The 127500-nt window shown below is 45.5% G+C and overlaps 7 protein-coding genes across 17 annotated transcripts in view; 6 read left to right on the top strand and 1 right to left on the bottom strand.

Moving 5' to 3' along the window:
* Positions 1–27287: 27287 nt before the first annotated feature.
* On the top strand, positions 27288–50800 carry LOC130385550 (AP-1 complex subunit beta-1). 2 transcript variants are annotated; one of them, XM_056594080.1, is made up of 23 exons: positions 27288–27681; positions 30039–30093; positions 30551–30656; positions 30854–30989; positions 31165–31410; positions 31932–32122; positions 32879–33100; positions 33627–33747; positions 34176–34271; positions 34429–34544; positions 34934–35099; positions 36265–36363; positions 36630–36889; positions 37466–37658; positions 38818–38859; positions 39336–39482; positions 40964–41109; positions 41217–41346; positions 41925–42009; positions 42523–42609; positions 44990–45144; positions 46177–49467; positions 49773–50800. In XM_056594080.1, the coding sequence occupies exons 2-22, from the start codon at positions 30057–30059 to the stop codon at positions 46249–46251; spliced, it is 2856 nt and encodes a 951-aa protein (XP_056450055.1). In that variant the 5' UTR covers positions 27288–27681; positions 30039–30056; the 3' UTR covers positions 46252–49467; positions 49773–50800. The 2 variants fall into 2 exon arrangements, with proteins under 2 accessions (XP_056450055.1, XP_056450054.1); XM_056594079.1 differs by having other exon boundaries at positions 27289–27689.
* A 1086-nt stretch (positions 50801–51886) lies between these two features.
* On the top strand, positions 51887–55877 carry LOC130385551 (protein C-ets-2-like). Its single transcript, XM_056594081.1, has 6 exons — positions 51887–52096; positions 52310–52387; positions 52744–52953; positions 53094–53339; positions 53775–53893; positions 54138–55877. Exons 1-6 carry the CDS (start codon positions 51991–51993, stop codon positions 54351–54353), a joined length of 975 nt encoding a protein of 324 aa, XP_056450056.1. The 5' UTR covers positions 51887–51990; the 3' UTR covers positions 54354–55877.
* Positions 55878–59754: 3877 nt separating this feature from the next.
* On the top strand, positions 59755–68001 carry gmeb2 (glucocorticoid modulatory element binding protein 2). Its single transcript, XM_056595247.1, has 10 exons — positions 59755–59851; positions 61514–61674; positions 61784–61869; positions 61962–62086; positions 62245–62348; positions 62435–62592; positions 63563–63628; positions 64539–64676; positions 64979–65101; positions 65278–68001. Exons 2-10 carry the CDS (start codon positions 61547–61549, stop codon positions 65883–65885), a joined length of 1536 nt encoding a protein of 511 aa, XP_056451222.1. The 5' UTR covers positions 59755–59851; positions 61514–61546; the 3' UTR covers positions 65886–68001.
* Positions 68002–69175: 1174 nt separating this feature from the next.
* On the top strand, positions 69176–71781 carry LOC130386520 (ragulator complex protein LAMTOR3). Of its 3 annotated transcripts, none has more exons than XM_056595475.1 (7): positions 69176–69267; positions 69451–69570; positions 69751–69785; positions 69869–69927; positions 70837–70970; positions 71284–71347; positions 71553–71781. In XM_056595475.1, the coding sequence occupies exons 2-7, from the start codon at positions 69562–69564 to the stop codon at positions 71624–71626; spliced, it is 375 nt and encodes a 124-aa protein (XP_056451450.1). In that variant the 5' UTR covers positions 69176–69267; positions 69451–69561; the 3' UTR covers positions 71627–71781. The 3 variants fall into 3 exon arrangements, with proteins under 3 accessions (XP_056451450.1, XP_056451451.1, XP_056451449.1); XM_056595476.1 differs by having other exon boundaries at positions 69189–69267; positions 69419–69570; XM_056595474.1 differs by having other exon boundaries at positions 69226–69362.
* Positions 71782–92343: 20562 nt separating this feature from the next.
* Positions 92344–98988, top strand: LOC130386635 (zinc finger protein 177-like). Of its 5 annotated transcripts, none has more exons than XM_056595651.1 (5): positions 92344–92814; positions 93755–93814; positions 95945–96216; positions 96398–96461; positions 96988–98988. In XM_056595651.1, exons 1-5 carry the CDS (start codon positions 92508–92510, stop codon positions 97629–97631), a joined length of 1347 nt encoding a protein of 448 aa, XP_056451626.1. In that variant the 5' UTR covers positions 92344–92507; the 3' UTR covers positions 97632–98988. The 5 variants fall into 5 exon arrangements, with proteins under 5 accessions (XP_056451626.1, XP_056451625.1, XP_056451628.1 ...); XM_056595650.1 differs by having other exon boundaries at positions 96395–96461; XM_056595653.1 differs by lacking the exon at positions 93755–93814 and having other exon boundaries at positions 95948–96216; positions 96395–96461.
* A 3672-nt stretch (positions 98989–102660) lies between these two features.
* Positions 102661–113859, bottom strand: LOC130386360 (zinc finger protein 345-like). Of its 3 annotated transcripts, none has more exons than XM_056595239.1 (6): positions 113209–113859; positions 112236–112501; positions 111990–112056; positions 111346–111611; positions 111104–111170; positions 102661–106118 (listed from the first exon to the last, which is right to left on the bottom strand). In XM_056595239.1, the coding sequence occupies exons 1-6, from the start codon at positions 113513–113515 to the stop codon at positions 104977–104979; spliced, it is 2115 nt and encodes a 704-aa protein (XP_056451214.1). In that variant the 5' UTR covers positions 113516–113859; the 3' UTR covers positions 102661–104976. The 3 variants fall into 3 exon arrangements, with proteins under 3 accessions (XP_056451214.1, XP_056451216.1, XP_056451215.1); XM_056595241.1 differs by having other exon boundaries at positions 102662–106118; positions 111104–111167; XM_056595240.1 differs by having other exon boundaries at positions 102662–106118; positions 111990–112053.
* Positions 113860–125149: 11290 nt separating this feature from the next.
* Positions 125150–127500, top strand: part of dpysl3 (dihydropyrimidinase like 3) — a 35158-nt gene continuing 32807 nt past the window's right edge. Inside the window, exon 1 of one of the 2 annotated variants that reach the window (XM_056595023.1) lies at positions 125150–125333. In XM_056595023.1, coding sequence (XP_056450998.1) covers positions 125295–125333 — 39 coding nt within the window. In that variant the 5' untranslated portion in view covers positions 125150–125294. The remainder of the gene's footprint in view (positions 125334–127500) is intronic. The other variant, XM_056595024.1, reaches the window with a different exon arrangement.

The following is a 127500-nucleotide window of genomic DNA, read 5'->3' as shown; positions in this document are numbered from 1 at the left end:
CCCATGTTACTTTGTTTATTGCACGTACAGTACTGAATTCTACAAACCTTCTCAAGCTGTCCAATTCTACTACTATTACTGGTATACAAATGATTGTTCAAACCAGTGGTTTGAACAATCATTGGTCCCATGGGGGCATGTTTTGTCCCATGGGGGCATGTTTTGTCCCATGTTACTTTGTCTATTGCACTAAATGTCGTTGTATTTGAAGATATAGGCCCAAAGCCTAGTAATGTTTCCATGTCTGTCTTAAAGTATTTCCTAGTGCTTTAATAATTGTTCTAATTTAAAGAAGCCAGATTGATGTTCTGTAAATCTTTGAACATAAATGTGAAGCACAATAAACAGTGTCATTCATATCTCAAAATGACTTTGTGATAGTGTTTATTTTGCACACGGATGCGATATATTGGCCTACCCATATTTAACTTAATGTATTGCAACAATAACATTTCGGCCCACGACGCTCTCACAAGATTCTATTTTGGCCCTCCACTGGGAAGAATGTGGGCACCCCTGCGCTAGAGCCAGAATGGGGCTGCCACCATGAGGTGAAAAGAGAAATTGCAACTTAAACGTGTATGAATGAAAAATGGCAGCTTGCAGGCCATATAAATAATACATTTTCGTAAGGGAGCCGGACTTTGGACATGCCTGTACTAACTGTTTTTAATACAATTCATGGACCTGCCCCATTCTGCATTTTATGAATGCATTTTAACGCAAACAAATTTGGCCACATAGAAATACAGATGCTCCTCACACCTACGCGAATTAACCTTCTCCCACAATGCCTCAAGACGCTGGGGGGGTCATCCCTATGTTCCCCAGGTCCTATGCTCCCCGGGGGCAAAGGGTTAGGGTCAGGTTTAGGGTTAGGGTAAGGGTTAGGGTTAGGGTGAGGGTTAACCCTAAACCTAACCCTAACCATAACCAATCGGAGGAGAGACATTCAAACCAATCAGAGGCGAAAAAGGCGGTACTTGCCCCTACCATCCTACGAAAAAAAGATTGTCTCACAGGGTCCAATGTTCCCCGTCATATACAAAGCGGGGAACATACTACGCGAATTAACCTTCTCCCACAATGCCTCAAGACGCTGGGGGGGTCATCCCTATGTTCCCCAGGTCCTATGCTCCCCGGGGGCAAAGGGTTAGGGTCAGGTTTAGGGTTAGGGTAAGGGTTAGGGTTAGGGTGAGGGTTAACCCTAAACCTAACCCTAACCATAACCAATCGGAGGAGAGACATTCAAACCAATCAGAGGCGAAAAAGGCGGTACTTGCCCCTACCATCCTACGAAAAAAAGATTGTCTCACAGGGTCCAATGTTCCCCGTCATATACAAAGCGGGGAACATAGGACCCGGGGAACATAGGACCCGGGGAACATAGATACGCTCCCGACGCTGGAACAGACTGACGGTTCATGTGAGGTGAGTAGCTTACTTAACCTATTTAAAAAAGAACCCTGAGGCCTTTAATTTCCCGAATGTATAAAGTGTCTCTAATTATTGTCCAGGTACTTTGTTCCAACTTTTATTATTGACATATTTTCCAGCTCGCTAATTATTTATCCCGAGCAGGTAAATCTTGGCGCTGCCTTTGAAATAAGGAGACAGCTTAGAGCCCAGAAAGGACTTATGCCACATGACCTTGTTCATAATTTGCAGTCAATTAATAAATTATAAATATATACATAAGCTGATCAATTGACAGTGTAGGACTCCATGTCGCTTGTATTTTCAAAATATAATAATTGCGCTTGACTCAAAATGATTGCGCTCTGTTCGTCTTGCCATCGTGTTAGTTTAGTGTCCTCACAACCTGGCAACCCGTCTGAGTTCAGTGTCCTCAACCTGGCAACCCGTATGAGCTTCAAGTCTGGGGAGGAGGGTTTTGGCAGAGACATCTCTCCAATATTGTTCTTTATATACCACACACACACACACACACACACACACACACAAACAAACACACACACACACACACACATATATATATATATATATATATATATATATATATATATATATGAGCTGCAGCAGGCCAACACATTTAAACACTGGGTGTCAATTACCCCTTATCAATCAACCTAGTTATTTCAATCAGTTCTAATCAGTAAGGGGCTGACATTAAAGCTGCATTTATAATAGGATTATTTTATTTTCTTACGGCACAACTGCCACCATTTTTTAGCTCTACCTGTTTAGTTTGTGACATTAGAACGGTTTTAATTTGCATTTAGTTGCCATGTTTATTAAGCACACTAAAGCAGACATGTCTAATAAGAAAATGGGTTTATTTTGAATAACAATGCAAAGAAACTCACAATGATTTAGTAAATACAGCTAAATACACCAAATACACAAAACTGTGCCATGCGGTTCATGTGCGGTCAGTTGCAGAAGGGAGCCTCTCACTGCCACCATGCGGCCCGCCGCCCATGAGACCAAACTTGTGTCTGCTTTCATTTTGTACAGCAAGGCGTCGTTCATCACCTTGCTGTGCTGCAAGAACCTCTCATCTTCCCTCTCCAGATATTGCAGCAGCTCCTCATTACTGTCTTGCTTCCCCTTCCCTTTGTACAAGAACAAAAACAATCAACATAAATCTTCATTGTGTAGCCATTGCAAAATGTGGTCAGTTCTGCAGTATGAACACTATGCTCGTACCTAATGCCTGTCAAAAAATGTCTGTGGCAGGTCAATTGAACTTGAACCTATTTATTTATCAAAGCAATTTGAATTAATGAGGATTAAGGCTCTATTGTGTATCACATTTTTAAGGCAAGTCTAAGGCTTTCTCAATGGATTCAGAAATGCCAGACAAAGAAAATAATTATGCCCACCAGACTATTATATGTTATAAATAAGTAATGGTACTCAGTGTTTGTATTAATAAAATAAAATATAATATAATATAATATAATATAATATAATATAATATAATATAATATAATATAGTATAATATAATGCAAGAGTCAATGTAACATATTATGATATATTATGGGATATGAGCATTAGTATAAAGGTGTAGTAGTGGAGTAGTATATATACCCAGCAAAATGGCGTTGAGATGGAGACAGTGAAGGAGACTCAAGCTTTGAGTTCCTGCAAGGCGCTGTGGGTCCCGGTAGCTCCACTTCAGTTCGACATTGCCGATGGCAGACCGCTCTATATTTATGCCTTGTTAGCCTTTAGTGAGGCTAGATGTTAAGTGGCGATGGTAACATTAAGTGAGCTAGCTGGCAATGTGATAAAGTAGCATCATAACATTACCTATTGTCAGAAATGTTGCACAAGCTGGCTAGTAGGCCTAGCTGGTCAGCTAACTTTATCCAATAACTACTAATGTCTGGTGTTACTGTCGAGTGTTCGCACCGCACGCGCAGTGATTTATAGGAACTATTGCGTACGACACACCGCTCCGCCGAGGTGTGTGTGTGTGTGTGTGTGTGTGTGTGTGTGTGTGTGTGTGTGTGTGTGTGTGTGTGTGTGTGTGTGTGTGTGTGTGTGTGTGTGTGTGTGTGTGTGTCTCTCACGTACGCTCCCCGGGACCAACCTAGGTCGAGACCCACTTGTTTCCGTGGTTCGTCGGTTTCACGGAGGCGCTCGGCCCGGCTCGGATCAGTCTTAACCCGGTCCAACCCAGGTCACTCTGTTAAGTCCCTTCACAACAGTTGCTTTAATACAAATTCAGACCTGACCCCCGTTTAGCGGGATCAAGGTCTCTCTTGGTCAACGCAAAACAATGATGTATCTTTTTGCCTTGTGAATTAACAAAACCTATTTTACGTCTCTGCCCTGTCACCCTCGATACACTTCAGTCATAATCAACCATTGCTTGTAATATGCGCCACTTACCGTGAGGGGATCAGCTGGGAGAGCGCGTCGTTCTGCTTTGCCTGAGTCGAGGAGTCGACAGGGAAAAGGACTCGAACGATTGAGTGAACCTACTACAAATGTAGTCAGGTAGATTTATTTTTAGGTCCAATAAACACAATTACTTTTACAACTGAGTATAGGTTTGAAAAGAAAAGACAATAAAAGAAGAAGAGGATAGATGAAAGATGGACAAGATTAAATAAAGAGTAGATTTTAACCAAACTATACTAAATCTAAGAGGGGATCCTAATTGAGCCTTTCCCAAGGAAGGGTAGGCAGCCCTGAAAAGGGGGGGGGGGGGGCTAACTAAGGCTAAAGCGGATTCCTTCTCAAAACACCAACACTTTCCGACTGGGTCGGGGAAGGGGTTTCTCCGGGGACCAATAAAGACTAAACTAAGGCTAAAGTGGATTCCTTCTCAAACCACCAACACTTTCCGACCGGGTCAGGGAAGGGCTTTTTCCGAGGACCACTACTAAAAAGAAAGGAGTCTGAACCGACCGCGGCGGTATCAGAGTCCTTAAGATGAAATCTATTGCTATGTAGGCCACAGTTTTTTAGAGCAGAAAAGCAGAGGAGAGCAGAGCACAACACATCACACCATCAGAAGAACACCCAAGCACAGACTGAGCTCTCCCTGCAGATCTCTCTGCTTAACTCTTTTGGTAACATAAGCTCTTTTGTTATACGTTTCCAAGTACTTTCCCTTATTTTGCCCGAGGGGCAACACAAGAAGCTTGAAGTCATGCACACATGCCGAGTGTTCATACATCATGGGGTCTAAAGGGACACACGTTCTTTGTATTCCTCCAGTTTCTCCACAAGGAGATATGTTTAAGCATTCAATTTACTACATAAAAAGGGTATATAATGTAACCAGTTGGCTCTATGATAAGACATTTTAAGGCACACAATTTTAACACATAAGAATATCTAAAGTAAGCAATTTACTTTCTCATAAGATATAAGGCACACAAGAATTTATAAAGTAAGCAATTTCACTTTATCGTAAGATATATGAGGTACACACGAATTTATGAAGTAAGCAGTTTGCTTTATCGTAAGATATATATAGGCACACAAGAAGTTATAAAGTAAGCAATTTACTTTATAGTAAGATATATATAGGCACACAAGAAGTTATAAAGTAAGCAATTTACTTTATCGTAAGATATATGTATAGGCACACAAGAAGTTATAAAGTAAGCAATTTACTTTATCGTAAGAATATATATAGGCACACAAGAAGTTATAAAGTAAGCAATTTACTTTATCGTAAGAATATGTAGGCACACCTATATATATATGGTGACCTTGTTGACAGCATTGTGTCACAGCACGATTCTTGAGTGATTCTGGAACGGCTAGGTGCATCAATATAGTGAGTCCTATCGGGACACACGTCATCCTCCCATGCACCTACGCCGTACCAGTATATGTGCATATGTGTACTTGTGTGTGCGTGAGTGTATGTGTACTGGTGTGTGGGTGTTGCCATTGTAGGTGTCCCAGTTCTCTGTTTATGTGCGCCAAGGCCTGGGGGGGTCCAACTGCATCCGAAGTCGGAGCCCAATCCCAGATGTAAGGGGTTTTGGGTCGTTCAAAGTAGATGTTGTGTCGTCCATTGCTGCTTTCCAGGATACAGAACCTCTTCTTTGTGGGGAGATGATAAAACAGCTTCCGGGACAGGCGTATGATGCTCTGGTTAGAATATCTCCTGGTTTCCTCTGGGGTGGAGGCAACGAGAGTGGAGTACGGCATCAGGTGGTCCGCTTCTCTGATGGAGATAAGGGGCCAGATGTGTTGGTAGACCTCATCTAGCTGGGGCCACCCTCGGGGTCCCAACCGGAGACCGCAGAAGTGGTTAAAGGTCCATTCTGGGTTCCTCAACTTGATGTTCTTCGTCTTAAACCACTCTCCCTCCTGGAACCGGAGCAGCTGGTTCCTGTGTGTTCCTGGACCCCGGAAAAACACCTCGGAGGGAAGGTGGACGCCTTCCCTCAGAGTATGTTGGGAATGTTCTGGTCGTTGAGCAGAGAGGGGCCTAGTGTGGCCCCGTCCGAGGGCCCCAACGCCCATCAGGGGTGGAGGCTGCATGGGAGTTGGGTCTCTTGGTACCGCACGAGTCCTGAAGTTGGGTCCGCCTTGGGCATGAGTGTTAGGTGCGGGAGAGAGAAATCTATGGCTGCTCATCTCCCTAGGCTGTCTGAGTCTCGTCTGGTTGTCGCCCCGCCCCCTCGTTAGGTCATAAGGCTCCCTTCTTGTGCGGGGAGCTTGGGACACCCGGTTTAAGACCCACCCATCTAGTTCGTGGCCCCTGGGGATATTCGCAGGACATTGATAGATCATTACTTCTCTGGGTGCTAGTCCTTGGTCAGCTGGGGGGTTCCTTTGGCTATAAATGGGGGACGAGAGTGAAGGCAACACCCTGGCTCCCTTAGTTTTACTATCTACTACTATTCTGTCTCCTGGGTCGCATCGATATTTAGTATATGGGTATCTACCTAGATTTGCCCAGTGACAACACTCCTCGCCTGGAAAATGACATTGTCATTGTCTCTAGGCGAGGAGCCTTCAGTCTCTATGTTAAACGTTACCCTCCTTTTTCGTCTGAGCGGGCTTCCGCAATCGCCCCGTCTGAGTTATCCTGTTCCCTCCGAGTCAACCCTCCCCAGTGAGGTCGCCTATCCCTTGAATAAACGATTCAAGACAAAAGGGGACTGAGGTGTCCGTGGCAAGGTTAATTTGTATTGGGTTGTTATGGTGATCTTCCATCACTTGGTCGATTACTTCCTGCATTTCTACCGCTAACGTGCTTCCTACATATCCTATGTTACGTGGGGTGTCGTCCGAGATTTTTAAGGGTGTTTTGGATCTCTCCTTTTAATAATAATAATAATAATAATGCATTTAATTTAGAGGCGCCTTTCAAGACACCCAAGGTCACCTTACAGAGCATATAGTCATCATAAATCGTTTTAAAAAAAACAAGAAATTGTGGAAAAAATAAATAAACATAATAAATAAAAAATAAAAAATAAATAAAACAAAAACAAGACAAAACAAAACAAACATTCACGTTAGACGTTGTGTGCGAGTTTGAACAGGTGAGTTTTGAGTTGTGACTTGAAGGTTGTAAGAGTGTCTGACTGTTTTATGTGTGGGGGGAGGGAGTTCCAGAGCCTGGGTGCTGAACAGCTGAATGACCGGGCACCCATTGAAGTGAGTCGTGATGTGGGGATACATAGTAGTCCAGCAGAGGTTGAGCGGAGGGAGCGGGAGGGAGTGTATTCTTGGAGGAGGTCGCAGAGGTAACTGGGGGCTAGGTTGTGGAGAGCTTTGTAGGTGAGGAGTAGGGTTTTGTATTGGATGCGGTAGTGTACTGGGAGCCAGTGAAGTTGAATGAGGACAGGGGTGATGTGGTCAGATGATTTGGTGCGGGTGATGATCCGGGCGGCTGAGTTCTGAATGATCTGCAGTTTGTTGATGAGTTTGGTGGGGAGTCCGGTGAGGAGGGCGTTGCAGTAGTCTAAGCGTGATGTGACAAATGAGTGAACTAGGATTTCAGTGCTGGATTGGGTCAGTGATGGGCGGAGTCTTGCGATGTTGCGGAGGTGGAAGAATGCAGTCCGGGTGATGTTGTGAATAAGGGGTGTGAATGAGAGGGTGTTGTCCAGGATGATGCCGAGGCACTTGACTTTGGAGGAGAAGGGTACTGGGAATCCATCGATGATTATGAGTGGAGCTGGGTTGTGTTGTGATTTAGTGAGGGTGGATTTGGATCCGATGAGCAGGGCCTCGGTCTTGTTTCCATTGAGTTTCAGGAAGTTCCTGCTCAACCAGCTCCGGATCTCTTCCAGGCACGTGATGAGGGAGGTGGGGGGGATGGCAGCGGTGGGTTTGGTCGAGATGTAGACCTGTGTGTCGTCAGCGTAGCAGTGAAAATGGACCCCATGGTGACGGAGGAGTGTGCCCAGCGGGAGGAGGTAAGTGGTGAACAGGAGTGGACTCAAGACTGACCCCCGGGGGACACCCAGTGAGACACCTGAACACCCAGACTTGTGGTTGCTTAGTTGAACAAATTGTTGACGGCCGTTGAGGTAGGATGTAAACCAGGAGAGTGCAGCACCAGTGATCCTAATGCCAGCCAGGCGGTCCAGGAGCAGAGGGTGGGAGATGGTGTCGAATGCTGCGCTGAGATCGAGGAGGATGAAAATGGTGAGTAATCCAGAGTCGGCTGCAAGGAGGAGGTCGTTGGTGATTTTGACTAGGGCTGTGTCAGTGCTGTGTTTTGGACGGAAGCCAGATTGGAACAGTTCATGGAGATTGTTTGTGTCAAGGTGGGACTGTAGTTGTGCGGCAACCACCCTTTCAAGTGTTTTGGAGATGAAAGGGAGATTGGAGATGGGCCGGTAATGGTTAAGGTCAGTTGGGTCAGCACCAGGTTTTTTCAGGATGGGAGTAATGGCAGCCAGCTTGAGACTGGGGGGTACAGTACCAGTAGTGAGGGAGGAGTTAATTATGTTGGTGATCATGGGGGAGATGGACGGAAGACATGCTTTGACAAGGGAGGTGGGAAGAGGATCGAGCTGACAGGTGGTGGTTTTGGCTTTGCGGATGAGTTCTGAAACGGTCTGTTCTGTTACTGGGGTGAAGTCAGAGAGGGAGCTGATGAGAGGTTGGCCAGAGGTGATCATCCAGGGTGGGTCATCAGAGGGGGTGCGAGATGAGGCCAGTTGTTGGTGAATGGTGTTGATTTTAGAGCTGAAGAAGTCCAGGAACGCAGTGCATTGGGTGGTGGAAATGTCTGGAGGGAGGGATTTAGGAGGCTGAAGTAAGTGGCTGACTGTTGAGAAGAGGACTCTGCTGTTGCCTGTACCAGTGTTGATGAGGTTGGAGTAGTATGAGGTTTTGGCAGTGGTGAGGGCATTCTTGTAGTGATGGAGGTGGTCCGAATACATTTGGCGGTGAACAGTGAGTTGATTCTTATTGTAGAGTCGCTCCAGTCGACGACCAGTGGCTTTGAGCTGGCGCAGATGAGGAGTGAACCAGGGAGCAGTGTGGGTGAATGAGACTGAGCGGGTTTTCAGGGGGGCCAGGGTGGTGAGGGAAGAGGAGAGGCAGTTATTGTAGTGAGTCACCAGGTCATTCAGGGAGGAAGCTGGGGGAGGGTTGGGGTAGGAGCTGATCAGGGTGGAGAGGTCTGTGGTGTTGATAAGTTTGATGTTTCTGATGGAGATGGTCCGTTGTTCCTTGGTTTTGTGTAGTTGGGTATGAATGTCAAAAAGTACAGCTTTGTGGTCGGAGATTGGGAAATCAATGACATCAAGGTTAGTGGGAGTGATGTCAGTGCAGCAGATTAAATCCAGAATGTGACCTTTGTTATGGGTTGGGAGGTTGACATGTTGTGTGATGCCAAGACAGTCCAGAAGTGATGTGAAGTCATTAGCAAAAGTACAGGATGGGTTGTCAATGTGGATGTTGAAATCACCAAGGAGGATAACAGTGGGGGACATTGCACATACAGATATAAGTAGTGATGAGAATTCATTGAGGAAAACGGCAGAGGGTTTTGGTGGTCTGTAAATGGTGACAATGATAGTGGGTTTGGGGCCTGAGAGTTTTACAGCTAGACATTCAAAGGAGGAGTGATGGGGGACTGTGACAGTGGTGACTTTGATGTTATCACGATGGAGGAGAGCGAGGCCACCCCCCCTCCCATTAACCCGGGGTTTACTAATAAAAGAAAAACCTGGTGGGACAGCCTCATTTAGATGGGAGAAGTCATTTGGTTGTTGCCAGGTCTCAGTGAGGCAGAGAATGTCTAGGCTCTGGTCAACAATAAAGTCATTTATCAAAAGGGCCTTATTACTGAGGGATCTGGTGTTCAGCAGACATAGTTTCAGACAGGTGAGTGGAGTGTAGCAGGTTGCTTTGAGCAGAGGGGACAGTACACTGTGATTGACGGGACTGACCGTACGGGCTGTGCGAGGAGGGGGGCGGGGCCCAGTGGACCAGAGGGGGCGGATGTTTTTGTTGCTGGTGTGAGTGTACTGAAAATTCCGTCCAGAGCCTCGGTGGATGTATTTTGGTTGTTTAAGAATGTCGTGGTGGGATGCAAGCTGAGGTGGGGGGGTCCTTGAGAAGATCCGTAGACGTAACATCTCCGTTACCGAGTAACGGAGCGGCAGAGATGCGCTCGTTTCGTGAGAGGGTTGGATAGCTTGGTCCACCTAATGTGGGCCATTCTTCGAAAGAATAAGTGATCACAACGTTGGACATGCCCTCTACTATACTGGCCACCTCTGCATCTGCCGTATCCCTAGCTGGTCCGTTATTGATTTCAGTCATTCCTCCTGCATCTGGTCTGGGGGGTTCCGGAGATCCATCTGGCTGTTTGGGCTGGGTTAGGCCAGTGCGTTAGTTAACAGTTTTTTAGTACAGGAAAGGGGAAAAGGAGTTTTTGGTCAGAGTCCTCTTGACACTGACCCTAGATGTTGGGTACTCTTCACCCGTCCCGCTACATAATTGGTATAACAGATTACAGACCATGCTGGATCTATTTCAGCAACCGTACTTAGTACGCAGGCTGTGGTTATTATTGCTAACTGACTAGCTATTTTCTCACATTGCCTCCGTAGGCTGCCTTGGGAGTTTCTATTGAGCTGGTATAGGTACGTGAGGTAGATAATAACCAGGCTTACGGCCACTCCTAGATTGATGAGTGTCTTGTTTTCCCCTCCTAAATATTCTATAGCATGTACGGAGACAACATACATGAGAAAATTCACACAAGTCCATCCCCTTAGCTTGACTGGCTCCAGTATAATAAAAAGCTGCGTAGGCTTTAAGCAGGTATAGCAATGCTAATGCTCCTCTCGTTAACCTTCCTTCCTGGTGGAAACAGGCCAGGATGGAGTACATAACTATAGCACACATGTTTCTTTAGAATATGTTTCGAAATATTACCTGGGTTAGGCCAGTGATCTCGGATTCTCCCGGGGTGCAATGGTTTGCTCCCTCCATTGGTACTGAGGTCATATTGCTAGTCATATTCTAATCAGAATGTCCGAGCTGCTCAAGCGTTGCTTCTGTCTGGTCCTGGTGCGGAGTGAAGGTAGAACTAAATTGTCTTGGCTATAGCTTGCTCCTTTCGTCTCTTGTGAGTTTATATATGTTGGTCTGTTTGTTAAGGTAAAATTATGTGATATAGGCCACCCTACTTTATGCATCAGGCCTCCCATCCTCCTTGTCATTGGATGATTGTTTGCTACAGAATTGTTTTACTAGCTGCCCAAGGCCTATCTTGATCACATAGTATAGCTCCACCCCCAGCAGGTTCATGTGGTTCCTCTTGGGGAACCTTTTGCTCCGTGTACATAGCCGTTAACAACCTCTGGGGCTTGCATGTTGGCTACATCCTTGCTGTATTTTTTTTATCTTTCTTCAACCCTGTCCATACAGGGAGAAAAAATTTGGTGTTGCACTTCACACATGTTCCTGGTGTATAAGGTTTCTAAGCTAGTTGGATCCTGTGTCTGTATTGCAAATCCTTCTCCTTGGTTGTGGGTTGAAAGGGGGTTTTTATGGGGCCTGCAGCCCCCTACCACCATTTCTTTCTGGTGGCGTCTCCTGAAAGACACCATACGTATCTGTTGAAGTTCAGTTCTCTAAACTCTGAATGTGGCCCTTCGGGCCCTTGGCCCTCATAAAGGGGGTTCTCTGACCACTCGGTGGCGCCGTGTGATCTGCTCGCCCCTGCCATCTGAAAAACAGGGTTAGGTGTGTCTGACAGTTATTGTTTCGCGATCCGCTTTAATTAAAAATGTGGAACTAGTTCCCATCATCCTCCCATTAAAGTGGGAGCGAAATTGATAGGCTCCTCCCAGTCCCCCCGGGTTTACAGCAGAGCAACATACAACATGGTAAGGCTGATCGTGAGAGAGCGGGGGCAAGGCAGATACATCATGTTCGCATACAACAAAAAATTTCAGATAAATGATTTTTATGACTGTCATTACTACAATTGCTAATGTGTACCTCAGACTTCCAAATATTGACTCCGTATTATCACCGCAATTTCATTCAATACTCCATTTTTACATTTATTATTAGTATTATTAATTTTCGCTGCTATTTTATTTTTACAATTTTATTTTATTAATTGTATTTAATTTAATTTTATTTCATTTTATATTTTATGTTTAGATATGTTTTATAATTAATTTTTTGTATTTTATTTTATTTTATATTTTTTATATAGATTTTTTGTTTATGTTACCCACGGGATAATTTGACTTCGATGCACAGGCCCTATATTCTTACAATGTATGAGGTTGTCATCGATCGATATAATCACATCCTCTCCCTCGTTAGAGTGTTTTATCGTCCCCACCCCTTTGTTACCCCGACCGCGAGTTATCCACACTCTCTGTCCCACCTTCAGGTGTTCGGTCGTTCCTCTCCCCAGGACCGCTGGTCTCCTGGGGCCCAGCGGAGGCAGGGTGAGGTGGGCGTTCAACCTCCACAGGGAGGCGGGGGTGTCCCAGTGAATGGGATCATTTGCCGTGATCCATTCTTTCGCCATCCCCACACACCTTTCGGCCACCCCGTTGGTGGAAGGCTTGTAGGGGGCGCTCCACATTGCCTGTATTCCGGCCCCCTCTGACAGGTCGGCCACATAATTGTTTTTAAAATGGGTCGCATTATCCATTCCAAGGGTTTTGGCACTACCGCGACCGGCGAAATAGTCGGAAAATTTGAAGGCCACTTGTCTCCCGTTTGCGGCTGTTAAGGGATACACCCTGGCGTCCCGTCCACCATTATCAAGGACAACCAGGAAGTATTTGTGACCCATTGTCGTGCTGGCAAATGGGCCCGCAACATCTGCAGAGTAGTTTTCACCTAGGATGCTACATTGGATGGGCTCTGGGGGGCAGTGCAGCCGCTTCGCCCCACCTGTATTAGCACATTGCTCGCATCGTGATTTCATTATCTTAAATATTTTCCGCATATTAAGTACCTTAATGTGAGTTTTAAGTAACCATTTCTCAGTTGTTTTAAATCCTACAAGTCCCAACGTGCAATGTATTGCTCGTAGCTGATCAAAAGCCTCATTGCCCGGAATGACGATATTACCCTCTTTTGACCATTCTCTTGGATGCATAAACAGCATGTTCCCTGTCACCGCCCTTGCCTGGCGAGGGTAATCCCCTCTGTTTTGTGCCAATTCGTCGGCCATGCGATTCCTGTCACATTTCTGTGTTTGCTCCTTTGTGTGGGCGGGTACATGATTTAATTTAATACACTTTTTCTTCCGCAATTCTTCTACCGTCTTCCATAAACTGGTATGCGTAAGTTCTTCGCCTTTGTGGTTTTGCCATTCCCTTACCACCTGACTCAGACAATCTGAGTAGCTGTTCAGCACATATGCACTGTCGGACCATATGTATGCCTTTCTCATCTTCTTTGTATCTATCCATGCCAGGGCTTCCACTAGGGCGGTTACCTCGGCCGTCTGGGCCGTACCCTGGGTGTATCCTGATCTCTTGCCAGTGACCACCCCACTAGGAGTGGTTGCTATGAAGGCTCATTTCGTTAACTCCTCCTCTGTTACTTTCGACCCGTCCGTGTATATGTGTACCTCTGGTTCCCATTCTTCTTGGGGTTTAGGGGGTTTCATCGGTTTCGCCTTTGAGGTGTTCAATATGTGTTTCACTCTGTGATCCGTGGTCATGATGTGCCATTTCCCATATCTGCTCGTTTGCGCTTTGGCCCCTGCTGTCTGGTCCTTCGAGGCCTGCTGTATGTGGGGAAGGGCTGTGATAAAGAGCACGTAAAGGGGGTCTCCTAGGTTAATTAATTGGGGGTAAAACCTGTTATGTAGACAGAGTTCTTTTTCCTCTGGGGCGTATTGCTGTTCCGTACCCGAGAAAGTGATAGTAACAAGGGTCTTTCTCTTGCTTTGTTCCCTCACTGTGATTATATACCACACAGGTTCCTCCTCTCTCGGTTACTATTGTCTCTGCTCTAATTGGGGATCCTATTTTCCTGGCCATAAGGGGTCGCACTTCCGCCAAACAGTGTGATTTTAGTACTTCCAACATTTCCAGTTCATCTCTCGTCAAGGGGGAGTCGTGTAGAACCTTGCCGTCTGGTTGTTTCCTCCTGATACGACCTTTTGCCATGTGTAGTGGGCTGGCGTGTTCTGAGTAACCTGGAATGTGGCCAGCCACATGTTCGCATCGTCCTAGCAGTGACTCCATTTGTTTTACAGTAGTGGTTTTTTCCTCAAAGGTTTTCTCGAGGTATCCGGGTAAGACGTCCGTTCCCATCTCAGTTATCTGGAACCTTAGATACTTCACTCTGTATTGGCCAATTTCGCATTTCTCCCCACCTATTTTGAGGCCCGCTTTTGTTAATTTTAGGATGACTCTTTCCAGGACCTCGAGATGTTCCTCCTCAGTGTCTGTGGTGACATAAATATCGTCGATGTATATCACCACAGGCTCCCCTTCAAGTATGTCTTCCACCACCGTCTGAAATGCATTTGGGGAGTTGTGGTAACCTTGGGGAAGTCTCGTCCAGCAGTAAGATTTACCCTTGAAGGTAAAGCTAGTTTTTAGCTGACTAAATTGTTCTAAAGGGATACTCCAAAAACCATTTGTCAGATCCAAGCATGTTTTATACTTTAAGTTTGGCATTGTTTTCGTTGTGCGATTCGGATTTATTAGTGATCTGCTATCTCTTGCTGATCTTTTGTTAAGTTCGACGAGGTTGCATACCAGCCGGTATGTCCCATCTGGCTTGGCCACTGCTTGGATTGGTAGGTTGCAGGGGGGGTCACGCACCTGTTCCAGCACCCCCATCGCCTCTAATTCACGGATGGTCTCTCCACTTTCGATAATTGCTTTTCAGTCTATTGGGTATTGGGCCACTCGTGGGGGCATTGCCCCTCGGATGACGTGAGGCTCTATTTGATGAGTGAAACCTACATCATTCTTGAAGGCAGAGTATTCCCCCAAATCTAAAATCTGTTTCAATTTATTTTTATCCTTAATTTCCGATTCGGGTATCAATCTAGTTTTTATCTTTAGTATATCCCTTGGTTTCATAAAGGTGGTGGCACTGCATATCCTGCTGGGTCGGCCCGCCCCTGGTTCGGGGGGGGGTTTCTCAACATGGGTGTCTGCTAAGGGAAAATCGTTTACCCCCAGCAGGTTCATGTGGCCCTCCACCCCCTCTATGGGACCAAAAGGTTTTTACGATGGCTTGTTTAAGCTGTCCATCCGCTAATTGTATCGTTATTTGTTTTGCCCGATTGGTTTTTCCTGTGGCTGGATTTAGTGCGGAGATATTTGCTCCATTATGAATTTAGTTTTTTCTGTTTTATTGGGTATTATGGCGTATAGCGTGTCTCCTTCTTGGAATCCTGCTCTCGCTATTTCTCCTTTTATATCTACTGGTTGTTTGCCTTTCTCCATTTTTCGTATTCTGCCCCCCTCCGATCTCTCTCCTGCTTTGGTAACCTCATAAAGTCGTCTCTGGCCAGAAACGTTGGTCTTGGGGCACCTCTTAATGGATTGGGGTTCCGTGGGTTCTGTTCTCTGGAGTTTACCGTCTGGCTGCGAGTTGTTGGTCCGCCTCTCTGTTGGTTTTGCCCAAACCCCGATTGACCATTGTTTGTGGGACCTCTTTCGTTCTGGGGTGGCCTGTTGAATTTACGTTCGATCTGTTGGTTATTGTACCTTCCGTCTTGACTATTTCCATCATTCTTTTCTTCTTTTGGGTCTCTGTAGAGCCTGTGCGGGGTTTCTCCCTTGTTGTTCTGACTTCTTTCTTTCATTTCACTGGCTCTGCGTCTCTCGTACAGTGTGAGTTCTATGCGTCTATGTTCGTTGCTCCAAATCCTCCATCCTGCCGCCAAGTCCCCTCCTTTGGGGGTCATTCCGAAAAACTTTTCCAGGTCCGTGGAGGTCGCTCCTTCGTCTAGTAGATTATTCACTGCCATGAGCATAGTGGTCATGCCTGTTCTAACCAGGTTTGAACTAGCTGACATTGACTCATCGATAGGGTTTTCTCCCGGTGAAAAGTTTTCTGACACCCAGTCTGCGATGGTCATGGAGTGGGGGATCCGTATTCGTTCCTTCAATCGCAACCTTATTCTTATTATGTCTGCTTCTAATTGTTCGGTGGTTATTCCTGATTCCAGCAGCCTCCTTACGTAATCTTTTTCAGATTCTCGTGGTTGGCGGTCTGGCATTAGTTTCAAAAGATGTTTTGTTGTCTCTGAGTTCGTCCCGACCCCCTGTGAGGAATGGTACTCCCCTCCTCTTTTCTGGATGGGGGTATGGGTGTAGTATTTCACTCTGGCAGGAGCTGAATAGCTCAGAGGCCCTATTTTTAGTGGCGTGGTTGGAGGAGGTTCCCCTGTGGTTGGCCGGGTGTTGTAGAATGGGTTCCTTCCTCGATCCTCGCCTCCGGCCTCTCCATAGTTTCGCGGAGGTTCCCCTGTGGTTGGCCGGGTGTTGTAGAATGGGTTCCTTCCTCGATCCTTGCCTTCGGCCTCTCCATAGGTTCGCGGAGGTTCCTCTGTGGTTGGCCGGGTGTTGTAGAATGGGTTCCTTCCTCGATCCTCGCCTTCGGCCTCTCCATAGGTTCGCGGAGGTTCCTCTGTGGTTGGCCGGGTGTTGTAGAATGGGTTCCTTCCTCGATCCTCGCCTTCGGCCTCTCCATAGGTTCGCGGAGGTTCCCCTGTGGTTGGCCGGGTGTTGTAAAATGGGTTCCTTCCTCGATCCTTGCCTTCGGCCTCTCCATAGGTTCGTGGAGGTTCCTCTGTGGTTGGCCGGGTGTTGTAGAATGGGTTCCTTCCTCGATCCTTGCCTTCGGCCTCTCCATAGGGGATGGTGTGTCCCTGCCCCTTCCATTCGTTTCTCCTGGTTAGGTTTGGGTGGGGCTCTGGAGAGTAAGTCCTGTCTCTGTGTCTATTATGAGTGTGAGCGTCTGAATGGGGTTGGGAGTCCATGATCTGTCTGGTTTCCCAATCTACTTTGGCTTTTGTCATCACGCTTCTGTCCCTTGTTATGCATCCCAAATGACAGGCGTCATAACCACTGGCCATGTATGATTCTTTCCAAGGTTTCGTTATCCCAGGATAGTCGCAGATTTGTGTGGATGTGGGGGCTCTTTCCACCAGCTGTCTTTCCCTCCTGGATGGCTCATACCAGTCCGGTTCCCACGGCTCAGGGGCCCGGGGCTCTGGGACCTGTTCGAACATCGTTAGGACAGGATGTTTACGTGAGGGGTAACCTGGATCCCTGCACATTGTCTCGGTTCTACACGGGTATTTGTCAGGGTCTATATCCCTACACCTATACCCTGGCACTCCCTGCCTCCTTCCTCTCGGTGGGTTATACATTTCGTATTCCCCCTCCCCTCCCCTTCACTCTCCTCTCCATATATTCCTTCTGCTGAGGAGGGTGGTTGTGGTCTTAGTTTGCTCGTTGATTTTGATTGTTCCTTGGTGGGATTCTGATTTTTACCCTCCCAACTTGGTTTTATCACTGTTGCCTCTTTCTTGTTTCGGCACTGACATTCGGGCATTGACGTCCCAGCTGTTGGTTCCTTTGTTGGGTTTTGATTCCGGGTAGAGGGTTCCTCCCTCTGTGCCTCCAGGGATCTGTGGGACCATCCTGGGTGTTTATGAGATGGGAGTGTGTGACTCTCTTCTCTTTGTTGCCGGCGGGGCTCGGGATACCGATAGTCTGGTACTTGGTATAGACCATGAGCCCTCTGCACTTGACTATGCATGGGGTCTCTTCCACGGTTAGGGTTGTCTCTGGCCAGAAACGTTGGTCTTGGGGCACCTCTTAATGGATTGGGGTTCCGTGGGTTCTGTTCTCTGGAGTTTACCGTCTGGCTGCGAGTTGTTGGTCCGCCTCTCTGTTGGTTTTGCCCAAACCCCGATTGACCATTGTTTGTGGGACCTCTTTCGTTCTGGGGTGGCCTGTTGAATTTACGTTCGATCTGTTGGTTATTGTACCTTCCGTCTTGACTATTTCCATCATTCCATTCTTCTTTTGGGTCTCTGTAGAGCCTGTGCGGGGTTTCTCCCTTGTTGTTCTGACTTCTTTCTTTCATTTCACTGGCTCTGCGTCTCTCGTACAGTGTGAGTTCTATGCGTCTATGTTCGTTGCTCCAAATCCTCCATCCTGCCGCCAAGTCCCCTCCTTTGGGGGTCATTCCGAAAAACTTTTCCAGGTCCGTGGAGGTCGCTCCTTCGTCTAGTAGATTATTCACTGCCATGAGCATAGTGGTCATGCCTGTTCTAACCAGGTTTGAACTAGCTGACATTGACTCATCGATAGGGTTTTCTCCCGGTGAAAAGTTTTCTGACACCCAGTCTGCGATGGTCATGGAGTGGGGGATCCGTATTCGTTCCTTCAATCGCAACCTTATTCTTATTATGTCTGCTTCTAATTGTTCGGTGGTTATTCCTGATTCCAGCAGCCTCCTTACGTAATCTTTTTCAGATTCTCGTGGTTGGCGGTCTGGCATTAGTTTCAAAAGATGTTTTGTTGTCTCTGAGTTCGTCCCGACCCCCTGTGAGGAATGGTACTCCCCTCCTCTTTTCTGGATGGGGGTATGGGTGTAGTATTTCACTCTGGCAGGAGCTGAATAGCTCAGAGGCCCTATTTTTAGTGGCGTGGTTGGAGGAGGTTCCCCTGTGGTTGGCCGGGTGTTGTAGAATGGGTTCCTTCCTCGATCCTCGCCTTCGGCCTCTCCATAGGTTCGCGGAGGTTCCCCTGTGGTTGGCCGGGTGTTGTAGAATGGGTTCCTTCCTCGATCCTTGCCTTCGGCCTCTCCATAGGTTCGCGGAGGTTCCTCTGTGGTTGGCCGGGTGTTGTAGAATGGGTTCCTTCCTCGATCCTCGCCTTCGGCCTCTCCATAGGTTCGCGGAGGTTCCTCTGTGGTTGGCCGGGTGTTGTAGAATGGGTTCCTTCCTCGATCCTCGCCTTCGGCCTCTCCATAGGTTCGCGGAGGTTCCCCTGTGGTTGGCCGGGTGTTGTAAAATGGGTTCCTTCCTCGATCCTTGCCTTCGGCCTCTCCATAGGTTTGCGGAGGTTCCTCTGTGGTTGGCCGGGTGTTGTAGAATGGGTTCCTTCCTCGATCCTTGCCTTCGGCCTCTCCATAGGGGATGGTGTGTCCCTGCCCCTTCCATTCGTTTCTCCTGGTTAGGTTTGGGTGGGGCTCTGGAGAGTAAGTCCTGTCTCTGTGTCTATTATGAGTGTGAGCGTCTGAATGGGGTTGGGAGTCCATGATCTGTCTGGTTTCCCAATCTACTTTGGCTTTTGTCATCACGCTTCTGTCCCTTGTTATGCATCCCAAATGACAGGCGTCATAACCACTGGCCATGTATGATTCTTTCCAAGGTTTCGTTATCCCAGGATAGTTGCAGATTTGTGTGGATGTGGGGGCTCTTTCCACCAGCTGTCTTTCCCTCCTGGATGGCTCATACCAGTCCGGTTCCCACGGCTCAGGGGCCCGGGGCTCTGGGACCTGTTCGAACATCGTTAGGACAGGATGTTTACGTGAGGGGTAACCTGGATCCCTGCACATTGTCTCGGTTCTACACGGGTATTTGTCAGGGTCTATATCCCTACACCTATACCCTGGCACTCCCTGCCTCCTTCCTCTCGGTGGGTTATACATTTCGTATTCCCCCTCCCCTTCACTCTCCTCTCCATATATTCCTTCTGCTGAGGAGGGTGGTTGTGGTCTTAGTTTGCTCGTTGATTTTGATTGTTCCTTGGTGGGATTCTGATTTTTACCCTCCCAACTTGGTTTTATCACTGTTGCCTCTTTCTTGTTTCGGCACTGACATTCGGGCATTGACGTCCCAGCTGTTGGTTCCTTTGTTGGGTTTTGATTCCGGGTAGAGGGTTCCTCCCTCTGTGCCTCCAGGGATCTGTGGGACCATCCTGGGTGTTTATGAGATGGGAGTGTGTGACTCTCTTCTCTTTGTTGCCGGCGGGGCTCGGGATACCGATAGTCTGGTACTTGGTATAGACCATGAGCCCTCTGCACTTGACTATGCATGGGGTCTCTTCCACGGTTAGGGTTGATCAGTCCCCTAACTGGGATTGGCCTTACTATTATTGGAGCCGGATTTAGATTTGGGGTGGCTATGTCCATTAGTGTGGGATATTGCACTGGACCATGATCCTGTTCTGGGTTTCCCCAGAAGGCCGAATGTTGTGGCTTCTCCAGTTCCGAACCCCTATGGTTATATGCGGGGGGCCTGTATTGGTCAAAAACCTGGGTCCCCTGGGCCGGTGGGGCCCCCGGTTTCTTCTGCTCTCTTCTTTGTGGCCTGTAGATTAATTCGGCTTGGGGGGTTCCTCTATTTCGGGGGGGGTCGAGAGTCACTCGATCTGTCAACTGTTCCGTCAGTTCTTCATACTCTTCTACCGAGTGGGTCACCAGAGTGAAACGAATGGTGGGGTTTGCCCAGATCAGTCTATGGAAGGCCAAGGTAAACACATGTGTTTCATATTGGAAAACACCACCACTAAACACTGGCAGGACAATCCTGATTGGGGGGGGTTCCCCCATATCGAGTACCATCTGTACCCCTAGGTTCATCACTTCCTCTAGCACCACCTGTTGGTCTTCGACAGTCTGGTGCCCCTGCCTGGGGAGGTAGCAGCAATGCACTATTCCTACCAGTCCATGTTCCTTGTTTATTTGTAGGTGGGCTGATGGGGTGTGGAATGGTAGCCGTTTATTTTGCCTTTGATCCTGAGTAAACCTATCCGTAAGTGTGGGGAATCTATCCCTCAGTGCTCGAGCGGCACCCGAATCATGGGCTAGACTTGGATTGGTGGGATTCAACACATAAACCTTTTCTCCCGGTCCTCGGGGCAGAGGACAGCTCAACAGGTCTCCCTGGTATATGGTCACCTGTCCTTCCTGCCATGGTCCTCTTACGAAATCTGAGGGCGCCCATGGCCCTGGTAACACGGACCCAGGTCTCTCTATCATCAGGGAGTTCCTTCGAGGAGGGACTGGGGAAAAGGCGTGTGGCGTTAATGCTCTCCCCGGTCCTCCGTGTCCCGGTCCTCCCTGAGGCTCATCATGTCCTTCCGAGATCTCCCAGTCCTCCTTGGTATCTACATCGACAGCTCGCTCCCCTATTTCAGAGGCAACTGTTCTGCTCATGTCTTATTTTTATTTATTTTATTTTTTATATTGAAGATTTTAGGGGGAATTTTTACTTTTAACGCAGGTTACCCCTTTATTAACCTATTTTATATTTAGGTGGGATTTTATTTTTAACTAGAATAACTTATTTTACTTTTTCATATTGAAACTTTTACGTGGACTTTTACTTTTTTAACGCAGGAAAAAAAAAATGGAATTTTATCTTTAACTAGAATAACTCTCTTATCAACCTTACTATACTTTTTCGGGGGCCAACCCTATTTACCAGGTGGAATATTACCTCTATCAAGAATAAATTACTCTGCCTGGCTCTTTAGACCAGTTGGACCTCGTTTAAATTGAAAATTAAATCGAATAAAAATAAAAAATAAGGTGGGCCGTTACTTTTAGCACAATTAACTCTTGTATTAGCCTATTTTATTTTTAGGTGGGATGGTACCTTTAACCTAAATAATAATATTTTTTTTTTTTTAGGGGGCTAACCTATTTTATTCTTTAAGACTATTAGATAAGGCTGCCTGGTTTTTTGGACCAGTCGGGCCTTGTTCAATTAAATATATGATGGCCTGGCTTCTTATACCAGTCGGACCTCGTTTAATTTCGAAGACAAAACGGCCTGGCTCTTTAGACCAGTCGGACCTCGTTTAACTTGAAAATTAAATCGAATAAAAAAATAAATAAGGTGGAACGCTACCTTTAGCACAATTAACTATTTTATTAGTCTATTTTATTTTTAGGTGTGATATTACCTTTAACCCAAATAATAATTATTTTTATTTTATTTTTTATTTTTTAGGGGGCTAACCTATTTTATTCTTTAAGACTACTTAGATAAGGCTGCCTGTTTTTTTGGACCATTCGGGCATCGTTTAATAAAATATATGATGGCCTGGCTTCTTATACCAGTCGGACCTCGCTTAATTTCTAAGACAAAACGGCCTGCATCTTTAGACCAGTTGGACCTCGTTTAACTTGACTTAACTTAATTAAATCGAATAAAAATAAAAATAAGGTGGAACGTTACTTTTAGCACAATTAACTCTTGTATTAGCCTATTTTATTTTTAGGTGTGATGTTACCTTTAACCCAAATAATCTATTAGGCGTGCTAACAAGCTGAAATAACCATTACTTGATAATTTTAATAGAATCAAAAACCATCAACCATTGCTATCAATACCAATGAACACCAATCAATTTTCTCACAGTTCAAAACCAAGACTGCCTAGTCCGTTGTCTAGTCACAGCCTCACAAGACACAAAATGGGGAAAAGACAACCATCAATTGACAATCGCAACAGGATCGCAATCATCAATCAACCATAAGTAATAATCAATGACCACAACCAATCACTATGCAACAATAGTTATTAATATTAATGATCAAAAAATAAAACCAAGACTGCCTAGTTCGTAAATTTAGTCACAGTCTATTTTATCCCGGGTGTGCGGTTCGTGCACTGGACTGCCTAGTTCGTTTGACTAGTCACAGCCCCACGTTGGGCGCCAAGTCGAGTGTTCGCACCGCATGCGCGGTGATTTATAGGAACTATTGCGTACGACACACCGCTCCGCAGAGGTGTGTGCCCTGGTCACTCTGTTAAGTCCCTTCACAAATACGAATTCAGACCTGACCCCCGTTTAGCGGGATCAAGAACTCTCTTGGTCAACACGAAACAATGATGTATCTTTTTGCCTTGTGAATGAACAAAACCTATTTTACGTCTCTGCCTTGTCACCCTCCATACACGTCAGTCACAATCAACCATTGCTTGTAATATGCGCCACTTACCGTGAGGGGATCAGCTGGGAGAGCGCGTCGTTATTGGCACGTCGTCATTGGTCCCCGGTTTCTCCGGGGACTAATAAAGACTAAACTAATGCTAAAGTGGATTCCTTCTCAAACCACCAAAACTTTCCGACCGGGTCAGGGAAGGGGTTTCAGACTAAACTAATGCTAAAGTGGATACCTTCTCAAACCACCAACACTTTCCGACCGGGTCAGGGAAGGGGTTTTTCCGAGGACCACTACTAAAAAGAAAGGAGTCTGAACCGAGCGCGGCGGTATCAGAGTCCTTAAGATGAAAACTATTGCTATGTAGGCCAGAGTTTTTTAGAGCAGAAAAGCAGAGGAGAGCAGAGCACAACACATCACACCATCAGAAGAACACCCAAGCACAGACTGAGCTCTCCCTGCAGATCTCTCTGCTTAACTATTTTGGTAACATAAGCTCTTTTGTTATACGTTTCCAAGTACTTTTCCCTTATTTTGCCCGAGGGGCAACACAAGAAGCTCATCACATGCCGAGTGTTCCCATATCATGGGGTCTAAAGGGACACACGTTCTTTGTATTCCTCTGATGTTTCTCCACGAGGAGATATGTTTAAGCATTCAATTTACTACATAAAAAGGGTATATAAAGTAAACAGTTGGCTCTATGATAAGACATTTTAAGGCACACAATTTAACACATAAGAATATATAAAGTAAGCAATTTACTTTATCATAAGATATATAAGGCACACAAAAAAGATAGAAGGTAAGCAATTCAATTTATCGTAATATATATAAGGCACACAAGAAGTTATAAAGTAAGCAATTCACTTTATCGTAAGATATATAAGGCACACATATTTATGTACGTGACCTTGTTGACAGCATGGTGTCACAGTATGATTCTGGAGTGATTCTGGAACGGCTAGGTGCATCAATATAGTGAGTCCTATTGGGACACACGTCATTACGAATGGAGCATTGATATCAGAAATCAACAACATAAGCTTGCTAAACAGCTAAAAAATGCATAGCTGGCTTGCAATAATGTGAAACAATTTACATGTAGAACTTTAAGGGGACATATTAAACCACCAGGTGTGAGTGTGATTAGCCATTACAAGCCGTTTTGAAAATGTGCAGCTTCTGACATCACAGGTGGGCGTGTCCACCTAGATGTATGACGGTTAGATGAGCAATGTTTGCTACAGTCCACTGGGTAGGCTGGTAGACTGATCTATCCAGCACACATCTAGGTGGACACACATCCCTTTTGTCTGTTTTTACATGTTAGGGTTGTCCAGGGGCTTACTTGACCACTCTGTGTTGGATCCCGGGGCCCCTTCTATGGCTTAATTAGGCCTGTCTCTCTCTCTCTCTCTCTCTCTCTCTCTCTCTCTCTCTCTCTCTCTCTCTCTCTCTCTCTCTCTCTCTCTCTCTCTCTCTCTCTCTCTCTCCTTTCACCCTCTAGCTCCACCTCTAGGTCCAGCTCCACCTCTAGGTCCAGCTCCACCTCTAGCCCCACCTCTAGAACCAGCTCCACCTCTAGGTCCAGCTCCACCTCTAAGGTCTAGCTCCACCTCTAGGTCCAGCTCCACCTTTAGGTCCAGCTAACAGTGGTTTTCTGCGGCATACGAGAGAGGATTAGGCTTCTCGGACTCTTTTAGTAAAACACAATGGTTTGTGTGGATGCGTGGAGCCAGTTCTGGACACACGTTGATTTTCTTGATGGCTACCGAGAGAGGTTTATTCTTCCTGGACACTTATAGTAGTAACGCTCCTTTGTATGTGGATGTGTAAAGCTCTTTGTCAGCAGCAGCTTATTTTTTATTTATCTCCATCTCAGTATAACATCATGGTGTGTGGCGAATTTCCTATAAGACCTCACTCACCGGGAGTGAGTGAGCACTCAACGATGCTTGGATTGTTTCATCGTCTGATGTTGCTAGTATAAACAATCCCTAAATGTGCGTTTAAATAAGGCAAAAAGTTCTCCAGCACCATAAACAAGTTTCTTAAAACTTCACTGTCTCCCGCTGAAAGTTTAAATTGGCCTCTTTTAAATCACAATGCTTCATTCGCATAATTTCCTGTACGGTATACCTAGGAGCTTGAAACTAGTGCAAAGCACGTGCCTAGAAGCCCAAACCACAACGTGCTCCCTTGCGTTAGCCTGGCACCGCCCACCTACCTACTTCCGCTCAGTTTTCATTTCCCTTCAGTACTAGGTCTGGGTCTGCTTAATATGAATGTGCTCCATGGAAACCAGATTTCTGGCGGTCCAATCAGCGAACAGAGGGAGTGGCTGAGAACGATGACGTCTAGGTCGCGCGCCAGTTTCAGTTGTAGTCAGAGAACGACAATGGAGAAGGATACGAGAGAAGCTATTCGGTCTGTTGTGGGATCGCTGCCGAAAATCGATCAATTAAAACTGGAGAAAGAACAAGCTTTGCTGAGTATTGTTTGTCGCCATGATGTTGTGGCGCTTCTCCCGACCGGGTTCGGGAAAAGTTAGATTTTCCAGCTGGCTCCGTTAGTGGTGAAGGAGCCGGTCCCGTCGCATGACATACGTCACGACCAAACGCTATGCGATTGGTTATGGCAGATCCAGAGTGGCACTTTGCAGATCCAATAATTGTAAAACTTCTACAGACACCCGCCTCCAAGTGAGTGAACCTTTGTCAATTGACAAACGTTCACTCACTTGGAGGCAGTGACGCCTCCCCTTAGGATTACCTTTCCGTAACTATGAGCATGAAATCGTGTGATACTGAGATGATCATATCAAACAGAATAGGCAATAAAAAGCATGTGTCATCTGTTAAAGAAACACCTTCATATGGAAGGCCATTAGAGCAAATAATGAAATGTCACATTAACACGACCGAATGTTGCATGTTAATATTCTGACGTATTCTAACGCCAATAAAATTGATAAATGACAGTGCCTTTTCTGGTTGTGGCCAATGAGGGACCTTGAATCAAGGCAGACATAGATGTTCATGATGATGAGGTTCTGTAATAATGTCGAACAACAACGCAAGGGTAACCTGGTCCTACCAGACCATCGTACTTCATTTCATTTGTACAGAAGGTCTGGAACTGCTCATGAATTGAGTAGTTCCAGACCTTCACTCAATATCATACATTATGTTTCCCCCTCTGTGATCCTATCATTTTCAAACTTGGCAATGAAGTATATTAACATATATAGCCTGCATGAAACACCAAGATTGCAAACAGGCAAAATATCCAAGATTCCCATCTTCAGAACATGTTTTTTGCACGGCAGACCAATGTCTATAACGACCACTGGTCCATAATAACGTAGCATTGTTTGAAATGCAGTTGGGTTCCCTTGGCACCAACAGTGTTTCGACCCATGCCCTGATGAGTTCTCTTTCACATCTTTTCCATCATGGTCATGGAATAGTTTGACTTTTTGACCGCAGCTCTTGTTGAGATTTACCGGACACCATAAACCTTTGATTGTCTTGAATATCAGATGTGAAATACCTGTTTGTGTGTTGTGGATATTAACAGCTATATGGCACTCAACCAATCACAGTGCACACTGTTACACAGCATCACAGTTATGTTTACATTCCATTGTAACCTCAGTTTCCAGGCGAAAAGTCTTTGGCTCCTGCTGTCTTTTAGTCTTTTCTGCTTAGGAAGGATCCTAACTGACTGAGTGAAATGATCCGGAAGTATCTGAGTGGAAGCCATGATAAAAGCTGTTTGAATTCTCTTAATGCTTAGGAAAGATGCTTCAATGCTTCCTTACTTATCTCCTTTAGCATAGATTACACTGATCTCCTCTGTTTAATGACTTATTTGGGCATGTCAATTAATCTTTCAACATCCTTATCAAAAGAGGCAAAGAGGCCATGTTTGTAGTGTCTGACTTATCTTCAAACTCATGAAACCTTATATCGTGTTGTGTTGACCTATTCCCATCGACCTCTATATGGAGAATAATCCATTCATAATTGGTGTTAGCACTAAAAATGTGTGATCCAATGAGGTACTGATGGTTGCTTGAAAAATGTGGTCTGAATAAAGCATAGACTAAAATAATATACATTAATAGACCAACACTAGTCTTTTTCCTTCAACCAACGCTTTCTCAAATAATCATTGATATTTTTATATTCATCTTGTCCATTTTATTACCAACGGGCACACTAAATCTAAATTGGCCAGTTTGGGGTGAAAGTGAATAAAGTTATGCTTCTGCTCGTCACCAGAATAGTGGCTGTTTGCATCTCACACTTTAAAAGGGCGGAGACGTTGCACACTGCCGCGTTGAAGTCAAACGAAAAAATGGGAGGGGAATCTCATTTTGCTTTTGACAGTCGAATTGTCCTTATGTTGCTTTACTTACACGTTTTGTAGAAATTAGTAGGAGGGACAATGGGGGGATAACCCTTTCAAATGTCAACAATGCACAATGAATATCCTTGCTTGGCTTATTCATATGGGCATGATTGACAGCTGTTTGAATTAAATGATAGACTTTCTAAATTGAAGAAAGAATTATATTTGTTGGTTATTTCCGTGCATATGCTATTATATATATATTGACAAGAGTATCGAAGACGTCGCTTACACAAATCTGTAATTATATTTATTCATACTTTTTCTCTCCGAGTGTATTCGAACACGTCCTCCGTTAAGACCTTGAATTCCGTTCTCCATCTTCCTCCAGCGCTCATTTCAGTCAACATTTTACTTCCTACATTTCACGGCCTAGGTGTTTCAGGATCATCTACGTTGGAAATTAAGCCTTTGCATTGCACGTAAGCAGGTATCGTTCATGTTTTATAAATCCACGTTGTTTTGTTTGGATTAAGCTACTGTCCAGATATCTAACGATAGCTTGATATAAAGCCTTCTGGGATCACAGTTCTGGCTGCCGATGATCGATAGATGGACCTCTAACCCGATTGGTGTTTTCATTATAATCGATTGTTTTCATTCTGACACTAAACCAACATGAAGGAAGCACGAAGTGCGTTTCCTCCTGATGTGTGGTATTATGGATCAGTCGTGTTAGCATTTCCTTAGCATGCAATAAACACTGCATGCTAATGTCTGCTAATGTAAGCTAAGTAAAAGAGTAGGATATCAAGCCGTCTGTTGGGTTAAAGACATACATTGTGTGAACTCTCGGCTGTCGTTCTGTCAACCTTGTGTTTATCTTGCACCGTGTGCACATGGATGGGACTGTCTTTTAAAAGGAAGGGATTGATGGTAAGAAGTGTACGAGCAGAGTGGCGGCCAAAACGCAGTACAGGTAGCTGCGCGCTCCCGCTGTTACGGCGTGCGCAGCTGTCACCGGTATTACGGTAATGGCGATGGGAGCTAATTAAAGGGGCAATATCATGCTTTCTCGTCTTATCCCTGTTACATGAGTCGTATACATGTTTTACGTATGCTAATGATGTGCCGAGATGCATCGTACCCCGACCGCACAAGTGTCAAAGTGGGAAATCTCCCAGCTTTCTTGCTACATTTCACCGAGGCACGCCCCCTTTTGATCGTATCCACTTGGAATCTGAGATACATAATACAATACATGATACAAAACAACGTGTTTGAAAGATGCTGAAAATGGTTCTGCAAAAGTGAACAGTGATAACAGCATTGCAGCAATGAACAGCAATGCCATTACCCGTCCCCTGACCCGGTACACAAAAACAGAAACCTCACAGGGCCTGAGCGTAGCTGGTATGCGCCCAGTGCTCTGCTTCCCTGCCAACCAATGCACTCAGAGGACCAGCAGGAAGATTAACTGGTTTTCTACCCGCTGTTGTGGTTAGGTGATGGATCTTAAAAAGCTCAACCATTCTTGTCATTCTGAGGATTGACCATTTGGTCGTGGATTTCCTCATCCCCCATCCTCTGGCAAACCTTAACGAACAATTTAGTAGGAAAGTTCCACACTGATGAGACGGTGGCAAACTGCGGCCTCTCAGCTGTGAATGGTGGCAGAGTGCCCCTCGCAGTTGAATGGCGGCCGCTTCCGCAGCCGGCTATCCTGCAAGACTTCAGCGCGTGGATGAAGTCTTGGCTCTCCCGTTACCAAATATCAGGTTGAAAAGCAGGGTAACCCTTGAATGCTCCTTAGTGGCTGAGGCGGGGTAGCCCTTTGACCTCCCTCTCTGCCTGATGACGCTTCCCTTCGATCCCCCGCCAGTGAAGCCCTCGACCTCACAGAGCTACTGCTCTTCCTCTGCGTTTGAAAAAATGAAAACAAAAAACAGCTTAAAGCATTTATGCAAAATTGTGTGAACTATTTTCTTTCTTCAGTTTCAATTTAACATTTTATTGACATAAGAGCTTTACATTCAATTGAACTATTATTATTATTATTATTATTATATATATTTGCTTTCCTGTTTCACTTTTGGCTTTTTGAGTGTATATTTTTAGGAGGGAAAGGAGGGGTATTCTTGTGTGATTGCATCCTTATAAAATGAAAATCTGTGACGAAAGAAAAAGATTTTCTAGGCTGTGGCGTGCTGCACCAGCAATGGAGCCATAGCTTCCGCATTTCAAGATTCCCCATCACCACTCGACCAAGGGCTGCTTGCCAAATATGCCCCCCTGCTTAAGATCGCCTTATTACCAAATGCGTATTATATGCGTAGTATATATTTTCTGACTGGAAATGATTGAATAGGGTGATATGAAATGGATCAAACAAAAGTTCTGTACCTAGACATTTTTAAAAGATTGTTGAAATCAAGCTTTAATTTTTAGGTTCAGATCTCTCCAATCACACTATTGAGGTTACTTTGAAATCAGTTACTTTTTATTGAGTGCCGTTGTGTGGTTATTGATACTTGTCCTATTCCACATCTATTCTAGTGTGGAATCTCCTTGCCTTTTGTCAGCATTAAACGCGGCAATCCGTGCAAAGATATTATCCTGGTCTCTGCTCGATGCTAAACTGGAGATGAGCATGATCCATGATGATGTGTTTAGTTATAAGTATCACAAACAAACATTGGGAGATCTTCCTTTTTAAAGGTCAGCTTGAACAGGACAGTAACTGTCACTATATTTGTTCTATATCAGTCCAATACTGAGTTGTCTTTTTTGTCTAAATCTTCTCTTCTCTTCCACCTTCCTCTGTTTTTGTCCTTCACAGACTTGAAAGACCATAGTCATGACAGACTCCAAATATTTTACCACCAACAAAAAAGGTAAATGATAAACTTGATTTCTATCTCACTGGAATTATTTGATATAGACCTGTACTGTATCATCTGTATTGCATGTTAATATCTGATGTGGTGTCCTTTTTTAATGATGAGCTCAACACATTATGATATTTTGCTGACTTCATTTCTGTATGGTTGGACATCAACTTCAATAATCTATAATACTGTTAAAGGGAAATCAAACCCCCGGTTCCAGTTGGTCCTACCCACTATCAAGATAAAACCTTTGCTTGCACACATTATCGGGGCTTGTGTAGTCAAGTGAATCATGTTTGATTCAAGTTACCTGGTGACCCAAAACAGTTGGGCAGTAAATCGAGAATTGGACTCGGATCAACCCATATCAGTACCATGCGACCCGCAACATTACTCGGCATCCAAAACAAGATGTTTTAGGGTTTGGCTTTCCTTTAACGTTGGATGTGGGCTTACTTGATAGGTGAGATCTTCGAGCTGAAGGCCGAGTTGAACAATGAGAAAAAGGAGAAGAGAAAGGAGGCAGTCAAGAAGGTCATTGCTGCCATGACGGTGGGGAAGGATGTCAGGTACAAAAAAATACATTTAAAAACTCTGGATATAGATTTTTCGATAATGTATAGGAATTAACATTTCAATTCCTCATAAGAACATAAAACATGTTACTGAACATAACGGTGAATTCTTGCTTGCATGATAAACATTTGTGTTTTTGTTCTTGCCTCGTTTACTTCAAATGGGTTTCTAATCGTTTATCTGCCATCAGCTCCTTGTTTCCGGACGTGGTGAACTGCATGCAGACGGACAACCTGGAGCTGAAGAAGCTGGTGTACCTCTACCTGATGAACTACGCCAAGAGCCAGCCAGACATGGCCATCATGGCCGTCAACAGCTTCGTAAAGGCAAGCCCCCTCACGAGGTCCCCCGTCAGAGTCTGATGGACGGCCTCTTTCTCTAACCTAAGGTCTAGGAAGATGAAACAGATGTACAGACAAATGTCTGTACAGACAGTACAATTCACAAACTGATGCATTGTACCCCAGCCCTCTTGACGTCCCTCCTCCATGTCCCTCGTAGGACTGCGAGGACCCCAACCCTCTGATCCGTGCCCTGGCCGTGCGCACCATGGGCTGCATCCGAGTGGACAAGATCACCGAGTACCTGTGCGAGCCGCTGAGGAAGTGTCTGAAGGACGAGGACCCCTACGTTAGGAAGACGGCGGCGGTGTGCGTGGCCAAGCTCCACGACATCAACGCCCAGATGGTGGAGGACCAGGGCTTCCTGGACTCCCTGAGGGACCTCATCGCCGACTCCAACCCCATGGTGCGGCCTCACACCCGACACTGTCCCCCCACACCGTCATCTTAGCGGAAGCTCATTGATGGTGCCATCCTGCACTATAAAGGGAGCTATAGTGTAGTTGTCTATAGTGAGTTTGTATGAACTATGTTCCGTTCTGTTTGGCCAAAACAATGACAGACCTGTATGACCCAAACCCTGTTATGCCGCGAAAACGTGAAATTGCACTGAAGAAGTCACTTTGTCGGGTGAAGAAAGCAGCTTGCTGCTGTTGAAGAGCTAGTGGGATGTGCATAGTAGTACATCAACTCTCCGTTTAAGATGCAGCAGGTTGTCCACGCGAATGTCTGGTTAAAGAGCAGGTATATCTCTGGCTTTGAGCGTGAGATAGAGGAGTGCATCATTTAAACAGCTGGTTATCAGCACTTATTGATACTTTTCCCACCTTCTCAATGACATAGCTTTACCTCAGCTGCAATGCGTCCCAGTAGCATTGCTGCAAGCACGGCATCAGATCATCCATGTCGGCAATATGAAACCCTCAGGTCGTGGCCAATGCAGTGGCGGCTCTGTCGGAGATCAGCGAGTCCCACCCCAACAGCAACCTGCTGGACCTGAACCCCCAGAACATCAACAAGCTGCTTACGGCCCTCAACGAGTGCACCGAGTGGGGCCAGATCTTCATCCTGGACTGCCTGTCCAACTACAACCCTAAGGATGAGCGAGAGGCCCAGAGGTAGATTGTTGGCATCAGGATCCATGACACAGAGATCCTTCTTATGTTTCTGGTCAGATATGAGATCTTTTTCTTCTTTGCAGTGTCCTCTCTCTCTAGAGGTAGACTGAGGTAGAGATCTTTCCCAGATAGGATCACAGAAGGTGGGGGGGTAGCTAGTTTTGGTTACAAGTGCCCAATGTGCTTGGACGCAGGCCGATCATCCGAGTGGTATTGAGACTTCCATTTGAATAATGAAACGCGTCGACCAATCATGGGAGTGGCTCCACACGGGCTGCTTTCCATTACTTACACACGTACAAAGATCAATGAAAACTAAGGCATTATGTTACAATGAAGGATGGAGGATGTTTATAGACTGTCATGAACAATAACATAACAGCTGAAGAAAATAGTTGATTAAATAAGCGTTGCTACAGGCGGAATTGCTAAGATAAATTGTAGCAGGTGATGAATAGAAAAGTTCTGATGAATAGAAAAGTTTAAGTAAGCAGTGCAACGTGTGTTTTCCCCGTCTTCCAAACCTCAAAGAGAAATGGGAAACAACAAAAAGCCATCTGTATTTGTGGGGAATCAACGTCGGTTCCTCATTGTCCTCAGACTGTAGGTCCATTTGAAGAGACGACCTACTGGAAGACATGCGGACAAGATCATCAATAAAATATGTATTCCACCTCCAGTGTTATGGCTGTCGCCGTGGTAACCGACCATCCTCCACGGCCTAAAGCGACCTTCTTTTTTCTGCTCCTCCCCAAGCATCTGTGAGCGCGTCACCCCCCGGCTGTCCCACGCCAACTCGGCGGTGGTTCTGTCCGCCGTCAAGGTGCTGATGAAGTTCCTGGAGCTGCTGCCCAAGGAGTCGGACTACTACAACACCCTGCTGAAGAAGCTCTCCCCCCCCCTGGTCACCCTGCTGTCCGGGGAGCCAGAGGTCCAGTACGTGGCCCTCAGGAACATCAACCTCATTGTCCAGAAAAGGTCAGATCGCATATTCTATTGATTTATTTTTTGACCGATTCTTTGGGCGAATCGCAATGCAGGATCACTGTTGTTTAAGAGCTGATTCAACGACGGACATCTATGTCCTGGGTGTCATAAAAGGATGTCACATGTCCTTGTAGAGCCGTAAATCTCGACGAGGTTTGATTATTTTATCAATCCATCAACAGAAAAAGTCGAAATAGGAGGAAAGTATTAATAAGGAAACATACTCATTTATAATATTCCACTTATCGTTAAGTGGAATGAACATTACTACCATGACTGGTAGCAAGTCATGGTAGTAATGGTAAGCAAGTGATGGTGAGATCTCATGGTGCTAGGCCTTAAGATTGGTCCATCCATCTTTATTTTCTTTAACCCCATTAGGTATTTCTTATTATATTATTATATATTTCCAAGCACTTGGGTTGTCTGAAAGATTTCCAAGTATCCATAACTCAATCACAATGAGTGATATTTAGTAAGCATCATTGGTCCAATGTGTGGTGTGATCTCCCACCAGGCCTGAGATCCTGAAGCAGGAGATCAAGGTGTTCTTTGTGAAATACAACGACCCCATCTATGTGAAGCTGGAGAAACTGGACATCATGATTCGCTTGGCCTCCCAGGCCAACATAGCCCAGGTACACTACTCGAGTTATGACAATACTGAATGGAAATGCCTCGCTATGCCGTTTGACACTGCGGGATGATTGGAAGAGTGTGGGTGACCCCCACAGAGTTGGCAATAATGAATTGATGACGAATGGATGTGACTCATCTCTTTCACTTACCTAAGATGTCGAGGACCTTGGATGTGCACGGATAAATAATTGAAAAATAGCATGATTTATTATTATTAAATATAATTAATGAATAACCTGTCATTAAAATGTAATACATAAAAGGATGGACATGTTTTACATGTTTACAGATAAGCATGAACTGATAAGAGGGCTGAAGGAATGGACTTTCATTTTGCATCTTATGAAGTTCAGTAGTCTCGTTGGTAATAAACATTGAAGAATGGCATTCATAACGGTTGGTCGTGACTCCCACACGCCGCCCCCAGGTGCTGGCTGAGCTGAAGGAGTACGCCACCGAGGTCGATGTGGACTTTGTTCGCAAGGCCGTCAGGGCCATCGGACGCTGCGCCATCAAAGTCGAGGTAAGCTCGGAACGTCGGCTGCAATGTGGAAGCACAAATAAAGTCAAGACACAAGGTGAATGCGTGTTGCTACGTGGTGTTTCTCAGACGTGCGAGTCCGAGTATTTACCCTGAGACGGGGTTCCTCTTGACGCCATACGCTGTGTTCCCATCACAGCAATCCGCGGAGCGCTGCGTCAGCACGCTGTTGGACCTCATCCAGACCAAGGTCAACTATGTGGTGCAGGAGGCCATCGTGGTCATTCGGGACATCTTCCGCAAGTATCCCAACAAGTACGTGCGACTGTGTGAATACAAGGGGAAGCCTGTCCTTTGTATAGCGCGTGGGAATGATCTCGATGTATTCACCAAAAAATGACAACAAACTTTTTAATTGCTGAGCCAATGACCAATGACGTTATACAGTTTTTGATTAATAACAGTGAGTCCATGTTCCTCCGGGCCCAACATTAACTTTTTTACTTTTTCCCTGCCATAGTGAAATATTCACTATTTATTTTCAATAGTGAAAAAAGCTTTACTGGCCAAGCAATTGGTTTATTATTTAAACCAGTCCTTTTATTCTACTGCGGCCTATATGGTCAGATGTTGGTGGTATGGGCCGGGGGGGCCGGTGTTTAACGTGGGACCCTAATCCCGGACCCTGTGCCCCCCCCCCCCAGGTATGAGAGCATCATCGCCACGCTGTGTGAGAACCTGGACTCCCTGGACGAGCCCGACGCGCGCGCCGCCATGATCTGGATCGTGGGCGAGTACGCCGAGCGCATCGACAACGCCGACGAGCTGCTGGAGAGCTTCCTGGAGGGCTTCCACGACGAGAGCACGCAGGTACCCCCCCCCCCCCCCCACACCTGCTGGGTCCAAGTGTCCCTCCCGACGCGTTGCGTTGAACTTGAAGCATGTGCCTGAACTTCCCTGGGTGAGTGCGATCGTACCCCTCTAGGGGGTTAGCTGGGAGGTACTCACCGCGGGACCACAGTCGTGCCATGCGGGCAGCTCTCTCGGACACGCCCGTACCGGTACCTCGGCTCGGTGGGGTGTGCCGTCGATCCAGGCGACCAGCCCGCTCGCTTTGATCAGGTCGTTCAGTTTCTCCGCCGTGTATATACAAAACAAAGTTCTTTATTATTTCCAGCCTAATGGGACCTCAGCACTGCCCCCTCTGTGTGACGTCAGTACTGTCCCTATCCATATGCACACTAAAGCTCCATTCCTAATATCGTAAAAGTCCTCTTCTTCATTTGTTTGTACAGACCTCTCCTGTTTCATGGGTTGTTGTTTTGTTTTACTAAAGTGCAGACTTCTATTTAATTTAGATTGTATCCAGATTAAAAAACGGTATTTGTTAACATGTGAGGCACAACTGGCTCAGCCTGTTTGAATGTAGGGGTGATGTTCGAGAGATCTCCCACTTGATACGACCTTGCACGTCCTTTGTGCGCAGGCACACACAGGCTTCAGGGTTGTACCATGTGTATGTACACTCTCAACGACCTTGTTTCCAGTTACACTGCTTTTGATCGATTCCTGGGAAACTGAGAGGAATTTGGAAATTCACTCTTTTATCTTAGAGTTTATTTACCCACAATTGTATGTTTTTAATTAGTAGTTGTGTAGCATCTTGTCCAAGCTATCTTTTTTGTACACAGGGAACGGGTTAAATTAGCGATTGTTGGTGCTTTGCCCTCGGTTCTATGAACATCCTTACTGTACCAACAGCAATGTATTGTTGTTTCTCTTCCTTCTGACAAATGTACTTGTAATTGTAAGTCGCTTTGGATAAAAGTGTCTGCTAAATGCCCTCGATGTAAATATAATAGGACTACATTTTGATTCTATCTTCATTAAGTTGGCGACCTTGGTACAACCTCAATATAACACTGGAGGGTGTATATCACACACGCCCGCTAGGGTAATGTTGCCTCACGGGACGGCGTTGGGGCGACGACGTAGCGTGTGTATCGCTGACGGATGTTGCGTCCTCCGTCCTCAGGTCCAGCTCACTCTGCTGACCGCCATCGTCAAGCTGTTCCTCAAGAAACCCTCTGAGACCCAGGAGCTGGTCCAGCAGGTCCTCAGCCTGGCCACGCAGGTGAGCCACACACACACACTCTCAGTCAGTCAGTCAGTCAGTCAGTCACTCCAGACATTCTTTCTTTACCCTTTCTCCACCCACACCTCAAAATAATCAATTTCCTTGAGGGAGTCATCCCAAAAGGATCAATAAAGCCTAATCTAATCTAAAATGTAGGGCATAATATAGTTTCAGATAACGAAGATAAAAAGATAAAAAAAACAATTAAAAGTTTCGTTATTTTTTCTATAAATATAATTAATAAAGTTATCTTTGGTCCCCAGGACTCTGACAACCCGGACCTGCGCGACAGGGGCTACATCTACTGGCGCCTGCTGTCCACCGACCCGGTCACCGCCAAGGAGGTGGTGCTGTCCGAGAAGCCCCTGATCTCGGAGGAGACGGACCTCATCGAGCCCACCCTGCTGGACGAGCTCATCTGCCACATCGGCTCGCTGGCCTCCGTCTACCACAAGCCCCCCAACGCCTTCGTGGAGGGCAGCCACGGCATCCACCGCAAGCACCTGCCCATCCAGCACAGCAGGTCAGGCGCCACAGCCCAGTGTTGACCACTGGCCCCGTCACACAAACCCTTCCGACCCGTATGGCCCCGTAAGGTCACATGACCTGGGAGCCATCCCTTTTAGTGTGTCTGCCTGTATTCAGGGGTCTCCTGTTGACTTTCATGGTGACTCCTTGCGTGCTGTGTGTCTGTCTACGTGGTGTGGTAACCCATTATTTGTGAACATGATTGTGTTGTTTGAGGACGATACAATGCCTATCTAGATAGGGTGCTTAGCCAATAGGAGCTCACCATCCCTGGTCTGGAGCTGAACAGGGAGAGGGGAAGGACTTCCAGTGAAGAGCAGATAATCCATTGAATGCCTGAAGACAGAAGGGCGGGGAAAACCGTCTCTGCCCGCAGAGTAGTCCTGGCAGAGGGTGGGTGTCTGCCAGGACTACTCTGCTGGCAGACACGGTAGGCGTCTCTGCACGGTTTGCGTCCCAACAGTGTGCAAACACGTCCCAGCGTGTTGAATGACTCTCATGGCCCGTCCCTCATCGTTTTCTCTCCCCCCCCCACCCCCGTCCGTCCGTCCGTCCGTCCGTCCGTCCGCAGCACGGAGACCGGGGAGAGCCCGGTGAGCAGTGGGCCCGTCCCGGCCATGGACCAGACCAGCGTGATCCCCAGCCAGGGGGATCTGCTGGGGGACCTTCTCAACCTGGACCTGGGCCCCCCCGTCAACGTGCCCCAGGTGTCCTCCATGCAGATGGGGGCCGTGGACCTGTTGGGAGGAGGGCTGGACAGCCTGGTGGGGGACAAAATACTGCTTATTACAACATGTAGCACGTTGCAGTCAGCAGAGCTGGTGTTGTTTTTTATGTATTTGATTGTTGTAATGCAAATCTCATGAGGGAGCCCCAAAACCCACCCAGCCAAAAATCAAAACTTTCAAATCATAAAATGTGTTGGTTTACAATAATACAAAAGTGTAAATAAATGTAAAAAGTGGAAGGTCGATAATCCCTTATAGGAGTTCACTCCCTTTCTCCCGCTACTCAACACTAACACGCGTGACTGAAAGGAGTCTTTCCTTCTCCCTGCTCCGTCAACACCTTTCCTCAAGGTTATGGTGGGTGTATTCTGTAGGTAGTCTAGGCCATCCATTAAACAGGCGAGAATGTGTTGCCATTTACTAGCAAATCTGTCAACACGACCTCTGGAGAGAGAATTCCATTTTTCTGAAGCCAGAGAGCGGAACGTGACGGCTGAGAGCCTTGAACATCCTCCAAACACACATGGTTCCGGATACATGCTGGACAAATAGGTTTTAATTGAATGGAAAGTGAACTGCCTTGTACTCTATTAAGTGAGCTACCATGGCACACCATCTATCTGTGTTCTATTCGATTTATCTACGTAACATTATCACAAGGTTCTAACTAGTGCTATTTTAAATACTTTTTCTTGGTGGCTTACTTTTGTTGTTTGGAGAGTACATTTTCCCCCGTTGACTGTTTTTACAAATGTCCGAAAGGCTAATCAAAATAAGCTCACAAAAAACGCGTGATACCAACAAACCCCAGAATCACATTGCTTTCTCTCCAAAGCCTTATTCAGTGTGTACTTGTTAATGTACCCAAGAAAATATGGGACTACAATTATACACCGTTCCTGCAACACCTATTTCTGCGTACACATATAGTGTGTAAAACTATTCAGACATCTGCAGGATGGTACCATTAATTTTTTCCTTCACAAAGATAAAATTGATGTTTTCTTTTAAAATAAGTATTGCAGAAGCAAAGAATCTATTGGTCACTGTTGCTAGACACCTCTCTCTCTCTGTCTCTGTCTCTGTCTCTCTGTCTCTCTGTCTCTCTGTCTCTCTGTCTCTGTCTCTGTCTGTCTCTGTGTGTGTGTGTGTGTGTGTTTGTAATGCTTGGGGTGTCCTCTCTTTTATTCTCTAGCTCGGGGGAGATCTGGGCGGAGGTGTTGGGGGAAGTCCTGCTGTAAGTTCTGAAGCCCCTCGTGTTGAAGCCGGTCGTCTGCATGCTTCCTTGCTTAAGTTCAGTCAGCTCTGTCAGTTGACAAAGCTAGCTAGCTAGCTCTGTCAGTTGACAAAGTTAGCTAGCTAAGGTTTACATAAATAATCATAATTCAGCTGGACTCGTCTACAGTATTGGCCTGGGTAAGAGGCCGATTGCATCTTCCCTAATCTTTCCCTCTTTCAATGAATTTCAAGTGCAAGGTCGAAGTTTTATGTGTCACCTAAAACGCACACACATACAAATAGCGCTGACATGCTCACAGTGCCTGCCCCTTTCATTCTGCTTGGACAATAAATTATATTCGAGTAAACAGATAAAATAAAACTACTTTTGTATATTAAATGGAGCAAAAAAAAAAAGAAAAGAATCTTGGACTGGCTGACCGAATCCACTGAGGTCAAATGTCATCAATCCGATGTTGTGATTCCCTCCCCCAGGTGGGGCAGAACTTCATCCCGTCCTCGGTGCCCAACACGTTCGCCCCGTCGCCCACGCCCGCCGCCCTCAGCAGTGGCCTCAACGACCTGTTCGAGCTCTCCACCGGCATGGCCAACACCACCGGGGGCTACGTCATTCCCAAATCCGTGAGTGGAGGCCAAAGCACCGTCAGGTCGTCTATGACGCTAGCACATTCCTTAAAATAGAAACGTACGGGTTGACGCCTTCCCGCTGTTGAACTGGTGACACGAGCTGCGGAGGGAACCGATGCCAAATACAAGGTTAACAGTGGAACGCAGCAGGCCTCACCTGTACTCTGCTGCACCAGGGGGACCCCACCTTAGGTGAACACACACTCCGAAATGCCCTCAGAGACTTGCGTATTCAGGTTTCCAGATGTGTAATAATCCCTGTGAGGTGAGTATGCGTTTTCCTGGGCACCCTAGCAACGTGTTGGGAGTCAGTGAGACGTGGCGACACCGCGGGCAAAAGGCAGAGATAGATAGTGCATGTAAAATAACATGATGATAAAGACTCATTTTGGTTGCTAGGGAATAGCAGGCAGGTTGGGGATATGCTAGGCGTCTCTTAGCCGCGTGCTGCCTGAGGCCGGTACACTGCAGTAATACAGGCCCACATTTAGACGAAATTTGCAGTGGTAACCGGTTTTCCAAATGTCATTTGCAGGTCATTAACTTTCACATTGAGTTACAAATGAATTAAATATACTCTCATGTATCCGTAGGACTAGACACGTTGTAATGGGCGTGGCCTAGAACCTTGCTTGGTAAACCCTGGGAATTCACAGGGTGTGGACTCGAAGCTCGTTCATCTCGGGGCAACCGGTATTTATAAACAGCAAACCCTGTAGCGCTGTGCTATGCACGGTTTGGAAACCTACACAGAGCTCAACACAAATGGCCACTGGTCTCTACTTGTTCTGCTGTGCACTCTCATTGATTAACATGTGAGCGGATTAAAAACACATCTACTCCCATGTTAATCAGATGGATGCATTTCTTTACAGGCTCTGCTCGGCAGAGGCTCCTGAAACCATTGTAGCTGCACGCATATAGTTGGGAAATGGATTGAAAACGGACTCATCTGATGCAACAAATGTATACTCATAATAATAATGATAATGATGATTGTTTGCATAATATTCTTGGCAATCTCAGGCCTTCACTGAAGGCGGGGAAGGTCCCGAGAGAGAGAGAGAACGACTCTCTTATGCATACACACATAAAATCGACCCTGCTATTATGTGGCTTGTGAAAAATCGACATTATCTTCCAAATGTACCGCAGGACTGCAGAGACGCTCTCAAGACTCACTTGTTTCAGAGTTCATCTAGACTCGGAATAGCCACCCCCTCCCACCCCTCCTACGCAGTTATTGTATGTCGTACTTAGTTATAGTACTTAGTTGTGTAGCATCTCATCCTATCTCTGTTGAATACGGGAAGTGGGTTAACCTAGTGATTTTTTGTGTTTGCCACTTGGTTCTATGAACATCCTAACTGTACAGACAGCCATATGTTGTTTCACCTTCTTCTGACAAATGTACTCATTGTAAGTCGCTTTGGATGAAAGCATCTGCTAAATGTTAATGAAATGTCGTGTGCTAGGTGTGGCTCCCAGCCGTCAAAGCCAAGGGTCTGGAGATCTGCGGGACGTTCTCTCGACGCCAGGGACACATGTACATGGACATGACCTTCACCAACAAGGCCCTGCAACACATGTCGGACTTCGCCATCCAGTTCAACAAGAACAGGTGACCAACAGCACACTCCGGCCGTCCCCATGGCCTCCAAACACCCGCCTTTGAACGTGTTGTGCGTTGTGGCTTCAGCTTTGTGTAACTGCTGTTGTGGCTTGTAGCTTCGGGATGATCCCCACCAGCCCCCTGCCCATCCACACCCCCCTGATGCCCAGCCAGACCATCGAGGTGTCCCTGCCTCTCAACACCATCGGGCCGGTCATGAAGATGGACCCTCTCAACAACCTACAGGTACCCACACCTTCAGACAGAACCGAGCTTGGACCGTTGATGAGGAAATGCTCTCATACATTAGAAAATCATTAGCATGGTGGTTCTTCCTTTTTCAAATAAATACATTCCTCTTAGAGCCATATTTAGTAAATGTCTTGTTTGCATACTTTGAGTTATTGTTTTGTATTATATTTGATTATTATTAAGATTGCATATATTAGCATGGACCCATATGGCTTCCCTAGAGTCATGACATCAAAGATCATGCGCGGGAAAATTCAGTTTGAAGCCTGAAAAACAAAACTTATTTGGATTTCATGCCTTTGATTGTTTTGTTCCCTCTTTCAAGTAAAATATCAAACTAACTCCAGAGACATGTCATTAGGGAGCCAAGCTCATTGCGTCTTCAGGCTTACCAACCAAGTGTTGTGAAGAATATGTGGAAAGACAACGCTACAATTCTACGCACGGCAGTCCAATACAAACAGTGTTCCATATATTCACAGGAGCGGCATTGCGTGGTCGGTTAAACTACAGCGTGTCGTTCCTAGTGTGGAGGCCAGGTCTAAGCACTGCTTTGGTTCCTGTGCACACAGGTGGCCGTGAAGAACAACATCGACGTGTTCTACTTCAGCGGGCTCATCCCCCTCAACATATTCTTTGTGGAAGATGGAAAAATGGGTATGTGTTGAAGTCCCAACCCCTTATCCTTAACAGGAATTGTATGTTACACTGAGTGTGACTTAAAGGTGCTGTAGGTAGCATTAACCAAGATTTTAGAGAGTGAGATTTTTCTAATAAGCCAAAAACTGTCTCCTTTCACCCATCTTGGCCTGCCGTTGAAGTGGTGCAAACACGCACCTGGGATTGAAAGGCAAGATGGATTCCCTGAACCAATCAGGGAAGAGAGTTCCTGATCAGTCAGAATTGAGCCGAGACCGCTCCAAAATCTAAATCCTCCCATGCAGAGCGAGGAGCCATCAATCTGAACCGTTATTCTCAGCACGTATTTCCCTAACTGAAAGCTGATGGATGGTTATGGCCTTCCTAAGAAATCACAGAATGAATGATCAGAGGACAGCCATTTGTGCTCCAGCAGTTAGTAATCCTAGAGGAGCCTGCGATAAGGGTAGGGTTGAGCCAGGCGCAGCAGGGATGAGTGATGGCGAGCGCCAGTTACCTTGTTCTCCACAGAGCGCCAGGTGTTCCTCGCCACATGGAAGGACATCCCCAACGAGAATGAACTGCAGTACCAGATTAAGGAGTGCCACCTTAATGCAGGTATGTGCTCACCGGTGACCTGCATTTCCGAAATGTCCGTTATTATGTTGTGTTGCATTAATGAATTGCGGGTTGTGTTGGGATATTATCACGGGGTAAATGATCCCTAGGGCAAAAGAACGATGGTGTTAGAAGTTGAAGATATTCCTACACTGTCAGAATACGGCCTTCACGGCTCATCCTAATCCATCTCAGCATTGATTTGTATCCCATTGTCAAATCATACAGCTGACATTGACCGCTTCCCCCCCCCCCAACCCCCAACCCCCAGCACCTTTCTACAAATCTATAATAAGACCGAGAGAGCTGTTACGATTCATTTTACTTTTCCTTTTACCGATGGATGCAAGACCCCTCATTTCCTCGACGTAATCCAAAAACCACCCGTCCTCATGTTTCCCTTTCAGAGCGCTTTAAGACCCTACAGGCGTGCGTTGCCGTTGGCTGGCAGTGGAGTGGCCGGCCACCTGTAGAGCAGCAACAAGCCGCCACGTTATAAGAGCACCAAGGACGTGCCGCACCCAGGTTCTCCAAGTAGCTCGCCCCTGTCCCTGTAGCGTGTGGTGGAACAGCTAGTCGGACCCGGCTGCAGTAGTGGTCCTCTTCCCCCCCCCGTAGTCCGTGTGTTGGTTAGCATAGTCGTATCGTTGGAAGCCTGAAATGAAGCGGGGGTCCAGGGATGTGTTGATACAGGTGGGACATGTGGCTCATTGCATCCGGCCCCTTCAAGGCTAGCTTTGTTTTACAATGAATATTCTCCATGACGACGAAATGCGTCCCTCGGACCAGCCTCGGCTCCGCGTGAGCCTCCGAGCGGCGAGTCTAATGTGTGCAGCGGAGACCTTTTGGATTTGGCTGGGAAACGGCAGCTTAGTAATCAATGTCTCTGTCCCAACTCAGAAAGGGCTGAACTTCCGTCCTCTACGGCGAACTCTGGGGTCAACTCTCCACTTTCATGACATTATTCTTATCTTATCTTATTGCTCGTTATCAATGTTCAAAGAGGCGATTTGGGACGCGCCATGTGGAGCACATGACGGCAAGTTAACGCAACGCCCAGTGATTTAGTCACAATTAATTATTAATTTAACGCAATTACTATTTAGTTGCAGCCTTTGAACTGTATCTGTGCACCTGGTTCGGACCTCTTCAGGTGGATGTCAATTCAGAAAGATGATGTTTTGTTGTTATTCTCCGGACCTGAGTCTTGTTCTGAATTTATCAACCACTCCAACAAGAGCTGTATGTCCCCCTCACAAAGGTCTGGGTAGCACAGAAAGACCCAAATAACGAGGCAATTATCTTTCTGCACGCAAGAGGCGTAATTATGGATCCTAATCCTAATCCATGATACACTCTGCCCAGAATCGTGCTGTAATTGGTTGCCGACGCACTTCTTACTAAACATTACCATCTGTAACCCAATACCTTAATTTAACCATCTCTTACCTTATACCTAAACCATCTCTAACCTAATACCTTAATTTAACTATCTCCAACCTTATACCTAAACACCTCTAACCCAATATTTTAACCTAATCTCTAACCTTCTACCTAATAGCCTAGTACCTAAACGTAACCATTTCTCCCTTGGTACCTAACAGCACAACAATCTCTATCCCAATAGCTAAACCTAACCATCTCCTTTTTAACCTAATACCTAAATGTCCTTTGCCACACTCCACCGAGGTGACTTTTCCGGGCTCCTACAGAACACGACAAGGGTGATCCACTTTCATACAGGGGATCTCTCCCTGACTGGGTTCACACCAAAGGCAAAGCCGATCCATGAGTACACAAGTTTGATCGTGGGGGAGGGAAAGCTGATAGGCAGTCACAACAAAGCATCACACGAAATCCACGCCTCCCACACTATACTCAACCATCTCTGACCTAATACCTAAACTACACCATCTCTTATGTAATCCATAAACTTAATCTTCTCTGACGTAACCCCTAAACTTCACAGTCTCTAACCTTACACCTAACCCTCTCTAAGCTAATACTTAGGCCCAATCCCATTTCTACCCCTTAGCCCTTCCCCTTACCCCTCCCCCTTGTTTTGAAGGGGTTTGGGGTAGAAATGGGATTGGGCCTTAGGCCCAATCCCATTTACCCCTTCAAAATCATCATCCCCTTACCCCTTCAAAACAAGGGGGAGGGGTAAGGGGAAGGGGTAAGGGGTAGAAATGGGATTGGGCCTCTGAACCAAACATCTCTGAACCAATCCCTAATCATGACCATCTCTCACCTGGTGAGCCAATCACAGCGTGAGTCTCGGCAGCGTGTGTGTGGGGTCTTACCCCGAGCTGCGGGGTGTGATCCATCATCCCCTGTCCAACAGCAGTGAACCAATGAATCCTCCCCTGTGGTCTCGCAGACACGGTGTCGGGCAAACTGCAGAGCAACAACATCTACACCATCGCCAAGAGGAACGTGGAGGGCCAGGACATGCTGTACCAGTCCCTCAAACTCACCAACGGCATCTGGATCCTGGCCGAGCTCCGCATCCAGCCCGGGAACCCCAACTACACGGTACGAGAACTCCCCCAAAGGCTTTTGCTTTCAAACCGGGGGATATCGTGCTTTTTGACTTTTCCCTTTGCTTTAGACCAGGGGTCACCAACCTTTTTGAACCTGAGAGCTACTTCATGGGTACTGAGTCATACGAAGGGCACCCCGTTTGATACACTCTTCTGAAATAACAAATTTGCTCAGTTTGCCTTTAGTTACATATTACTATTAAAGATGATTAATGATACTCATCTATGTGAAACATGTTAATTCATTAAGTCATGTTAATGATTTCTCACAATAATTATCAACAATGACTTAAAAAAGTTGGGAAAGAGTTGTTCAAGAATGAGGGCCTGCGGGCGCCTCATAAGGTCCTTGCAGGCGCCCTGGTGCCCACGGGCACTGTGTTGGTGACCCCTGCTTTAGACTGCTACATGACATTGGTACGCATGTTTTACGTCTGCTTAGCTAGAAAAATCTACGTCTGAGCAAGGCAGAGTAGTCGTGCCCACCGAGAATGCCCCTCAATAAGTGGGTGAAACAGCTCGTTTGCGCGAAAAAAATTCTTCGGTAATAGTGTGGGACTTTGCAGAAACACACGCAAACCCTTCGACCAATCGCAACAGAATGGGCGTGTTGACCAATCACAGCAGACTAGGCAACTCGGGAGGGGGGGGGGGCTTCAAGCGATACGATACAAAACGGATAGTTTTTGAAAGATGCTGAAATTGTTTTTGCAGAAATTAACAGTGTGAGAATAATAAGGGGTATTCCTAACACACAGGCATCATGTAACCCTATACTAGTTGTACCCCCAAATCCAATTATTAACACTAAAAAAGCATGATATGGGTTCTTTAACAAACCACTGATCTCCACCAAGTTGACCTCCGGCTGGCATTCAAGTCGGTCAGGAACTGCATGAGCGTTAGCGTGTTTCAAGCTAATGCTCCTGGCAGGCGTTTGGTTGCGCTGCAGTACTGTACCGTACAGTACCAAGTGTCCTCTGTTCCTCTGTGTTTATGCTCATGTCCCTTCTGGTTTCCACAGCTCTCCTTGAAGTGCAGGGCTCCCGAGGTTACCCAGTACGTCTACCAAGTGTACGACTCTGTCTTGAAGAACTGAGGACCACCTTTTAACCCCCCCCCCCCTACCACACACACACACACACTCCACACCGCTCCCAGGCCCACCCCGACACTCCCTTACCCCTAGAGAGAGCGCTTCCCCCCCTCTGGCCGTTGCTAAAAACGTAATTGCAAAACTGAAAGGAAACCAGGACCGCAGTGAAATGCTTGCATCACGGGGACACCGTGAGGAGAGCATGGTGGACCGTTTGAGTCCCAACAGCTTATTGTCCTCTGGGTCTACTGGCAGAAAACCTCTGCAACAAACATTAACCGGTTGCACCAGGACTAACCAAATTAACAATTAGATTCACTCTTCAATCTCAGACTAGTCCTCCGCTACGCACCGATGCATAGGTGTGTCTTCGGGAAAGGATATTCGTATCTCCACCAATCGGTGGTACCCGCACACTGTTTGGCGTTCCTTTTAGTTTTGAGCAATTACTAGTTGTCCCCCATCAGCGCGGAAGCACCCCGGTTCAGTCCGACCTTGTGAAAATGTAGCCACTATTCCAACTTAAACTTTGGTGTCTTAAATGTTGTAATCCGTGATCTATAGTGAAATCCTGTCGGTAGCAAAACTATATATCTATTATCTTTTTTCCACAAAGCCATTGGTGTTTTTGTACTGTGAAGATTGTTTTGCTTTTTATTTTAAGTGACTTTTAGTGATTACTATGAACTGACCCCCCCCACCCCATGCATTCCATACCTAATTTTCTGTTGTTCTCTTGACATGCAACAGTGAGAGAGGAAGTGTCAGGTTGTCATGGTGTTTTAAAGACTAGCATTCTGTCATTGGTTATTGGACCACTGTAGAGCACCCCAAATCAAATAAGATAGTGATGTTTTTATGATAAGTGCCAATTTCTTCTTATTTTCCTTTGCACCAGTACACCACTAACTCTGTAAAAGCATATCTTTGAACAGTGGTAGTTAAGCTTTGTAATTGTATGATTTCCATTCTCCTTTTGCCCTGCATCTACCTCTGCATTATGTTCATTTCTTTGCCAATTTTCAGGATAATAATTCAACAATTAATGTAATTGTTGTTGTTTTTATTACCTGTGCAATTGCTTTCTGCAGCATTACCAAAAGCAAAGACCCGTATATCATTCAAGTGAGTTATAATTAAATGCCCCGTATGCTTCACACACATTGCTATAAAGCAATCCAATATAGGATTTTTACGCAGAAATACAATTGCATTTTCTTGATGAGGAGCGACATTGCCCTTTTCCTATATAGAAGCCGATAACCTAAATTGAATTTGATTGAAAGTAAAGCTGATTTTAAAATTAGTTTTTAAATGTATGTGCCATGTTGGAAATGAAACGGTTAAACTGATATGTTTGGTTGATTTGCAGTTAAAATTCATTAATGCAATTTCATAATTGCAATATACTGTTGCTATGTTCTGTGCGAGTATTACATGAACATAGTTCAATAATGTTTTGATGTTTGTTTTTTTCTCTTTGATTGCTTAATTTAAAGATGCTGTAGGTGAGATTTAAGAGCGATAATTTTAGTTAAATTAGTTAGAAATGCCATTGCCATCCGTCAGCTATTAATGAGTGAAATGCTCTGAAAATATATTTTTGGGTGACTGCTTGCCTCCCTCGGTATGAGGTCATCTAGCTCTGACACTGCTCCTGACTAATATCTTACCAATCAGGGCATCTCTTCACTGATTGGTTTGGGGATCCATCTTGTCTGTCAATCACAGGTATGTGAATATAACACTTTTCAATGGTGGAGAAACGCAGGGAGGGGGGGGATGTTATTTTGGTTGTTTTAAAAGTCTTAAAAGTCTCTCTTTACAACTCTAAAATCGTACCAACAGCAGCTTTAAGTCAGGTAAGCTCATTCATTACTGGGATGAGGCTGTTTCTTTGCACTCATCCATTTTACAGTTGGAGTTTATTAAAAGGACACCAGCAATACAGAATATCTAGATTGAGCTATCATGACAGATTGACAAAATTGAGAATTGCTAGCAAAGGTATCATGTATCTGTTGTACTTTAACAATAAATATATTGCAAATGATCTTACTGTAACCCCTCCACATACCAATAAAATACCCTAATTATTAGCTCATCGTATTATCTCATCGTTTTCAAGTGCTGAACCATGTTGGGGATTTTCAAGCCAGTCATCAGGTTTAATGGAGTACAAACATGCTCCCCTCACTAGTGGGGTTGTACCAATGCAACTTATTTCAGAGGACAGAGAAGGGAGACTGATGCATGAAGGCCTATGATAGAAGTGATTTCCCCTTCATCACAATAGAGGGAGTGCTGATTTGATTTGATTTGATTTTGAAATAATTATTTGTTTAAGCTAAAATATATACAAATTACTGTAGGCCTACAACATTTAGAAAAAGTTTTGTGATGTATCCCAATCACAAATTTGATCTACTCATTGTACTTTTTTTGTGTTCATCTGTGAGGGCTTCATAAATATGTTTGTTTGGGCAAATATCATCATAACCTTAATATAAATACACATTTTTGATCAACCCCTAAAATTATATTTCGAGCAATTACTGTATAGATGTTCTTCTATAAATCCAGCTCAATCATATTGTTTCAAACCTCTGCATATGCCTTGGAACATACATAGAGTTAATTGAGAAATGGTTCATGCACATTTTTTTCCCATCAGAGATATGGACTACATTTCGGCAAAGCTTGAAAACAATAAACTCCTTGTAGCCGATAACAGTAACGTACAATAAGGTTAAATCTACAGAATTGAGTGGGGAAAGTATGGAAGAGGATTAGGGCCACATGTGATTATCTCTATGGAATCCTGAGTTCAAAGGCAGGATTCTGACTTAAAAAAACCTTTTTATTCTGACTTTAAATCAGAAATCTGAGGTTAAAATCAGAACTACAAAAAAAAATCACAAGTGATCCTAATCATTTTCCGTAGAAAATGGTCGTCTTTTTGGTCTTTTGAAAAACTTTTTTCCACTGCGCATGATGGAAATGTTTTCGAAGCTGGCCACGCCCATCAGAGCATCAGACCCCGCCCATCAGAGCGTCAGAGCCCTGCCCATCAGAGCAATCTCCGGGAAGAACTCACCTCCTGTGGTTCGTCACTGACCGCACAAACGTCTCCTGGTACGACAAGGACACTTCGTTCAAGCACATTTAAGGAATATTCTGCTAGGAGTTGAATCTGCGTCAGCTCTCTCCATTCAACAGGTAAGCGCTGGGGAACATGGCTCACTGACTGTATACAATCATAATGGCCTGCTGCGGATGACATGTTGTACGACAGATCATGCCTAGATTAAGTTCTATATTCAATTATTTTATTTTATTTTTGTTTTAATCCTTAATAGAAACCTGTGTTCTACTGGTTGTGGGGAAAAAAAACATTAAATGAGGTGGATTGTAAACCTACATACATAGGTTCTTACATTTAGTTTAAATGGTTTTAATGGTAATATTTTAGTTATAATGCAGTATGGTGAAAATGCTGCTTTGTATTCCATCCCCCTTTATAGTCGACATGTGTGACTTCTCCGTGGATCCGATGTCTCTCATCCCCAATGGGCATCACTCCCCTCTCAAGGTAGGCTCTCAGCATTGGCTTTCTTTACTTTTTGTTCCTGAGTTGTAGAACCTGGGTTTAATTCACGGAGTTGTTGGACCGATTCCTCCCTCAAATAGACTATTTATAGACAGAATGAACCTCAGAGAAAACTATTGGCTGACTTCATCCCCGCATGTGCTCTCGTCCACTGGACCACCAGCCAAACCATTAAAGGGCTTTGCGGAGGAACACCTCGGGAAGAATGTATTATTATATTTGTATAGCCTATGTAATACGACCTGTATTGTAGGGTATTGTTGCCTGGTTTGCCTTAACAAGGACACACCCGATACTTGAGCAACGATGCTTGCCCTAATGTGTTCAGAGCTAAATGTGTGTAGAATAAAGCATTAATGTGACTTTATAATGTATGACGGGCGTGTAGTTAATAATGTTATACAATAATAAGATACCCCCTACGTGAGCGACGGGTCAGTGGCGCAGGCTGTGACAAAAAACAAACAAACGTTGAACGCTTCCTATAGAATGTGATATGATGTCACAGATGTGCAAATAGTACCAGTAAAAAAGCAGGAACGGTCCAGGATGTTGGGATTTTTAATAATAAAGGAGTACAGAGGAGACGGACTTGAGAAGCGTTCTCCGCCCAAATAGCCTCTCTACCTTGGGAAATTTTCAAGCGGAGCTACGGAACAGGAAAGACCATATATGGCCCAGTGAACGAGCTGGGCGCAGAGTCCTCAGGGCAACGAGTTTGATCAAAGATAACCGATAGGTGCCCTAGAAAACAAGGTGTGGCGCTTTTTTTTTTTAAATGTTTTGACTGGGTAATCTGTTAAAGAAAAAGTAGAAAGCCCCTATAAAACTCCCCCCATCCCAGCCCCTAATAAATGAGTCATCAAAACTCTTGTTGAATTGTTGATCTTATAGTCACTGGATTGTACACAAAAATCAAACTGTGTATGTGTGTGACGTGTGTGTCGTCCACAGCGCCAAATGGCCTTTGACATGTTTGAAGACACCCTGGCCATGGGGTACTACTTGACTCCTGATCAGGATCAGTCCCTCCAGGAGGTTCCCTCGGGCCTGGAATGTGTGTCTCAAGGTATGCTGCGGTCCACTTCACCCCCTGCACTCATCAGTCACGTCGCCCACACATGTCAGCAAACCTCTGCCCGCACATGTTTGGTTTCCACTGCACTACCAGTCTTATAAACATACATAACAATTACAATCCCTCTAGATCGGATGTTATTCAGCACACTGAATCCTCTCAAATGGCAAACAAGTTGGCCGCGGCTATTCAGTAAACAATGATTCAGTCCCTGATTAATGCACCTTCTGTCTATAAACCGCCCGCTCCGCTCCGTGTTCTCCAGAGCCCGGGGCCTGCTCTGTGCCGATGCTAACCCCGTGTAGCAAAGCAGTGATGAGTCAAGCCCTGAAGGACAGCTTCAGAGGCTTCAACAAGGTCCAGCAGTGCTTCGGCATCTCCGACAGTGAGTCCAATTGATTTTATTTACAGTTTTCTGGGCTATGAGTCAGAGCATTGTAGCAGCATTATGTGTTCTTGCCTTTGGCAAATGGCTTGTTCATTGCGTTTGGATTTGTCTTGGGATTCTAACGACCATTCCGGGGCCGCCGTTGACAGTTTCATAAAGATAATTTCTGGAGAGATGAAATTAGATTGGTAATCAAGAATATACAAATATCTGTAATTCAATATGTCATGATGGCTCTGCAAGTTTGTTATGAGAAAGCTCCTGAAAATGGATCCTAAAGTGGCCTCATTCTAGCCCAAGAATCTCTGCCACCCTTTTTACATTTTAACTGGCTGACCCTGAATTTTTGAAGTCTTGTTAGCAGAACTTGTTAACAAATATGGTGACAGAGTCTGTGTAATCATAGAGCTTAAGAAAGGTCACTGTCTATTCTGCTATTGGAGATGCTTTAAAAAAAAGAAACGGCTCTTAAAGTCAACAACAAAGAACAGGTTATAAAGTGAAACCAAATAGAACTCAGGATGATGATCAGGCTAATGATAAAGTACAACGTGATGGTTTCTCCCTGCAGACCCCCGGAGGTGGACCAGGCCCCATGTCCTCCAGTGGCTGCAGTGGGCCTCAGGTGAGTTCAGCCTGGCTCACCTCAACTTCTCCCGGTTCGAGATGAACGGTCACCAGTTGTGCGCTTTGGGAAAAGAGAACTTTCTGCAGCTGGCGCCTGACTTTGTTGGAGACATCCTGTGGGAGCATCTAGATCAAATGATGAGAGGTAAATTCATACGTAAGGATTTTAATGCTATTAAGACTCTGTGTAGTAAAGCTGTAGTCATTTGTTAGTCACTTTGTGTTAGTCTTTCTTGATGGTGTTGTGATTAAAGAAAGCTTCAGTTTAGCGGTTCAGCATTCATTCACACTTTTGAGTGCAGCTCTGTGTTTGATCACTTCCATACAGTGTAACATATTTTACTACTTTTCTCTTAAGAGTCCCAGGAGAAAGTGATGGCCGCCGATAACCTGAGCAGTGTTGTCCCCTCTTTAGTGGACTGGATGTGCACTTCTGGTAAGGCTCTAGCCCTTCATTGCTCATTAACTACATTTCAATGTTTCCATTTTTGTGTAAATATGAGAGCTAAACTGAGTGGTTTGCTCATTATCTTTTTAAAACATTCATCCACGTAATTCCCCTGACATCTACTGTATATGTATCTATTTGGGAACATTAACCTTCATCTACTTATTCTAGAATCATCGGGGACTTGCAGCTTATCCTTTTGCATATTTATCTTAATATCCTCTAGATGTTAATAAGGGCCTTTCCAAAAGCGTCATGATGTATAGAAGGAATCCCTTTTTTGATCTCCTATGCATGTAGCAGGCTGCAATCAACGTCATCGTTGGTTGTTCTCCTCTTTGCAGATCTTGGTAGGGATGACAATGGTGGTGTCATGCAGGTTCCAAAAAGCAGCAGCAGCAGCCTCCTCAGACAGCTGTTTGAGAGCCCTGATAAGACCTCTCCTCTGATCCAGGACCAGAAAGACTCCACCGAGAAACCGTGGGACAATGACCAACTGAGCTACACTACAGGAAGCCCCATCTTTTCCAATAACTGCCCCCAAGCCAAACCCCGTAAGTGTACCCACATCAGAAAGCATATCCTATATTCTTTGAAATTCTTTGAAACGTATTATTCGATTGGAATTTATCCTTTATTTCCAGTAGGGAGTGTGGAAAGTAACCAGCGTATTGATTTTTGTATTATCTTCCAGTCTCACTGGAGAGCTCCCTGGACAGTGTGGAGAGCTTCAACGGGCTGCACTCCTGGGGCAGCCAGTCGTCTCTGGCCGACACCCAGAGGGTGCCATCCATCGACAGCTTTGACGAGGACTGCAGTGCGACCCAGTTTTGTGTGGGCAAACAGAACCTGTCCTTTAAGGACTACATCCAGGAGCAGAACGTGCCCGTCGGACTGGGGAAGCCAGTTGTACCAGCTGCTGTCCTCGCTCGGTTTACTGGTAAGTTCCATGGGATCTTCTCAGGGATTACTTTGAGGATGCGTTTGGTTTTCTGATGCAACTCGCTTCAGAACTCGCTTCTCGCTGCTATTCTTCATGTATTGCACTTAATTGTACGTAGGCCTACTGAGAGAGATGCTTTCTGTGTTAGCCTTGCCTTGATGTTTTCATTTCATTGCCCAGAATGACCCTGTGTTATATTGGGCGTTTGATTAGTAAAACACTTGTTACTCTGTACTAGTATTGATCTTATCTGATGCTCACAAGTATAGTTGAAAATATACTGATTTATACTTGATTGCCAAGGTTATCCGTCTTTCTATTCGCCAACTTGGTTTAGCAATGGAATTTAAATTAATATAGCACAAACAATTCATAGGGTTTATAGGAAGAGGGCATTTCCCCTCTATTCATCCTGACTTTATCACTCTTCAGGTAGTGGCCCTATACAACTTTGGCAGTTTCTCCTGGAACTTCTGACCGACATCAGTTGTCAGACCATTATAATCTGGACTGGGGACGGGTGGGAATTCAAACTCACCGATCCTGATGAGGTGTGTGTATTCCTGTTGCATCCATAATACTATGTTAAGTATGAGTATGTTGTTGAAATGTCAGTTAACATTGGGCTCAATGATTTGATTGCGGTAAATACATTTCCTGACAAGCAAATATGTATTGCTCGAGTTTTACCACCGCGTATGTGTTTTTAGATAAGTTGTAACGCAAAATCAAGAATGTTGTCGACCTCTAAACTAGAGCCACAGAAACACTAATTCATGCTCTGTTGGGGTCAAGGTGGCGCAACGTTGGGGTCAGCGCAAGAACAAGCCCAAGATGAACTACGAGAAGCTGAGCCGTGGCCTGCGTTACTACTATGACAAGAACATCATCCACAAGACGCCGGGGAAGCGCTACGTCTACCGGTTTGCCTGCGACTTGGAGAAGCTGCTGGGCTACTCGGCCGAGGAGCTCCACGTGGTGCTGGGGATCCCACACGGCGCCAAGGACTGAGCCGCTGGGGTACAAGCCCAGCGGTCAGCTGGGGCACATTAGGCTGGTCAGGCTTCCTTTTTATGGTGGGAGCCCGAGACAAACCTGCAAAGGACACCCCCACCACCTTGATGGTGTTTTTAATCAGGGGCTGGTGGCGGACGAGGCTGCTAAAGGCTAACGAAGTCGACTGCACTGACAAAAGATAGAGTAGTCACTATGAGGCTGCTTTATTGTGTTTCTCATGTACTATGGGACCTGTCTTTGTGGTCAGGGGAACACTCTTCTGGGAACACAGTGAGTGAGAGATTGCCGGTGCTGGCTGTTCTCACGTTCCGCCCTCGGCGAATAGGGATGTCGGCTTTTATTGAAACAATTTCTGGTCTTATTTATTTAAACAATGTAGGCCTGTTGAGGCCACTGTCTTTTTGAGACTGGATTCTTCCCGGGATTACACTGGAATGTAACAATGCACAAAATGGAGCAAATTCTTATCTTTGTGTACCACTGCGTTTCTTTATTTAAAAATGCTTAACTCCTTACAGCATTTTTGAGTGTTTATGGTATTTTTCGATGAAATAATGAAATCATATGGTTGGATAAAAATATGTAATTATTTATATATTTTATTTTTTTGATGAACTAAACTATATGCTTGCTTTAAGTCTTGGGACCAAGAATTGTATTTTGCATCAAAGTTAAACATTTAATGGTGTTATATTATAATTGTGTTAATGTTTGTGTGCTACTTTTACATGGTTCTTATACATTAAGGAAGTTGTATTTTTGGAAGGCGAGTGTTCTCATTTGGTAGCTGGTATTGGATCCAGGTATGGGTTAACGCATACTTCTGCACAGTGAGCAGTGGTTGTTGCAGTTTAAAAGAAACAAAGCTATATAATTCAGATTTGTCCATTTTCTCAGTGATTTTCTTCACTGGTTACTGTTTTATGCCCACTTAATAAAATATTTGTACTGTTTCTATTGTCTCTGCTGTTTCAATTGTGTAAAATGTAAAGCAGATGTTGTGTGTGTGGGTGTGTGTGTGTGTGTGAGAGAGCGAGAGATAGTTTATGGTCGACACCATGAGAAAAATGTCTTGCATAATCTCTTTGATTGATTTGACACTATTACTCAGTGTTTAAGTACACATCTACCTTGCACAACAGTAGAAGGAGTGGTGTGGGTAATTAGACCTCATTCATTGGTACTTTTTTTTATAGTCTACAGTGCCTTTTCCCACCTCCAGTGATTGTTAAAAGTAAGTGACGGGTAGCTGACTGGAAATGGAGCGGGTTAATGTCACTTGGCAGCGATGTTGCCATGCCCAGTGATTCATTGCGAAAGAGGTAAGGTTTCCTTGTGTGACTAGTACAGACTAGACTTAAGAATGCGTTGAAGAAAATCTTGATTGCTATCCACTTTCGGTATTAAAATAACACAATCACATATTGGATTTTGAGTATACGATCACACACACGGGTTGGATGTTACAAACTTAAGTATTCAATAAAGAAACACGCATTGTATATATATATTTCACCTTCTTTTATAGGTTAGACAGAGGCATTCCAGACAGCCTTGTGCCACCACACAGTGGCTTTACTGGTTCAGACTGCACCTCATGGTCAACTGAACGGGCCGGTTGTGGCCCCTCTGCACTGAGGCCGGGGAATGCTTGCATATGAACAATAGAAATTATTCGATGTAGCTATATTGGGATTTTGAAATCTCTTTCTCCCTCCAAGATTAATAAAGTAAACCGTTACAGATTAAACACAATAACAGCAGCACAGAGACGGTTCTTCCTCTTGTTCTATTGATGACCCTACCAGGCAGAGAGACGGTTCTATAGATGATCCTACCAGGCAGAGAGACGTGTCTTCCTCTGGTTCTATTGATGATCCTACCAGGCTCATGCCCCTCTGTAGGTGTCTTTGTAGGGTTGTGGAGGCTTTTGCAAAAGTCCCTCCTACCACACCATGCCGTTATGTGACAAATCACAGGTGGAGAGTGCATTTGGGTTGCTCCGTCTACTCCTCCAGGGCCTCTACAACCAGCATGGTGTTGGTCTGCACTGAGGAAGATTAGTAAAACCTGACACGGATAACTCACCAAACTGAGGAGGAAGCCCATCAACAAAAGCTCATGCTTCAACTTCAAGTTTTCATGTTAAATGTTAAAATATGGAGAGAAGAAATTATGCCTACTAGTTGGAAGAGTGCAATGATTTCGCTTTTGAATATAAAAACGATCCTGCTGGAAGCTTTAGCCCTATCTCTTTGACCTCCATTGTAGCTGATGGTCGGAGAGGGTTGTCCATAGTCTATATATATGTATATATATATATATATATATATATCAGTGGCTGCTGGTGGGCAGCATGTCTTGGACTACAAGGGCAGAAGGAAAGGATGCAAAGCCAATTGGTCAATTCAGGCCTACTCTTGATTTGTAAAACTAAACAATATAATCTGGGCCTATCATTGGTGCCCTCAATGACTGAAGCTATTGGATGTAATTTGGCTATGTTTATTTTCAGCTACAATTTTTTTAAGAAAAATGAAGACACACAACCATAAGTGATGCCATTTAAAATGCATCATCCTCTGAATCATTCACTAACATCCTTGCCACAATATCAAACAGAGTGGTCAGAGTAACAAACAATTAAAAGAACGCCAAGAGCATTATTTCAAAAATATTTACATGGCCAAAGCCTACATTGTTTGAGGCAAATGTGGATGTTAATGTGTGTTTCAGAATGTTGGTCATGGTGTTAAGCCAATTAAGAATTTGAGGGACTTCATTTATAGATCAAGTCAATCCTCCTCGCAGGCTCCGCAACTCGGCCGCGGGCAGCCTGGCCGCGAACTCCGCAGCCCGGCCGCGGGCAGCCCTGCCTGGCCGCGGACTCCGCAGCCCTGCTATATGAGCTCCGCAGCCCGGCCGCGGCAACGGAAACATTGATCTGTTCGTCAATATAAGATAAAACCTAAAGGCTTAGATATTTACCCTAACCCGATACCCATGGGGTCTACCGGAAAGGGCGTGACTTCGCCACTCAGGAGGCTGAGAGAGGAACGTCCTCCCTGAAGTAATTGTCAATAGGCGATAGGAGGTGCTAATATCCCTTTACCCAGGAAAACCAACATTACATATACAAAGGCATTAAAGAGCCCATGCCATTAAAATCACATTTTTCCTGTTGTTTGTTAAATAACATAGGTCTGAATAAGTTTGTGAGCTGTGGTAAGTTTGAAATCTATGCAGTTTGTCTGCTGAATGCAATAGGCAATGAAAGGAAAAAGGCAGAAGAAATGAGCCAATCTGGATAAGGTGACACTGTGACGTAGCGTTGTCAAACTATTATTCATGGCCCTGCCCACTTGGTTGGTTCGTAACCACCCACAAGAATTCTGAAGGAGTCGTGATTGAGCTAGTGCTAAATGCTAATAGTGTATGGTAGTTGCTTAGTTCGTAGTAACAGGCTAGTTACAGAATTTTGAATGCAATGGCAGAACGACATCGAAGTACATGAACTGCGACATGCTGCCTGCCACCGGTTGCCGCGGCGCGAGGCACCACCGCCGCGAAGCACCACCGCCCGGCAGCGGGCAGCCGGGCGGTGGTGCCTTGCGCCGGCAGCAGGCAGCAGGCAGCAGGCAGCAGGCAGCGCGCGGTTCTGTCTACTACAGATTGATGTGGAAGTGGAAGAACCAGAGACGTCGGAGAACCCGACGAAGTCCTTTGTGATTCATTATATCGTCTGGACGTGCACACAGCTTTTGGCCGTGATAATATGTATTATTTGATATAGATATCTATGTATTATATGATATTATTTAGATATAGAGCTCCAGGACTGTAACGCAAGTGTTGTACACTTCCTTGTTATTTGGATAACCGTTCTGCTGTTGGTGTGATGGCATAACACGTCGGACTCTCGTCTATGGTATTTCTACAACTAGACCCGTAGTGGCCTTATCTCAGCCATGGTTGAGAATGAATTGGGGGAAAGGAACTTTGGCTTTGACTCCCTGAAGTCATGAACCACTCAAGCGGGATACATTCGCGGCCAACAATCCCTTTCTCCTCCATGTCGTGGTTCATGTAGCCTACTTCAGGGAGTCAAAGCCAAAGTTCCTTTCCCCCAATTCATTCTCAACCATGGCTGAGATAACCCCCAATACGAGTCTCGTTGTAGAAATACCAGAGACGAGAGTCCGACGTGTTATGCCATAACACCAACAGCAGAACGGTTATCCAAATAACAAGGAAGTGTACAACACTTGCGTTACAGACCTGGAACTCTGCTCTATATCTAAATAATATCATATAATACATAGATATCTATATCAAATAATACATCACGGCCAAAAGCTGTGTGCGCGTCCAGACGATATAATGAATCACAAAGGACTTCGTCGGGTTCTCCGACGTCTCTGGTTCTTCCACTTCCACATCAATCTGAAGTAGACGCGGTCGTTTGAGATTCATAATAACCTATCGTCTGGAGGCTCACACAGCTTTTGGCCGTGATAATATATATTATATATTATATGATATAGATATCTATGTATAATATGGGTCTCTAAGAGCCATTGCGATACATCCACCGTAAACAGAGCGCATGGTACCGTGGCTACAAGCTGCTCAGGGCCAGGTGATAATATTATATATTATATGATATAGATATCTATGTATAATATGGGTTTCTACGAGCCATTGCGATACATCCACCGTAAACAGAGCGCATGGTACTGTCAGTGGCTACAAGCTGCTCAGGGCCACACCCCCACCCCCCTCCTTGACCTGCCTTGACACGCCCACCGTATACAGAGCGCATGGTAGTGGCTACAAGCTGCTCAGGGCCACACCCCCACCCCCCTCCTTGACCTGCCTCGACACGCCCACCGAAACAGCGCGTTTGGGGGAAGCTCAATGTGCGACTGTTTCGGAGTGACTGTAACTCTGCACCACAGCTGAATTTCGGGGACGTCTTTGAATACTGTGTTTGTGGCCCACTAATACCTATATTAAAGCATCATAAAATAGAATGGCATGGGATCTTTAAGGGCATTCATTCATTACAGTAGTCTGGAAAATCTACATTTTTTATTCTCAACAATGTTAAGGAGGATCTTCCTCCCTCTCCTTACTGGAGAAGCCTCCACTGATTTAATAGTGCAATACTATATAAAGATACATGTTGGTCATAGGGTCAGAGAGACCGGGCTGAGGTTGGACCTGGGTGGGGGAAAATAGATAAGGGAGGTATGAGAAGCAAATATAAACATTTAGTTTGGCAAAGTGGCAAGCCTCAATCAAAGATCAGCTAGTACTACGATATAAATGAGAGCTTTAGTGAACATAAAGCTGTAGTGATATACACTCCCTGACAGTAGGGGGCGCTGTACACCTTTAGCGTCGTTTAGAACTAAAAGAAGGAGAAGGACAATAACAACATCAGTAGTTCTCATCGGATCTCGGAAAGCGGGCTGTGTCTACTTCCCAAGGTCAGTTGTAGAGACGCGTTTACTTTTAATTTCAAGCCTGATGTTACTAAATTAAGCTCCCTTCGAGGTTGGTTTGAGGCCCGATGGACACCGCGGTAGAGGAGGGGATGGTGGGACGTCAGATTCCGCGGGGAAGAGTTCAGCTCCAGGGATCATCTGGATCAGTGGTTACTCTGGCATCGCGTTTATATTTGCGTGTTTTAAAGTCAAATCCTATTCAATCCAATTTGTCAAGCTCTTGATCACAGCGACAGTCTCAAAAGGCTTCCCCGGCCACATGGTTTACACACCCCTAACCTCAGCCCTCCAACGAACAGGAAGGAGTTCCCTTCATCATGGAGGAGGAGACCAGGCGAAGGGATGGTTAGGAGGAGACCAGGAGAAGGGATGGTTAGGAGGAGAGCAGGAGAAGGGATGGTTAGGAGGAGACCAGGAGAAGGGATGGTTAGGAGGAGAGCAGGAGAAGGGATGGTTAGGAGTGCTACTATAATGGACAGTATGTTCTACTGAATGGTGTTGGAGGACCTGCTGTATACAGTATGTTCAGTGTTAACCTGCTATATACAGTATGTTCTACTGAATGGTGTTGGAGAACCTGCTATATACAGTATGTTCTACTGATGGTGTTGGAGAACCTGCTATATACAGTATGTTCTATTGAATGGTGTTGGAGAACCTGCTATATACAGTATGTTCTACTGATGGTGTTAGAGAACCTGCTATACAGTATGTTCAGTGTGAACCAGCTATATACAGTATGTTCTACTGAATGGTGTTGGAGAACCTGCTATATACATTATGTTCTACTGATGGTGTTAGAGAACCTGCTATATACAGTATGTTCAGTGTGAACCTGCTATATACAGTATGTTCTACTGAATGGTGTTGGATAACCTGCTATATACATTATGTTCTACTGATGGTGTTATAGAACCTGCTATATACAGTATGTTCTACTGATGGTGTTGGAGAACCTTCTATGAGCAGCCTTCGTTGTAGCACAACAAGCTGAACCCTTTACATAATGGTTAGACAATGAGCAATGTCCATGGTGTTGTAGATGTGGCGGCTAGTGGTTGAGCTGCCAGGCATCTAGTAATGATCACATCACATTAAGCAAAAGCCGCATTATGGTTAGATGATGGGAAAGGTTGGACAAGGAGTAAGGAGGAACAACCTCTTATCTAGTACCAGCATACAGCAGGGGTAGGCTAGTGCTGGCCAACGTGTGGATTTAGCTGCAGGCCTAATGAGGAGCTGAGGGACACTCCTATGAGCCCAACAAGGGAGTCAAGAGCTTTTAAGTTTGGATTTTCAGCATCAACAGTTGGGAGAGCGTGTGATAAGAGAACACTGCTCCCTGCGTGTTTCTCCTAACTTGTGGACTGCATAGGTGGAGATGGGGAATAATAAGATACTTCAGGTAGGAGGGGGCTACTCTGTGACAGATAAGTTAATAATTGTACATCTAGTCAGAGAATAATACGTGGTAATACTGGTTGATACAAAAAGTAAGATTTGTTGACCCAGGAACTTTGAGGTAGTGGGAAAAATTGTGTTGGTTGTTGCTTCCGGTCAATAATTATTCGTTATTTCCCTGTTTTGAGCTACAATTAGTTTTGGGACACACTTATTTCTGTATAATGAATGCAGATCTTTCAGTTTCAGTTGGAACTAACCTCGACACCAGTCGCTATGCAAGATGTGGAAGAGGTGGTGTTGATGACCATTACTGACCAGAAGACGGATGATGTTTCTTCTGTCAAGGAGGAGGAGGATGTCAAATCTGTATTGGTGACTACGGAATTGAGCCAACATATGGGGTCAGTGTTCAAATGAAAATCCTCATCATTCAACGCCACAAACCTTCAGTTTGTGGCGTATCAGTGTATTTCTCCTGATACGTTTGTGTGCGTTTATGTTTTCCTCTAGGGAGGAGGTTGTGGAGATTGCACCAGAGGATCTGGATGTTGAGTCCTGCACCGCAGATGCTCTGTCAAAGCAAGAGGCGGTCTATGGTAACGTGAAAAGCTGTAGCATACGACAAACATCGGCATGATCTTCTTCAGCTCTATTGAAACAATGTCTACTTGTGTGTCTTACCCCGCAGTGAAGTTAACAGAAGAGGTCGACGTGGAATCGGATATCTACTACCCAATCACCTGTGGCGATACAAAGGCTATTCTAGTCTGGAAGAAGTTTGTGTGCCCTGGCATTAACATCAAATGCATACAAGTGGGTCTTTTTCTAAAATCATTAAATGGTTCTGTTGATAAAAAGAAAAAAGTAAACTCTAAAAAATGTAGTTATTGTAAGTTGCTTTGGATAAAAGCGTCTGCTAAATGTAAAAGTAAGGTTACCTCATTGAATTGTTCATTCCTTCTGTTGATTAGTTAAATGGACAGCTGGTCAGCCCAAAGGAGTTTGTCTGTTTAGCGGGGAAATCCACGCTGAAGGACTGGAAGAGAGCCATCCGGCTCAATGGCACCATGCTCAGGTACGGGATGAGGGAACGCATACAAATCAGACGGCCCTGTGTCGCATCCACTCAACAACGCCTGTCTGTGTTTGAATGTCCTGCAGAAAGATCATGGACTCTGGTGAGCTGGAGTTCTACCAGCATGCCAAGGTGTGTTCCAACACATGTCGCAGCACTAAGATAGACCTGGTGGGAAGCAAACTATCCGCCATCAGCCAGCAGTCTGCTGAGTTTATTGCTGTCACACCTTCATCAACAATTTGTAAGATAACAGGCCTCATTTTGAGGAGGCTATTTCATTTTCTTATTCAATGTTGCAATTTTTGTTTATATACTTTTTAACACCTCTGATTTGATCAAATCTGATTTGAGAATGTCCTTCTTTTTACCATAACTAAATCCTAAAGTTTCTTCAACCATGGGGTGGTTGAAATAAAAGTAGTATGCAGAGACGCCCCAATGGGGTGGCCAGGATAATTGACCTACAGAATATACATGCGTGTGAATGTATGTGTACGTATGTATGTTATATTAATATTATTCAGAACACAACTTCAAACTCTAACCTTAAACTTTGTTCAAACATTGAACAGATCATCACATTTCAAATTCCATACTCAATCAAAGCAGCTTTCTAATATCTTGTGGACTTGAGGTTCAGCAGTTCTTAGTGTTCAGATTCAACATTAACCGTCACCCTTACCCTAAACCCTACTCTTATTCATGAAATACGCACTTCAGGGTTGTCATCCTCCCGTATCCCATTTTGGCAGTTTCACCTACTTCCGAATGTCTCGAAAATATGTCTGATGTAGCTTAATTCCAAGTGTTTACGGCAGTCAGAAAAAGTTATTCAGGAACAGCTATTTCTGAGGGGGTCTGAAGTGAGGTTTAATCCTAATCCAAAGCAATTGCTTTGCATCTATGTTGTTACATAACTCCTTTTAATGGGGAGTACATAGGCCTTATGAAATATGAGTTTTGCCCTCCGAGCAGAGAGCCCACAGAGTGCCCTCTTTTGTGCAGCCCACAAAAGCAAGTGTCGATAGTATGTTTATCATAATGATGCAAACCATAGTTGTGGCCAACTGAAAATGAGAGAGAAATTTGATGAATGTCGCAATTTTCTTTGACCGCATTTGATGACGTTAAAGTAAGTCGTGACTCGTGAGGCATGTGTATCGCTTGAATGGCCTTTGAATCTTAGTTTTATCGTTGATCTTTTTTCCCAGTGAACGGACAATCGCCGTCGTTCTCGGACGCAGAGGAGAGCTCAGAGTGGGTCACAGCCATCGGAGGTAAAGTCCACAACAGATGAACGTAAAGAAATGGGATACAGCCATCCATATAGCATTGAAATATTACTGGGCACCAGTGTTGGCTCTCTGTCACCAACAGATTACAGAGAGAGAGTTGGGTAGGAATCTGTTAGGTAGCCGTTCAAATCGGACTAATATACATTATTCTATTAAAATAGGGTTATCGCATTCTTTATCCACTACAGGGTTGCCCAAGGGTCAGTCTCACAAATCAAATGGCAGAGTAGCTAAAATCTTGTTTCACTTCATGTTTGTTTGGATCAATTGATCTAAACAGTTGCTCAAGGCAGGGATCTTTATGCGCGCAATTTGGCAACAGTGCATACAAACTGTAGCAGTCGGGGAAGATGAGTTAAAACATCCTCCCAGGACATCAACGTTCTGAAACGGATAGCATGCATGTCAACTCAACACCGTTAGACTTCTTGCTACTTGCGAATGAGTTCTATTTAGTGAGGTTCTGCTGAAGTATGGAAGGACTGCTTGATCTGAGATGACTTGTGTCTGGAAAAGCAGGAGGGGTCCAAGATGTTGGGCTTATATTAATAAAGGAGTGCAGAGGAGAGGGACTTGAGTGCCGTTCTTCGCCCAATAAGCCTCTTTACCTTCAGGGAGATTTACAAGCGGCACTACTGAGCAGGAAAAAACATATATGGCCCAGTGAACGAGCTGTGCACAGCGTCCCTCAGGGCATCGACTTTGCTAAAGATAAGGTAGTAGATAGGTAGTGCGCTAGGAAACAAGGTGTGGCGCTTGTTAAGATTTTTATGTTTTGACCTTACCTGTAAAAGAAAAGGTAGAGCCCCTATAAAACTCCCACACTAAGTGTGTGTGTGTGTGTGTGTGTGTGTGTGTGTGTGTGTGTGTGTGTGTGTGTGTGTTCCTCCAGAGGACTCTGTTGTATTCTGGTGTGGGGTAAAGCAGGCCGGCCTGCTGGACGACGTGGTGGACGACTTCCGGACGGAGCTGAAGCAGCTGTTGACCAGCATGCATGAGAGGGTCTCCGAGCCACCGCTACTGGTAAAAGGTACGCTGGCATGAGTGTCTCTCTGTATGTTTTTGTATTTACGTGAAGTTCAGATTCAATTTCAATTCAAATTGTACGTGTATAGCCCTTGATCCCAGGTACAGTCTCAAAGGCCCTAACAGATCGTGTGTTTATGAACCCCCCCGACCTCAGCCCCCCCAGAGGGCAAGATAAAAATCCCTTAATAAGCAAGGAAGAAATCATGAGGCGGACCGCAGAGCGGGGGATCCCTCCTTCCAGGGATGATCAGGAGTGCATTGGGGGCCATAATAGACAGATTACAAATGCTTTTTCCCATGCAGACGTGAATTTGCTGGACAACATAGTGCAGAACTTTGGGATGCTGGACCTGGTGAAGAAGGTTCTCGCGCGTCACAAGAGCCAGATGGACCACTACAGGGAGCAGTACACCCAGAGCCTGGCTGGTGAGGGCTCCGACTAACTGCTCCTGACGAGCTGGCTGTCGCCCTGCGGGGTTGGGGGCTACCCGTTAGAAAGGCGGTCCATTTATTTACCATCTATCTCTACCCCGCTCTAACACACTTTCTGTTTTCATTCCCATCACCTCGGATCTCTGTGGGTGACCTCTGCGGGGTCCCAGCTCTGGAGCAGCAGTGCGACGAGCACCGGAAGCGCGCCAAGGAGCTGAAGAGCAAAGCGCAGCACCTGGACAACGTCCTGATGACCTTCAGCCCCGCCCCGTCCCCGCCCGCGCCCAAGCACCCCCGGCTGAGCCGCTGCCTGTCGGCGCCGCCCGCCGCCTCCCCGCCCCCCCAGATCACGCTGTCCCTCAACCAGCTGGCCGGCCTGGGGAAGGTGTTCACCTTGGCGGGCTCCCCCGTGGCGGGGAACCCCCTGGGCAGCTACACCGTCCTGTCCCCCGGCGGCCCGGCGGCGGAGCAGGCGCCCCTCTGCCACCCCTCTAACCTGACCCTGCTCTCCGCTGCCCCCGGGGGGCCGGAGGGCGGCGGCGGCCCCATGACCTTCCTCAAGGTCCTCGGCCCGCAGTACCAGCTGCTGACGCTCCCCCCCGCGCTGGGGGGCACTCTGCAGGGAGCGGGCGTAGCGCAGAGCGCCGCTGCGCCACGGCCACTCGGTAGCAGCGTGGCGCTACACGCACAGGTGAGAGCGCCGGCTGGTCCTGAGGTGTGCTGCGTCGGGAAGAAGGTCGCCGTGGAAACGGAGTCGGAGGAAGACCAAGAGTGCTGAGGTTGTTGGAGAGAGACGGCTGCTGAGCTTTCTACCGTGTATGTAAATAAAGAAACAAGAGATTCCCTCGTTTGCGACAGAGACGGCAAAGTATAATTCCACCTACTCTTTATACTGGTCTGGACACTTCAAATGTATGTTCTATTTTTGATTGCCCGACTGTGATCTGAGCTAAATTCATCCGGTCACTGGCTGTTTGTTTCATCTTGCTCTGTGCTATATCCAGATGTCTCTGTGGGATATCTAATTTGCGCAGGCTGGTAAGGTGAAATGTATTGAATGCCATAGCAAATGCTGTCTTTTGTGTGAGTTCAATCTAGTTCCACTGTCCTTTTTAAATTAGTTCAATTATTTTTTACAATGTTGAATGTTGTTACAGTTGATGTTGGCTAATTAAATTCAGGTATGTTTTAGAAAAGGTGCATCTAAATGAACATGAAGCTCATGCATACGATGCGGTCTGGCTAAAGGCCGCTCGGCGCTGGCTGAGGCACCCCTGGGTGTATGAATGTCAATGACAACGTTCTCACTTTTTGCCTTTGGGGTTTTCCAACCTACTTCATTGTTGAAAAGTTGCCTTTTATTTCCGAGCACAATGACGGATAAATTATAAACAGCCACCAGCATCTTGCCCTGTATAATATAGATATTTTTAAATCTTAACTCACAAAAGAAAACACTATCACGCTTTATATTCATTGCACTGCCTTCAATAGGGTGGTGGAAGATGTGTGGCATAGGGAAATTGGATGGGAGGTTATTTCTCACTTTCTCACTGGGTTCATGTTCTGATGCCTCATTGTGATTGGCGACACCTGGTTGTCTACCAGAGAGCCATAACCGTTGGCGATCTGCAGGTACCATGGCATGGCCTCATGACGCCGCTCTCATCTCGCACATTCACACTACGAAAAGGCAGATCGGCCAATCAGCGCTAGAGGGAGAGGTAGTTTTAGTTCAAGATGAAGGAAGGCGCAGGCAACCCACTCTGCAGGTTCTTTGAAACAATGGTGCCTCCGCAGGAATCTCTGGCATTCTTAATAACCCGGAACATTGAGGGTAAATTAATAAAACATTAATTAATATGAGTAAATGCAGTAATAAGCATTATTGTAGGAATTAGGGTTTTTGTTAAATGTTAATCTGATTGCACTTGCACTTCATCTCCAATTCTCACTAGTTTTTAGGATTTGCCAATCTGAGGACAATTAACCTCTGGGGGCAACGGGAAGAACAGTGGAGAGGGGTTCCTGTGGAAGCGTGTTCCCTTGGAGACGGGTTCCTGTGGGGACGGGTTCCCAGAGACGGGTTCCAGTGGAGACGGTTCATGGGTATCGGGCCAAGACTTGCATGTGCAGGGATTTTAGGTTTGATATTTCAACCTGCATACCTCTATAAAAGGATATCAAAGCCTAGTCAAACTGCAATAACTAATTGGTCAATAGTTAATTAATCTCCCACTGTATTGTGAAGTTTTACCAACAGTTTTATCTGAAATGCAATGAATCGAAGTGATTATTTTCCCTTTTTCCTGCATTTTATCAAAGTTAAGATATTTTAGGTATTTGAAAAAAGTCCATGGGCTATTTTTACAATACAACACAAATACACCTTCCAACATACACGCTACTGCACACGTTGAATACTTTATATATTAAGGTTTCCAGTAAAGATTTTCCAAGACGTCTTTATTTGACAAATTAGACAGTGTGGCTCAGCAAGTGCAGGCAAATAATCTATTCTCAGTGGAGTAGACCCACCAGTTGCTGTCCTTGGTGCTGGATACTGACCAGAGGATTGACAGCTGGGGATTCATGGACTGTTTGGAAAACTGCTCATCTTCCCGTCCACCACATGAGATTGGACACAAAAGAAGCACCTTCAATCGGATTTGCATATTGGTTGAAATAAAATGTTCAATACCTTGACATCATGTCTACTTGTGGATGGTTAATGACCTCTGATCTCTTTTCACAGAGCTCTCACAGCAAGGTCAACACTGGTGGAGCTCTTTACACTAACTTTGTCGGATGTGTGCCAAAGCACCAATGTGGGTTATCTCTAGCAGAGGAGTCCACTGGGGCACCCATAGGAGCACACCATGTGATGAGCCACAGCTGTGTTTGCCCTACTTAACTTAACCAGAATAGCTCTTCCCCATCCCCTACACCACTCTCCCTACAAAATTCTTTGTCTCAATAAAAACTACCGGTTATCCCTTAATGCACTAATCTTCACTCAGTCTGCTGGAATCCTCTGCCCCCATCGCGGCCCAAAACACAACCGCCGCCTACATTTTTCCACTAACCCATCCATACGGTATCCAACATCCAAAGTATTCATTCCCACTGCCCGCCTTCCACTCCACCTTCTCGCACTGTCAACCCTGATAACCTCAGACCTCTTCAGCGTGCCCCCATCACACGCCCTCTGATTTACCCAACTTTTCCCTCCTCAACACCCGATCAATAAACAACAATCCCCCATCCTATATGAACTAGTTCCGGATTTTTTCCTTCTCACCGAAACCTGACACCAACCTAATGATTTTTCTCTCTCAAGCATCGCCCCTGGTTTTGGTTACATTTGCTGACATTTGACGATTTCAACCTAACCCAGCACGTCACTTTCCCAACCCATGTTAAAGGTCATATCCTTGACTTAGTTTGCTCTGTCAATTTACTCCGCAACGTCTCCATTTCCCCCAACTCCTCGTCCACAACTCCTCAGAGAAATAACCTTCCGAGACACTTAATCGGTCAATCCCCTCCAACTCTCAGATCTGCTGTCCAATGCTCTCCCCCAGGAATCAGCCCTCATCTCACCTGATGATCTCACAACCTCAACACCATTTGGTCTACCTCCTTCACCAAACTGGCCCCCCGGCAAAATACCACCCTGGTTCATACCTGAGCTTCGTTAACTGAAACAGACTGGCCGCCAACTGGAACGACTCACCAAGAAAACATCAGTGCGCGTTTGCATGACACTGAAGAAAGTCGAATTATTGGTCGAAGAACATGACACGGCGTGTTTTGGAACTATTCAGGCTTACATGAACCACGTGACCAGTGACCACCCTGCCGGCGAGATCAGTGTCGCAACTCTTCTCTCCCTATGGCTCTGACTTGGAGGTTGCCGTACAGAACGCCCCTTTTACCACAAACGATTGAAACATTGATATATATTCGAGATTTTGCAAAGTAATATTAATATCTGTTATTTTTGTGTTTTTTCTTTTGTTTTTTAAGTAATGATTAAATTAAATGGAGACTTCCGGGTTAGGGAAGTGACGTTTGGCGTAAGGAAAATAAAACTGTCATGTGACCTCAGGCTGTCATGTGACCTCTCTTCCTGTTAACTCCATTATAACTCATCCAAGGTAAACAAGTTCAGCGTGTCTTTACCTGAGTTATTCGGGGACCTTATCACCGACAAGTTATCGGCGATTACAGACCGCGTAACGTTTAACGGACGGTTCGTAGTGATTGTGTTGGTAATCCTCTGTCGTTACTACTCGTTCCTTTCCTCAGGTCCACTGGTTTGACTCGTTTCTCCTCCACAGATCCACTGGTTTGACTCGGTCCTCTCCTCAGAAACACTGGTTTGACTCGGTTCTTCTCCTCAGATCCACTGGTTTGACTCTTTGACTCCGTGGAGACCCACGCCGACCACCATGGTCGATGTAAGGACGGTCTGCTGGTGCTTTTAAATCATCTTGCTGTCACTCCTACTTTAATAGTTAAAATAGGGAATGCAATGATTGCATGAAATTCATGATTCTCAATTGGCCTTTTGGATGTACATCATGGTCATGGTCCTCATGATATGAGGATAATATGTTTAATAATGTGTTATCTTGCAGGATATAAGACGATATCTGTACAAACAGCTTCCAAGGTTGGTATAATCAGTCGGTTATATGAGACATCGCATTTAAACCACCGAGTCCTCCCACTAACCTTGTGGTTCATCTCCTCCAGTGTTGAAGGTCTTCATGCCATCGTGGTGACTGACAGAGACGGTGTACCGGTCATTAAAGGTACGATGCCACATCACGTGTTCAGTTCAATGTTTCAGATGAATGTACAAAGTACACAACCCCATGTCTAGACTTAAAGTAGTCTTATAGTGAGCTTAGTTATAGTACTCAATGAACCGCCTAGATAGTAAAACCACCATTCCCTGAATCCTTTTACTCTCCGATGTCTATTCTAGACTGCCTGTTTTTACTATGTATAATTGATATATAAATGGGACTACACTCAACACAGCGACACCCTTACAGCCTTACAGTTGAGTTAACTCTGAGAGGATGTTTTCAACAGCTATATTAATTTTTCATTCCCATAGTTATTATTCCTTACTTCGTAAATTCAAGAACACCCTTTGCGTAAAAATAAAAATAAATATTTATACAATTTTAATTAGGGCATTTATCCAAAGCGGCTTATACACACACCAATGGCAGAGTGAACCATGCAAGCTCGTCAGGAGCAGTTAGGATTAAGTGTCTTGCTCAGGGACAAATCAACACTCAGCTAGGAGCTGGGGATCGAACTAGCAACCTTTCGGTTACAAGACAACTGCTCTACCTCCTGAGCTCAGCCGACCCAGGGATCAAATGAAAATGATGCACCAATTGGAGGTCTAGGTATATCACAGGGGTCACCAACCTGCGGCCCGGAGCCGAATGTGTCTCTGAGCTTTGAATAAACGACACATCCCACACCCACACATTTCACAAATGCTATAGGCTATTGGTTATTTTATTTATAGTATAACTATATATAAAACGTTAGATGATGTGCTATCTTAATTTTGGGGGTCGAATTGGTTATGTGGTTTATACATTTCATTTGGTGGGAGGGACCAGAATTGGCTCTTTTGATAGTGAAGGTTGCAGACCCCTGGTATATCCTTTAATAAAATAAATGTGTTTCCTATTTAGTGGCCAATGAGAACGCTCCAGAATATGCCCAGCGGCCAGGGTTCCTCTCAACGTTCGCTCTGGCCACGGACCAGGGCAGTAAACTGGGTCTCTCCAAGAACAAGAGTATCATCTGCTACTACAACACTTACCAGGTTTCTTCCACATTCTGGGTTAATTTCTATCCAACTATTGAGTGAACACTATTTCACTCCATGTAGTTAACCTCTAGAACAGTGAAAGACTGTTTGTATTCCTGATGGGTCTTAAGTCTTTGTAAATGGAAATGCGATGTTCAAAAACAACTAGGATTATGCTTGTGTGTTTCTAATCTGCAATTAGCTTTATGTATGTAAGGAAAAAGATTTACAATGAAACTATTAGCTTTTTGAAACCAAGTTATTGGTTGCAGTGGCATGTTCCCTTTGACTGGATGTTTGTTTTACCTTTTGTCTCCTTCTGCAACAGATTGTGCAGTTCAACCGGTTACCACTAGTGATCAGCTTCATCGCTAGCAGCAGTGCCAACACGGGTACAAATTAGAACAATCCAATTCACTTCTTTATTTCTGTACATTGTGTATCAAATTAGTCTGTTTTATTTTTCATATAACGGGGCCGTTTCGCCCAAAAAGTGTGTTGCTTGCATACTACTTTCAGCAGAAAATCACTTAACAGAACTTATTGAATTAATAAAATTCAAACTCCAAATGTTTTTTTGGCCCTGTGCCCTTACAGGTCTGATCATCAGTCTGGAGAAGGAGCTGGTACCGCTCATCGAAGAACTACGACAAGTAGTGGAGACAGCTTAGGGCTTTGGGCACTATGGCAACTCTGGGCTAGGACTCACCCTCTGCTCCCCAAAACATGCAAACATGTTCCCTACTTTTTTTTTTTTTTCATTTGTTTCTCCTCTTTAAATAAATCTGTCATATCTCCTATTGTTGATTGTTTATTCATTTGCAGTTACCCATACACATTTAAACCCTAGCATTTTTGAGGTTGAAATAATTAATTGTCCCCACTTCAGAGCTCTCCGTCATAGCATTAATGTTTGGTACTACAAAGCTACAAAAAGGTGGATGTTTAAATGGATGGAAATACACGTAAAGATGATCAATCGCAAAGGTATTAATACAATCTCCCCAACTCAGTTACTGAACATGAACACAAAGATTTTTTTTATTTGACCTTTATTTAACCAGGAAAGTCCCATTGAGATTAAAAACCTCTTTTTCGAGGGAGTCCTGGCCAAGAGGCAGCAACAAATAACATATATACACTCACAATATTACACTCACAACATATACAGAAATTAAAATGATAAAAAACAGTTACAAGTAAATTAAAATTCATAAAAAACATCTACAAGTAAAAGAAGTGGTCTGAAATGCTCTCATCTTAGATTTAAAAGCATTCAAAGAAATCATTTCGGTTAATTTAAAATATTTTTGCAGCCAGTTCCACGTGGTGGGAGCAGAATGGACGAATGCCCTTTTTCCTAATTCAGTGCGGGCAAATGGAACTGACAGAAGCATCTGATTGTTTGAACGCAGACTGTAAGAAGCAACACTTTTCTGTGTGATTAAATTACAAATACATGATGGCAGTAGCCCAAGCATGGCCTTGTAAATAAAAGTGCACCAATGTCCCAGCCTCCTGGTGGACAAAGAGGGCCAACCCACTCGAGAATACAATTCACAGTGATGGGTCAGGGCTCTACAGATAGTAATAAACCTCAGAGAAGCATGGTAAACAGCATCAACCTTACATAGACATTTAGCTGAGGCATTCATATAAATCAAATCTCCATAATCTAAACTGGATAAAAATGTTGCAGTGACAAGCCGCTTTTTCACCACAGATCCACAACCTGGGCCCACTTTTACAACACGCCATGCATCTTCCTATTCCATTCTTTGCCTGAAAGGACGAAGTAAGTTAAAGGCCCACTATGCAACTTCGGGAATTTCTTCGCTGTTTTCTTGGTTTTGGCACGCACATTTCTCTACACAGCGCCCCCTACAGCTTCGTAGTAGATATTTTACAACACTGTCGTAACAACTCGTTGAAGACCCTTCCCCATGCACTACGCGAGCCATGTGCATTTGTTTTCAAAGAAGCCGGCGAATGCGTGGAGCCATGTCCGAAGTAAATGTTCATAAAGTGTAGGCAAGGTTATACATTTTTTAAATGGTGTATTTGTATTGCAATAAACATAAAGCCATCCTTTTTATAGTTGACGGGGAGAATTTATATCCTAGATTATAATTGTTTTATCTTAGGTTGAACAGAACAATCAGTGTGAGAGTGTTGGCCAACATAACAATCTAAATAAACAAGAACCTGCATTCGGGGATTCAGTCTGTATCTGGGGGACGAGACAGACGAACAGCAAAACACCAATGGAAACAAAAGGTGTTTATATGGTTGCAACCAAGCAAGCTAGAAACATACAGGGCTCACAACAAAACGGTCGAGAAAACAATTTTTACAGGGCTCACAACAAAATGGTTGAGCAAACACATTTGTACAGAGACTATCAACATCAAGAATACCACGAGGACAAAGTTAACCCAAGGGTACTTTCAATTTCAAAAGCAACACGGCCAAGTCGGAGTCTGATTTGAAGTCTTTTTCTTTCAGTTCACGCTATTCCTGAAAAGCTTGCCCAACGTTTACTCATGTCTGGCCTCTCTGTCGGTCAGTCTCCCTTTTCTCTTCTTCTGTTCCTCCGACATTGGGTTTCTCTGTCTCTTTTTAGTCGGCTGATCTATGATGAATGTAACAATCCCTTAGTTACTTGGCTGTTTCCCAATGTCAAGGAAGCATGCTCAACGGCCGCCCTTTTAAGGACGCTACGTCATCGAACGCCGACAAGCACTGTTCCAATGTTGAGGACACTCGAAATACGCCCCCTTTTCGGGTCCTTCGTTTTTGAGAATTCCGAGATTTTTCAAGGATGCATCGCTGCATCCTAGACGAGCCAAAACTACCCACAACCCTCTGCGTTCACTGGGCGGGTTCTTGAAAATGGCAGAGCAGTACACGTTCAGATGAAGTGAAGTTATATTCGTTTTCAGAAATATTTTGTGCCGTATTGCTTTTTATAGATTCATCATGTTAATGCAAATAATCAAGCCTAAAGACCTGTGCCACTTTTCAAACGTTTTTGCAACTTAATGATACGTTGCTATATTTTGCATGGACGTAGCTGGTGTTAAACACCACTGTCACCAATGTCAATTTACTCGCTCACAAGATTACATTATTTATGTATACCTATTTATGTTTGTGTTGAATCGTTTTTTTTAGGGTCAGCCCAGCAAACGGAGGCTTTTGTGCGCCTAATAAGGGTGGCGCACAAACATTTGTTTACCGGTGGAAGGGATAGTGCCACTATCCAATGTTGTAAAATTAATGCACAACCGATCATTTGCAATGTTTGTAATTTTTAATGAACGTATATAATTGTATTTTATATGATATACTTATGTGTTCAAAGCACTGGTAGATTGTAGGCATATATGAATGAATGAATCAGATCAGTTAAATAATATATCCAAATAAATACACGTTTATCATCTCTTTCTTTGTCTTTTTCCCCCTGCATAATAGTAATCAACCGTACTGTAAATGTGATGCATGAATTAAGTTCTCAGACAATTTCACTTAGTTTTATAAAAATTGAATGGATTTTCCTTTTAATAAAGACAATTCGATTTTCGCTTTTGTGACTTCCCCAAAGAGGCTCCATGCGAAGGAGACATGACCGCATTCATAACAGACAAAAGTCAAATAAATATCGATCAGCTTGATTGCTGCCATGTTTTATTCATAAGCGCACATGTGTTTACAAGCGGACACGCAGTATTAAAAAGCGGAAGCGCTTCCACACTACCAAGTCGTTCCCAAAGTCAGACGTTACAAACGCTAGGAAGCACTCGAGCTAGCACTCTAGTCTCATCTCCATAGGACGCGACTAGTAAGGACGCGTCCTAGCAAGGCTGCAGCCTTCACTTTGGGAAACAGCCCTTGTGTTTATATCGAGCCGGTTCCGTGTTTGGGGGTCTGTGCCGCAAAGCAATTCGTTACTTCGCGAGACCCGAGACTCCCGCGAGAGTGGGCGGCGGGTCGCCAGCAGAAACATATTCATTTTCTCCGCCAAGATGCGCAAGGGGGAGTTGAAACAACGAACAATCGAACAAAAATGTATAATGGAACCATCGCAATGACTCCTAGCCTGTTATATTAAGGTAAATCAAGCCAAAAAAGTTGCATAGTTCCCCTTTCACTCGTGTCTGATCTCTTTTCTGGTCCATTCTTCTTTTGTTCCACCGACAGTCGCCTCTTGGGTCCCTTATCAGTCGATTGATCCATGATGAATGCAACAATTGCCTCGCAACTGGCTGTTTATATCTAGCCGGTGCCATGTTTGGGTGTGTGTCTGTGCCGTAAAGCATTTTCGAAACTTCAATCTGACTACATTTTCGAGGATACTTCCGCTGCGTCACATCCGGATTGGCTTGGTCCGAACAGATCAAGTTGCATATGCGCTTTTTCACTGGAGAGGCGACATGGGTAAATGACACACCCACGAATCGACCCAGAAATGGATGCAGAACCATCAGCATAACTCTCAACCTGCATACTTAATGTAATTTTGGCTAAAAAAGTTGCATAGTGGGCCTTTAAATTCACTTATGGCGTGTTTCCAACGTGCGATGCGGAACGATTCTGTGCGTTAAAGTGCGGCATTATTCACGTTTCCGCCGCCAAAACGGTGGGGGCTTCCTGCAAAACGCAGTGGTGGGCCGTCAGGGCCAGCAGGGCCTTCTCTGCTGGCCTTTTTAAAATCGAAATAATATTGTGGCGACTCCTACGGGGGTCGTGACGGGGATTCTGGGGATCCGATATGCCGGTTGGGGAAAAGGGGTTTTATTGCCTTTTCGTGTTGGGGTTAACGGGTTTGGGGTGTGTGCTCGGTAGAATGTAGTTGTATATTGTGGAGTGTTGCTTGTTGTGTGTACTGTTGCCGGCAACCGTTAGGCCTAAAAAAAAAAAAAGTTTGGTTCCTGTTGGTTGTCAGTTGAGGTCATGGGTAGGTAGGGAATTTATTTTATTTTTTTATTTTATTTTTTCCAGCGGCAGCGAATGATAAGTAGGTTGTTTTCATTTAAAAACGAGAGAATGCGCTCATCCTTGTACAGAATGAAGAGATGCTGTACAAAAACGTAATTATAGTTTGCATAAAAAAAAATGAGGGAAAAATTTTTTTTTTTTTTTTTTTTTTTTTTTTTTAAAGCTCATAAAATAATTTGGGTCGCACACAAATGGACAGGGTCGGTCGGAAACCGGAACCAAACAAAAACATTTTTTAGGCCTTACCGAGAGTTGCATGTCTGTTAGTTGGGTGTGCGGTGCGCTGTGTGTTAAATAAAGGCAGCTCTCGTAGTCGTGCGGTGTATGGGGCACGAGAGTTGCGTCACCGCTTAACCTGGGCTCCCGTCTCGGCCTTCCCGCACTGCTCACCACATTGGTGTCAGAAGTGGGATGTGGCCTGCTCACCCGGAGAGGGTCTTGAGCTTCACAGTTGAGCCCATGGAGGCCCCAACCGACGCCGTCGCACCCTACGCTAGGGGAGCGCAGGGCCCCCCTGTGACAACGACCGGAATGGCCAGCAGGGAACCAGCAGCTGCCAGGACAGGCCAGCGGTTAAGCTACCGAAGTTCTCCGGGGCAACTCAGCTGGAGCCGTACCTGGCACAGTTCCGGCTCGCTGAGTGGCACAACGCCTGGGGTGCCGGGGAGGCGGTCGTCCACCTCGCCCTAGCGCTGGAGGGGACAGCGGTGCAGGCGCTCCTGGACCTTGCGCCAGCGGACCAACGGGACCTCGGGGCCCCGGGCCTTGGAGAGGCGTTTCGGGCAGCGGGCCGTCGGCAGCCACAGCCGCGAGCTGCTAAACAGACACCGCCACCAGGAGGGGGAACGGTTTGGGGCCTACGCAGCGGACTTGCAGCTGTACGTCCAGCGGGGTTACCCAGGCATCCCTGCTGCGGCATTGCAACCCTTTAATACAACATTCACGGCAGAGGTAAACAGCCAACTCTTCCCAACATATCTGTATCCTTGCCAAGCTCATTCTTATATACATTGTGGCAACCCCGCGCCAACTCGGGGGTCGAACCGCGCCAGCACCTGGAACAGAGCCCTCTCAGCGGACAGGTAGTCCGAGGGAGGTACGTGCCGTTCAGCGCGGCTGCGCGCATCAAGCGAACCCGGACAATCACAGGCATTGAGATCACCTGGGGGAGGGAGACGGCAGAGGCCTCTTAAGGACCGGACACAAGAACCAGACGGGGAAGACAGCCGAGTTGGAGAGACGCGGTAGGGGGAGAACGCACCAACCCGTACTAATGCCAGCACACTTCCCCACAGGACTGAGCAGGAGAAGACGGGAGCGATAGAGACGCCGTCCTCACCGCCGGACCAGACCCGGAGACGGCCCCTTTTTGCCCCATATGAGGAAGAACCTATGTTTCCTTTTGTTTTACCTTTTTCACGGGTGCTGCACAAATAAATCCGTTGCCCCGCAACCCTGCTTCAGCGTGTCCTTCTCAAATCTCAGCCGCCGATGACCGGGGTTGCCACAACATTCTCTTATATTGCCTGCTTACCTGTCAACATACACAGACATTGCGACACATTTGTTTACGACACGTTCTGTCCGCCATGCCTCAACACTGCTCTACAACATGTCTAGACACCGGACAGAAAGTGCACCAATAGGTCAAAGCCACCCTGTGGCGGAAATGAGATACTTCATGCATTACATTATATGCCTGTGTAAGATAAGTGGAGCACAATGTCAACTTTAAACTAATGATGGCAAAAATAAGGACTTCACACAATAAAATAAAAATAAAAGCAAAATCTAGATCCTCTAGCTGTTCGGTCAGGCTCCACTCTATGCCGGTTCGGCTGTTGTTGGTTACCTGTTTCATAGTCCAGTCTATGCAGAGGAGGAGGAGGAAGGGTGAAAGCAAGCATCCCTGCCACACCCCAGTCAGGACCTCAAAGGCCTCTGATACGCATCCTTCATGGAGAACTTGACATTGAATCCCATGGTTAGTATTCTTGATGATGCTGATGAACTCTGGTGGGATGCCATAGTGCCCCATCAATTTCCACAGCATCTCCCGATCCACACTGTCAAAAGCCTTTTCAAAGTCTATGAAATTTACTAAGACAGGAGAGTTCCATTCGATTGATTGTTCAATGACAATCCTGATGGTGGCTATTTGGTCTCCACAGGATCTACTGTCCCTGAAGCCGGCCTGGTATTCCCACAGTTTCTCATCCACCGCCTTCTGGAGTCTCGAGTATAATGCGGTTGAGCACCTTCCCTGGGGTTGAAAGCAGCATTATTCCTCTGTAGTTTTTACACTCCCTGAGGTCCCCTTTCTTTGGAATCTTTATAATGTTGCCATCTCTCCAATCTGGCGGGACATTTTCTTCCTCCCAGATGATTTGCATGAGATGGTGAAGCATGTCGGTGGAGGTTGCGATGTCTGCCTTGAGGGCTTCGGCTGGTATCTCATCCGGCCCCTCTGCCTTGCCTCCTCTCAGGGCCTTGATGGCCTTCTTGATTTCCGTCTTGGTGGGGGGGGTTGCAGTTTATCTTGGGGTTTCTGCTTCTTGCTGTTGTAGTTATTGTAGTGCTTGGAACCGGTTGTGTAATGTGATTTGGTGGAGTTCCGATGTGCCTTTATCCTGAAATTGCTGTACACTGAATTTGACTCTTCCTTGTCTGGGTTTCATGCGTTTCAGTTTCAGCTGGATCCTTGCTGTAACCAGGTGATGGTCAGATCCAGCATCAGCTCCTCTTCTAACTCTGACATCCAGCAATGAATGCCTAAACCTTTGGCTAATGCAGATGTTGTGGTCAATCTGATTTTCTTTGGTATGGTCAGCGGAAACCCGAGTTGCTTTATGGATGTCCTTGTGTGGGAAAATGGACCCACTGATGACCAAGTTGTTGCCTGCACAAGTCGCTGCAAATCTTTCTCCATTTTCGTTGATGGATCCTAGTCCATGTCTTCCCATTACCAGTTCGTAGCCATTGTTGTTTCCTCCTATCTTGGCATTCATGTCTCCCATCAGGATGATTATGTCCTTTTCTTTCTTGGCCTGGAGTATGTGGTACAGTCGGTTGTAAATGTTATCCTTGGTTTCATCGGCTGCGTCGTTTGTGGGGGCGTAGCATTGTACTTCCTGGAGGTTTATTTTCTTGTGTGTAGTATGGAATCTGGCTCTGATGATCCTTGAGTTGATGGGTTCCCAGCTGATAAGGGCCCTCTGTGCTTCTTTGGAAAGCATGAATGCTACTCCCTCTGTATGTGGTGCAGAGTCATCTGGGTGCCCGGAGTACAGTATGGACTCTCTGCTCGCCAGCTTGACCTGCCCTGTCTGAAGCCATCTGTTTTCACCCAGACCAAGGACGGATAGATTGTAGCTCCTCATCTCCTCCGCTATCACTGCTGTCTTTCCTCCTGCATACATGGTCCTCACGTTCCATGTTGCTATGGTGGTGGGTCGTCTAGGGGTCAGAAGAAGCTTCGGACGCACTGTCTCCTTGCGGTTTTCCATGTGCGTCGTCATTTTTTCTTTAGCTTCGGACGTTGAAGAGTCTTCCTTTCCAAGGCTTTGGGATTTTTTTATCTTTCATCAACGTTTCTGTAGCATGTAGGATTTTGAGAGTTGGGGTTGCTAGCCCCAAGCCCAACCTTCCACCATTTCTGGTTTCTGGAGCTTTCTGGAGTTGGTTGGTTAGTCCTCTCCCCTATCCTATTGTCTTCCAGGTAATGGCTTACAGTCTCATACCACATGAGGCCAGACAGGGTTTAGGTTGTGTACAAGCTGTCTCGGCACTTCAGGCCCAACCAACTCCTGCTGCTGTGTAGTGAAAGCTGCAAACAGGGCAAGCGTTTCATACCAGCAGCGTGAGACAGACTCCAGTTTGAAGATAAGCTTTAATCCCCTGCCAAGTAATGCAATAATTTGTTTTAAAAATGCTTATTAGCCAATGTGATGTTGTTTCTTTTTATAAACCAGTGTATTTTTTCATTTATTTTGGTATATCTATCTATCTATCTATCTATCTATCTATCTATCTATCTATCTATCTATCTATCTATCTATCTATCTATCTATCTATCTATCTATCTATCTATCTATCTATCTATCTATCTATCTATCTATCTATCCATCTATCCATCCATCCATCCATCCATCCATCCATCCATCCATCCATCCATCCATCCATCCATCCATCCATCCATCCATCCATCCATCCATCCATCCATCCATCCATCCATCCATCCATCCATCCATCAATCAATCATTATATATTGTACATAACATGTTGCCATATAACCCAGTTATAATTCCTTCTTATTTGTTATGTTTTCTTTCAGGAGATCATTGAGGCCATCACAGAGCCCATCCCTCCATCACCTCAAGCACCTCCTTTGCATTGCTAGACCTAAAAACCCCAGGAAGATAGACAAAGATTAACCATCCACTGATGGTTTAAAACCGACCAAGTTATTGATAGAATGTGATGGTTGATGCCTTTACATGTATCATGCCTGATACATTTTAATATGGAAGACTGAAAAAATAACTCGCAAGATTTACTTAAAAAATATATTGTAAGTATTTTCACGCAAATGATTCAAGTAAAATGTAATGCTGCAATATCAAGTAACACTAACTTGCCAGTATCAAGTCGATTTTACTTACCATAAAACCTAACAGTTGTGAAAATATTAAGTAACATTTACTTAATTACACCCAAGTTTTATTTATTTAAACAAATTAAGCAAAGTCTACTTGTTTTTCAAAGTCAAGAACATAATTTTCCTCAAGATTTTAAGTTCATTTTATATATCTGTAGTATTTGCTGTTATGACATAATTGAGTCGTTTTTAGTTATTTTCTTGTCCTTGACATTTTAATTTACATGGTTGCATTACATTACATTACTCACATAATGCCGCGTTTCCACTGCAGGGTGCGGTACGGTTCGGTTCGCCTCAGTCCGGGAGGGAGGGGGCGGTATAGCCCAGCTCAGTTCCGAGGTCGCGTTTCCACCGCCGACAGTACCCTTAATGATAGGCCGGATGTCGATCACCGCGGCAGCTACGTAAACATTATAAACAACGTCTTCCTCCCCAAGAATGCAGAGGAACGTCTCCACCTCCTTGTTTGCCCAAGCAAGCGTTTTACGCGACATGTTCATTGTAAAAAATAATACCTCGAGGCTACTGTTTGTTTGTTTTTATTGTTTTTAGCTCGAATTTTCCGGTACCCTTTCAGGTGTCTCGTCTCGTTTTCAGTACCCCAACGGAGGAGTACTGAAAACGAGGGCAAAACGAGTACGGCTCAGTCCAGGTCACGCCCACTTTTGGCGGTGGAAACGCAATCCGTACCGCACCTTTGCGACCCGAACCGTACCGCACCCTGCAGTCAGTGGCGGACTCAGACTGTTTGAAGGGCAGGGGCGAAAAAATAAAAAGGGCATATTCTGGACAACATGGGGCCCTACCAGCGGACACAGTGGCTTTTCTAACTTGATGGTGTTTTGTTCCCCCAACGGAGCCTTAAAGGCAGCGCTGCCTGGAAGGTCCTATCCCCTAACCTTAGCAGGCGCTGCCTTGAAGGTCCCATTCGGGGCACTTGTTACATCTCCATGTAGCACTTAAAAGAATAGTTGGGCTCATAATTTAAACGGGGGGTCTGGGGGTCGTCCCCCTGAATTTTTTTTGCTTCAAAGACACTGTTACCCCTTATTCTATCGACTTTATCTAAATGAGTTGTTCACATCATTCTGCACTTTCACATTTTAGCCAAAGAAAGGAGGATGCCTTACTGCTTTCATCTTTACTAACATTTAAGTAAAAATTAGACTGGAGAAAATTCAATGTGCCGCTACCATACCGTCTTTGACCGCTGACAGCCAGCTACGGAAACATTTAAGGTAGTTTTCCTATATGTTGAGGTGATAGCTGACCATTATCGTCTCTCTTGCATGAAATGACCTACACTTGAATGATCTTGAACGCTCAAAAAATGTATATACATTTTAAACGGATTATGCAAACTGAAAATATTAAGTTTTCTAACTTGGCATCGAATTGTGCTTTTCCACTATGGGTACTGACATACTCTTAATCCGCTTTTTGCTTCGTTATCCAGTGGAGATTTAAGTACCACTCGATGTAGCTGTTCCTCATGGCGACGACACATGAAAGCAACGCCTCGCATTCTCCGTTCGTCAGCTACCAAAGAGAGGAACGTCTGCACCTCAATAGCTAACCAAAACATGTTTTTTTCGGTTTGCCATATTCTTGCTCCAGAGGGCACATCATCATCATCATCAGGGGCAACCTAGGGCACTCATTAATTTTTGTTCACATGTAAAAGGCCGCCAATAAGGCACTTTCTCTCATTTTCTCCACCATAGAGGGCACTTTAGCACACTTTTTCAACTATGGGGGCACCAGACGGGCAGAAGGGCACTAGAAGGGCACTATAAGGACCAGACGAGCAGAAGGGCACTATCAGGGTACTAGAAGGGCACCAGATGGGCAGAAGGGCACTATCAGGGTACTAGAAGGGCACCAGATGGGCAGAAGGGCACTTGAAGGACCAGACGGGCAGAAGGGGACTATCAGGGCACTAGAAGGACCAGACGGGCAGAAGGGGACTATCAGGGCACTAGAAGGGCACCAGACGGGCAGAAGGGCACTATCAGGGTACTAAAGGGGGCACTAAAAGGGCACCAGACGGGCAGAAGGGGACTATAAGGGCACTCATTAAGGCACGTCATTGAATTTTCTTGTTCTAGAGGGCACATCATCATAATTTATTGCATGAAGGAGCACCCTAGAGGGCACCTAATCATGTTTTGCATGTGAAAAGGGCAGCCAATAAGGCATTTCCTCTCGTTTTCGACAATCTTGAAGGGCACTTTAGCGCGCTTTTTCAACCATTGAGCCACGAGGGGGGGCGTTCGCCCCCCCCCCTGCCCCCCCCCCCTGAGTCTGCCACTGCCTGCAGTAGTATGTGACCTCCAATCTCTTCTACGGTCTCTTACTGCATTCCTTGCCCTGTTGAAAGTGTTTAATTTCCCTTTACTTGGGATATGTACTGTATCATGTGTAGATAATATGTCAAACAGGTTTCATTCCATAGCTACTCCTCTGTGGCATTGGGTTTGCAACAGGGCCTGGGTGTTAGGGGGTGGGATGCTTGCAAGAACCCCATATTGCCGTGGGTCATCACCTTTTTCTTCTGGTCTTTGGCAAAGCCTTGTCTGATGTTGTGGGAGAAATTAACCATTACTTTTGTATTACCTATGAGTATTATCAGGCCTATATACCAAGGCATAAACATTAATGGTGGAAAAGTAGAGAAACCACCTCTGGACCCAGAGCAATGGCCTAATAAGGGGCCAAAGACTTTGGGGCCCAGGCTACAGACATCCTCCCATTATTTACATTTACCATAGGAGATGAGCACACACGTAAGGGAATGTAAGGCTAACTTTCCATACCGTGTAAGGCCGTTTTGAACATATACCAGGACGGTCGTATAACATACATGACAGCTCAGTTTGGGTGGATAAGAGGGACTGGGATCGGAGCCCCAGTCAGTGTGTCTTTTGCAAAACCACATGCTCGGCTCTGTTGTACCTATTTTGTGGGTAACAATAAAGTCTCTGTCATTACTTTTTCCGGACTCCCCGATTTCTATTGCTCATAGCTAGTTGAAGTAAATTAGATAAGTCGTTAACAAAAATTGCAACTACAATGTCAGCCTGGCTTCTAGGATAGCACTATGCAGGTCTGCGATGTATCCGTGGTCCTTTTCCACCTTCGCTGTGTATAGACTCCAAGTCTTTGACTTTTTATTGTAGAGCTTGCAGTACTTGAAACAGGATGAAATAATGTCTCAATGTATCCACATCAGTCATGCAGCTTAGAATATTGTAAATATGAAATATATATAGATGAAAATTATTGAAAAGGTACTCTATTGGGCCATCAGCCTTCCTCTTCACCGGTCTGTGAACATGATGGTTTCAGTCCAACGCTGCTAAGAGGGTGCGTGCTTTGTAAACAGGTGGGCTAAAGCTGAATCGCTTGCTGGCATACATCAGTATATGATTGTGGAAGGATTCCAGCTCAGCGGCTGACCTTACAGACTAAAAGAAACAGATGTTTAAGCTATGACCCCACATATATACACATATAATAGAACTTTAGTGCTCATTTGAAAGTGGCCATGAATACAGCGTGATAGATATGCTTGTTAGAGTCATTACCATGAATAGTGTTTAGAAAACCATGTGCCCAGTATTGTGGCAAGTGTAAGACAGTGTATAGCAAGCACCTCAGCAAAGTCATTAGCCTGAGCACTGTGTGTCAAATGCCCGTATAGAAGGGCTTAGCCACTAGCTACTTAACTGAAACTCAGGAAACCTCCTCTGAAGATGACCCATCCTCCATCTCCATTTCAGGGTGCCAGCTGTCATCTTCTCCACTGTCATCTTCCCAGGTGTTATCGGCCCAGCCAATTCTATGAAGGAGATTTTTTAGAGGGCTAAGTTTAAAAAGTGCATTGCATCGATAATACAGGGATTTGATGGAACATACAAGGGAACACTAGAGCCAAGGACGCACTTACGTAGAGTTCCGGATGTCATTAAATTCTTCTTCAGATATGACTTCAATAGCCGCGTTTACATGAACACATCTGATCCGCATAGATTTCTATGCGGAATAGAAAATGATCATATATACGCCTCATTCGAAATACAATTATCTGTTCGGCATAAAATTCTATGCCGAAAAGAAGAGGTGGTGTGGTCCATTTTAATCGACATGTATACACTTATTCCGAATAGATTGGGGTTTAACTTAAAGCAGCTGCAGTAGTTCGCTGAGCTCCGTCTGTACTTTTATGCACACCGAACTTGACAGCTGTCAAGGAAAGTGGAGTTATTGCCTGATTCACGTCTTTGTTACTACTCCGTAAGTAGTCCGGTAAGCGTGTCCGGTTGCTAAGTATGGAAAGCCAAGAAGGCCACAATCCGGACCTAGATTGGCGCGGTAAAAGTGCAAAACCGTACGGAAACCGTACGGATTCCGTACGGTTTCCGTACGGATTCCGTACGGATTCCGTACGGTTTCCGTACGGTTTTGCAAGAATTCCGTACGGAATCCGTACGGTTTCCGTACGGTTTCCGTACGGATTCTGTACGGATTCCGTACGGTTTTGAATGACTAATAGCCGCGGCTATTAGTCATTCACTCCGGCTATTAGTTATTCACTCCGGCTATTAGGTATGCAGAACGAGCCCCTCCCCTTCTTTGCTTGACCACTAAGTTTGAAGGCTGTCTAACCAATCAGTGAAGAGAAAGACCAGACTAAAGTAACGCATTGTCGAAACTAGAGCGGCAGTCAGTGCCTCCATGTTTCGCCGTAACATAAGGCTGTGTTGTCTTTACTAGTTTCACTACAATGTAATGACCACCACTAGCTAGTGGAAAATATATTTGTGTCTAGTACAGTGATATATTTGTATATGTTAGGCTATATATTGAGATGGCAGTGTGCGAAATACCCATCATTATTCGGGGATGCCCTCATCCCCAGATTGTTCGCGATATGCAGTAGCCAGCTCGGCCATAACATTACAATATTTCATGGATGCAAGCAAGCCAAGACAATCGATCTATATCTATAGCCTACATGACAACACGCAGACACACACACACACACACACACACACACACACACACACACACACACACACACACACACACACACACACACACACACACACACACACACACACACACACACACACACACACACACACACACACATTAAGCACACATTAAGCACACATTAAGCACACTGGTAAAGCAATAGGAGCCTGCATTGGCTAAAGTTGTTGGGATGCACCTTATTTTATAACAGGGAGGGGCAAAGTTGTGCATTACAATGCAAACACGACAATAATTGGCACCGTTCTTGCGCACTCAGAAGAACATGCAGTAGGACCGATCTTGTGACATTATTTAACCATCCATCTACAGCCCCCCATCTTCATCTGCCTGGAAGCTGCCTTCTCCGGGTAAAATTCGTCCTGAATGGGCTTCCTTCCAATCGGGCTCTGCTCCTCACATTAAGCATAGCCCATCTTTACCCAAGACGCAGATGTTTTATTCACTGTTATATCCCTCAATAACGTTTATTTGATGTGTTGTTAATCATGTATGACTAATGCTGCCCTACTGTGTGAAAGGTGTGAAACGTTGGGATAGCTTATGGTCATGATGCTTACGTTGAGAAATATGTAGTAGGCCTACTGCTTAGAAATGAATTTTTATGAAGCTTGTTTATATGCTATTTCCCATGATGATAAATTAACATTTCATTGCTGTGAGTTGTGAAGATTATACAAATAAATAGTAAATGTGCTGAATCAGAATACTCATTTCCCATGATGATATATTAACATTGCATTGCTGCAAGATTTGTGAAGATTATACAAATACATTTTAAATCCGCTGAATCAGAATATTCTATTAAAACTTTAGTGATGGATTGTAAATGCCCTTACCGAAGTACTGTACAATAAGTGCAATTTGGAGGTACACTTGTATTTCACTTGAGTATTTAATTAAACCGACTTATCTCCAGATGTTTGCAATAAACTGGAGGATGACGGGAGAAAATCCTGAAAAATAAATGATTGAAGAGCCCCCCATGATCCGCTCGGAAAGTCATAGTCACGCTGATTACAGGTGTTTTTAAAATGCGTATACGGCTCTCACATGACAGCCACGCAACGGACACATCATCTTGCATCATTTGATTTATTGCTGTATAGTTAAACCAGCAAACCATCGCAAGGAAATGTAACAAAGCTGTAGCTGAAAGATTCATCCACAAACATCAGAATAGAAAAACACTGGCAGGGACCATTTCAGCGCATAATGACTACTGCTGCCTATGCGTGTGGCAGTAATGCAATTCTGCTGAATTATTTGGAGGACTTATAGCCTACTTGTAGTGAAGTATTTTTAACAGTGCGGAATCTACAGCTGGTCACTTTCACTGGCTAAGCAAAATTAATCACGAACAGTTGAACCTCTGAATTGATCCTGAAAGCCTATATGTCCTAGAATAATTCATTTGTATTCCGTTTTAGGCCATCTCACTAAAGGTCACTTAGATTTAGCCTATTCAAGCTCACCAAGTCCAGTATTCAGAATTCAAAGCATTTATTCACAAATACGTTCTATTTTTTTGACAAGCGGAGCCGACAGTCCGGTGCAAACTATGCAAATTAGCCATGTGCACCAAACAGAAGATAGACGCAATGTATAGAACTGATTGTTGTGCATTATTGTGGATATGTAGGCTGGTTAGTTGTGGTTGTTTGTGGTCTTAGTGAAACAGCCTTGCCTTGGAGTTGGAGAAGTTGGAGTGATTGTGTGAATGTGCGAGAGAGAGCGCACCTGCCGTGGTGATGTTGGGCTTGTTGTGGGCTTTTATGTGATCGATGATGTATCTGTCTGATCGTATTAGCTGTAGATGGATGGTTAAATAATGTCACAAGATCGGTCCTACTGCATGTTCTTCTGAGTGCGCAAGAACGGTGCCAATTATTGTCGTGTTTGCATTGTAATGCACAACTTTGCCCCTCCCTGTTATAAAATAAGGTGCATCCCAACAACTTTAGCCAATGCAGGCTCCTATTGCTTTACCAGTGTGCTTAATGTGTGCTTAATGTGTGTGTGTGTGTGTGTGTGTGTGTGTGTGTGTGTGTGTGTGTGTGTGTGTGTGTGTGTGTGTGTGTGTGTGTGTGTGTGTGTGTGTGTGTGTGTGTGTCTGCGTGTGTCTGCGTGTGTCTGCGTGTTGTCATGTAGGCTATAGATATAGATCGATTGTCTTGGCTTGCTTGCATCCATGAAATATTGTAATGTTATGGCCGAGCTGGCTACTGCATATCGCGAACAATCTGGGGATGAGGGCATCCCCGAATAATGATGGGTATTTCGCACACTGCCATCTCAATATATAGCCTAACATATACAAATATATCACTGTACTAGACACAAATATATTTTCCACTAGCTAGTGGTGGTCATTACATTGTAGTGAAACTAGTAAAGACAACACAGCCTTATGTTACGGCGAAACATGGAGGCACTGACTGCCGCTCTAGTTTCGACAATGCGTTACTTTAGTCTGGTCTTTCTCTTCACTGATTGGTTAGACAGCCTTCAAACTTAGTGGTCAAGCAAAGAAGGGGAGGGGCTCGTTCTGCATACCTAATAGCCGGAGTGAATAACTAATAGCCGGAGTGAATGACTAATAGCCGCGGCTATTAGTCATTCAAAACCGTACGGAATCCGTACGGAATTCTTGCAAAACCGTACGGAAACCGTACGGAATCCGTACGGAATCCGTACGGTTTCCGTACGGTTTTGCACTTTTACCGCGCCAATCTAGGTCCGGATTGTGGCCTTCTTGGCTTTCCATAGCTAAGGGACGGGACATGGGTGTTTATTAATGACGTGTTCGCGTATCGTAGTGTCCGCGACTCCGCGCGCGTCCGAGATAACTGTAAATGAGCTACTACTAGTACTTGTGCAGGCTGAACGTTAAAATACTTATTAACTTAGAGAGACCACTCTCTCCCACCAGTCTTGGCTGTAGACTCGCGTTAAAATTCCTCTTGTTTGCGGCGGAGGTGGGGGTAAATATAAAGATCGGACGAGAAATTGACGTAGCTGTGCTGTCCTCCTTCTTAATTGTAGGAGCAGGCAGAGAAAAGCTCTCTCCTACGGAGCCCCCCAAGGGACATGGAGGAAAAAAAAAAAATTGGTTGAAAATAAATAAATAAATAATGGTTTGCGAGATCTCGCAAATGGTTTGCGATATCTCGCAAAGACATTGCGAGATCTCGCAATGTCTTTGCGAGATCTCGCAAACCATTTGCGAGATCTCGCAAAACTTTTCCGAGATATCTCCTACATTCACCATTCATAAAATTCCCCCTGCGCGCTCGCGCTCTGCCCTGTCTGTTACGAAGCGCGAAGCTGCCCCTGCATCTCTCTGCACGTTAGTTGGCGGGCCGAGCCCCTCCTTCTCGCGTGTGTGTGTGTGTGTGTGTGTGTGTGTGTGTGTGTGTGTGTGTGTGTGTGTGTGTGTGTGTGTGTGTGTGTGTGTGTGTGTGTGTGTGTGTGTGTGTTGGAGGGGCTCGGCCCGCCAACTAACGTGCAGAGAGATGCAGGGGCAGCTTCGCGCTTCGTAACAGACAGGGCAGAGCGCGAGCGCGCAGGGGGAATTTTATGAATGGTGAATGTAGGAGATATCTCGGAAAAGTTTTGCGAGATCTCGCAAATGGTTTGCGAGATCTCGCAAAGTCTTTTGCGAGATCTCGCAAAGTCTTTTGCGAGATCTCGCAATGTCTTTGCGAGATATCGCAAACCATTTGCGAGATCTCGCAAACCATTATTTATTTATTTATTTTCAACCAATTTTTTTTTTTTCCTCCATGTCCCTTGGGGGGCTCCGTACTCTCCTGCTGTGCTTTCATTAAAATCAAATTCACATTGCCAAATAGTGATAAGACGTCCGTTATGTCGCCGCCGGTCCAGAGATGTGTCAGGTGTGCGCGAGAGACATAACGGACACTTTTGTCACTGCCATGTATGCAGTACATTCGGATCACATTTTAGGAACAGATCTATTCCGCATAGAAATCGATGCGGATCAGATGTGCCATGAAACTTGGCTAATGTCAGTTACCTGAGAAGAAATAATACAAATACAAAAACAATAAAATACAATATTAACATATTAGAATAGGCCTACTTGAGAAGTCAATAAATGGAGAGGTATAACTGTTGATTAGTTGATACAAAAGTAAGTTTTTCCACTGTTCTTTCTTTACCTTGTATCCATACTTTGAAATGTAGTGGCAGGATTGGTGTCCTCTACATCTTGAGCATCCAAGAAGTCATCAGCTCTGACAATATAAATAGTGTTATAAAATAAAGATCTTTGAAATTAGTTATTAGGCTATATTGTCTTCTATAAAGGTGTAAGCTGAAAAGAAATGTACACAATTTCATAATTTGGAAATGTTAATGGAAAACGGTGGTGGGGTAGTGATCACCTGTCAAAGAGGGTCTCTGGATGTAGGCTTGATGCTGGGGGAAGAGGCATGTTTTGTAGTTGCAATTTTTGTTAACGACTTATCTAATTTACTTCAACTAGCTATGAGCAATAGAAATTGGGGAGTCCGGAAAAAGTAATGACAGAGACTTTATTGTCACCACCAAAATAGGTACAACAGAGCCGAGCATGTGGTTTGCAAAAGACACACTGACTGGGGCTCCGATCCCAGTCCCTCTTATCCACCCAAACTGAGCTGTCATGTATGTTATATGACCGTCCTGGTATATGTTCAAAATGGCCTTACATGGTATGGAAATTTAGCCTTACATTCCCTTACGTGTGTGCTCATCTCCTATGGTAAATGTAAATAATGGGAGGATGTCTGTAGCCTGGGCCCCAAAGTCTTTGGCGCCTTATTAGGCCATTGCTCTGGGTCCAGAGGTGGTTTCTCTACTTTTCCACCATTAATGTTTATGCCTGATGTATATAGGCCTGATAATACTCATAGTTAATACAAAAGTAATGGTTAATTTCTCCCACAGTTTCTCCTGCGCTTGCATGGTGTGGATGAAGTAGGGGATTTGAGGTTCTCATAACTGCCAAAGCAGGTCAAGCACAACAGTGATTGGACAATTAAGAAAAACGTTATCGGAATTTAAAAAATATATATATTTGTTAAAATGACACAGAAAGCCAGATTACACACACGGAAACCGTCACTTCAAAGCGATCGCGTAATTTAGCTACTGCTAGCTTGCAACAACGTTATAACAATATGGAATATCATATGCTACACTTCCCTCGCTGTGCTTATCTTGGCAGTTGTGTCAAAGTAGCTTTTACACAAACGTGACTCGGACATTATCCACATTTGAGTTGAGGCCTATAGGCTCGTGTGAGCACAAGCTGTGTTATTCCGACAGGGTTAGTGTGACCATAACTAACATATAAAACGGACCGGGAAAAGAACCATGGGCCGATCCGATGCAAGACATCCTACAGAACCGTATTGAAACGGTTACATTGCAGAACCGTAATGTAACCGTTATCGTGGCTTTGCCTAGTAAAAAACCATACCAGCCGCCACTTTACATATTCATCACAATATACCATGGAGAGATAACACTATTCCTTACCCGTCTATAAGAAATGTAGCCATCTCAGCGTCCGATTTTAAGTTCCTCAGGTCACGTAACTCTCTCCATCGCTCATAAGCCACGCCAATGTTTACTCTGGTTTTATTTCGAGCTCTCGCCGCCTCCCTTTTAGTAGCTGTCCTTTCAACAAGTGTCTTTCCTCTTTTTTTCGTTGTCTTAGCGGTGTTGTTGGTATCCGGTGAATGGGAAATTTAGGGGCCGTTGATGAAGACATTGCTATTAATTTGTTGTCCGCCGTAGTAGTGCAAAACTGTCAAACTGCTAGGCTCGCGAACGCTCACGCAGGGACTCACCAAGAGAATCGGAGCCTCGCTCTGATTGGTGAACGTTTACATGAGCGGTGGCAATTTTTGGGGGCGGCACACAGAGGCAGGGGAGAGCAAAGTGATGAGCAGATATTCTCAGAGCACTTCACCTACATATAGCTGACTGGCTACTATGACAGTTTTGCCAAATATTACAGTAAAACAATTACCCACCCTAGCTTTAAAGTGGCCCCTGAGAGGGACGTCTTGCTCACGTCACCATGAGAGGCGGAGACGAGGAGGGCTCTGTGACATCCAAACGGTAGTTTGGATGTCCATCCTGGTTATTACTCGAAGTTAGAGTTAACTAGTCAATACTCTAATTAAAGTCTGACACTGCCAGCTTTATGAATGTATACCACAGCCACAGGAACATATAGGCCTAGTGGTATTGTTTAATCTAAATCTAAATATTGTTTAAACTGAATATTTCATGCAAGGCTCATCCCTTAAACACATGTTGTAATTCATGTCGGTATAAAATCTGGTTAATGAACAAGGTGATGAGTGGATTTTAATCCCAGATTATTTCTCTCCCTCACAAAGGATATAACTAATGTTTAAGGGGTGATTTCTTTACACTGTCATGATTAAGATGATTGAGCTGTAAGCTTATTTTGACTGTAATGTTGATGTGTCTTTTCAAATGTCTGGGAATACACAGCGGGGAGATAAGTGTATGCTAAGTAAATAGGGATGGGAGTGGGAGACACAAGAGCTGTCCAGTTTCAAGGCCAGTAGAGAGCGTTGTGATTGGCCAAGTGCATGTTGGGGGAAGCCACATAATCGAGGATATGAAGCGATACCTGACTGTTAAGGAGTTATTTGCAAACCAACCCGGAGTTTTTGTTATTTTAGCAAGTGGTAATAAAGCCTTATTATTTCCAACCTAGTCCTTCTCGACCTTTCTTCTTTTGTTCGACTATTAGATTGTGGGTTGTTTTATCCACACTAGAGTAAAACATGTTAATAAACATGTCACCATGCGGCTCAACTTTGGAAGAACAGCTTTCGTCCATAATGGACGTACTTGGGAAGGCAGCCGTATCTGAAATTAGCCAATTGTTTTCAGAAGGCTCGACTACCCTTCACTTACAAATATCTCAGAGCATGAAAGAAAACGAAGCGCTGAGGACGAAGATAAAGGCGATGAGGAGTGAGATTTTTTCTTTGCGGCTTCAAATGAGATCAGACGCATCGCGAGCGTCAAGTCATTTCGCCCTGGCTCGAGCCAACATCTGCAAACCACGGCCTAAATCACTCGGAATTGGTGAGTTGAGTCCTTGCTTTACTAGGTGGAGAACGGGAAAGTTCAAGTGTTGAGGGGCCATTACTAGTTGTTACATTTGTAACAACTACAATACAGGGCTATCAAGTTTTGAACAACTGAGTTCAGAGTGATATTTTGTCGGCGTGGGGGGGGGGGGGGTATATTAACATGTGACTGCATACAAATGTGTCCAGAGGTGGTTTCTCTACTTTTCCACCATTAATGTTTATGCCTGATGTATATAGGCCTGATAATACTCATAGTAAGCATTATTGGCCCTTGACACTAACATTCAATATTCAGAAACAACACTGCCTCAAAAGCAACACCAGTAGAGGCATATACTTTCCCCTGAACTTTTAAACGTTGCAAACGTGCAAAAACATAATTATATATTTATGTGGCATTCAGTCCAATGCTTAAAATATATCTGTGGCATTCAGTAGGCCAATGCTGTGGTAAAGTGTGCAAAGTGTTTCTTTCAGTTTAATAGATAGAACTCTATCAATCCCTTGTAGGAGAAATGTGTTAATGTTTGTCCCTATAATATAAAACAATAATGGTAAAAAAGAAAAAATACAAAACATGACGGTACCTAAGTAAGTCAAACCTTCCAATCTGAAGGCTCTACTTAACCACTCCCCCTACTCACTTTCACCAATGCAAAGCGAACAGAACTGAGTAGGGGAGGGCATAGCCTAGCTAGTTTGTGAACGACCCAGAGGAACGCAACGGAAATTCAATGTGAACATGTATGAGGCTTCAATAAAATCCCGGACGATTTTAAAAGTGTCTCAAAAATAGGGCATGTCCGGGCAAAAGAGGAAGTCTGGTTACCCTACGTACGGGAAACCCAGAGACTTGAGAGCCCTGATAATAATCATGATTCAAAATTAAAGGTCCCATGATGACATGCTATTTTATGTATTCTTTAATATAGGTATTAGGGGGCAACTAACACAGTATTCAAAGTCCAAGACGTTCCTGAAATTCAGCCGTGGTGAGTTACAGCCATTCCGAGCCAGTCGCACATTGAGCTTCCCCCAAATGGGCTGTTTTGGTGTGTGTAGCTATAATGCAAATGAGGAGGAGCGAGGCGGGTCAAGGAGGAGGGTGGGGGTGTGGCCCTGAGCAGCTTGCAGCCACGGTACCATGCGCTGTTACAGTAGATGTATTGCAATGGCGAGGCGCACACAGCCTTTAGCCGTGTTCTGTAAATATTCTAGAACACACAGGAGTCCTGGAGCTCTATACCTAAATATTATCATATAGCCTACATCGATATCTATATCATATAATATATATTATCACGGCCAAAAGCTGTGTGAGCCGATATTATGAATCTCAAACAACCGCGTTGGGTTCTCCGACGTTCCTGGTTTTTCCACGTCCACATCAATGTGAAGTAGACTGAACCGCGACAAGGAGGAGAAAGGGATTGTTGCCGGACAGCACTTGTTCCCTCAGCGGGGCTCAAGCGGGAGACATTCGCCGCCAACAATCCCTTTCTCCTCCATGTCGTGGTTCATGTTCTTGAGGGAGTCAAAGCCAAAGTTCCTTCCCCCCAATTAATTCTCAACCTTGGCTGAGATAACCCCCACTACGAGTCTCGTTGTAGAAATACCAGAGACGAGAGTCCGACGTGTTATGCGCCATAACACCAAAAGCAGAACAGTTATCCAAATAACAAGGAAGTGTACAACACTTGCGTTACAGTCCTGGAGCTCTATATCTAAATAAAATCATATAATACATAGATATCTATATCATAAACATATTATCACGGCCAAAAGCTGTGTGCGCCTCCAGACGATATTATGAATCACAAACGACTTTGTCGGGTTCTGCGACGTCTCTGGGTCTTCCACTTTCACATCAATCTGAAGTAGGCTGAACCGCGCGCTGCCTGCTGCCGGCTGCCCGCTGCCGGCAGCAGCGGCAGCAGCGGCAGCGGGCAACCGGCGGCATTTCGCAGTTCATGTACTTCAGCGAGTCAAAGCCAAAGTTCCTTTTCCCCCAATTCCTTCTCAACCATGGCTCAGAACCCCTACTGTCTCGTTGTGGAAATACAAGAGACGTCAAAGAACCGACAAGAAACATTTGCGTTACAGTGTGTGTATTCACACACACACATGTGGCACTCGGACGGTCGTGTCTCATTGGCGGGCCAACGTCTCTGGGCGGGCCAGGCAGAGTAAGGGGAGGAGCTTAGATGCTTTATGACGACATAAAGACATTCCAAATCAGCACGCTTGAGCCTCTGTTTTTTCACCAAACGCAAGTTTTAGCCACTGAGGGACCATAGGCAGGCTAGAGGAACTCATATTTATGTTAGAAAACCTCATAAAGTGAGATTTTCATGTAATGGGACCTTTAACAATGAATAATGATTTATATTGGAGAAAAGGCTACCTCACAACACATTCTGAATATAATTAGACAATATGCCAATTTCCTGTCCTTTAAATGGTCTTGGATGTAATGTATTCTTCATCATCATCAGGCCAAAAGCCCCTGAAAGAAACAAGGCTGTTGGAAATTCCCCTCATCTTACACCTCCCATAGATTCTAGACAGCATAGATTCTAGGCTGACTGCTAGTCACTAAAGAAAAAGCCTGGTACTCTTTTGTAAAGCATCGTGACCAGAGCCATGATAAAACACAAGTCAAACTTGGGATTTGCAAGATCGAAACCGCCAAGAGCCCAGAAGGGTTTCAAGACAGACGCCACATGAGCTGGTTTATCATTCTCAAACATCGATAAATTCAAAACGTATATATGTTAGCTGATCAGCTTATACGGTTAGTGTATGCAGAAAGGGTTAGTGTAATGACGCGTTGTCGCTTGTTAATTCCAAAATATAATAATTTTTGCTCTGAATGTCATGTTGTGCCCATATCATTTTGCATGGTGTACGTTCAGTGTCCTCAAACTGGTCACCTGCTTGAGCTTTGAGTCGAAGGAGGAGGGGGCTGGAGGAGACATACCTTTCCAGAACTCTGAATCTGTTTGCAGTACACATTTAAACCCTCTGTGTCAATGTTACATACACATACATTTAAATAGTTCAGTTTCAGTCTCCTTTTTTTTACAAATAATGTATAGAAACTTTTTTTTCCGTTTCTGTAGAAGATTGCGATGACTTTGGAGACCGTAGCACACAGCACGGCGCCACCTCAGATACTTTGCATGTGGACGCCCCTGGCTCCTCCCACATGTCCAGTCACAGCGAGGAGCTGAGGATCCTAAGTTTCCACGGAAAAGGGAAGGGCCCACTGGCGCTGGACAGCCATGACACCCTCTTCACGTCCGAACTGGAGGCCCTTGACTCGCTGTCCGCGGACCACAGCGTGGCCAAGAGCCTGGAGCAGCTGGTCCACCGCGAGGAGCTGACTGGAAAGGTTGGAAATCATCTTCTCATTCACCATCCAAAAGAGAGGCTTCCTCTGTTACAACTCCAGCACACACCCATAGAAAGCACACACCTTTATGATTCAATGTTTTTTTTAGCGGGGATTGAAAACTTTTCTGTGCAAATGAAAGAATATTTCTTGTGTGTTTCTTTCTTCATGTGGAAAGCAGCGGACCCCAGACATTATTTTAATCAAGGAAGAAGAGGATATTGGTGGAGGCATGGCCGCTGTTGGTAAGTAATACACATTGCATCCATGCAAGAAAACAACCTGGATCAACTGAGAATGTACTCGATTCTACCAGCGCTAAAAAGCCTGGTCCTCTTTTGAAAGCGCATCATGACCAGAACCCTGCTAAAACACAAGGACTACTTATTCTGTTTATAGTCGATTGATTTACATCTTCTTTATGGCAGACAGGTGTCAGGAATGCTGAGATCTGGTCTGATTCCCAATATAACTACTGTACAGTATTGGTAAAACAGGTGATAGGAAACAATAGATGACCTGGGTTGTATCTTTATGACCTCCCCACATCCTTAAAAGGACGAGACGTAGCGGTGCGTTCTCAGCTGGAGGATTTGTACCTTGACCCCCCCCAATGGGACAGGGAAAAGGCATAATCAACGAAGAAAATGATATGAAAGATAGAATGTCAAAATATAATTTAAGTGTTTACAAAGTACATACTGTATCACTTGGTGCAAATAATGAATTAATACAATCACTTTCGCTCTTTCTTTGTTTTTCCCTCTGCAGAAGACTGCGATGACTTTCGAGACCGCAGCACACACAGCAGCATCACCTTGGATAGTCTGCATGTGGAGGCCTCTGGCTCCTCCAACATGTCCAGTCAGAATGGGGAGCTGCGGATCCTGAGCGTCCATGGAAAAGGAGAGGGCCCACTTGCAGACGGCCATGACACCCCCTTCACCGTGTCCGAACTGGAGGACCTAAGCTCGCTGTCCACGGACCACCGCGCGGCCAAGAGCCGGGAGCATGGCAAGCGGCTGGTCCACCATGAGGAGCTGACTGGGCATCAGGGCGGCCACAAGGGCCGGGCCTGTGTCTTGTTTGGCAAGGGTTTTCCCGACAATACCAAGATGACCATCCACATGCGTAGCACCGGCGAGAGGCCGTGCTTCATGCATTGGTGCGACCAATGCATGAAGCGCTTCAGGACAAGGGGCCACCTGAAGATCCACATGAGGACTCACTCCGGGGAGAAGCCCTACGGATGTGACCAATGCATGAAGCACTTCAGGACAAGTGGCCAGCTGAGGATCCACATGAGGACTCACTCCGGGGAGAAGCCCTACGGATGTGACCACTGCATGAAGCGCTTCAGTACAAGCTCCAACCGGAAGAGCCACATGAGGACTCACTCCGGGGAGAAGCGCTGAAGGTGCCTGCAGTGCAACACCAGCTTCAGGGACCCTAGCAATTTGCGTTGGCACATGCTCAAGCACAAAGACAATGGGGTGCTTTGACACAGGGCAACAGTACGCTTTGATTGACACCTCTATCCTTTATTCGTTGAAATGACTGCTGTAGCTTTTTTTTCATTATGATAAAAGATGCTTTCCAACTTTTGATTCACTTTCTTTTTTATTGTTAAAATGTGTAAATAATGTGAAGGATAACTTGCTTTTTCGAAATTACGGACAATAAAATATTAGAATCAATTTAAGAGCATGATCATGGGATGATACAGGCAGCAAAGTTACCAAGTATACATTGAATGAGACTATTGGTGTACATCGGAAACTTTGACATTGTGAGTTAATAAAAAGGAACCATTAGAGACCATCGTGGAGAGTTTAGAATTGGCCAGAGGAGAGAGAAAGTTAAATTGCAATACAATATGGGTGAAGTGGAATAGGCTGCATGACAGTTAAAGGAATCTAAACAAAGAAGTCAGTCAATTGGTATGGCGACACATTAGTGCCATACTAATGTGTCGCCATACTCTTGCTTCATTCTTGCACACAACCGGCGTCTGGACCTACACTTCACTAAACTTAACGCGACCACTCACTCTCTTCGCACACACACACACTGCCAGTGATATTGCGTATGATACTTTCTCGTGCTCACGAGATACTTTCTCTTCTCTTTACGGGTTCCGTATTTCTTAAATGTGAAGTTGGCATTTTCTTTTCTTATGGTGTATTTTATGTGCATAATAACCAACAATAAATGAATTCATTTATATCCAAATAATTATGTTTCTGGAATTGGTATCTAGGGAATATTGCACTACGGTCCTCTATGTTGTTGCACTACGGTCCTCTATGTTGTTGCACATAACAGAACAGGAGGTTAATGACACTATTTGGATGTAAACCTACCAGCACTTTTAGCTGCTCATGACATGTTTGATTATTGTCATTTCACTGCTATCATTCATTAAAGCAAGTGAACAAATGGAAACTTGTTCATATTTATAATGAAACATCTGGATAAAGCCAAGCAGACATCTCCGACGTCGCGAAAGAAATCAAACGAGTGAGTGGACCGCGAGTGTATTTACAAGTAACGTTGCCCGGGAACCTGGATATACGAGCGCATCATCGAAAACAAAGAAACGAAAATACAAAACTGTGAGACCAAGGATGGATGTGCCTTGCCCTATCGAGGAGTGTGACTATGTGGCTACACATGCAGAAGCAGCAGTGGTGGTGGCCATGCTGAACATACACGCGACCACACAAGCTGCAGCCCCCAGGGAACCACACGCAAATGCCAAAATGGAGAAACTCAGGCGCCCGTCCATAGCGTTGGCTGGAACAGCCGAGACCTGGTCATACTTCCTAACCCGCTGGGGTGAGTACAAGAGGGGCACTAAGTACTGTGTGGAGGATCTGAGAAAAGACCTCACACGAAGAGCCCATCCGATAATTTCATGCTAACTTAAAAGGGCAGGCAGGCACGTGTAAATATGAAATGACATGCACTAAGGAGGGGTGTGACCAAGTCAACGTCTTCACAGAGGAAATATTGCGCGATGTGATCGCCCGCGGCATAGCAGACCGACATGGTACGCTAACCCCCCCTCGCTCACCACCTGTATGATGACATGTGTGACAAGTGGATGAAGCGCCTGTCCAACTCACAGCCATACATCCACCTCACACTCACCACTGAAAACGAGGATTACAAAGCACTGGGCCTCGACCTCCGGAAACGCACCCACACTGTGACCCTGCCTGCCATGGCTGACACGGGGTGCCAGAGCTGCCTGATCAGCGTCAAGGTCGCGGAACAGATGGGCCTGAGCACAGACGACCTCATTCCCGTATCCATGACCATGAAGGCCGCAAATAATGAAGGCATACAGATTCTCGGGGCCGCCGTCGTCAGGTTCGCTGGTAACAGCAGCGACGCCCGAAGATTGGAGATGCGCCAGATCGCGTACGTGACTGACACCTCAGACCATATATTCCTGTGTCGTGCAGCCTGTGTGGACCTGGGCAGACAGATCTCAGACAGGTTCCCAACACTTGGGGAGGTCAACCTCGCGACCTTAGACCCATGTGACTGCCCGCAGCGTGCGGAACCTCCAACCAGGCCAACCACGCTCCCCATGCCGGCCACGGAGGCTAACAGGGAAGCTCTACGGAGACACTTACTTTGACTAAACGCTCAAAGCACATTCAATACATGTCCCCACCAGCCCTTGCCGAGGATGTCTGGTCCACCGCTTCGTCTCATGCTCGATGAGGATGCAACGCCAGTCGCCTGCCACACCCCCATCCCAGTCACTATACACTGGCAAGGTGAGGTGAAAGCGGGCCTTGACCAGGACGTTCGTCTTGGCGTGCTGGAAGAAGTGCCCATCGGCACGCCAGTGACGTGGTGTCACCGCATGGTGATCTGCCCAAAGAAGAACGGCAAGCCACGACGCACTGTCGATTTCCAAGCACTGAACAAGCATGCGCTCTGTGAGACCCACCACACGCAATCTCCCTTCCACCAGGCGAGCAAGGGGCCCAGTGGGAAACGCAAGACTGTATTCAACGCCTGGAATGGCTACCACAGCGTCCCACTGCATGAAGATGAGCGCCACAAGACGCCACACCCCGTGGGGGCGCTACCGGTACCTTTCAGCGCCACAAGGGTACATGGCGTCGGGAGACGGTTACTCAAGGCGCTATGATGAGGTGGTTGCGGACATCGGCAACAAGACCAAGTGTGTGGACGACACACTCCTGTGGGCTGATTCAGTTGAAGAGAGCTACTTCCAGGCGGCACAATGGCTGGAGGTTTGTGGCAGGAACGGCATCATCCTCAACCCGGATAAATTTGTCTTCGCCGCACCCTCGGTGGACTTTGCGGGCTTCACAATCACCATGTCCGACGTACGGCCATGCAGCCGTTACCTGGAGGCTATCCGAGACTTCCCACGACCGCGCAATAGCACTGACGTCAGGTCCTGGTTCGGACTGGTCAACCAAGTGGCCTACGCCTTCAGTATGGCCGAACGCATGCAACCGTTACGGAACCTCCTACTGCATGGGGTACGCTTCGAGTGGTCTCCGGAATTGGAGGACGTTTTCCGCGAATTAAAGGAGGAGATCGTCCAGGAGATCGAGCGCGGCGTCCGCATCTTTGACAAGTCCAAGCCAACATGCCTCGCCACGGACTGGTCAAAAGAGGGCGTTGGCTTCTGGCTGTTCCAGAAGCACTGTCGGTGCACGCCGGTCAGGCCCTTCTGCTGCGCTGATGGATGGAAGGTGACCCTGGTTGGCAACAGGTTCACACACGCGGCCGAGGCCAGATACGCGCCTGTAGAGTGCAAGGCGCTCGCAGCCGCCGACGCCTTGGACAAAGCGTGCTACTTCGTGTTTGGCTGCAGGGACCTGATTGTGGCAGTCGACCACAAGCCATTACACAAACTCCTTGGCGACAGAGCACTCAACGACGTACCCTACCCCGGTCTCAGGAACCTCAAGGAGAAGACCCTGCGCAATCGTTTCCGCATCATACATGTCCCCGGAATGAAGAACAGGGCTGCAGATGCCCTGTCGCGCAGGCCGGTCGGCGCACCGTGCCCGTCGCCCATGGATCTTCCAGACGACTATGCCGCCATGGTGACCCACCTCTCACCCAGCGCACACGCTGATGTGCTGTCTCTCATACGGTGGGCAGGGCCGGTGGCCGATGATGTTGAGGAGGGCGACCTGGCCTGGTGCGCTCCGGGGCTTGAATCGCTGCAGTCCGTGACATGGGACCGCGTCAGGGAGACAATGAGCAGCAGCGATGATATGCGCACGTTGGAGGAGATGGCAGCAGACAGCTTCCCAGAGTCGAGGGCTGGGATGCCGGTGGCGTTTCGTGGCTTCCATCAGTACCGTGAGGACATCACATCAGCTGATGGGGTGGTCCTGTACAAGGATAGGGTAGTCACACCACCCTCACTCCGTGGCAAAGTGCTGAGCGCCCTGCACGCTGCCCACCAAGGTGTCTCCATGATTACCGCCCGCGCAGAATCGTCTGTGTTCTGGCCAGGCATGTCGACTGACATCTGCGCCACTCGGAATAACTGTGAACACTGCCACCGGATGGCACCCTCTCAGCCCACGGTGCCGCTGACTTTTTCATGCACAGGGGTGTACACTACCTTGTGATAGTTGACCGCTACTCGAATTGGCCAATCATCTCGAGGTCGACGGGTGGCGCCACAGACCTCATATGCCACCTACGCCGTGCCTTTGCCACGTACGGGACTCCGGAAGAGCTTGCGTCGGACGGGGGGCCAGAGTTCACCTCCGCCGAGACCAGGTCTTTCCTTCGCAGATGGGGCGTACACCACCGCCTCTCATCGGTGGCCTTCCCCCACAGCAACTGCCGCGCAGAGATCGGGGTGAAGACGATGAAGCGGCTCATCACTGACAATACAGGCCCGAAGGGCGAACTCGACACCGACGCTGTGCAGAGGGCGATAACATGTACGCAACATGGCGTGAGACGCTGACGGCAAGGGAGGAGGCCCTCCGCAAACACCACACCCGCACAACTGGCACTTGGGCGGAGCACACCAAAAGCCTCCCACTTCTCGATCTGGGGGACTTTGTCCGCGTACAGAACCAGACGGGACCTCACCCTAACAAGTTGGACAGGACAGGCAGTGTCGTTGAGGTGCGCCAGCACGATCAGTACGTGGTCAAGATTGACGGATCGGGCAGGGTCTCAACTCGAAACCGCAGATTCCTGCGCAAGTTCTACCCGGTCCACAGTGACGATCTGGCGTCTCGTGTCGCTGTACCAGCACTTAGTGCAACGCCGCAGCTGCCTGGTCTTGTGAGCGGCCCAGTGAGGCCCGTGACAGAGTTATGGCCCACTCCACCACCGGCACTGCCACCTGCAGGCTCTCCCCGGCGCGGGATGCAGCCCACCTCTATCGTTCCAGTGGTGCCGGCCCAGGGCGTCCCTCGTACGCCGCCGCCAGCCTCTGTGGCCCCTCTCCCAATGCCGCCCGACGTGTCGCCGGCAACAGGCTTGCGCCGGTCCACCAGGAAGGCCGGTGTGCCTGCCTGGCATAAGGACTTTGCTGTGGGGTAGTCTTTAATGGGTTCTGTGGGCATTGTGTTCATGTTGGACTTTCCGCTCGTTTTTATGGCGTAGTGCGTACAACCGTTCAATGCTGTTTTTTTTAAATCAGCTAGAGTTTGTGTTAGAGTGTTAAAGGCTCAGGGGGAGATATTGAATATTGCACTACGGTCCTCTGTGTTGTTGCACATAACGGAACTGGAAGTTAATGACTCTATTTGGATGTAAACCTACCAGCACTTTTAGCTGCTCATGACATGTTTGATTATTGTCATTTCACTGCTATCGTTCATTAAAGCAAGTGAACAAATGGAAAGTTGTTCTTATTTAGTATCCATTATCAATTGTATATTCTTCTCTTCTGTTCTTCTGCTTTACCGCGTCTCACGTGCGTCTTTGCGTAGTGTGTAAACTTCGTCGGTGGCACGTTGCCTTAAATATGGCCGCCGTAAAGGATTATGGGATACCACTATCTCCTTTCGCAAAGGTTGCTCAGGAGGAACCTATGCAAAAGGAGGGTTTAAGGAAGCATCGAGGCTCCTTTCCTAACACCTTTCCTCAAAGCACTTCCGGGTCATCTTCATAGGAAAGTAAATTTCCTATGGAAAAAAAGAGTTTGTAGAGGCCCCAGTACACTACCCATAATCCTAAAGTGTAACATGACTGGTAATGATTGGTGGAGCTCACTGTAGAGGAAATGAGCTCAACATATGGAAAATATGATATAGAATATATTATAAAAAATAAAAGTTTTTGTAGTATCAAAGCTAGGAATACATAATGGTGAATGAATATGTCACACATTTGATTGGGATCAGGAACGTACCATGACAACGCCATACACGATATGAAAGACTATACATACATACACAGAATATATGACACAACTTTTACTAACATAAACAATATATGAATGATAAAGGTTATAAGATGCAAGAAAAACGCTAAGTGGGTTGGAACCATTGTGAAAAGTTTTCAAAGGTTTATGGGGAGAGTTCCTCCTTCACCAAAATAATGTAGTCTTGTACCATTGCCTTTTCTTCTGTGTTCCAAATTCCTTTTGCCCCGAATCATATGTTTTATGGTCACTACTACCCTGACGAACCAATTGGCTTGGCTCGAGGTTTAAAAGAACTTTGCATAACGATTTTATGAACATTTCAACAGAGAAAACGGGAGATTTACTTCCGGAACCAGAGCTGTTAAAAAAAGGGGCGGTCACTGATGTGCTCGATTACCCAACAATGTGAAAGTTTGCTAAAATAATCATACAACCATCGTTGAATGTATGCTTTGCAACTTCGCTGCCTGTATCTTCCAATGATAAGGCTCCATATTTAAATCAAACGTTTGCTTGTCCGAAGTATTCAAAAAATAAGAATTCATCACACAGACATCAATTATCTACAACAATCAAAACAGAAAGCGAATCCAAAGTTGGAAATCGTCTTTAATCATGATGAAAAAAGAAATACAGCAGTCAAATTTTCAACAAATAGTGGAGAGGTGTCAATCAAAGCGTCCCGTTGCCCCATGACAAAGCACCCTTGCCTGTGTGCTTGAGCATGTGCCAACGCAATGGGACAATTGCTAGGGCCGTTGAAGCTGGCGTTGCACTGTAGACACATGCCTCTTCCCGGAGTGAGTCGGCTCCTGTGTTCCTGTGTTTGCAGGACCCGAAAACGCCGGGGTCCGTCTGGACCAGGGATGGGCAACTTTCATGATAAAGAGGGCCACATTTTTCGATTTTTTTTTAATTTGGTAGATATGATTTCCTGTATTCTGGTGCATTTTGGGGAAGGCCACTACCTACAAAATCATCCAGAATCATAACCTATGTACGGTATGTTAATTGGACCAACATACATTAATTTCATGTTTTCCATGCTCAAACAGCCACATGAATGGTCAGTATTTTTATCAGTGCAAAGAGCTCACATGCATCATCATTCAATGAAGTCAAAAAACTGAAAAACAGTGGCCCAACATTAAGTGCAACAACTCAATGAACTCAAACCCAACAAGCAGTTGTAGTAGTTGTAGTGGCGACTTAAGTGGATATCTTTAATGACTGATATCGCTTCTAAGCAAACTAGACGCATGGGTTTGCCTTCGAAATGCGGCCCGCGGGCCGCCAGTTGCCCATCCCTGGTCTGGACGGTCGGCCATAACGAACATGACGGGGCCTTAGGCGTTTTACACATTGGTCACACCTGTAGGGCTTGTCCCCGGGTGAGTTCTCATGTGGCGCTTCAGGTGGGAGTAATCTCCGAAGCACATCATGCATTGGTCACACCTGTAGGGCTTCTCCCCGGAGTGTGTCCTCATGTGGCTCTTCAGGTGAGAGCCCCGTCCGAAGCGCTTCATGCATTGGTCACACTCGTAGGGCTTCTCCCCGGAGTGAGTCCTAATGTGGACCTTCAGGTCGCAGCTCTTACTGAAGCGCTTCATGCATTGGTCACAGCTGTAGGGCTTCTCGGCGGAATGATTCCTTATGTGTCTCTTCAGGTCGCAGCTTGTAGTGAAGCACTTCAAGCATAGGTCACACCTGTTGAGCCTGTCCTCGGAGTGAATATTCATGTGGATCTTCAGGCTGTTGTTTGTACTGTAGCACCTCATACATTGGTCACACCTGTAGGGCTTCTCCCCAGAGTGGGTCCTCATGTGGCTCTTCAGGTTGGATCTCTGACTGAAACTCTTCATGCATCGGTCGCAGCTGTATGGCTTTTCCCCGGAGTGAGTCCTCATGTGGCTTTTCAGGTCGCAGCTCTTACTGAAGCACTTCATGCATTGGTCACACCTGTAGGGCTTCTCCCCAGAGTGAGTCCTCATGTGGCTCTTCAAGTGGGAGCCCTGACTGAAACTCTTCATGCATCGTTCACAGCTGTATGGCTTCTCTCCGGAGTGAGTCCTCATGTGGCTCTTCAGATTGCAGCTCTGACTGAAACTCTTCAAGCATTGGTCACAGCTGTAGGGCTTCTCGCCAGTGTGGGTACGCTTACAGCTGGTCTTCTTGATATTGTCGGGAAAACCCTTGTCAAACAAGACACCGGACAGGCATTTGCGGCCGCCCCGATGCCCAGTCAGCTCCTCACTTTGGACCAGGCTCTTGGCCACGCTGCGGTCCGCAGACGGCGAGCTCAGAGCCACCGGTTCGGATGTGGAGAAGAGTGTGTCATGGCCGTCCGCCAGCGGGCCCTCCCCTTTTCCGTGGACGCTCAGGATCCGCAGCTCCCCGTTGTGACTTGACATATGGTAGGAGCCAGGGGTGTCCACATGCAGACTATTCGAGGTGGCGCTGCGCTGTGTGCTGAAGTCTCCAAAGTCATCGCAGTCTTCTGCAGAAAGAAAACAATGACAGACAGAAAGTAATTATATTCATTCATTATTTGCACAAAGGGATACAGTATGTACTTTGCACACACTTGTGTATTGGGAAAAATTAGATTTTGACATTCTATCCTTCCAACTTATTTTTGTTGATTATGCCTCTTTCCTTTTCCCCCTTGAGGTGGTCAAGGGACAAATGCTCCAGCTAAGAAGGCACCCCTACGTTTCCCCCTTTTAAGAATGTGGGGAGGTCATAAAGACACAACCCCAGTTATCTGTTGTTTCCTTTCACCTGTTTTAACAATACTGTAGTTATAATGGGAATCCGAGCTGATCTCAGCATTCCTTACACCTGTCTGCCATTAAGAAGATGTAAATCATTCTAGTATTAACTGCATGAGTAGTCTTCGTGTTTTAGCAGGGCTCTGGTTATTAGGGGTATAACGGTACACGTATTTGTACCGAACCGTCACGGTACAGGCACTTCGGAGCGGTTACAGAGGTGTACGACGTTTCGTAAATGTGGCGTACATAGCGTTAATATGGTGAATGTAAAGGTTTGTTTTGCGATGTGGAATTTAGAACTTAAAGTCGGAGTTCCACCCGGACTGTTTAGCCAAAGTATACTACTCCGACTCCGTAATCCGCTCAGCAGCTCTCCGTCGGGATATCAGATACGCAATGCAATTCGCCGCCCGATCTATCTTATATGTTGACTACAAACCATGCAAGCAGTGTTAAACTTCCAAAGCTTTTCAAATCTTATTTGGTGTTTTATTGGTCCCTACGGTGCAAAGTAGGGGTGTGACGGTTACAAAAAAATGTAAACGGTTACACAACCCCTTTTTTTTTTGTGTACACGGTTAACCGTTTTATTAATTAATGACTTTTTTTTACTTTTAACTCATTGGCTGCCAATGACGTCTATGGAAGTCAATTTAAATACAACCGTTGACTGCCAATGACGTCTATTATGTTTTTCAACAGAACGGGCGGGGGAGCGATATGGAGGACCTTGTCACAAAAAAATCTGGCTTGTAAACAGAGAATGCACTACCGAACTGACCCGCTAGGTGGGCGGCGGCGCTGTGCCAAATTGGATGGGAGATGAGTAAACAGTAGCCTAATGGGTAAAGAAAGTGAACATGGCGCCAGCGAAACCTAAGAGAAACTTTAGAACAGAATGTGTGTCTCAGTGTCGCAATCGACTCGGTTGTTTGCAACGATAAAGCCTGTGACGAAAAACCCGGGCCAAGGAGAGAGAGTAGGCCTACACGGCGTGTTTCAGCAGACATTTCCGAATCATCAGGTGATGAATTCAGCGAACCTGACCCGGATTCGTCGGACGAGTGGTTGCCGTCAACCGGGAACAGCAGAGCCTCATCCCCTGACGCGGCTCCAGGAAGACGTGAAGGGGGTAAGAGCTAACTTTTCCCCCTTCTCTCCTCCTTCAGTGCGTCACATGAACGCCATTTAGTCCCACTAGTTCATTACTGTAGCTAATACGTGTTGCCAGTAGCCTACTGATGTGAAGGAATTTACAATTTACAGATCGTACGTCCAGCAGAGCTCGCACACCCACTCCCACTGTTGGCTTCAGTCCATGTCACATTGAACGCCATTTAGTCCCACTAGTTCATATTGTAACATCTTTTGCCAGCTTACTGATGTGAAGCAATTTTCAATTTACAGATCATGCATCCAGCAGAGCTCCCACTCCTGTTGGCAGTGCAAAGAAGAAAATTCTTCAGATCACACCGCAGTAATAAAAAAATAATATTTTTATGGTAATTATATATATTTCTATAATTTACAGGTCGTGCATCAAGCAGAGGACGCGGGGATGACTGGCATCAAGCTGGCAACCAAACAATTTCCCCTTCGCTGCAACCCCAGGACCCCGGAGGGCTGCTGCGGAGCTGGATAGCGACCTGCCAGCTGACTTCCTGACGCTCTTCCTGACGGACGAGCTGCTCCAACATGTTGTGGATCAGACCAACCTGTATGCAAGCCAATATTTTGAAGCACACCCTGACAATCTGCCATATAGCAGAGGTAATGCATGGAAACCAGTGTCAGTCCCAGAATTGAAAACTTTCTTTGGACTCAGTTTTCTCACGGGTTATATCAAAAAGTCAAACCTTGAACTGTACTGGAGTGTTGATGAGGTAGATGCTACGCCCCATTTCGGCAAGACTATGCCAAGGAACAGATTTCAGATTATATGGAGGTTCCTTCATTTCAACAATAATGCATTACAGGATGCGACTGACAAAATGTACAAAGTCCGCCCAGTGTTAGATTACATTGTGGGAAAAATCAAGGAGATGTATCAACCAGGGCAAAACATTTGCATTGATGAGGGTATGATGCAGTGGCGGGGGCGGGTTATACAACCTGCTTTCAGGATGTATAACCCACAAAAGCCTGTGAAATATTGAATCAAATCCTACATACTGTGTGACTCTGCTACAGGGTACTGCTTCAATATGCGTCCTTATGTTGGGGAAGCTAGTACTCTGCCAGAGATAGTGTTCTCTCTCTCCTTGATCGTCTACCAGGTCATGGTTATAAATTCTGTAGCACTGTGTGAACGTTTACTGGGAGTGCAAACCAACGTTTGTGGAACACTGAGGAAACATAGGGGGGAACCTCAGATCATCAGAGAGATGACAAAGACTGACTTGGGGGTGGGGGAAAAAGTTGTGCGGCACAATGAGAGGGTGATGGTAGTAGCATGGCAGGACAAACGGTTGGTGAGGATGGTGACTACCTGCCACCAAGGTAGCATACAGGGGGTTGATGTGTGGAGGAGGGGAAACAAAGACAAGGTTGCTCAGCTCAAGCCAGAGTGTGTTGCTGCGTACAATGCATCCAAGAGTGGGGTAAACAAGTTGGACCAAACTATTGCATACTATCCCTTCATTCGAAGATCGCTGAACTTGTCCAAGAAGTTTATAGCCTATCTCTTCCAACTATGCATGTTTAACGCCTATGTCCTCTACCGAGCCAGTGACCCAGGGGAGTGTAAAACCCTCTTGGAGTTCATTCGCAGGGAAGTGAGGTCCTGGACAGTAAAGCGACATGTGGGGGGGTGTGAGGAGGAGGAGGAGGAGGAGGAAGTGGCAGGTTTGGGGGTTGAGGGGTCTGGGGACTTGGAGGAAGGCCGAGAGCGCCATATAACACTGACCCAGAGAGCAGGCTAGACGGAGAGCTAAGCAGACACAAACTCAAACACCTGATGCCCACCAGCAAGACGGGGAGACCAGCAAGGAGGTGTAGGGTCTCTGCTCGCAGGGGTCTGCGCAGCGAGACAAAAATGTGGTGTCCTGTTGTGTCCCCTTGTACGCAGGAGAGTGTTTTACAGCTTACCACACTAAGCTGAACTATTTTGTGTAGGGTGGGAAACAAGCATGCACGCAGTCACGCGCGTGTGTGCGTGCACACAAGCACAGGATTTGATATAGCTGCGACAACATACAGAAATACAAAGCTGCAAAGAATTGTACAACCGTGACATTTTTAAAAAAATATATATATATATATTATATTCATATTTATATAATATATTGGTTATATATTTGCAAATAAATTATTATTGTCCTATCAAAATACCTTCCTCAATGTTGTTTTTGCAGTTTAATGGAGAGAAACCACTTTTCAGATGTTGAAGGTGTCACTAAAGCAAAAAAAGTTTATTTAAAAAAAAAAAGCTTGTTTTCTCCATTTTTGGTCAAAAACAGGTTTTTGGTGAAACCAACGTGTACTGCCGATTACTAACGATAGGAAAAAGGTAGAAAGAAACGGTTTGTTCCTGATGTAAGAAGAGAGTAGTTTCGGTGTTTACATAGTGTTTACATAGTCATAGAACTCACTGTTCAGTGGGTCTTAAGAAATAAGTCAAAATGCTGTAAAACGCTTGGCAGTATGGGGCTCTCTGCACTGAAAATTGCTGGCAGCCATGAGTTAAAGTGGACCGCAGTCGCGCTATAGAAGGATTATTTGTTTATCAACACGGCGGATGCGCGATCAGAATGATCGCAAAAAGGAAATGTGTTGACCGGTTGCCATGGTTATCTGATAATTAGGATGTTGTCAGCTTACTGTGACATTAAAATGTAATCAGAAAACGCGGTTGTATGCTATAGACCCTAGAGTATCTGTGGTATAATGGCTGGGACGAATTTCGAATTATAAATATGTAAACCTTATGTTGAAAGAATGGACCGTCGCGATTCCCATTGAAACGAATGGCGCAGTGTTTTATTTTATTTTTTCCGTTTTCGTTTACTTATTTGTCCTTAATAGTTATGATTAACTAAACTTGTACACGTGTACCCGTGCACACCCCTAGTGCAAAGTAAATAATCTACAAAGTAATTAAGGTGCAAAGTCAAACCGGAGAAGTGATTCAGGAAATGATTTTATTAGAGGACCAATCACAGCCCTTGCCGTCTCCGTTGCATCGACCAATGGGTTCATGGCGTCGACGGATAGTTAAAAAATATTGGATGCACACGTAAGCTACGGAAAAGGTCTCCGACACGCTCTCCGGCTATGGTGAGGGCTCTCCGTGTCTACGTACAGCACTTTTAACATGCACACGCATTTGAAAAGGCACCATCCAGGTGTTACTATCACCGGTGCTGTGAAAAACAAAACAAGCTGTGCAAACCCAGCTCACAACACTATTTCAACAACCCCTGTCTGGGAATTCAGAAATGCAAATGCCATAACCAAGTTTATTGGTGTTTTCATTGCTGCTTATCTACGGGTTGAGAAACAAGCAGTTTTTTTTTTAATTACTTATTAACCATACCGTACCGTAAAAACCGAGGTACGTACCGAGCCGTGGCTTTTGTGTACCGTTACACCCCTCCTGGTTATGATGCGCTTTCAGAAGAGGACCAGGCTTTTTAGCGCAGGTAGAATCTAGTAGATTGTCAGGTAATCCAGGTCATTTGCCTGCATGGATGTAATGTGTATTACTAACCTACAGGGGGGATGCATCCACCAATATCCTCTTCCTCCTTGATTAAAATGGTGGCTGGGGTCCGCTGCTTTCCACATGAAGAAGGAAACACACACCAGAAATATTCTTTCATTAGCATAGAATAGTTGTCAATGCCCACTTAGGACACATTGAATCATAAAGGTGTGTGCTTTCTATTGGTGTGTGCTGGAGTTGTAACAGAGGAAGACTTTTGGATGTTGAATGAGAAGATGATTTCCAACCTGTCCAGTCAGCTCCTCGCGGTGGACCAGCTGCTCCAGGCTGTTGGCCACGCTGTGGTCCGCGGACAGCGAGTTAATAGCCTCCAGTTCGGACGTGAAGAGGGTGTCATGGCCGTCCAGTGGGCCCTCCCCTTCCCCGTGGACGCTCAGGATCCTCAGCTCCTCGCTGTGACTGGACATGTGGGAGGAGCCAGGGGCGTCCACATGCAGACTATCCGAGGTGGCGTCGCACTGTTTGCTGCGGTCTCCAAAGTCATCGAAGTCTTCTGCAGAGGGAAAGAAATTAATAAGTAATTTTTCTAACTTTATTATTTGCACAAAGAGAAACAGGATGTACTTTGTACACACTTGTCTATTGGAAGAATTATATTTTGATCTCTATCCTAACAACTTCTTTTTGTTGATTATGCCTTTTCCTTGTCCCTCTTGGGGAGGTCAAGGGATAAATGCTCCAGCTGAGAAGACACCGCTACGTCTCCTCCTTTTTAAGGAGGTGGGGAGGTCATAAAGACACAACCCCGGTTATCAGTTTTTTCACCTGTAATATTCAAAAGAGGACCAGGCTTTTTAGCGCAGGTAGAATCTAGTTCATTGTCAGGTAATCCAGGTCGTCCGTCTGCATGGATCTAATGTGTATTACTAACCTACAGGGGGCATGCATCCACCAATATCCTCTTCCTCCTTGATTAAAATGGTGTCTGGGGTCCGCTGCTTTCCACATGAAGAGGGAAACACACACAAGAAATATTCTTTCATTAGCCTAGAATATTTGTCAATGCCCACTAACGACACATTGAATCACAAATGTGTATGCTTTCTATGGGTGTGTGATGGAGTTGTAGCAGAGGAAGCCTCTCTTTTGGATAGTGAATGAGAAGATGATTTCCAACCTGCAAAGTCTGCTGCTCAGCTCGCTCCAGGCTCGTGGCAACGCTTTGGTCCGCAGAGAGCGAGCTCAGGGCCTCCAGTTCGGACGTGGTGTAGAGGGTGTCATTTCCATCCAGCGACAGTGGGCCCTCCCCCTTTCCGTGGACGCTCAGGATACTCAGCTCCTCGTTGTGACTGGAAATGTGGGAGGAGCCAGGGGAGTCCACATGCAGACTATCTGAGGTAGCGCCGGGCTGTGTGCTGCGGTCTTCAAAGTCATCGCAGTTTTCTGCAGAGGGAAAAAATGACATAAAGTGATTGTTCCAATATGTTATTTGCACAAAAAGAGAATGTGTATTTGCAAACGTGAAATAAACTATTTCAATGTATGTGAATGTACACAGGTTTAAATGTGTACTGAATACACAGATTCAGAGTTTTAGAGAGGGATGTCTCCTCCAGCCCCCCCCCACCCACGACTCAAAGCTCAAGCGGGTGACCAGGTTGAGGTCACTGCACGAACACCAGCGCAAAATGATATGAGCACAACATGCCATGCGAGTCAGCAATTATATTTGGAAAATAACAAGCGACAATGTGTCATTCCCTGTAAGCTGATCAGCTAACATTTATACGTTTTGAATGAATTGATGTTTGAGAATGATACACCAGCACATGTGGCAACTGTCTTGAAACCCTGCTGGGCAACCACCCTGTGTCCACCAGGGGCTTTTGCCCTGATGTCGATGTTGAAGAATTCATAACATCCCAGACCATGTAAAAGGGCAGGAAATGGGTGTATCGCTAAAATATATCAGCTATGCGTTGTGAGGTAGATAGATTCTCCGATATAAATCATTAGTCGTTTTGATCTAGAATCATGATTATTAAAATCATAACTTGTTCCAAATACTATAAATGTAACAACTCATATGGGCCCCCCTGAACACTTGAACCTTCCTGTTTTCCACCTATCACAGCCGGGACTCAACTCACCATTTCCCAGTGATTTAGTCCCTGGTTTGCAGATGTTGGCTCGATCCAGGGTGAAACGACTTGAAGCACGCGATGCATTTGATCTTGTTTGATGCCGCAAAGAAAACAGCTCACTCCTCATCACCTTCATCTTCGTCCTCAGCGCTTCGTTTTCTTTCAGGCTCCGAGTTATTTGTAGACGAAGTGTAGCCGAGCCTTCCGAGAACAGTTGGCTAATTTCAGATACGGCAGCTTTCGCAAGGACGTCCATTATGGACGAAAGCTGTTCTTCCAAAGTTGAGCCGCACGGTGACATGTTTAGGAACATATTTAACTGTTGTGGATAAAAACCCACAATCTAATATTCTTACATAATACGAGAGGACGAGAAGGACTAGGTTTGAAAGGTTTTAAATGCTGTTTTACTGCGTAAAGTGCTTTAAGTGAAACGGAGACACTTTCCGTAGCTTGCCCATCCTCGGACATCATCGTTCACTGTGAGCCGGAAGCACAACAATCAAAATCCTTAACGATCCCGCGTCTAGGGATTGGGCCAGTCTTGCGTAGCGATCCCCACTGATCGGGCGGCGAATTGCATTGTGTTTCCGACATCCCGACGGAGACAAGTACCCCTGACTGCAGCCCGCAGACGGAGCAGGCACTCAGTCCACATTGAGGGGCGGGCCACACTTGGAACTGATGACACGCCAGCAGTGGCGGCTGGTGGAATTTATTTGAGGGGGGGGCTGAACGTTTGCATTCCAAACTGTAGGGGGGTCTGGGGGCATCGTCCCTCAGAAGATTCTTTTTGTGATTTTCATAAACAAACGAAGCATTCTGGTGCATTCCGACAAAATAATAAAGGCAAAACAGAACATTTACTTACAAAGACGAATGGGGCCAGGGAACTAAGTTTTAAGTTAATTTATTTGCCTTGTAGAATTCAGCAACATTAAAGGGACTCTGACCTTTGTTGCATTTGAGAATTACAGCACATTCAAATCATCCCGCCTTCCTCCAATGCCCCACCCCCTAAGCGTGCAAAACTAAGCGAGTACTGTAACGACCTCGCCGGTGACATAATGATGTCGAGTCATTAGTAGTTGAAGGTAGTTTTAATGAACCAAAACCAGTGCAGTCACTGAAACCCGTAACATTGTAACCAACGGCAGAAAACCGACAAACAAACCCCGGTTAGGTTACCCCGGCAACCCCCAACACGGTCTCACTCGCGTGCAGGCCCCCACCCTCCTGTTCTTCCAAGGCCCTCCCCCAGCTGACCTAATGATTCGCCCCCACGCTGATTGACAAGAAGAACATTACAATACATACACATAGAACAACTGGCATAGCGGACAACGAAATATAATGTAACACATAACACACAGACTATTTAACTGTCCCAGGGTCGCTACAGTACAAAAGTTCTAGACTCCCATGGGTTATGTTTAGACTCCCATGGGTTATGTTTAGACTCCCAGGGGTCATAATATCTACCAGGGGTCTAGTAAACAAGAAATTTAGCAGGTGGCTCACTGTAATTTTATGGGCTTCGTGCGATACCGTTTTGAGGCCCCATGTTGAAGGACAGTGGTCCCACTGAGTATAAGAAAGGTGTATGAGCATTACAAACAGAGTAGCGGGACAACGTCGCGTCTGAGTCCGAAATGGGTCCCGTAATCGGACTGAGTGGTGCGGTTGGGTGCCAACGGTCTGGAGGTCCTGAGAATCATCCAGGGGAGCGGGACCACTTGGCTTCTGAGGCCGAATCGGGTCCCCTTGTCGGACTGAATGGTGCAGTTGGTGGCCAACAGTCTGGAGGTCTTCCTGAGGCTCCAGAGGAGGGTAACTCTGTGAGTCTGAGTCCGAGATGAGTCCCCTAATCGGACTGAATGGTGCAGTTTCAGTACGCCGTGGACCACTTTGGTCTGCCATCGTCAGTCGCTACGGTCGCTACTCGCTACTGTCTGCCGTGGAATCAAAACAAACCCTCTAGTTGAGGACGCGCCTTGATGACGCGGGCCCGAATGCGCCACAAGAAGCAGACGGAAAACCTTATATATCCATGCAGCAAACAGACAGGTCTGTCGGCCAATAAGGTCATTCGGTCCGAAGAATTTTATTGGTTGAAGTTTTCACTAAATATTATGAGAGTAAAATAATTGTTTGTTTTTACTCCTGGTGGGTCTGTCTTGCATATTAGAGTGTTATTACCTTATTAATACCAATTTAACCTTATCCAAAAAAAGTGTAAAAATGCAACAAAGGTAAGAGTCCCTTTAAGAGTGCATATACAGTCAACAAAAACTGTGAATTACACACAAGGTAACATTCTCTCTCTCTCTGTGTGAGTGAGTGAGTGAGTGAGTGAGTGAGTGAGTGAGTGAGTGAGTGAGTGAGTGAGTGAGTGTTGGTAACTTCAGTCATAAATATATCTACCGTCTGCACTAGTATGCATTTAGACAAACACAATAAAATATGAATGCCACAAAATTCATGTAAATGTGCAAACTTTTGTGTGTGGTGGTTTAAGACACATTTAAGGCATGACACCAACATAAGTTTGCAGAGGACTACATACAGTACAATATTCACCCTGAAGGCCTGATGCCACCATAGGTTTGCAGAGGACACAGTACACTGAATAGGTTTGCAGAGGACTATATGCAATATGCACACTTAAGGCCTGATGCCACCATGTTTGCAGAGGACTATATACAGTATGTACACTGAATAGGTTTGCAGAGGACTATACACAATATGCACACTGAAGGCCTGATGCCACGATTGATTAGATCAGGGCCAGTTAGCAGATTGTCATTTAGAGAAACACCATGGAATTTGGCCGAACAGTCAAAAACGACTCTCAACTGATCTGGTTTTCTGGGCTGATAGATGCCGTGATGCAGCAGGTACCACTCTGTCTGTCCCTCGGATGTCCAAGGGGCAGCCTATGCATCACCTTTGTTAATGGTTCCTTCCATGAATGTTTTGTATTGATCACAGTATTGTTTGTTGGCCTTTCATTTTTTCTTGAGACACTGCAGGCGAACCGTGGCTAACCTTTTGTTGTTTGGCAGGTTGGGCGTACTGTTGCCTTTAAAGGGGAGAGGCATTTCATAATGCCCGTCCAGTTCTCTCAATAAAGTCTGATTCCAGGGCCTTTAGAACATCTGTTGCCGATGGAACTGGCAGATCTTTTACTGTGAGTCGATGCAAAAAGCTCTGACTTCCTTGTCTGTCTAAGTGGGGGTTTGAGGAGCCTATTATACTCCATCTTAGTTCTGATCTCTGTGCAAATGGTTGGTTTTCATCATCTAAGATGACCTCACGAGGAGCTACTGCTGCTGGACAGTCGTATCCGATTAGGAGCCCTACATCACAGTCTTGAGGGGTGTTAAATTATCTGCGAAGCTTCTGAGATGAGGCCACAGTAATGCGGTTTCCTTTATTGGAACATAAGACTTATCCACTGGGATAAAGTCAAGGCTGTAGGCCTGCTGTAGCTGAATACGGCTCTCGGAGTGGAGTCCTCGAACTTGTAGACCATGAACACTCTACCTCGATATGATTGTGTCAATTGCTGTCAGAGTACTAAGTTTCAGTTTTACTAGTTGGACATCCACATTCAATTTATCAAGTACATCTTTTAAGACAAATGTTGAATCACTTTGTGTGTCTAGTATCGCGTATGTGAGTATTTCTCTGTGTGGTTCTTGTACTGAAGACACAAAGACTTGGACGATACTTGAGGTAGCAGATGCACGTTGTGTTAATGTATGGGATATGACTTTGTGTGTTTCTTGGCTTGCATGTTCCTCTGTGAAAGTGGAGCTATTCGTTATTGCTTCGACAGGCCTTGTTTCCTGTCTTCGTGTAAGCAGGTTGGGTGACGACGGTTGCATGTGTTGCACCGGCACGTGTCGCCTCTTACAATCCTTGGTCATGTGACCCTTTCTCAAACATCCAAAGCAGAGACGATTTTCCTGGATAAATGCCCTTTTATCTTCAATACTGTTAGCTGTGAAAGTGGGACACTTTGTGATGCCATGAGCTTCACTTTTACAGACGAAGCAAGGTGATTTTGGTTTATTGCTGTTTGCTTCTTGTTTCTCTTGAGCAAAACTCTTTGGTTGTGTGTTTGTATTAAAGGCTTTGGCTCTCTTTGGGATTCTATCACCTACAGGCTTAAAGCAATAGGGTTACAAGCTATCCGTGCTTCTCTGCTCAGGAACTCTGTGAATCATGCAAGATCTGGATATCTGCCTGATGTGTCAAGTTCATCTACAACAATTCGACTCCACTTTCAAACAATCCATTCTGGCAGTTTTTTGAGTAACTTGTGGTTTTCCTCACAATCGTTAAGGATAATCCTTTGACGTATGGGATTGCCTCAGTACAGCTTTGAAGGAAGTCGGCGAACTTGCTTGCTGTGCTTGAATTTCTTCGATGGCCCTTGATTGCTCCAGTTTAGCAGAAAGCTCTGCTTCTGCATCTACTTTACTGCTGTGCGTACTGGTTGAGCCAGAGTGGTTGCTCGGTTTCTCTGATGACTTTACTGAGCTTGCGGTTTCAGTTTTGGTGTGGCCAAAGACAGACCCATATTCATTTTGTTTAACGTTTCTCTTACTCTTTCTTTGATGAGAAGTTGATTTTTATAATCTTCATTAATATTGTCTAGACGGTAACATATAAGACCACAGATTTCCTTTGTTAACGTAACACAGGCGTCCATTTTGTTGACGATCTCAGATGGGACTCTCTAAATCGACGCCACTTCGACCTGGTCGGGACTTTACGTCCTACGTCACTCGCTATGGGTTTGCATGTGTGCGCGTAGCCGTTTGTCTCAGGGATCTGTGCACGAACTCCCTTGCACTACAGATTACGAGCGTCAGTGTCGTACGCGATGGAGGGTGGGTGACATTCCTACAGTCTGTGATGATAGGCTATATTTCTACAAATGACTTACTATTACTAGCGATTAACATGACGAAACAACACAAACTAAGCTAACATTAGACTATAGCCATACCAGATAACGCCATACCAGCTAACCCTAACTATTTCTATTAAACTCTGAACCATTTTGCAACAGGCAACTGTGTGTTGGTGCGTCTTATTGCTTCCCACGTCTGCGTCTGCATCTTTCCCACTCCTGGCTAATAGTTTCAGCTTTTGTACTGTATATCAGAAATGATCACCCTGTACCACACTGCTGACTTCTTGATGTTTTGTGAGCACTCACGCATTTCTCTAGGTATCTTAAGTTTCCTACTGGAGTCATCAAAACTTTGGACTTTGTTATTGTAAGAAATATTGTGTTGCAAAAACACTTTGTGTCTTACCCTTAGCGTTACCCTAACCTTAACCCCAGTAACATTTCTTCATCATAAACTACAAGTTACGCAAAATGGCATACAAACATCCAGTCCAATATGAAAGAAAAAAGCTAGCTTCATTAAGGAATCGAACCCCTTATCCCCGCGTTAATGAGTTGTTCTCTGACCACTAACCCATCAGGTCTTAGTACATGCGATTCAAGAGTTAACCATTTGACAATCTTTAAACTTCGGTTGCCTAGAAATTGTAAAGACAGTGATGTGTGTACATTGTGCGAGTATCCGTCACTCGCGATGTGTGTGCAGTCCAAAATGAAAGAAAAAACCTTGCATCACTAGGGAATCGAACCCCCAATCATCAGTTGGTCGTTGGTAACTGTAAACAAAGAGATCGCATTTTGTTTAACTGCTAACTAACAAACGGGTTTATGCGTTCACTGAACAAAGATTATGGAAATAAAAGACCACTTTTCCATCAGAAAAATCATCAGAACCGTTATTACCAACCCATAGACACTAAAGCCAAAACCTTTCTCACATGCACACCCATCGCGAGTGACGGCTATGCGCACACATGCACACCCATAGCGAGTGACGTAGGACGTAAAGTCCCGCCCAGGTCGAAGTGGCGTCGATTTAGAGAGTCCCGATCTCAGATGTGGTGCTACTGTAACGTAGGATAGGTTCATATTCCTGTCTTACGGCTTTGTGCTTTGTGCCGGCAACAGTACACACAATAAGCAACACCCCACAACACACAACTACATTCTACCGAGCACACACCCCAAACCCGTTAACCCCAACACGAAAAGACAATAAATCCCCTATTCCCCAACCGGCATCTCGGATCCCCAGAATCCCCGGTGCGACCCCCGTAGGAGTTGCCACACAGCCCCCCCCTTAGGGGTCAGACGTCCCAACGACCCCAACACCCAACGCACCGTCCCGAGTGTTCAGGGGGCCGGCGCCGCCGCCTTGGCCCCTGCCAGTGGCGGCCCCGTTGCGGTGCAGCCTTCCTACCTGGTTGGGACACCCGTCTCCAGCTGTCCGCAGAGGACCTGGGGTCCAACACCGAACAACGTTCGGTGTTGGAATCTCGGACCAATTATTTGGGATCTCATGACACTCAATGAGTGGTGGGAGAGAAATGAGAACTGTGCTGTCCAGTGACTCGATTTGAAATCCTTCTGCCCTCTTGCCGGATGTTTCTATGATGCCAGAGCAAGTTCTGAGATTGTACGGGAAGGGTTTGCTCTTCACACTGAACAGCTTGAAGAACTCTGGTCTTGCTAAGGAGCGATTGCTCTGGTCATCCAGGATAACATAGGCTTTGATGGCCATGTCCTTTGAGCCTTTGGCGTAAAGCTTTGCGAGACAGATCTTTGAGCATGAACGGCTCCACTGGCCTTGGCTGCAAACTTCTGTGCAGCTTGCTCCAGCGACAGCCATGACTGGATCATCTTTTCTCTCCCCACCGTACTCTCGTGACGGAGGAAGAGCTTGCGGAGGTGGGCCAGGGTTCATGACTGTATGTTGACTGGTGCTGTTGCATTCAAAGCACTTCACAAGGGACCTACAGTCTTTGGCGAGATGGAGGCGCAGCACTTGAAACATGTTCCTTTCTCTCTGAGGAAGGCCTTTCTATCGTCAAGGAGTTTGTTCCTGAAGGTTCTACACCTATTAAGGGGATGGGGTTTGTTATGTAACGGGCAGTTCTTGTAAGGGTCCTTGTTGGTTGTGGAAAGATCCTTTTTCGCCTCGTGGGTAACAAAGTTGCAAAAGTACTCGAAGGGAGGGAAGCGACCGTCGTTTCCTTCTTGTACCGTGACCCTGCAGACACCCACTTCTCCTGAAGTCTGTAAGGAAGTTTGTCTACGATTGGTCCTATGCCGCGAGAGGTGTCCAGGTAGGACAAGCCAGTCAGATATCCATCTTCTTTAGCACCTTGGATCTCTGCAAGTAGATCCCCAAGTTCGCGTAACTTCAAGTGATCCTTGGCTGAAATCTTTGGAAAGTTGTCCAGGTACTGAAACATTGACTTTTCAATGACTTCGGGGGCAGCATAGGATTCACGCAACCGTTCCCATGCTTTGTCTAGAGCCAGGTTTGGGTTGTTGACATGCACCGATCGCATGCGTTTAACCTGTTCGCTAGATTATTTTCCAAGCCATTTGGTCATGAGGTTAACTTCACTGGTTGCGCTGGAGAAAGAGGAGTACCATGCACGATTATTCTCGGGCTTGTCGTCGAACTGGTACAGCCTTGAAGTCACAAGGTCTCGTCGTGCCAAATACTGTGCCAAAGGCTCCCCTAAAGTGGACATGGGTGTGCCACTTTGAGGGGAATGTATCGGAGTATACGATGGACCATGAGCGTTCATGGTGGGGTTGGCTCTACTAACCTTAGCCTTTGTCTCAGCTTTAGTTGGGTCAAGTGATTCTGGTGGAGACGGTTGCTTACTCTCAGCATTTTCCCTGCTGACAGGTTGTAGTTGTGAATCGTCTTCCACAGGTGGATGCCATAACATGAAGCTGTCGTGTGACTTGCATTGATTTTCACCTTTTCGGATTCAGATTTCCCGTCTTCGACAACAGACTGCATCGCTTCTGCGTCTTCCAACACTTGAGCTGTCACCATGGCTGCGTCAGCTTCTCTATGAAGGGTTAGCACTTCCAACTCTGTCTATTCTTGTAGTTTCCAATTTATTTTGAGCATCTCTAGTGGCCCTTTCTGCTTCTCTAGCAGCCTTTTCCTATTGTAGCTTAGCCTCCTGGCTAGCATATGAAGCTCTCACCTTTGCTGCCTCTGCTTCAGCCCGGGCGTGAGCTGTGCTTACTGATGATGCTGATGTTCTGCTGCTCCTAGCACTGCCGGCAGGCGACCTGTTGCTTGTTGCCATCGCGACCACTTCAAAACATCCAATGCTGCCTTTTCACTGTAGTATTCTCATGCAGTGTGTTGTAACTCTGACTAAACACTGAGTTAAACCGTAGCCCATGAAGACAGAGTCGTTGTAAGGTGGACCATTTACTGTCACACTTCCTCATCAACAGACATTGAAAACTGCAAATAAAAGATTACAAGAATATTGTCTGTCCATTTATGAATAAACATCACGTTGTACATAGTTGTAAATAATACTAACTTTCTAACACTCTATGTAGATATTCTGATTGCATTGCCAATTGCATTGCTTTTAGCATTGTTTTTAGCTTTTACACAATTGCTATCCAAAACGTTTTTAAACAACTCATCAAACATCTTTTTAAACTAAATCCACCATAATATATTATCTTTAACATGTCCTCTAACAATTAAACAAACTCAGTGACATACCGGAAGTGACATCGTCACAAAACTAAAACGGCAGAATAATATGAATTTATAGATTAGCTAATTTCAACTGTAAAATAATTATCCACATCCCGTTTTACATATAATTATTTAAGAAATAAATGTAAGAAAATTAAATGAATGCCCCGAGAGGCAACACATGCAGCCTCTGCTAACCCACAACTAGATCGTCTTGTTGTCTCGTTATACGCGTTAATTCTATTTAAATTATTATAACCATGTAGCCTTTATTTTCTTGGCGTTATCATTACATCCTTTCTCGTTACATCGACATTGACCATCCTCTCGGAAATTAATGAAATTCATATTGACGGTATGGCACTATATCCCTATTCTTGCCGGCCCTTCTTGAATATAATAGACCACTTTCGTTGCTTCGAGGAGGTCTGGTGGTCTCCAAGTATCTTTCTAAATCTGGGCGATTCAATAGTTGACAGGGGAAGCATGTCTTCAACGATGAACCCTGCAGGTTCCTCCTTAACAGCCTGTTAAGGTCTTTCTGTGTAACCTGCGCTCCAACACTTGAAAAAAGCTTTGCCTGTTTAGGTGGGGTCGGCTGATGATCGACTCCTTCAGATGACCGGAGAGCATGATCTTTCGCCACAAGTTTTGTGTTGCCATGCTGGGCTGACAAATGCTTGGACAGGTTGCTCATTGACTTGGCAGATGTTGAAAGACACCTTGCACCTTGGCATAAAGTGCATTTCACTTGAATATTTTTGTCCTTCCGAGCTTTAAATTGAAAGTAGTGAGAATATGGAATATCTAAACACCCTGCCTCCGTCTCCGTCTCCATCTTCATCCCCTCTCTTTCGCGCCAGCAGCTACGTCACTGAAATCGATCGCTATGATAGGCTAACGTGCCGAGGCAAGATTCCATAAAAGGCAGGAAAGCACGTTACTATAGTCTGGTAAAGTATTGTAGTTACTGATATTTCAAATGTAATGCGTTACTTTACTTCGTTACCCATAAAAGTAATATTGTTACTGTAACGCGTTGCCCCCAACACTGGCCGTTATCTATGTTTATATTTTGTGGCAAGTTAATCTATAAATGATGCAAGCTTCAAAATGTTATTTGAAACCTCAATTGGCTCTGACCTTCCATATCTAGATCAAGGCCTGCATGCTTGGGAAACGGGGCAGAAACAAGAGGGTGAGGCGCGTGGCGGCATTAGGGGATTTGGGGCCACAGGGCCACAATCACTGTGTGTGTGTGTGTGTGTGTGTGTGTGTGTGTGTGTGTGTGTGTGTGTGTGTGTGTGTGTGTGTGTGTGTGTGTATGTGTGTGTGTGTGTGTGTGTGTGTGTGTGTGTGTGTGTGTGTGTGTGTGTGTGTGTGTGTGTGTGTGTGTGTGTGTGTGTGTGTGTGAATGTGCGTGTCCTGCAACATTGACACTGTTTCAGGTCACACCGTAACCAGACGACCACAGACAGATGCAGCTGCATTGCCCGAATGCTCTGAAGTCAATCAGCAGCATCAGCACCGGGGCTGAGTATGTAGGGCTGGAAAACACTTATGTTTCATTCTGAACCTTCGCTTTTCCTAAAGTCAAATTGTTTTTGTTTATAGCATGTGAAAATATCAAAATCACAGCGAAGCAATGTTTTTGCAATGTATTCACATACTTCTTAATGTGGGCATATAGTCCTATTATTAATACATTTCTTATTTGTATTTATGTCATCTATTTTCCCTTTCCTCATTTGTGACCAGTCTCACAAATCAGACTTTGGATAAAGAGCTAAATCTGTTTCCAATCTGCTTGAGACAGACCCTGCTGTTGGCGTGGACCTGTCAGTATGTCATCGGTGAACACAAACCAGGCTAGCAGCTGGAAGGAAGTGGAAAGGTTTTAAATTAACCAGTGTACGCTCACACCCGTCTAACATCCTCCTATCCTCCGTCCACCATCCTATCTCCGTCACATAACAGGAAACCAGGCTTAACTCCGCCCCTTGCAGTCGCTCTGTTCGGCCACCCCCCAGAAGTTCGGCTGGTAGGACTGCTGGGTCCAACATGAGGTATAGACCAATGGGAGTCAAGAAAATAGTTTCATGAGAAAGAAAATGCAAAGTTGCTGTAGGCTACATTCAGACTGATTTACGCAGGGCAATGAACACACTTTGAGGTAATAGTCATCCTCCAATAATCCTCCTCCTGCTGTGAGATCCTTTCAAAGGGCCGTGAAGCACGTATTGATGAGATGATTCAGCTCAGCTTGTGATCACTGGGAGCGTTGTCCATCTGTCCTCAGTGTCTCATTAGGGAGCCCCCCCTTCCCCCGGACCCAGACTAGCAGACCTCCCCTGTGCCGGCCCTCTGCCTGCTGTCGGCCCATAGTCTTCAGGCTAATGACTCCATCATCTCCCACTGGAACGAATGGCTCTCTTTGTGCCAATCCATCGATCAAGGTTTTTAATCAACTTAACTTTTCAGAAGCTTTATATATATATATATATATATATATATATATATATATATATATATATATATATATGTATGTATATATATATATATATATATATATATATATATATATATATATATATATATATATATATATATATATATATATATATATATGTATATATATGACTTCGCGGAGTGCAGTCATATATGTCATATATATACATACCTCCGCTTCGCGTCGGACGGTTCACGCCTCCACGTCGTCCATTAATTCCTGATAATGGACACCTCGTCGGGCATTATCCCGCTTATACCACGGTCACTTACCAACGGTGACCAAATTAAGACCATACATTTATATTTTCATGCGTTTTACAATCTGAATATAAAGTTTTCCACAAAACATACATTTGCTTCCCTGGTTACGCCTGAGGGTCCGACTAATACCCGGAACCACCATTGCACGCCCGTTGGGTTCTCATGCAACGGAAACGTTGTTCACTCCTCCAGTAATTAGGACGGGCAATAGCATATATGACATGCATTCAGGGGAAAACCTTGCAGAATAATAGAGAGCTTCCGTCCTCTTACTGACAACACAGGGCACCGCCTTTTCCTGTTGGATAATATATGCATTTCATGACATAGGGCCCAATAATTATTTTATAACGTCTTCGTCTTGGACGAATTTTATGAATAAAATCTGCCGATGTATCATATGTTTGCTGTGGACATCAGAGCCACCAACCCCCTGCTCTCTCTGCAATTTGGCGCCCCGCTGTGGACGTTCGGCGCCACTACACCATCCACCCTGCGCCTATGAAGGGAGGGGCCGCGGCTCTCAGTCTGAACCTCTTCTCCGCGCACCAGCCACGCCAGCGACCATTCCCTGAATCTCCCATCCAAGCGAGAGACGCCCTGAGCATCCATCCAAAGGAGGAATATCTCTGTCACGGCTGTATTGAAAGGTGGACTCGCTGTTCCTCGTACTCGTAGAACATGTCTTACCAAGGCAAAAAGAACATCCCGAAGATCACGGTAAGGGGGTCATGATACTGGGGCTTATTTTAACCGCACTGCCCGTCAAGGGAACTTGGATGAGTGGTGGTGCTGCTGCTGGGTGGGAAATCAATGCATGTTTTTTTTATATAGGCTTTTGAACGCAGCAGTTTGAGCCTTTACTTTGTACTTTGATGCATTTGCTCTCATAAATGTTCAGTTGTGTGGCTTTCGAGTGGGACGCTGAGACGAGAAAGAGATGGCTCTTTGGTGAGCGGCAGGCCGGTGGACGCAGAACAAGGCGTTTTCTTAAAGGTGTCCGGCGTCCTCTTTGTTATTTTTTTTTAAGATTTATTTTTGAAGCTTTTTTTGTAGAGTGAGTAAGACCGGAAGGTTAGGGAGAGAGAGGAAGATAAGCAGCAAAGGACCACGGGCAGTGTCAAACCCCGGTCGCTGCGGTAAGGACAGGATCCTAATGGTACGCCCGGTGAGCCACCGGGGCGCCCCTGCATCCTCTTTGTTGAGATTGCTCTGTCATGCCTGCAGCGTGTGCAGGCCCCCCGGTTTGATGGGATGCGGTGAAGGAGCCCTCATTTAGAGTGGACCAGCCCCGGCACATTGGATCAATCCGTTTATGTAACCCCATTTTTTTTTTTAAATAATGCAGCTGTACTTTAAATGTAGGCTAATGAGATTGTCAATTAGAGCTGGTCAACTACCTTTTGTTTCTCCTCTTTTCTGATTCTCAGAAAAGATTCATGCTGGTGATGCGGTGCAAGGTGGTTAATATTGAACACATTAATGAATAGACAATATCACATACTTGATTAGGGCATTCAAATGAATGGTGGTGCATGGAATGTGAAAGAAAAAAAACGACACGCCCATTTCTGATATTTATAATAGCGCAAAGGGAAAGTCGTTGTCATTCATGCGTCTGGGTCTGGTAAAGGACAGACGGGTGGCGCTCCACTGATGGGCTACTACGCCCTGCATAGTAACGACCATCCTCTGCATCTCCGGTCCTCCCATAGGAGGAGTAGGAGGAGAGAGAGGAAAGAGTGGCAGAGAAAGGGAGGAGGGGGTGGGGGGGGGGGAGAAAGAGAGAGAGGAGAGAGTGACAGAGAAAGGGAGGAGGGGGGTGGAAGAAGGAGAGAGGTGTCTGTGTGTGTGTGTGTGTGTGTGTGTGTGTGTGTGTGTGTGCTCGATAGAAAGAGCATGCAGAGAAGTCTAGCAGTGTAGCTTCGTCTCAGCTATGGAGACCGGGGTGTTGCTGTGCTGTTTGAAAACCCAGCCTTTGTCTCCTCGCCACTTGGCTGGTACAACCGAGGAGGGGTTTGGGTGGAGGAAAAAAACCCTGAGACAGATTTAGCCTGCAGGGGTCTTATAGCCGGCCAGACATGGGCGTCATAGATAGTCACTGATCAGTTTTGAATTGAAACATCACAGTTAACCCTGGCTGCGTAACAGATTGAGCAGGCTACGCTAACATGTAGCCACGAGCCGCCCAACCTCATGGATGTTAAAGTAGGTTGTTTCTATTACGGAAGTGGGTCAATGTGGGTCCTTTGTACCCACCTGCTATTGGCTCGGTCTAGTCCAGATAGAAATAGTTCATCGGAGAATGGACTATCGGTATAAGCCTAGAGTCAGGCAGCGCACAGCCTTTGGGTTTAATTCTTCTAATTCTCGATATTTGTGTGGCTTCCAACACTGGGATTTCACTTCCGTTCATCCAGAGTATAAAAATCATCTCTGATGCTTCATTTCCCAGTGAGGTTCATGGTTCATGGATTCCATTGAAACAGTGTCAACCTCATAACCTGAGCCTCCATCACCAAAACACATCCTAGTGCCTTTAGGTTCATGAAAAGCTCGGCAAGGCTGGACGGGGGTGAGGGGGGGAAGGGGACCAGTTTACTCATAGACAAGTCACGCACACACAAACACGCACACAATCACAGGCACAGACACACAGACAAGCACAGATCCTTATGGCGCATATCAACCAGTGGCTGCGGATCGGTTCGGAATGCGCAGGTGCGGCACGGTTTGTGTTTCCACCACCAAAAGTGTGCGTTATCCGGACTGAGCCGTATTGAGCCGTACTCATCTTGCAGTACTCCTCCATTGGGGAACCGAGTGAGACAACAAGTTCAAGCTACACAAGCCGTCCGCTGATCGACAGAATCGTCACTTCCCTTGC

Source organism: Gadus chalcogrammus, chromosome 7 (assembly GCF_026213295.1).
Source record: "Gadus chalcogrammus isolate NIFS_2021 chromosome 7, NIFS_Gcha_1.0, whole genome shotgun sequence".
Lineage (NCBI taxonomy): Eukaryota > Metazoa > Chordata > Actinopteri > Gadiformes > Gadidae > Gadus > Gadus chalcogrammus.
Note: the sequence above shows the minus strand (reverse complement) of the source record. Positions and strands in the feature narration are given on the sequence as shown.

Coding starts and splice junctions, on each gene's coding strand:
- LOC130385550 (XM_056594080.1), top strand. CDS start 30,057: ATGACAGACTCCAAATATTTTACCACCAACAAAAAAG. Junction 36,890..37,465: donor CTGCCCATCCAGCACAGCAG/GTCAGGCGCCAC, acceptor GTCCGTCCGCAG/CACGGAGACCGGGGAGAGCC. Junction 39,483..40,963: donor GCTACGTCATTCCCAAATCC/GTGAGTGGAGGC, acceptor GTCGTGTGCTAG/GTGTGGCTCCCAGCCGTCAA.
- LOC130385551 (XM_056594081.1), top strand. CDS start 51,991: ATGAACGGTCACCAGTTGTGCGCTTTGGGAAAAGAGAACTTTCTGCAG. Junction 52,388..52,743: donor GGACTGGATGTGCACTTCTG/GTAAGGCTCTAG, acceptor TCCTCTTTGCAG/ATCTTGGTAGGGATGACAAT. Junction 53,340..53,774: donor TGTCCTCGCTCGGTTTACTG/GTAAGTTCCATG, acceptor ATCACTCTTCAG/GTAGTGGCCCTATACAACTT.
- gmeb2 (XM_056595247.1), top strand. CDS start 61,547: ATGCAAGATGTGGAAGAGGTGGTGTTGATGACCATTACTGACCAGAAG. Junction 61,870..61,961: donor AAAGCAAGAGGCGGTCTATG/GTAACGTGAAAA, acceptor CTTACCCCGCAG/TGAAGTTAACAGAAGAGGTC. Junction 62,593..63,562: donor CACACCTTCATCAACAATTT/GTAAGATAACAG, acceptor CTTTTTTCCCAG/TGAACGGACAATCGCCGTCG.
- LOC130386520 (XM_056595475.1), top strand. Junction 69,786..69,868: donor CTGTACAAACAGCTTCCAAG/GTTGGTATAATC, acceptor CATCTCCTCCAG/TGTTGAAGGTCTTCATGCCA. Junction 71,348..71,552: donor TAGCAGCAGTGCCAACACGG/GTACAAATTAGA, acceptor GTGCCCTTACAG/GTCTGATCATCAGTCTGGAG.
- LOC130386635 (XM_056595650.1), top strand. CDS start 92,508: ATGTTAATAAACATGTCACCATGCGGCTCAACTTTGGAAGAACAGCTT. Junction 93,815..95,944: donor GTTCCTGAAATTCAGCCGTG/GTGAGTTACAGC, acceptor CCGTTTCTGTAG/AAGATTGCGATGACTTTGGA. Junction 96,217..96,394: donor GCGAGGAGCTGACTGGAAAG/GTTGGAAATCAT, acceptor TCATGTGGAAAG/CAGCGGACCCCAGACATTAT.
- LOC130386360 (XM_056595239.1), bottom strand. CDS start 113,515: ATGTTCCTAAACATGTCACCGTGCGGCTCAACTTTGGAAGAACAGCTT. Junction 112,057..112,235: donor CTGAGCAGCAGACTTTGCAG/GTTGGAAATCAT, acceptor TCATGTGGAAAG/CAGCGGACCCCAGACACCAT. Junction 106,119..111,103: donor TGGATGCATCCCCCCTGTAG/GTTAGTAATACA, acceptor TTCTTTCTGCAG/AAGACTGCGATGACTTTGGA.